Source organism: Oncorhynchus keta, chromosome 5 (genome assembly GCF_023373465.1).
Source record: "Oncorhynchus keta strain PuntledgeMale-10-30-2019 chromosome 5, Oket_V2, whole genome shotgun sequence".
NCBI classification, from domain to species: Eukaryota; Metazoa; Chordata; class Actinopteri; order Salmoniformes; family Salmonidae; genus Oncorhynchus; species Oncorhynchus keta.
This window is the reverse complement of record NC_068425.1, coordinates 8,695,084-8,839,262: the sequence shown is the minus strand read 5'-3', so window position 1 is coordinate 8,839,262 and position 144,179 is coordinate 8,695,084. Positions and strand designations below refer to the sequence as shown.

The 144,179-nt window shown below is 44.3% G+C and overlaps 3 protein-coding genes across 5 annotated transcripts; 2 read left to right on the top strand and 1 right to left on the bottom strand.

Moving 5' to 3' along the window:
• The first annotated feature begins 23,094 nt into the window (after positions 1–23,094).
• Positions 23,095–84,629, top strand: LOC118384445 (junction plakoglobin-like). Its single transcript, XM_052518643.1, has 16 exons — positions 23,095–23,260; positions 57,503–57,557; positions 57,971–58,135; positions 58,590–58,843; positions 66,516–66,754; positions 67,965–68,166; positions 68,825–68,969; positions 69,109–69,212; positions 69,891–70,229; positions 75,171–75,323; positions 76,456–76,575; positions 76,750–76,900; positions 79,675–79,796; positions 80,737–80,782; positions 82,801–82,950; positions 83,447–84,629. The coding sequence occupies exons 2-15, from the start codon at positions 57,542–57,544 to the stop codon at positions 82,935–82,937; spliced, it is 2,193 nt and encodes a 730-aa protein (XP_052374603.1). The 5' UTR covers positions 23,095–23,260; positions 57,503–57,541; the 3' UTR covers positions 82,938–82,950; positions 83,447–84,629.
• A 5,507-nt stretch (positions 84,630–90,136) lies between these two features.
• On the top strand, positions 90,137–97,842 carry LOC118384443 (WAS/WASL-interacting protein family member 2-like). The gene is given in 9 exon segments (XM_035770994.2): positions 90,137–90,509; positions 91,277–91,402; positions 92,416–92,548; positions 92,791–92,898; positions 93,457–94,134; positions 94,547–94,603; positions 94,606–94,743; positions 95,146–95,247; positions 95,423–97,842. Coding segments are annotated over 8 exon segments (1,323 nt in total). The 5' UTR covers positions 90,137–90,509; positions 91,277–91,336; the 3' UTR covers positions 95,464–97,842.
• A 5,207-nt stretch (positions 97,843–103,049) lies between these two features.
• LOC118384442 (rap guanine nucleotide exchange factor-like 1) lies at positions 103,050–134,914 on the bottom strand. 3 transcript variants are annotated; one of them, XM_035770991.2, is made up of 15 exons: positions 133,683–134,914; positions 120,424–120,502; positions 117,371–117,521; positions 116,608–116,705; positions 116,031–116,146; positions 115,596–115,763; positions 115,095–115,192; positions 114,759–114,881; positions 114,424–114,602; positions 114,123–114,213; positions 113,771–113,821; positions 113,459–113,546; positions 108,308–108,372; positions 108,133–108,187; positions 103,050–104,848 (listed from the first exon to the last, which is right to left on the bottom strand). In XM_035770991.2, the coding sequence occupies exons 1-15, from the start codon at positions 134,062–134,064 to the stop codon at positions 104,724–104,726; spliced, it is 1,869 nt and encodes a 622-aa protein (XP_035626884.1). In that variant the 5' UTR covers positions 134,065–134,914; the 3' UTR covers positions 103,050–104,723. The 3 variants fall into 3 exon arrangements, with proteins under 3 accessions (XP_035626884.1, XP_035626885.1, XP_035626886.1); XM_035770992.2 differs by having other exon boundaries at positions 116,031–116,143; XM_035770993.2 differs by lacking the exon at positions 103,050–104,848 and adding an exon at positions 104,855–105,621.
• Between the last annotated feature and the right edge of the window lie 9,265 nt (positions 134,915–144,179).

The window sequence follows — 144,179 nt, the reverse complement described above, 5'->3', positions numbered from 1 at the left end:
GTCCCGGCTGTATGACACAGAGGAGCGGCCCATGGATCCCACTCCTATACTCCCCTCCTCTTGTTTGGTGGCGCCAGTAGTGTGGGAGCTGGACAAGGACATTGAGCGGGCGCACTCCTTCTCGGTGTGCGCCCAGTGCAAGGCTGCTAAACACCTGCCCAGAGGGAAGTTACAACCCTTACCCCTTCCACAACGGCCGTGGTCGCACCTGTTGGTGGATTTCCTAACCAATCTTCCACCTTCACAGGGAAACAACACAATCCTGGTCGTTGTGGATTGTTTTTCTAAGTCCTGTCGTCTCCTCCCTTTGCCCGGTCTCCCTACGGTCCTACAAACTGCGGAGGCCCTGTTACATATATCTTCCGGCACTACGGGGTGCCTGAGGATATAGTGTCTGATCGGGGTCCCCAGTTCACGTCAAGGGTCTGGAAGGTGTTCATGGAACGTCTGGGGGTCTCGATCAGCCTTACCTCAGGTTTTCACCCCGAGAGTAACGGGCAGGTGGAGAGAGTGAACCAGGATGTGGGTAGGTTTCTGAGGTCTTATTGCCAGGACCGGTCGGGGGAGTGGGTGGCGTTCATGCCCTGGGCAGAGATGGCCAAGAACTCGCTCCGCCACTCCTCCACTAACCTTTCTCCCTTTCAGTGTGCATTGGGTTATCAGCCGGTTTCGGCTTCTTGGCATCAGAGTCAGACCGAGCATCCTGCAGTGGATGACTGGTTCCAGCGCACAGAGGAAACATGGGACGCCGTCCACCTTCATCGCACCGTACTGCGCCAACCGTCACCGCAGTGAGGCCCCGGTGTTCGCACCAGGGGACAGGGTCTTGCTCTCGACCCGAAACCTGCCCCCCCGCCTGCCCTGCCGGAAGCTGGGTCCACGGTTTGTGGTGCCGTTTAAAGTACTGAGGAGAGTGAACAAGGTATGTTATAGGTTACAGCTTCCCCCCGATTACCGCATTAACCCCTCATTCCATGTGTCTCTCCTCAGGCCGGTGGTGGCTGGCCCGCTCCAGGAAGCTGAGGTGCAGGAGGTTCCTCCGCCCCCTCTGGACATCGATCCTGAATTTGAGACATCAGTACCTCGTGGACTGGGAGGGATGCCTCTCCTTGTTCGGGCGGTGCTCGGCGGTCGACGTCACTGGTCTTCTAAGCCATCATTGATCCACTTTTAATTTTCCATTGGTTTTGTCTTTCTACACACCTGGTTCCAATCCCATTCATTACATGTTGTGTATTTAACCCTCTGTTTCCCCCCATGTCCTTGTCAGAGATTGTTTGTTTGTATATTCGTGTGTTTATGTTTTGGTGCGTGACGGGTTCTTGTACCCACTTTTATTTTATCTTGCATTTTGATTCTGGAGTTTTGTCAAGTCTATTAAACGACTCCAATTATACCAAGTTCGATTCTTCTGCGCCTGACTTCCCTGCCACCTACACACACGACATTATACCAACCCTATCTCTTTTGTGCCCCATGCCACAGGTTGTGTTGCTAATCAACCCACCCGTCAATAGAAGTTGTGAAGAAGAAATAAACATTCCTGAAATACTCAGTTAATGTTGATTGAGATATTAATAATAACACATATAACAACAAACAAGAAACATTCCTTATGAAGCGATTCTGTAAGGTTATGACATGAGGATCCAGAATTGTTCTAAAAACATACTTCAAAGATAATGGAAGTAGTTCTGAAAACTTTGCTGCAATATTGATGTGACTGAAAAACAGCTTCTATCTCAAGGCCATCAGACTGTTAAACAGCCACCACTAACATTGAGTGGCTGCTGCCAACACACTGACTCAACTCCAGCCACTTTAATAATGGGAATTGATGCGAAATGATGTAAAATATATCACTAGCCACTTTAAACAATGCTACCTAATATAATGTTTACATACCCTACATTATTCATCTCATACGTATACGTATATACTGTACTCTATATCATCTACTGCATCTTTATGTAATACATGTATCACTAGCCACTTTAACTATGCCACTTTGTTTACATACTCATCTCATATGTATATACTGCACTCAATACCATCTACTGTATCTTGCCTATGCCGCTCTGTACCATCACTCGTTCATATATCTTTATGTACATATTCTTTATCCCCTTACACTTGTGTCTATAAGTAGTGGTTTTGGAATTGTTAGCTAGATTACTTGTTGGTTATTACTGCATTGTCGGAACTAGAAGCACAAGCATTTCGCTACACTCGCATTAACTTTTGCTAACCATGTGTATGTGACATTTTTTTTTAATTTGATTTGATTTGAAAGGTTACATTATTATATGACGTTACCAAACTATTAAAGAAATGGCATTTCAATCTTCTTAAATCATTATACATCCTGATATTTTATTAGGGTATTGCCCAAACATACAGTACCAGTCAAAAGTTTGAACATCTACTCATTCCAGGGTTTTTCTTTATTTTTTACTATGTTCTATGTTGTAGAATAACAGTGAAGACATCAAAACAATGAAATAACACATATGGAATCAAGTAGTAACCAGAAAAGTGTTAAACAATCTATCACACCCTGCTCTGTTTCACCAGTATTTGTGCTTGTCTCCACCCCCCTCCAGGTGTTGCCCATTTTCCCCACTATCCCCTGTGCACTTATACCTGTGTTCTCTGTTTCTCTGTTGTAAGTTTGTCTCGTCAACCAGCATGTTTTTTTGTACTCCTGTTTCATTGAGACCATGTTTTCTAGTTTTCCCGGTTTTGATCATTCTGCCTGCCCTGACCCTGACTGCCGTTCTGTACCTTTTGCCATTGCCCTGGATTACTGACCTCTGCCTGCCCCCGACCCTGAGCCTGCTTGCCGCTCTGTACCTTACGGATTCCTCCCTGGCCTACCGACCCCTGCCTGCCCTTGACCTGTCCTTTGCCTACTCCCTATTTATATAGTTGAAGTCAGAAGTCTACATACACCTAGGTTGGAGTCATTAAAACTTGTTTTTCAACCACTCCACAAATTTCTTGTTAACAAACTGTCGTTTTGGCAGGTCGGTTAGGACATCTACTTTGAGCATGACACAAGTCATTTTTCCAACAATTGTTTACAGATTATTTCACTTAAATTCACTGTATCACAATTCCAGTGGGTCAGAAGTTTACATACACTAAGTTGACTGTGCCTTTAAACAGCTTGGAAAATTCCAGAAAATGATGGCATGGCTTTCTGGTAGGCTAATTGACATCATTTGAGTCAGTTGGAGGTGATGAACGTACTGTGGTGTGAAAAGCGCAAATCAATCCCAGAACACCAGCAAAGGACTTTATGAAGATGCTGGAGGAAACAGGTCCAAAAGTATCTATATCCACAGAAAAACAAGTCTTTTATCGACATAACCTGAAAGGCCGCTCAGCAAGGAAGAAGCCACTGCACCAAAACCGCCATAAAAAAGCAAGACTACGGTTTACCTGCACATGAGGACAAAGATCGTACTTTTTGGAGAAATGTCCTCTGGTCTGATGAAACAAAAATAGAACTGTCTGGCCACAATGACCATTGTTATGTTTGGAGGAAAAAGGGGGAGGCTTGCAAGTCCAAGAACACCATCCCAACCATGAAGCACGGGGGTGGCAGCATCATGTTGTGGAGGTGCTTTGCTGCAGGAGGGACTGGTTCACTTCACAAAATAGATGGCATCATGAGGAGGAAAATTATGTGGATATATTGAAGCAACATCTCAAGACATCCAAATGGTCAATGACCCCAAGCATACTTCCAAATTTGTGCCAAAATAGCTTAAGGACAACAAAGTCAAGGTATTGGAGTGGCCATCACAAAGTCCTGACCTCAAGAAGGTCGATGACATCCGATCCTCGTTTGCTAAGTCAAACGACACCGCTGGTTCTGCTCACACTGCCCTACCCTATGCTCTGACCTCTTTCTCCCCTCTCTCTCCAGATGAAATCTCGCGTCTTGTGACGGCCGGCCGCCCAACAACCTGCCCGCTTGACCCTATCCCCTCCTCTCTTCTCCAGACCATTTCCGGAGACCTTCTCCCTTACCTCACCTCGCTCATCAACTCATCCCTGACCGCTGGCTACGTCCCTCCCGTCTTCAAGAGAGCGAGAGTTGCACCCCTTCTGAAAAAACCTACACTCGATCCCTCCGATGTCAACAACTACAGACCAGTATCCCTTCTCTCTTTTCTCTCCAAAACTCTTGAGCGTGCCGTCCTTGGCCAGCTCTACCGCTATCTCTCTCAGAATGACCTTCTTGATCCAAACCAGTCAGGTTTCAAGACTAGTCATTCAACTGAGACTGCTCTTCTCTGTATCACGGAGGCGCTCCGCACTGCTAAAGCTAACTCTCTCTCCTCTGCTCTCATCCTTCTAGACCTATCGGCTGCCTTCGATACTGTGAACCATCAGATCCTCCTCTCCACCCTCTCCGAGTTGGGCATCTCCGGCGCGGCCCACGCTTGGATTGCGTCCTACCTGACAGGTCGCTCCTACCAGGTGGCGTGGCGAGAATCTGTCTCCTCACCACGCGCTCTCACCACTGGTGTCCCCCAGGGCTCTGTTCTAGGCCCTCTCTTATTCTCGCTATACACCAAGTCACTTGGCTCTGTCATAACCTCACATGGTCTCTCCTATCATTGCTATGCAGACGACACACAATTAATCTTCTCCTTTCCCCCTTCTGATGACCAGGTGGCGAATCGCATCTCTGCATGTCTGGCAGACATATCAGTGTGGATGACGGATCACCACCTCAAGCTGAACCTCAGCAAGACGGAGCTCCTCTTCCTCCCGGGGAAGGACTGCCCGTTCCATGATCTCGCCATCACGGTTGACAACTCCATTGTGTCCTCCTCCCAGAGCGCTAAGAACCTTGGCGTGATCCTGGACAACACCCTGACGTTCTCAACTAACATCAAGGCGGTGTCCCGTTCCTGTAGGTTCATGCTCTACAACATCCGCAGAGTACGACCCTGCCTCACACAGGAAGCGGCGCAGGTCCTAATCCAGGCACTTGTCATCTCCCGTCTTGATTACTGCAACTCGCTGTTGGCTGGGCTCCCTGCCTGTGCCATTAAACCCCTACAACTCATCCAGAACGCCGCAGCCCGTCTGGTGTTCAACCTTCCCAAGTTCTCTCACGTCACCCCGCTCCTCCGCTCTCTCCACTGGCTTCCAGTTGAAGCTCGCATCCGCTACAAGACCATGGTGCTCGCCTACGGAGCTGTGAGGGGAACGGCACCTCAGTACCTCCAGGCTCTGATCAGGCCCTACACCCAAACAAGGGCACTGCGTTCATCCACCTCTGGCCTGCTCGCCTCCCTACCACTGAGGAAGTACAGTTCCCGCTCAGCCCAGTCAAAACTGTTCGCTGCTCTGGCCCCCAATGGTGGAACAAACTCCTCACGACGCCAGGACAGCGGAGTCAATCACCACCTTCCGGAGACACCTGAAACCCCACCTCTTCAAGGAATACCTAGGATAGGGTAAGTAAGGGTAGGTTACACCAGCTCTGTCAGGAGGAATAGGCCAAAATTCACCCAACTTATTGTGGGAAGCTTGCAGAACCCTACCTGAAATGTTTGACCCAGGTAAACAAAAATTAGAGGCAATTCTACCAAATACTAATTGAGTGTGTGTAAACTTCTGACCCACTGGGAATGTGATGAAAGAAATCAAATCTGAAATAAATACTTCTCTCAACTATTATTCTGACAAATCACATTCTTAAAATAAAGTGGTGATCCTAACTGACCTAAAACAGGGATTTATTTTACAAGGATTAAATGTGAAAATCTGAGTTTAAATGTATTTGGCTAAGGTGTATGTAAACGTCCGACCTCAACTGTATTATTACCACTACATCACTTATATTAATACAGAATCATAAGTAATATTCTAGTAATTTATTTGAATGTAATAATGCAATAATCTGTGCTCCATTGATGTCTGTTTGTGCAGAGATTGATTAGTAGTGCCTAGGAATAAAAATGTGAACGCTATGTAATTTCAGAAAAGAGATATCTATGTAAAGAGTTGATGATTTATGCAATTCATCATTCCAAATGAATGAACAGTTGCTGGTGTTACGTGTCAGTGTGATCATTTCAAATGTGTTCCCCGTTTAGGGGTATAACATTACAATCGTATAGCTAATAGGCTATGTGTTTGTAGATCGACTGAGGTGAATGATCCCAATGTTTCTAGTGGATTTCCCTTTTCACTGAAATCCTTAAATTATTATCCAAACTATGGCTATATGTCTTAGTACATATGCACATCTACTGTATGTACACTTCACAGCATTCATCCAGGCAATAATTTAACATTGTTTCTGAAATCAATATTGTAGGGAAAATAGAAGTCAAAACGTTTACAGTATATACTTTACAGTATATAATGAAGATTAGCGGAGTAAGAAATAATAGAGGATACTTAATTGTCCTGATTTATTTATCATCTCTTTTGCAAGGACAAAGACCACAACCTGGAAGTCAGATGATATTTGTGTTAGTCTCATCCCAGTGGTGTAGTGGCTCATTTTCAGGGAATAACATTCCAAAGCTTCTAAGTTCAATCCCTGCTTGTGACTATCAACAAAATACAGTACAACTATGTTTGTACAATAGTTGTCATGTGATTCCAAATAATTAGGGTTTCTCAGCAAAGTTATTCTTAGATAGTTTTTTTTCTTGATCAGGGGCAAATAACTCAAGCATAGATTGTTAATTTGTTTCCAATCTGGCACACAGAAACTAGAGGCTATGAGTAACTTGGTGAAAAATAATTTCCCAATCAGCCTATAGGTGGCGCTGCTCTAAGCAGTCTCACTTAAACCCTCATATACACCGCCCAGTTTGATCTAGAGACCTGAAACTATGTATGTAAAAGAGACACAGGTGAGGACAGTTGTCTTACCTCATGCTAAACAAACTTGCCTCAATGGACCTATAAGGTGCGTCTGGACAGACTTTCCTTCATCTTGAAAATGTTGGAAAACCTTTGGAAAACAAATTCTCATGAACCATGAGTCCAAGTAACAATTCAGTATGTAGGCCCATGATACAGCTCTTAACTTAGTTTGAGAAAAGCTAGGGGATTGGTAGAGATGGCTGAGTTGTTGATAAATCAGGAAATCAGATTTTACTTGTCCATTAAAATCCTTTGTAAATCCACTTCACAATGGCCCATCAACTTGAACAACACCATGAATAACTATGTTAAGTTTGGCATTAGTATCTTAAAAAATAAGGAAACTATTAACAATTAACTTTTTTGTATCACTAATGCTTAAAATCATTTTAAAATCTTCTCATGGACTAAAAGTCAGATTCACTCCAAATTTGGTCTTTGGACTCATCACAAGAATCCCTAAAGATTTTGAGAAAACAACTATGATGCATTAAATGATGGCCACACTGATGGCCACACTATACCAGTAGATACATATTAGCACATAAGCTAATATGCTAAAATGTGCACAACAACATAATTTAAAAAATATTCTTCTCATGAATAATAGAACCAAATAACACAACACGTGGAATGTAGGCCAATGGTACATGTCTTAACTTAGCTAATTTAGGCCCATGGTACATGTCTTAACTTAGCTAATTTAGGCCCATGGTACATGTCTTAACTTAGCTTAGCTTTTCTCTAACTAAGGGATTGGTTAACAGATGGCGGAGTCCCCACAACGTTCCCACCAGACTTTTTCCATAACATAATAAAACATTCTGGGAACATTTAAAGAACAGACTAAATGTGTTCTGGGAACGTTTCAACATCAGGCGAATGTTTCCTACAATCATCAGCACAACTGAACAGTTTTTGTGTTATGAGAACATTTGCCGAAACCTAACAAATGCTCTAGGAACTTCAATCGAACCAATTTTGTTTTGCTGTGTGTGTGTGTATTTGAGTTGCATTTGAGGTTATGTTGGTGCTTTGAATATTTATCTGTGTGCATGTGCGTGAGTGTGCAACAAGATCTCATGGTTTGACCAATTTCACTTCAGATTCTGACATTTTGTCCACGTTTCTCCCGAACGTCAAATTTCTAAGTTGCTCTAGTGAAACATTCTTCACTGGGTTGCTCCTCCTGCTATGGCTCCCCCTTCATTAATTCTGAATGGTTAAGTTAAGGGTTAATAAGGTTTGGAATAGGGTAAAAATGTATAAAAAGAACAAGTGTCTACCACTGGGATTGAACACATGACACTCGGAGCCGGAGCTTGCTGCTTACGTCCATCTGCCATCCCCTTCCATAACAACATAGCAAAACCCAAGCCTACTTGATGGTAATAAACCTCAATCTTGCCCCTAGAGGCAGGTTTTTGAAAGCATCTCCTGACGTCCTCGGGACATGCATGGACGTCCAATTTCGAAGTGAATCTTGAGCGAACTGGCTGGAATGTGACAGTTGATGGCTTATGTTTGAAAGCATGAATATGTGAGTGTGTCTACAGGTGTTGTATGTGTGAGCGGTGATGTATGTTTGAGAATTATGTGCGAGTACGTGTGCGTGCATGTGCTTATGTGTGTTTCGGAATAGAGGCTGTGGTTCCAAGCACACCCACTCAGCCGCTCAGTTTCTGCTGGCTTTTAACAGAGAGCACTGACTGCACGCCATGACACATTTCCTGTGATAATCATGACTCTCTCTGATGGACGCAGTGGGCTTCGCTGGGAGCACTCTGACATTACACTCCGTGAAATGTGTTTGGGTGGATGCGGCACATCTTTTCAACCCTAATGCAATGTTTTCATGCACACGCCCTCTCCAACAGCTCCTACTGTACTGTACTGCAGCACACACACAAAATCCTTATAGTGTATCATTTAAGAAACACACAAAAAAAAGCTTAAGTCTTCATGTGTAACCATGGTGATGAATAAAATTGTCAACGTGTTTTAAGGAGGTATCAAAACAATCATCTTCAATCGAAATGTTAAAATAATTTGTTTTGCATTTCATCTTGAGGCCTGTGTTCACTACAACAACAAGAACACAGAGTGCATCATGGCATGAGGCAGCAGTATCGTGTCCATATGGTCCATATTGTGGCCACAAAGCCTTTACTCCCATGTGTATCATTTTCTGCTTCAGTCCCATTGTGACTGAAATGTTTTCAGCCTTTGTGTGTCTGCGTGTGTTTGTGTGTCTGTGTGTGTGTTTTGTCTGCGTGTGTGTGTGTGGGGGTGTGTGTCTGTGTGTGTGTATATAAGTTGCATTCTAAAAGACTGGATCTGGTGCTGTGAGTGAGCAGTGTGTGCAAGGGGACATTGTGGTGAGCCAGACAAAAAGCAGCCGCTGTACTGAGGTTAAACAGGCCCTGTTGTGTAGGGTAGTGGTGGGGGTTCAGGGGGTTGCTGGTGGTTGGTGGACAGTGGATGGCTCATAGTCAACAGATAGCCAGCTATCCATCTGCCTGGGAACACAAAGCCTGTTTTCAGTGTAGCCTCTCTGAGCTCGACAATGGGCAGTCCTCCATGGCCGGACCCCAGGCAGCTGCTGGTTCTTCCGCCTTATGTCCAGGGAAGGGACATAGTGCCTGGGGGTGGATGGGGGCCCAGGTGGGGATTGGGTGGTGAAGGGGAAAGGGTTAGAGCCAGGGTTGGACAGTTCAAATGGCAGCGGTGTTGGAGAGCAGCCACATCATCAGTCCATCAGAACAGCTGCTGAACAGGTTGTGGGTTCTCCAGCCAGAAACAACAGGTGCCAAAAATTGGTGTGTGCATGTGTGTGTGTGCACATGCCTCCTACTGCACAGCTGTGTGAATCATACAGGAGAGGAGGAGCGCGTAATCAATAATAGCATCATAAAAGGTATGGAGACTGAAAAGATTTGGCATGGGTCCTCAGATCCTCAAAAGGTTCTACAGCTGCACCATCGAGAGCATCCTGACTGGTTGCATCACTGGTACCTGCTCGGCCTCCGACCGCAAGGCACTACAGAGGGTAGTGTGTACGGCCCAGTATATCACTGGGGCCAAGCTTCCTGCCATCCAGGACCTCTATACCAGGCTGTGTCATAGGAAGGCCCTAAAAATGGTCAAAGAATCCTGCCACCCTAGTCATAGACTGTTCTCTCTGCTACCGTACGGCAAGCGGCTCCAAGTCGAGGTCCAAGTGGCATTTTCTACCCCTAAGCCACAAGACTACTGAACATCTAATCAAATGGCTACCTAGACTAGTCACTTTAATAACTCTATGCACATGTATATATTACATCAATTACCTTGACTAACTGGTGCCCCCACACATTGACTCTGTACCAGTACCCCCTGTATATAGCCTAGCTATTGTTATTTTACTGCTGTTATTTGTTACTTAATTTCTTATTTTTTTTAGCTATTTTTCTTAAAACTGCATTGTTGGTTAAGGGCTTGTAAGTAAGCATTTCACTGTAAGGTCTATCTATACCTGTGACAAATACAATTTGATTTGATATCACAACAAGCACCAGGAGACTACACAGAAAGATTTTGAACAGGCATAGGGGTGATAATTTACTCCAATTCGATATACAACACAAAAACCTACGTATAATATCCCTCCTAGGATGTCGAAAAGCCCCTCCACGATTACCATGCCTTTCAACCCGAGAGTCGTTAAATCCAGATTCAAATCCACTTCCTGTTTGGCCAGATAAGTTTCCACAACATCCTGGTCCTAAGACCCACAACATCCTGGTCCTGGTTCCCTTGAACCTAATCAATGAAGGACCGTGGGTAATGGATCCACCGTGTATCCTGTGTCGGTGGGTGAGTCTGACAGGGTGATATCATCGCCCATCATGTTCCTGTTACTTGTCAGTCAGAACCCTACAGGAAGCATTATGCATCTCATTAATGTGTTCTCTGTCAACTTATCTGGTAAAAAAATAATAATAAAATGACAACTTCGTCTCAAAAAGGCCCAAACCCGACCATGATTTATTCCACAAAATCAGTTGGAGACAGTATAATGTGTTTTGTTTCACGCTCTACCGTACGTACGCTCAACTCAAAACAATAGGCACTATGGTGACTCGAGTCCAAGTCATGTGACTCGAGTCCAAGTCATGTGACTCGAGTCCACACCTCTGCTATCATCTGTGAGTCCTGCCGCAAGTTAATATGTAGTCTTTGATGAAGACAGCAGTGTCCCCTTATCACACGCACACACACAAACACACACATCATTAGAAACAACAGATCATTTGTTGTGGAGATTGAGAGGAATGTCAGGGAAAAGAGTCAAAACAGATATTTTATTCCTTATCCGCCCAAAGGCACTCATTACCTGTCCCAAACTCCCTTGTAGTAAAAACATTGATTCTTCTGAGGATTCTGTTTGAGATGAGTTTATCCTATTTAATGCCTGCACCATGTCTCATAGAAGATCCTCCTAACCTTGAAATGACAAGTCGTGTTTGGGTTGATTTCTACGCTTGGCACCATATAAGACACATTTTATACTCTCCCTTTTTTTGTTAAGCAAGGAGTCATGCTGAGACCACGGCCTCTTTCACAAAACATGAAAAGCAAAACACAATCCTATGAAACAAACATATTCTTCAGTATACGGCTCTGCAACATCCACCTGAATTGCCCAATAGGCACCAACTCCACCAACTTGAAGGAGTTTCCACGGGGTGATAGGTGCAAAAAAAAAAAAAAAAAAAAAAAAGCAGTTGCAGATCAAAAGGATCTCCAGCTTAGCCATTCCTGAGTCCGGGTCTGGTAACTTACACGTCTTAAGGTTAACAATGAGGTATGACGGAAGTTTTTGGAAGAGGGCTTCATAGACAAAAAAAGAGCGCAATGCGTTGATCTACAAGACATCATAGAGGGCCAGCTTACATTCCGATACAAAATGCAATGATGTGTACTGAACCCTATTGCCCGTAATAAAGAAGACACCATACAAGACATCTAACAACCAGCTGAGACTGTGCAGATAAGCTAGGTTGGAGTGAAATCGAACAAGCACTTGCTTTTGAATGGCAACAACTCCCTGTTCTTTTCCAATGATTTCTAATATAACATCACATAACAGTTTATATTATTTACTTGCATTGAATTAGCGTACGTAAACACATGTGGTTTTAAAGTGGAAGGCACCGCAGTGTTGAGCACTCTCAGAATCCGACATCAATCACGTATTGGCTCTCTGCCATGGGACACAACTGTAACCCATCATAGAGGTCTGACACTTTACAGTGAACAGTGCATGTTCCACTGTGTCAACTCTCCCTTCATTCTGAGAAGGATCTGACAGCTACATTCCTTTCAGACCCTGTGTGGAGATGGAAGAGGTGAAGTTAAACAAGTCTACAGTAGGACAGGAATAGTATAATATAGGCTACAGTCTGATGCTGTATATGACCTTTAGTCTAAGGGAGTATGTATGAATACTATGAGTATATATATATACAGTATATATATATATATATGTATAAACAGAGACCCAGTTGAGTCACAGAAAATACTGTACATCTTGTCTGTGACTCAATTGGTTGATAATGTATGCTATGGAGGTTTAACTCCCAGCTAATGAGCACTGCTTCGTCTCTGTAGCGATCGTGACCTTCCAGTTCATTGTCCTATCACCAACCATTTGACCTCTGACCTTCTCCATGGCCGATGGTTGATTTAAAAAACGTTCTTGTGACGCGTTACTGATAGCACATGTGTATGATGAGAAACCTAATTTGAGCCTGGTTCTGGTTGTAGGCTATAGAATATCAAACCTAGTTCATTCTTCTCCCTTCCTTGGTTGGCTTGTGATTGTCTAACCCGGAGGGTATTGGGAGAGATGTGCATCGTTGCTAAATTTATCGGCCAGAGGAATGTGCTCCTGTATAATCTCCTGAGACCCATGCTAGCGTGCCCGTATGTGTGTTTGTTTGTTCAAGCCTGTGTTTATATTTGTGTGTTTGTTTGTGCGCGTGTACCTGCATGTGTGCCTGTTTGCGTGTGTATATAAACAGCGTGTGTTTACACACTTACAAGAGAGATCTCATTCTCATAAAAAAATAAGTGTGTACGTGTCATGCATACATCTGTATGTGTGTGTGTGTGTTTTTGTGTGTGTGTATGTGTGTGTGTGTGTGTGTGTGTGTGTGTGTGTGTGTGTGTGTGTGTGTGTGTGTGTGTGTGTGTGTGTGTGTGTGTGTGTGTGTGTGTGTGTGTGTGTGTGTGTGTGTGTGTGTGTGTGTGTGTGTGTGTGTGTGTGCATGCATGCAAATTATGCTATTGCATGTGTGTGTGTGTGTGTGTGTGTGTGTGTGTGTGTGTGTGTGTGTGTGTGTGTGTGTGTGTGTGTGTGTGTGTGTGTGTGTGTGTGTGTGTGTGTGTGTGTGTGTGTGTGTGTGTGTGTGCGTGCGTGCGTGCGCGTGCGCGTGCGCGTGCGCGTGCGCGTATAGCACCACGGTCCTACAACACGGTTGAAGACTAATCTCCCTGATACCACCATGCATGTAAGATAATGCTGGTGAGCTTGAAATGCCTCAGGGCTTATCATCCTCACGCTGCTTTCACGCTCATTGGCCTTTTGTTGAGTCCCTCCCTCCCTCACATTCTCACACACATACACACACACTCGCACATACACACACGTGCATACACACACACACAGTTTTTCATTGTAGCTGTTACTAGCTGTCATATGTGTTGAGGCTCTGTAACAACAACAACAACCATGTATTCAGAATGACTAATGTATTCAGCAGTGCCTCAACAGGATTACTCATATGTCACTACCTGCAGGGCAGGCAATGTGCTGCTGTGCTGCTCTGCTGTAGTATTCGGTGTGTGTCTCACTTGTGAAGTAGAGGCAGAAGATGAGGATTACAGCTGCTGATGTGCTAAGTGATAATGGCAACGTATGTTGATCCTGTTTGATTATTTACTTATTTGCTTAGTGGATAGAAAAAAAATAACATGCGGGGAGGATGGGAGGAGAGGAAGTGGACAAAACAAAATCTCTTACTCACTTTGCCATTCTGACTTACTGAATTCCACACTCGCCCACACACATGCATGCACACACACGCTGTTATTATTTTGCCTCAGACACAAACTGACAGACAAGGCTGCATCCCTCCAGGCTTCCTGCTCCTCCTCTCCTCACCTTCTCACTGAATGATATACACCTGTGACCATAGAGTGGGAGCCAGGAAGAAGGATCCTGTCAACGTCTGTCAGGTAGACGTCCTGCTGTGACTAAAAGGTCACGCTCAGGTGCTTTCACACATAAATTCCCTCAGTTACTGAAACGGGCTCACACACACACGCACGCACGCCCACACATACAAAACTACACACACATACATACCTATGCACACATGCAACTCCACATACACACGCACAGGTCTGCAGAGGTGCACGCAAGCATACATTCACGAAATTCACAAGCTGCTGTATAAGGCTTGCAGACCTGGCTGCTTTTCCTCCACAATAAGCACTCAAGGGTTTCGGCCCCACTTCTCTTATTCCATCTTTAAATAGGATGCAGATACTAGTCATGTTTCATTTGGCTTCCTATGCACTGCAGCACAGGTGGAAAAGCCTTAAAGGGGAAGGATACTTTTTCTACCCTCAGCACCGACTCAGTACTGTAGTTACACTGCCTAAACCCTTTAAACATAATCTCTCTGCTTATGTTATTCTTTTTTACAGTGCTCCTCATTAAAGGGGCAAGAGGACCTGAATCCAGACGCTTTAGTGGGCCCCTAGTATTTTGAAGAGCCATCAGGAGCACATGGTTACTCCAGTCAAGACTCTGATTCATCTTGATTGGACATTTAAAAGTTTAGTGGGGCCGAAATCCTTCAGTTTTAAGATCCACTCGGGAGATGTGAATTGTGGTTTCTTAAAAAGGCCTTGAGTGCAGCTTGATAATGAGATCATACAGAATTACCTTTAGTAAAATTGTTTGGAGGTAAGCCACAGATACTCTGACAACAGTAGGGGTGGTATGTACTCTCTTAGAGCAACCTCATATACTGTACTGTATTTGTTCAGTATTCCTGTTACTCCAGATCAAACATACAATATCTGGGTCATATCTTAGTAAGAGTATTTGTTTTTTAAATACAAATTTGAAGGGGTAGATCATCTTTAATATTGGAGATAGATTGTAGCTTCTGTCAATGTAATTGTCTGCATAATTTCCAATCCTCCATTTTTATTTTTTTGTAAATATATACAGTGGAAGTCAGATGTTTACGTACACTTAGGTTGGACTCATTAAAACGGGATTTTCAACCACTCCACAAATTTCTTGTTAACAAACTATAGTTTTGGCAAGTCGGTTAGGACATCTACTTTGTGCATGACACAAGTCATTTTTCCAACTATTGTTAACAGGCAGATTATTTCACTTACAATTCACTGTATCACAATTCCAGTGGGTCAGAAGTTTACATACACTAAGTTGACTGTGCTTTTAAACAGCTTGGAAAATTCCAGAAAATGATGTCATGGCTTTAGAAGCTCCTGATAGAATCATTTACATAATTTGAGTCAATTGGAGGTGTACCAGTGGATGTATTTCAAGGCCTACCTTCAAACTCAGTGCCTCTTTGCTTGACATCATGGGGAAATCAAAAGAAATCAACCAAGACCTCAGAAAAACAATTGTAGACCTCCACAAGTCTGGTTCAGCCTTGGGAGAAATTACCAAACCCCTGAAGGTACCATGTTCATCTGTACAAACAATAGTACGCAAGTATAAACACCATGGGACCACACAGCCATCATTACCGCTAAGGAAGGAGAAGCGTTCTGTCTCCGAGAGATGAATATACAATTGGCGAAAAGTGCAAATCAATCCCAGAACAACAGCAAATGACCATGTGAAGATGCTGGAGGAAACAGGTACAAAAGTATCTATATCCACAGTAAAACGAGTCCTATATCGACATAACCTGAAAGGCCGCTCAGCAAGGAAGAAGTCACTGCTCCAAAACCGCCATAAAAAGCCAGACAACAGTTTGCAACTGCACATGGGGACAAAGATCGTACCTTTTGGAGAAATGTCCTCTGGTCTGATGAAACAATAATATAACTGTTTGGCCATAATGACCATTGTTATGTTTGGAGGAAAAAGGGGGAGGCTTGCAAGCCGAAGAACACCATCCCAACCGAGAAGCACGGGGGTGGCAGCATCATGTTGTGGGGGTGCTTTGCTGCCGGAGGGACTGTTGCACTTCACAAAATAGATGGCATCATGAGGAGGAAAATTATGTGGATATATTGAAGCAACATCATGAGACATCAGTCAGGAAGTTAAAGCTTGGTCGCAAATGGGTCTTCCAAATGGACAATGACCCCAAGCATACTTCCAACGTTGTAGCAAAATGGATTAAGGACAACAAAGTCAAGGTATTGGAGTGGCCATCACAAAGCCGTGACCTCAATCCTATAGAAAGTTTGTGGGCAGAACTGAAAAAGCGTGTATGAGCAAGGAGGTCTACAAACCTGACTCAGTTACACCAGCTCTGTCAGGAGGAATGGGCCAAAATTCACCCAACTTATTGTGGGAAGCTTGTGGAAGGCTAACCCGAAACGTATGACCCAAGTTAAACAATTTAAGGGCAATGCTACCAAATACTAATTGAGTGTATGCAAACTTCTGACTCACTGGGAATGTGATAAAATAAATAAAAGCTGAATTAAATCATTCTCTCTACTATTATTGTGACACTTCACATTCTTACAATAAAGTGGTGATCCTAACTGACCTAAGACAGGGAATCTTTACTCGGATTAAAAGTCAGAAATTGTGAAAAACTTAGTTTAAATATATTTGGCTAAGGTGTAAGCTTCCGACTTCAACTGTAACTATAGGCATAAAGAGCCTTCTAGTGTGGTAGGAAGGATTCCTCGTCAAAAACAAAGACGGTAACACTTTACACTAACTTGCCCTATACCTGTGTGGTAACGCTGTAATTACAGTAGCAACACTGCACTAAGTTTTTTAGCTTCAAAAATAGAGAACTGCTGTGTCATTGAGACACACATATCTTCAATAGTTTCTGGTCGTGTTTCCAGATGTGCAATTTAACTCTTCAGTCCACTCATTCCTGTGGAACAAGCATGGCCAGAACAGTACACGCTGCTATTTTATATTCAGGAGTAGCAAACCAAAGAAAAAACTAAAGCAGAAATATTTATTTGGAACAATTGACTATAAAACAATGAATGTGTATTCAACACAGCTGTTGCAGTGCACAGTCATTTCAATACATACCAAATAGCCCATGGGTATGGGAACCGGGAACAGTGTTAATGCACAGTGTTTTCAGATGTGGATAATGGCGGTAATATGTGCTCATGCCTCCTGCTCCTCCCATTGTTTTTTTGGGCAGAAAACAACAGTGAGTGTGAGTCTCCCTCCACTGCGCTACACTGTGGCTGGATGTTAATTACAATGATAATGGCTCCTATCTGCCAGCTGCCAAACCACAGCCTGTTTTTTATTTCAGTTTTTCATTTCGTGAAGCAGGCGTGGGAGGACAGCCTGATAGGGGCTGTTGTTGTTATTTTCCGCTGCGAACAACAGTTGCATTGATAGGAATGAGTCCTAATTAAAATACTTTTATTAATCATGCAAATTGCCGCCGCCTCGAAAAAGATGCTGCTTTCACAGACTGGCAACAGCGATGACAGCCACTCCCAGCTCCCCTCTATAGCACTGCAAGCCAGTGCTGTGATGGCAGGAGCCCATAGGCATGCCGTGATGGTGATTATGGATGCTTTGCCTGTTATTCTCTAATGCAGAGTGGAAGTTTCTTTCAGAGTGTGCCTCCAGTTCAGTCAGTGATTGCAGCAGAGGTGTTTGCTCGCTGTCTAGACTGGGGGCGTGATAATAATGGATTAACAGCATTTATAGCCAAGCGCTTTCCACTGGGTCTCCAAAGCACTTTACATCACATGGGGGAGCTGACCCCATCCACCACCTGGTTGGAATAGCTAAACAAATCATTAGTCATAACACACCCAATACTGTCAAATGTAACCTTCATTTAACTAGGCAAGTAAGTTAACAACAAATTCTTATTTTACAATGACATCACGGCCATAGTTCAAAGTCAAACCCTCCCCAAACCCGGACGGCGCTCGGCCAATTGTGTGCAGCCCTATGGGACTCCCAATCATGGCCGGTTGGGATCCAGCCCGGGATCGAACCAGGGTCTGTACTGACGCCTCTAGCACTGAGATGCAGTGCATTAGACCGCTGCACCACTCTGGAGCCCGAATGGAGACTCTTTGGTCTTCAACATAAGTTATTGTGTTTGTCGCGGGAAGAGAAGCAACAGTTGGCCAGTGGACTAATAGTGGCACAACTACAGCACTGCGTCAACCACACATTCAGACAATCTGTTCCAAGTTGCCTCTTCCTTCAGCCTCTCTCTGTGAAAACAGTCTTATTGAACAGCCCTCAAAACTCCCGCAATCCACTGTCCTTCCACTCTCATATTCAACCAAGCACACTGACATCGCACTGTCCAAGGTACATTTAATTAACTAATGCCAATCTCCAACAATGGTGAGTGCTCCTGCTGGGGCTAATGTGTCTGTGATAGATACTATAAAGGCCTCATCTGCCCAACCAATCCGGACACAATTAAGACAGTAATTGTCCGCAGACACAGCGAACAGAATAGCCCCACTCCGGAAATGAAGCTACTTTTGAAAGCATAAAGAAACAGAGAGAGAGGTCTTCATGCGACGCTAGCTGCTATCTCCTCACAGGCAGGGAGTAATATTCCTCACCATGGCAACAAAATGGAGGCCTTTCGTCATGCTTAACCAGCCATGGTAATCTGGGGAAACTTGGGGAAACTTCCGCCGCACCTTCAATAATCATAGGGAAATTCAGCTTTTTGTGTCATTTTGTGCCGTCATATGACTTGTACAGGCAGGAGAGATGATTGTGTCGAGTCCTCCATGTGTAAGCTGAATGAGGCAGCTAGTCTCCTACTATCTGGTGCATTATGAGTTTGGGAACAGACTCATTCACGACTGGGTTTTAAAGTAAAGCCCCTGCTGCTGACAGAAAGATATTGCTCAATCTGTTCCAAAAACAGGGCAGTAAATCTAATGGGACTGGGAGCTCACCAAGATCCACACAACTGTTGGGTATTGTCAGGGGCGGACTAGGACCAAAATTGGCCCTGGCATTTCTAACACATTGGACCATTGCATTCATTGAGTCCCCAATTATTAACCAGATAATGATCATTTTGCACAGACACAAACAAGATATATTTAGACAGGCAGACGAGGCTAAAACCATGCCAGCACATCCGGCATTTGCCCGAAATGCCAGATGGCCAGTCCGCCCCTGGGTATTGTTGTGAAGTCTGGTCTAGAAGTAGAACAAATCCCTGTCCTCACCCCAACCCCAGAGGTTTAGGCAAAATGGTTAGGTCTTACCATAAACACAGTATTTAATTAACAGCTAACACAAGCCAAAATGTTAATGTATCGTCTGTATCGCCTTTCTATTGGACTACCACTCAGGATGTATTTACTGCAATGCATTTCATTGCACAGTTCACACAGTATCCTGTGCATATATGATGAATAAACTTTGATTTGACTACCAGAGTAGTAGCCTTGCAGGGGCACTGCACTGCTGCTGATCGTGCCCTCCAACCTCTCTGTGGGTGTGTGTGTATGTGTCTCACAGGGGTTAGGATAAAGGAAAGAGATCAATCTCAGTGTCTCTGTGATAATTGAAAAAGTAATTTTCTTCTTCATTCACATCTCACATGGCCTTTCCATCACTTCCCAAACAGTGAGAAGCCTTGAATTTTGACCACAATTAGATGCCAACGTAAGAGGAATGTACATTCCTAAGTAGATAGCTCAAAGAAAATCCTCATAACTTCACCCACACGGTCACATTTGGCATTAAAGCCCCTTAAAACGAACGGAAATGGTTTTGAACGTTCACTAAATAATGAAGTCGGACAGAGACAATATGAATGGCATCGTTTGTTTTCTGAGACACTCCATCGTGCTGTTGTTTGTGTTTATTTGAACCCATTATGAAGTGTGCTTCCCTTTAAATCACTTTCTCATTTATTCAGAGAAACATGTCAAGTAGCAAAACAATCAATGTCTCAGCAGATAACTCGCAATTAAATGAGAAGGAAGTCACAAGGTCGAGCACAGTTCTTAGATGGGCACCCCAGTGTGAAATTGGTTGAGTTCATTTTCTCAATCCAAGTCGCTGTCATGGGCCAACCCACACAAATACACTATATATACAAAGGTATGTGGACACCATGCAAGGGGAAACATGTAGGAGCAACAACGGCTCAGACACAAAATGGTAGGCCACACAAGCTCACAGAACGGGACTGTCAAGTGCTGAAGCGTGTAATTAGTAAAAATAGTTTGTCCTCGGTTGCAACACTCACTACCAAATTCCAAACTGCCTCTGGAAGCAACGTCAGCACAATAACTGTTCGTCGGGATCTTCATGAAGTGGGTTTCCATGGCCGAGCAGCCACACACAAACCTAAGATCACCATGTGCAATGGCCAAGCGTCGGCAGCAGTGGATTAAAGCTCGCCTCCATTGGACTTTGGAGCAGTGGAAATACGTTCCTTGGAGTGATGAATCAAGATTCACCATCTGTCAGTCCGACGGACGAATCTGGGTTTGGAGGATGCCAGGAGAAAGCAACCTGCCCTAATGCATAGTGCCAACTGTAAAGTTTGGTGGAGGAGGAATAATGGCATGGGGCAGTTTTTCATGGTTCGGGCTAGTCCCCTTAGTTCCAGTGAAGGGAAATTTTAACGCGACAGCATTCAATGACATTCTAGATGATTATGTGCTTCAAACTTTGTGGCAACCATTTCGGGAAGGCCCTTTCCTGTTTCAGCATGGCAATGTCCCCATGCACAAACCGAGATCCATACAGAAATGGTTTGTCGAGATCGATGTGGAAGAACTTGACTGGCCTGCACAGAGCCCTGAACTCAACCCCATCGAATCGGAACGCCGACTGCGAGCAATGCCTAATCGCCCAACATCAGTGCCGACCTCCCTAATGATCTTGTGGCTGAATGGAAGCAAGTCCCTGCAGCAATGTTCCAACATCTAGTGGAAAGCCTTCCCAGAATACTGAAGGCTGTTATAACAGCAAAGAAGGAACCAACTCCATGTTAATGCCCATGATTTTAGAATGAATGTTTGACGAGCAGGTGTCCACATACATTTGGTCATGTTGTATATGTTCTCACAGATTGTGGATTTCTCTTCCAGCACACTAGCTGCAAACCTTTTATTCTTCTAATTCAACTATTCTTCTTCATATTAGCCACACAAAAGACTGATTGATTCATGGTCATTTTGTGACTAGATCTCAAACATGTGTTGTCATATTTTCAGAAATATGTCCAAATATCATGACAGATGCCTGATAGACAAACCAAAATGGTTACTCGTACACCATGTGAAGAAGTGTCAGGTCAGGAGAGGACTGAATCCAACCTCTTAGATATTTTTTTAACCTTTATTTAAATAGGCAAGTCAGTTAAGAACAAATTCTTATTTTCAATGACGGCCTGGGAACAGTGGGTTAACTGCCTGTTCAGGGGCAGAACGACAGATTTGTACCTTGTCAGCTCGGGGATTTTAACTTGCAACCTTCCGGTTACTAGTCCAACGCTCTAACCACTAGGCTACCCGCTTTGGGGCGGCAGGGTATAGCCGTCATAGAGAACAGAGACTTGTCACTGGAGTTTTTCTTTCACACATTCTGCCTTGTGTGGTGAGCTGGTGGTTTGTGGGCCAGTTGGATAGGCCCTAAGTGTTTTTCAGTGTACAGTATGTTCTCTGGTCAATGAAGTGGAACACATGATAGGAACACATACATGGAGTATGAAGGTGGGTGCAGAAAGACAGGTTAGACTGACATTGGGTGTCCCTGGCCTAAACTGACCCGTCTGACCTCTGAGCTCTCTTAACCTACGCACACACATACACATATACACACTTGCATGCACACAACTACACAAACACTTATTTTTATTTGTTTATTTTTTTACCCTCTTTTACTCCCCAATTTCCTGATATCCAATTACAATCTTTTCTCGTCGCTGAGGCGAAGGTCGAGGCGAAGGCGAAGGTCGAGTCATGTGTCCTCCGAAACATGACCCGCCAAACCGCGCTGCTTAACACCCGCCAGCGTAACCCGGAAGCCAGCCGCACCAATGTGTCGAAAGAAACACCGTTCAACTGACAACCGAAGTCAGCCTGCAGGCGCCCGGCCCGCCTCAAGGAGTCGCTAGAGCACGAGGAGCCAAGTAAAGCCCCCTAGGCCAAACTCTCCCCTAACCCGGACAACGCTGAGCCAATTGTGCGCCGCCCTATGGGACTCCCAGTCACGGACGGTTGTGAACAAACCCGGGTCTGTAGTGACGTCTCAAGCACTGTGATGCAGTACCTTAGACCACTGGGTCACTCGAGAAGCCCTCACACACACTTCTAAGGCACATTCTGTATAAGACACACATTGATTCATTACTTTCACAATGCTTCTCTGTTGCCTCAGTGACAATCATACATCACAATCTTCAAGTGGAGAGGCTGGCTGAGTATAGTAGTTAAGAGGGATTATTTGGGCATAACTCTCTAATGAGGGCACTGAAAGTTTAATTCGATTAGATTTACATAAGAAGAGCTAAATGATATTGCCCACATGTTTCATTTGGGTGTAATTATGGTGGCAGGTTCTGGAGATGTATGGGTGATAGGAAAGCAGAAACTTCAATGTTGTCTTTTTTGCTTAGATTGAAAACAAGTAGGAATTATTACATTTGGTGAATTTCATATAAGATATTCTGTTTTTAAATTGTTCTTTAATGTCTCTTGATGATAGTTATTCCTTATGATGTATCACAATTGCGCAGGGAGAAACATAAAGGAGAGGACACATTTAGGCTATTCCTCACTCCAGAACGAATTTAAAATTGTTACCGATATTGCGCATACTTTTCAATTACCTTGTAATAACGCTCTATTTGTTGATTTAGCCAATGACCGTTTCAACGACCCGCCTATTGGGTCTCTCTTTGTGCCATGGGTGGAGACTCCAAGAAATTGACGTTGTCACTGAACCGTTGCTCAACTCATTCCCGACTTGCTTGGAACAGAGGGCTCCAGAACGAGCAGGCGAACACGGGGTTTAAGAAAAGTTTATGCTCGGAGTGCTGCGCGCAAGAAGGTCCTGAAACCGGCGATTTAATTGCGGAAGGTAACCAACCTGTCAACACATTGGCGTTCTGGGGCGTCGCTTCAGTCGTATGCTGTAACCTAGTGGAGTTTATTTGAGATAATGTCATGTTTTGTAGTGTTCGGAAAGCGAATGTTCTCTCTTCCGATCAAAGATATTCGAGCAACAGTGTTTTCTCCAACAAGATGCTGTGATGTGTTGTGAATAGTTATGGTAGCCTATTGATCAGATGTAGTTTATAGCATTATCAATACCACGTGACATTCCTTGCCAGCTACAGACACTGATATGCTCCCTCTGTGTCGTGTTTGTCTGGCATCTTTTATTGTGTCCGTGAATGTAGCCAGCCAACCTTCCTGACATTCATTCCTATGATACGTAGCAGATGAGCGTTTCAGTCTTGCCAGATGTGGTACATTTTGTTTCGGTGGAATAGGCTGGCTACACATTGAGCTATATAATTGTTACCAGAATTGTCTCACACTTCTGCAATATTGCTGTTTCTTTTGAATCGACATTCTTTGGCTGTGACATGGGTGTACGCAACAACCCGTCGGTGCTAGGAGAAACTTGACTGTTTATTGATAGCAACTCAGGAATAACGGTGCATGCACCTCTATCTCCAAATAGGGATGCATGCGAGTAGAATAGCCTAGGCATGACTAGTTTGGTATAAGTAGCCTAGACTATTGTTTTAGCTCATTCTAAAACATGAAAATCGCCCTGTTGTCAATTCACCAAATATGTGTGTGGTTATTGCAATATGCTCAGTCTTACCATACCGTATGCTACAGTTGTGTCCTCATGTGCGTTGTGCGTGACCACCCTGACGATGCCGTCACGGTCATTGAAATTACAGTAGAAGTTATTTTGTAGTGGTGTTTGTTGTGAAAATCGATATGTGAGTGAGTCGCATAAGTGCCACACCTATATAAAATTCTCTCACACGAGGACTCATGGTGAGCGTCAGTCATGTTTCCAAATTGTAGACTAGGCTACGTGTAAAAGGGATTGGAGTTCTTGCTCTTAGGGAAAATCAATGTTTAACTTTCTGTTTCGGAGTCAGGGTTGCCAGGTCTTAATAACATTTGTAGCCCAATGACCCCTCAAAACTCGCAGAAAAAGCCTGAAAACGAGCACATTTTTCTTCAGAGCAAGACAGGAGTTGCCACATTTATACAATAAACCCTTTTACCATACCAATAATTATTGCAATTGTAATTAATGAATACGATATGTTGCAAGAGAACAGACAAGTTGCCCTTATTAAACTAGCCAAATCATTTTCCATCAATGAATGTCGATGTAACTTGTTTGACTGCTATGATTAAGCACAAGGGTGTATGGTATATGGCCAATATACCACAGCTAACAGGCTGACTACACTACTCGCGTTTCAAAATACATTTAGAAATCTACATTATTCAATTATTGCACCCATACTGCTCGCGCATGCCAACGAGTGTCTGCGTTGCCAAGGGCTAAAATAGAAGTCAGTTCTATTTGTGAGGCAGATCCCTTTGCAAGTCCTGCCTCTCCCATCTCCTCATTGGTTTATAGAAGCAGGTACCTATGTGCCATCTGCTCATTGGTTATACCCACGTGGGTGACTGAAAGATGAACGAGGTCAGTGGCGGTAATGCACCTAATTTATGAAAGTTGCCAATCGCAATATAAAGTCAAGATAAGAAAAAGCCTAGGAGGAGAGATGACGAGAAACGATTCGGTTGACCGTTTTATGTCTGGATTCATTTTCGGAGTAGAGGACCTTGTGCATTTAGGTAAAATAACAACTCAATGTTTATATCCCAGGACAAATTAGCTAGCAACAGCAATCTAGCTAAATAGGACAAATTAGCTAGCAAGTGCAAGCCAGCTAGCTAAATTGCCATAAATGTTTAATGCTTTTCGACCAGTTCCCAAATTAATGTAATTGGTTCAGAGTTTGTTTTGATATTTTAACCTGCGTGTCGTGATCGCGTTTGGTGTAGGGGGACAAAATTAATTTATGCACGATGGCGTACGTGCGCAGCCCGTTTGGGTTCCGTGTAAGGGCTGTTCTTTAGCACGATGCGACACAGAGTGCCTGGATACAGCCTTTAGCCTACCATCAGTTATAAATGGCTCATTTACGAGATTGACTTGTTGTCATTTCAATAGGCATAGGCTACAGACTAAAATCTGGGTTTATGATTGTAATTCAACTTTGCCATGGTTTGCTTAGATACAGCTAGCCTATTGCCCCTGATAGGCCTACATATTATTTCAGATAGTTTACAGTAACCTGGCCATGATATAAGCAATATGTAAATTGAACATTTTAGCAGCTTGCTTTAATTCAAATTAACATACTAATTTATTCAACATTAATAGCTTGGCGATTTCGAAGTAAGGAGTGCTTGTGTTTCCCAATAGCCTGCTGGAATAGGCTACTGAGTTCATAATTTCAATCACTGAATTAAATACTAATAATATGTATATGATCTGAACTGCATGTCAACAACAGCCAGTATTTTTTTTAACCTGTAGCCTAATCTGACTGACTGTTACAGTCAATATAATGCGTTCGGCAATTGCGATAGAGCTTTTATAACTTCCAAGTTAATGAACTAAACATGGCCATTTAATAATTGCATAATAACACAAGGTTACAAAAACAAAACACTGAAGTTATAGGCTATTTATTAAATCTGTTTGCCAGCTCCAGGTAGGCTACACAATGGTAGCCTGCAGTAGCCTACAATGGCATATAAATTAATAGGCTACTTGATGGCCAACAGATGCAAATGTATCATTCTCCACATTTAATGTCAGTTTCATTGAGGATTTTTCCCCATAACAGAAGCACACCTGGGAGTTCCATAACTTCCACTTCAAATGTCCACTTACCCATAAATGACAAGTTAAAGAGCCTACCTACAACTGGTAAAAAGTTGTCACAATGTGCAGGTGTGCTGCTGTCTCCTCTCACTCACATGACTCAGCCAATAGTGGACTAAGCGGAATACTGCAGTGCTCTCTCAACACACACATACCCCTGCTTCATTGCCTGATAGTCAGCAGCAGCAGGTCACAATGAATAGATTTGTATTTTTTTTAAGAGAAATGCCATGGCGGCCACCGTGCATGTAGTAGTAGCTCAAAATCCTGCAACCTACGACCAATACATTTTCATCCCTGACAGCGTTTTCAAAGTAGCCCAATTTGGGGGAATATTACGGACTTGGCAACCCTGTTCGGAGCATATGGAGTGAATGGAATTGGATTGGATTTTTGGTGTATTCTGAAAACGCAACCTGGTCTAAGATCATTTGATATTATTCTGTATGTAAATCCAAGACACTCCATTTAGTTTGATGTTTTATGGTATGGTATGTTACAAATGTTACTAATTACAATTCGTATTATATGTTACGAATTTGCAAAATGTACAATATTTTAAGAATTAGCTAAACATATGATATGTTACGAATTCTAGCTAGGTGGCTAACTGTAGATAGCTGGCTAATGTTGACTAGGCTAGGGGTTAGCGTTAGGGGTTAGGGTTAGGGTTAAGGTTAAGGTTAGGGTTCAGTTTAGGAGTTAGGGTAAGGGGTTAAGGTTAGCGTTGAAACTATTCCTTTGAAGTTTTTCAATACATTTGAATATTTGTAGAGACTTAAGTAAATACCTGTAGTCAACTTTTGCAATACCTTGGGAGATAAACCAGATTGCGTACTTCATTTCACCTGTCACATTATTTTACATTATGAAGATTACGTAGTTCCCCAGAACAGTTGAGCCAGTCAAGTGTTGTAAATAGCACCAGGGGAGAAAGCGGAAGCAGGTGAGTCAAGCCGTGTAGTGACAGGTCACGTTTAATAATGAAAGTCAAGTGTTTTTTCCCCCTCTTCAATAGAGTGATCAGGGACTTGCAACTATAGTTTTCCTTCACAGAAAATACATTAGTGCAACACATTCGGCAGAAAATAGCTTCATTTTCATCACATGGCTACCGAAGTGGAACACTATTCGGCTGGTAGGCACACAAGTAAATGAGCTTACAAAGAAAAAGCAAGTAATTTTTTGCAAAATCGATGCATAGCCATCATATTCCTAATGTTTATCATAGAAAGAATGTAGCCAGCTACATTTTCTAATGTTTTGCTTAAAGATAATCTTGCATTTATCCAAGAAAAGTTGTCTGGCTACACTGCGAAAGTACCGGAGAAAAGTAGCTACATTTCAGTCATAGCGCTGTCTGCTGATAGAATGCCTGTTCCTGAATTCTCATCCGAGTGGAGAAGGGCAACTGAAACAGAAAATTAGTGTGATGCCAAACAGAAATTACAATAAGAAGCATTTTACGCCTGCATTTACAAAACACAGCAAAATATGCATTTTAAAAAATCATTGTGAAAAATGCAGAATTTTGCGTTAACCCAAACCCTATATTTAACTTGCTAGTTCATCTAAGTTTCAGAAGTCAAATCCATTTGATTATTTATTTCTACAGCTGCCACTATCTTGATTTTCTTAATTTTTTTTTCCTCCTCTTCGTTCTCGGCTCCTCTTCTCCTTCCTATCTTCCCTGAGCAGGGAGGCCCGTTGCCCTAGAGACTCCAGATTCCACAAAGACGCAGGGTGTACACATGCTGCTCCAGAGCCAGTACTGTTCTTCCTTCAGACGAGCATGCGTCAAAACATTGTTAATTTGGGGGGGGGGGGGCGCCTCCCTTGTGTATAAAGCCGGTAATACCATATACAGTATAAGAGAAGGACGGTATGATGCTATGATAATCTGGATACCGCCCAATCCTAGGTTAAGGGAAGGGTTAGCTACAAAGGTTAAGTTTAGGGTTAGGGGAAGGGTTAGCGAACATGCAAAGTAGCTAAAAAGTAGTAAGTACTTGAAAAGTTGCTAAAATGCTAAAGTTGTCCACGATAAGATTCAAACTCGCAAACTTTACTTACTAGACGTTTGTATTATACACCCACCCACCCTGGCCAACCACCCTTTTCCATCTGTTTTATGTAACCATACCAAACGTAACATATACTAATTTGAGCACCTTTATTTAACTAGGAAAGTCAGTTAAGAACACATTCTTATTTACAATGACAGCCTACCGGGAACAGTGGGTTAACTGCCTTGTTCAGGGGAAAAAACAACAGATTTTTACATTGTCAGCTCGGGATTCAATCCAGCAACCTTTCGGTTACTGGCTCAATGCTCTAACCACTAGGCTACCTGCCAATTTTCATTTACTATGTTACATCTAGTCTATGAGATCAGGCTGGAAAATGAGTTGCTAAAAGAGCTTGTGACAGTGGATGCTCTGCTTTGCTATCAAGCACCTATCAACTGCCACCGCTCACTCCATCTCTCGCGGACCTACTACGGCCACTTTAGTCGTTAATAATTATCCCCTTGTGAAAATAGGGTATGGTCATTTTCTTCTCCAAATGCTATAAAATTGCTGTCATTCAGTTGCTCATTCAGCAGCTCTCGTTTCCCCCCTCATATTATGCCTGTGATATATAGGCTACAGCATTTTTTCCCCTCTCCAAATAGCTTTTTTCTTCTCCCCATAGACATTTCCATGTGCCAAACTATTCCTCTTCTTTGAATTACTATCATAATGGTTTTCCTCCTTTCCCCACCTATTACATCTTCACGTGCATCCTGGTCGGCAGTAGCCTTTGAAGACAGTAAGCCAGGTTGCTATGGGTGCTAATGAAATCTCATTTCTAACTGGTTGGTTGGCAACTGACGTCAAACTTGGGCAGATCTCAACACCCACGATAGTTTTCAGGTTATCAGGGGAATCCAGTAGTCCGTATTTCAATACCTAGATGGCTGAATACTTATGTGAAGTGTCAAAGATGGATTATTGCCTAGTTATCTAGGGACAACCTGAGCCAACTGAAGCCCGGATACAGGTTTTACCCAGGTGACTGACATAATGTGTTTGTCAGGTGGAAAATTGAACCAACTGGAAGTTCAAACGTAAAGCTTTTTAAAGCCGTGGCTGCATCTTGTTGCATAAGCTTCCATCTTTCTATTTCTCTCCACTTTGCTGATCAAGGCTTAATTTACCGGGAAACTATCAGAAACATGCCTATAGCCCCATCTTGCCCTCTATTAAGTGGAGTTTCATATTGCCTTCCGCCATTTCAGTGTAAAATGCAGCCAGAGTCTCTGTATAGCCTTGATCAGTGGTTACCAAATTGCTTACAGCACTTTTACAGTTGTCTTGCAGTGTTTGTTGACACTGTTGTTGAAACTGGCCATCAAAATCACTTCTCTTCAGAGAGGTGTGGCGTCTTGCCCATGTGCCAGAGACCAGGAGGAAGTACTGCCAGGGCCCCGGGTTCACACAGGTCCACAGGGACTGGTTTATGGTTTGGGTTAGGATTACGTTTAGGGTTAGGTAAATGTAAATACATTTTAGGTCCCTATGAGGATAGAAGAACTAAACGTGTGTATGTGTGTTCGTCCGACCGTCTGGCGTGTTGGTAGTTGTCTCGTGTTGGGGTTTAGTTTGTTAGTTAGTACTCTAATTATACTAGTAACAACAGTATGTTGTCACATCCGTGTGTGGTATCTGCAGGTTTGGCTGGTGTGTGTGTGTCTGTAGCACGTACGTGCTTAAAGGTGGGTGAGTGTGGCGTCAAGTGTGTACTAGCGACATCTGTGGATTTGGTGTGACTGAGTATTTGTGTGGGTGTGATCTCTGGCCTGGGTGTGTACAAGTGGTAAATCTGTGGGTTATGCAAAGGGATTGTTTCATACAATGAAGGGCTTCTTCATTACTAGAGACCTGTGATACGTGGTTGGATGGTGGGAACAGCATGCTCCTCCCCTTCACTTCATCTCTCCCTGCAACATATACTTGGCATGACCATGTGTTATGGCGCCTCAACATGGGCTTTATTTTCAAGGCGACGCTTTGTGAGAGAATGATCTTAGGCCTCAATCAATGGACTCTTCTTTCATTTCTCCAATAGCTGTTGGGGTCTTCTGATGGTGGAATAGCATCAAAGCAATGGGCGGGGGGCTTCAGGTACTGTAAACCAGATGTATATTGTCAACAACATCCCTCCAAGGTCAAGGAAGATTCACTAGGTCAGGTTCAAACTTGAACTCAACTAGAAACGACGCCAAGGCCTCCAATAAAAAAAAAAAAACCATCCCAATTAAAAAACAAACTCATCAAAGCGAAGATAACGTCCGTATGAGCACAGCTTTAGCCCTGTAAGTGCAGCTCTGTAATGGTCCTTAGGGTATTGCTCAATTTAAGGATCACTTTGCCTTTAAAGTGGCTGAATGTCAGGAGCATGCTAATTGCATCAAATGGGAAGGAAAGGCACAGTGTGAGACGAGTTCTGCGTGCGCCTCAGTGCCAGAACTGAAAGACTATACTTAATCAACAACAAAAAATACATTGCAGACACTTTTAAGGTAAGCCGCCATTCAAGATGAAAACGAAGGCCCCTTCCTCTTATGGTACCTCTGAAATCATGAGCCCAGATTTAAAGGGACTATGTCAGTGGTTGCCATGGAGAATTTCAGCACATTCCAGCCGCAGGTGTGAGTGAATGTGATTGAAATTGGACCACTCAGAATTGCTTAGAAGTGAAACCCTTCAAACAAATTCACACACACAGCCCCCCTTCTCTCCCCTCCTTTCACTCTCTCCCTTACCTACACACATTCCAACCATCCATCCAACTGCTGCCAGCAGTGTAAGAGCGCTAGCCAACATTATCTTTCTGTTTCTTTCGCCCATATCATCAGGGAAAACCTGCAGACGGAGCCTGACACGCTAAAGGCGCTTCCCCTGTGGAGCCTTTCTGCTTATCCCCTACCAGCTGCTCACGTCGCGATATCGCCGACTCCCTTCTCCCCCCACCCCCTTATTCTTCACACACCCCTTAGCGAAGCTTCAGGGATATTGCAGCCCCACTACTGCCTGCCAACACGCCCCCCCCCCCACCCCACCCATGCCCTCACCTCCCTTGACAAACTCTCCATGATTCATCTGTGGAGTATGTCAATTCTCTCCCTGAGTGAAGTGGGTGTAATCGTGAGCGGCAGATTCATGACAGTGTCAGTTTAATAAGTGTCCTCTCGTCGTCAGGTTTGGACCATGACAGTGACAGTATGATAGGTGTTACGATTGGTGTAAGTGGTGGTGAAAAGGAAACTGGGTTGTGTGCACGTGAGTGGAGAGTGCTTTGCTTTGCCTGGAAGAGGAGGTTTATAATAGACGGGGTCTGTTAAATATGCCGTGCTAACAGTCAGGGGTGTTGGGCGAAGGTTTGATGTTCCGCAGGGCTCAGGCTGACAGCAGTGTCTGGTCCTTTCAGAGGAGACTGGTTTGAGGCAGTCAGCCTAGCTAATCTCATTCCCCCCGCCATAGTGGAAGTCCATACTCTCTCTTTGTCTCTCGTTCACTCTCTCTTTCTCACTCCATCACTCCGCTCCAACCCATCCAACCCATCCAACCCATCCCTCACCATGCTGGAAGTGCCTACCCTCTTTTTCTTTATTTTTCTCCCTCACACATTGTCTCCAGCTCTCTCCCTCCTCCAGCCCTGCTGCTTGTACTCTATCTGTCAGGGACCTGTGAGAGAGATGGCAGGTTACACCTGGAACAGCTAGTCCTATAGTCTCCTACTGAGAGTGAGGTCTGCTCTGGTCCTCTTCCATGCACGCTGTGTGTGTGTGTGTGTGTGTGTGTGTGTGTGTGTGTGTGTGTGTGTGTGTGTGTGTGTGTGTGTGTGTGTGTGTGTGTGTGTGTGTGTGTGTGTGTGTGTGTGTGTGTGTGTGTGTGTGTGTGTGTGTGTGTGTGTGTGTGTGTGTGGCCTTGTCTGTAGAGGGCACACATTTGCGTGGGTATATGTGCTCTGCATGCCTGTTATTATGTGTGTATGTGCTGATCAGTGACAGAACTGGCAGTGGATACTGGCTATGACCACTGTTGTCAAAAGCAGGTGTATTATCCCCATGGTTATGTAAGGCCTAATTATTATTATACAACCTGTCCGTTTGGTGTATTTCTATGCTTCCCGCCGACCAGGATTTCTCCTCCGTGCTCCGAGCAGTATTGTCCCACATCTACTGTTACCGGAACACTACACTACACTGCCCTCGATTTTCTGACCCAAATACTCTATGTGTTCAAAACGACGCTGTTGTTCAAATACCTTGTAGAACATTCTAGTGCTTTGCATAACCACTTAACTATGCACTTTATACACCAAACCTAGGTCTTTTTGCAATAGTCTGAACACTCCTGATATTTTAAACGTTGTTCTGCATATAGTTTAAACACTATACAAAACACTATACACAGTGATTGAAAGAGTGACTGAGCGCACGGATTCTGCATGTTTTTCTGTTGCTCATTAAGATTTTAGTCTTAGGGGTGTGGTTCGATGTGGCAGTTACTTAAGTTTGCCCCTCATTGGACACCATTGGCACAAAGCTGGTATCACTTCCTCAAAATAGTCAGAATGATTCTAAGATAACTAAAGCAATCTGTAATTAATTTGGATGTTTTTGCCGAGGAGCTTTCAGTTAGCAATTTTACTAGCTAAGGTGTTTGGTGCAGTATTTCAGTATAAGTCAAAAAAATGTGTGACACTGTTGTCTTATGTAAACCAAGTTTGACCTGCTGTGCTGCTGGCCAAGTCTGTCTCACTGTCTGTGTGCAGCTGTACGATTGGATAGACCACAATCACGCAAGTCGGTATTGTCGGAATCAAAACCCAACCATTAAGAAAGTCACGACTAACTCATGTACACAAATCTCACAAAACTCTCTTGGATTAAACTGACTTTATGACAAAAATGTAACTACTTGCCAATTTCTAGTCAATTTTGGCATTGGAATAAATGTTCCGGACTAATATCGATGTCACATATGTCATTTTCAACTAGAGAAGTTGTTTTTGTGAGTTCAGTTCTGCTTTAAAGAGTGCACTACGTAGTGGTCTTAAGAGGTAACTAACTGTACCCTTTATTCTGAATACCACAAGGTAGTTCTAATCTAGTGCAAAGACTTCACACAGCATCATACTGAAGACATGACACTCTTGACACTCAACTTGACCTCTTACAGCAGTCAAAACACTGCTACTACTCGCACTAGTCAAAACAACACCAAATGGTTTAGAAAGAAATAAATGCAGTAGTGAAAATGCTGCTTTGCCCACAATAGTTAAAAACATATTCTGGACTCACATACCATCAAATGGCACCTTAACAAGAGTCATCTTCATTTAATCTTTAAAGGAGAGATGTGGTTGATTATTTCAGCCTCTGTATTTACGACACAATTTACTGAGCCAATTCCCTCCCCCTGTTTCTAAGAATGCTTTTCAATTTATTTCTTGACTTCCCCTCCACCTTTCCTCCTTTGTGTTTCCATATTGATTGTTTTGACATAAGCCTTCATTTATTTGAATTATAGGGGATGGCAACCTAATTGAATTGGCACCTTGTGGTATAATGACGGTAGCTCAAGGAACAGAACAATGAGGCGCTCTAGTCAACGTGCATCGATTGGAACATGAAAAAAAATGGAACTGACTGAGTCATCCGAAATGGCTCGCAAACAATCCACTTTAGCCTTGAATGACCAATGTTGTCTGTATATTTGATCATTTCATTGAGGATGCCATCAACGCACAGGCCTTTTTGGGTTGGAGGGTTTTTATTTTGTCCTGTAGTTCATCCAAGGTAATTGGAGATCCAGTGGGTTCTGGTAATAGTTAATAGTTGATTCTAAGATTTGTATTTTCATCATGTATATGTTTTTGCTGTGTCTTCTTTGTTATAGAGCCAAAAAGATTGGAGAAGTGGTTTACCCATACATCTACATTTTGGATAGCTAATTATTCGTGGTGTTTATTGTTTTCCAATTTTCCCAGAAGTGATTAGTCTATGGATTCTTCAATTACATTGAGCTGATTTACAGTTCCTTCTTTTCCCGTAGTGTATTTCTGTATTGTTTTAGTGATTCACCATAGTGAAGGCGTAGACTCAGGTTTTCTGGGTCTCTATGTTTTTGGTTGGACAGGTTTCTCAATTTCATTCTTAGATTTTTGCATTCTTCATCAAACCATTTGTCATTGTTGTTCATCTTCTTCAGTTTTCTATTTGAGATTTTTCGATTTGATACGGAAGCTGAAAGGTCAAATATACTATTAACTGCCAAGTTTACACCTTCACTATTACAGTGAAATGTTTTGTCCAGGAAGTTGTCTAAAAGGGATTGAATTTGTTGTTTCCTAATTGTTTTTTGGTAGGTTTCCAAACTACATTCCTTCCATCTATAGCATTTCTTAATATTACTGAGTTCCTTTGGCTTTGATGCCTCATGATTGAGTATTGCTCTGTTCAAGTAGACTGTGATTTTTGCTGTGGTCTGATAGGGGTGTCAGAGTGGGTTGACTGTGAACGCTCTGAGAGACTCTGGGTTGAGGTCAGTGATAAAGTAGTCTACAGTACTACTGCCAAGAGATGAACTACAGCTGTACCTACCATAGGAGTCCCCTCGAAGTCTACCATTGACTATGTACATACCCAGCGTGCGACAGAGCTGCAGGCGTTGTGACCCCGTTTTTGTTGGTTATGTTGTGCCTAGGGGGGCATATGGGGGAGGGAAGGCTGTCTTCTCCAGGCAGGTGTTTGTCCCCATGTGTGCTGAGGGTGTCAGGTTCTTGTCCGGTTCTGGCATTTAGGTCGCCACAGACTAGTACATGTCCCTGGGCCTGGAAATGATTGATTTTCCCCTCCAGGATGGAGAAGCTGTCTTCATTAAAATATGGGGATTCTAGTGGGGGGATATAGGTAGCACACAGGAGGACATTTTTCTCTGTTAAGATCATTTCCTTTTGAATTTCAAGCCAAATGTAAAATGTTCCTGTTTTGATTAATTTAATGGAGTGAGTTAGGTCTGCTCTATACCAAATTAGCATACCCCCTGAGTCCCTTCCCTGTTTCACACCTGGTAGTTTGGTGGATGGGACTACCAGCTCTCTGTAACATAGAGGGCAACCAGTGGGTCCGTCTCCTCTATACCAGGTTTCTTGTAGGTTGACAATGTCTGTATTTACAATTTCTTTGATGAAGTCCAGGTTCCTGCTCTTTAGGCCAAAGGCAGATGACCTCAGGTCTTGGATATTCCAGGATGAGATAGTGAAGGCTTTGTGTTCCATAAAGTGTCCAATGTTGTTGGTTGTGTGGTTTGGCCTCAGGCCAGTAAGTGTGAGCAGAGCCTGCTGAGCATATGGTACAGGCCATTGGCTTGGGCTAGTGTAAGAGTTGGGGGTTGGGCCTGTTTGCCCGCTCACGGCCTGTACATATGTGTGACTTCCATGTTGAGGCCCACTTTGCAGGTGTGCGGTGCATGGGGTGGGCAGGAGGGGCATAGATCTGATCTGAGGGGGCCTAAATGGGGTGTGGGCATGGTTGACTTTGCGGGGTATTGATTAGTTTGGGTGGGTGTGTGTATGTCGCTGATGGTGTTGTGGTCTGGATGTAGGTCCTCTTGGCATGGGTCTTTTAATCTTTTTAAATTAATTTCTTATTAACACTTTGTTCTAGCTAGCTATTTGTGTAGGTAGCTATCAAGTAAACGCAATGATAATAGGCGGTCTAGTTGGCACCACTCTTCTAAATCCTGTCCAGTTGAAACAGGTTAGCGTGAATACTGGTCTTTGGTCTGGGGGAGGGGGTACACAGTTACTGTACCATTACTGTTCCAAACTTATAGGGATTTATATTAGCTGATTCAGAGTCCTCGTCTAGTGTCTAGTATCCTGAGTTTCCACCCCTCGTTAACACCCCCTCTCTTAACAGAGGGGTAGTGTGCTAATATAGCAAGCACTGTGCCATGCCAGGGGATGGTCTGTGTGGAAGATGAGGTTGCGGATGTTCCCATTTTTATAATTGTCAGCAAAAAAGTGTCTCTTGATTTTCCATAAGGAGCTTCATTTTGTGATCTTTTCTTGCCTTATCATTCTTTACATACATAGGCTACTGTATTTTAATTACCTCTGAACAGCGGGAGGCACTTCTAAGGCCTCTCCATTTGGTTAGAGTAGACTGTGTGACTCTCCTGCCATTGTTGGGCTAAAGGGCTTTGACACCTCTCACTTGACACGTCAGTGCTAATTGAAGTTGTATCAAGCTTGGCAGCCTTAATTTAGCATTCAGTCCTCATAAAGTAATGTATTTTCTTCTTGGCTTTTGGAAATAAAATATAGCTTCAGACTTAACATTACTCACTCAGTTGCAGGTTGTATGGTGTTTTCGGGTTTCTGTTATTTTCAAGCTCATTTGCTGTATAGCGTTGGAATAATACTCTTTGGTAGTTGTAAACCTTCCAGGTGATTACGTAATTCTGTCCAAAATCAGGTTGGAGGTTTTGAGTTTTGATTTGGAATGAAGGTTAGCTGTAGAGGGTAGCATCCTGTATATATTCCTGACAAAAAAATCCAAGTTTATCTAACTCTAAATCTGTATTGTTTTAAGAACATGGGGGAAAATGCAGGAGCTCATCTGAGCATGACCTCTCTCGCTCTCTCGCTCTCTCCCTGTTTCTCTCTGTCTGTGTGTGGAGGAAGAGTTCACTCAGTGTGCGGATTATTTCTCCCATGAGGCCGAGGGGGGGAGTAGAGCCCCGTCTGTCAGATCTGCCCACGTTGCCTTGCGGTTACCGTGCCAACCCCTTGGGTCGGAGGGTGGGAGGGAGGGTGAGTGAAGCCAGGTATCTGCAGGCTGTCAGGTCTCTGCCAGGTCTCCCCGCGACAGACCAGACCAGACCGGCTACATCTCCACAACAGCCAGCGTCTGTTGTTTTCAGGTTAATCTTATTCAAATGGCCTTTGCATACACTGGTCTTGTAGTCTACTTCTGTTCTCGGTGTGTGTGTGTGTGTGTGTGTGTGTGTGTGTGTGTGTGTGTGTGTGTGTGTGTGTGTGTGTGTGTGTGTGTGTGTGTGTGTGTGTGTGTGTGTGTGTGTGTGTGTGTGTGTGTGTGTGTGTGTGTGTAGGCCTGCTGAGCCATACAGAAGTCAGGATGACTGGAGGACAAGAGGGCGTAGGAGGGCCCAGGTTTTGGCCTACAAGCTTCTCTCTCTCTCTTTCTGTCTTTCTCTCGCTGTCTCTCTATCTCTCTCTTTCTCTCTCGCAATCTTCCACTCTTTCTTCTTTATCTTACCATCTATGACCCCCTTCCCCCCCTGATGCACTCTACCTGTCTCTTCCCTTTTGTCTTCCTGTCCATCTCTCTCTCCCTGTATTTTTCTCAGCTTCTCCCTCACTCTTAAAACGTTTCTCTCAGAGGTCTACTTATCTCTCTTTATCTGTACTGACCCATAGTCTAGGAATGGCCTCTTGTCCCACTGGCTTTGTCCAAATGTGACCGACCAGCTCGATGCGGTCCTATGTAGCACTTTTTTTTAATACATTGGATAAAAGTAGATACTTAAAGCTAGAAAGTGTATACAGTGCCTTGCAAAAGTAGAGACCAAAGATAACCCTGAAGGAGTTGCAAAGCTCTACAGCGGAGATTGGAGTATCTGTCCGTAGTACCATTTTAAGCTGTACACTCCACAGAACTGGGCTTTACGGAAGAGTGGCCAGAAAAAAATAAGCAAACATGTTTGGTGTTCACCAAAAGGAATGTGGGAGACTCTCCAAACATATGGAAGAAGGTACTATGGTCAGATGAGACAAAAATGTTGCTTTTTGGCCATCAAGAAAAACGCTGTCTGGCACAAACACCTCCCATCCCCCCGAGACCACCATCCCCACAGTGAAGCATGGTGGTGGCAGCATGTTTTTCATCGGCAGGGACTGGGAAACTGGTCAGAATTGAAGGAATGATGGCACTAAATACAGGAAAATTCTTGAGGGAAACCTGCTTCAGTCTTCCAGAGATTTGAGACTGGGATGGAGGTTCACCTTCCAGCAGGACAATGACCCTAAGCATGCTGCTAAAGCAACACACAAGTGGTTTAAGGGGAAACATTTAAATGTCTTGGAATGGCCTAGTCAAAGCCCATACCTCAATCCAATTGAGAATCTGTGTTATTGCTGTACACCAGTGGAACCCATCCTACTTGAAGGAGCTAGAGCAGTTTTGCCTTGAAGAATGGGCAAAAATCACAGTGGCTAGATGTGCCAAGCTTATGGAGACATACCCCAAGAGACTTGCAGCTGTAATTGCTGCAGAAGGTGGCTCTACAAAGTGTTTTTTATTTTTTATTTTTTTATTTCACCTTTATTTAACCAGGTAGGCTAGTTGAGAACAGGTTCTCATTTGCAACTGCGACCTGGCCAAGATAAAGCATAGCAGTGTGAACAGACAACACAGAGTTACACATGGAGTAAACAATTAACAAGTCAGTAACACAGAGAAAAAAGGGGAGTCTATATACAATGTGTGCAAAAGGCATGAGGAGGTAGGCAAATAATTACAATATTGCAGATTAACACTGGAGTGATAAATGATCAGATGATCATGTACAGGTAGAGATATTGGTGTGCAAAAGAGCAGAAAAGTAAATAAATAAAAACTGTGGGGATGAGGTAGGTGAAAATGGGTGTGCTATTTACCAATAGATTATGTACAGCTGTAGCGATCGGTTAGCTGCTCAGCTAGCTGATGTTTGAAGTTGGTGAGGGAGATACAATTCTCCAACTTCAGCGATTTTTGCAATTCGTTCCAGTCACAGGCAGCAGAGTACTGGAACGAAAGGCGGCCGAATGAGGTGTTGGCTTTAGGGATGATCAATGAGATACACCTGCTGGAGCGCATGCTACGGATGGGTGTTGCCATCGTGACCAGTGAGCTGAGATAAGGCGGAGCTTTGCCTAGCATGGCCTTGTAGATGACCTGGAGCCAGTGGGTCTGGCGACGAATATGTAGCGAGGGCCAGCCGACTAGAGCATACAAGTCGCAGTGGTGGGTAGTATAAGGTGCTTATATGCAGGCTATATGCAGGCAAGAGTGTGCAAGGCGGTATTGAATGTGTCATAAGCTATGTTGTAGCAACCTCATGATGGGTACAGGGAAAATGCAACTGTCATGTAATAGCCTAAATCTATCAATGTTACATTGAGCTGGGTGAATGGAATATGAATGACAGCCATCCAATATGCTGCATCTTGAACGACACCGACCGCCACTGGTCTACACACATTCACCCTCTTAAGCCTTAGCCCCACCCATGTCTTTAAGTATTCACATTTGATGCCATGTGCTAAACAGAGTGAGTAAGGTAGTGTAGTAAACAACCAAACATTTAAAGAGGTGAAAGTAGTAGCAAAACTACATTTGATCTAGTCCTTGGTTTATATCCTAATCCAGTGCACATTTGACATAACGTTAGCGAGCAAGCCAGCCAGCTAACGTTAGCTAGCTAACAGTCTGCTTTAACTTGCAATGTAAATTACTTTCTGACAAAACTAAACATGTATAATATCTGAAATTGTACCTAACTAGACTTGGATGAACGCTTCTCCCTCTCTGTCATGGATGCCATGGTTGCCCTTAGTTTGAAGATGTAACCCGAAGACAGGTGTTTTATACAACAGCCTTCTGTGTTCTCTTTTCGACTCCCTTTGCAAATTTTCAATCAAACGGCAGAATTTTCTCAATCTCTTTAGCTGTTATTCTCTGCTTCCACTGGGCGTTCCACTGATTTTCAAAACTCGGTCAACTTCTTCCATGACAACCACGCTGTTGATCGCCGCTTCTTCCCCATCACTGTCACCAGAAAACTCTACAACGACTGCTTCAACGAAAATGTGTTTTACCTAAATCAGGGATTTCCTCATCGTCTGATTCATTTTCAGAGTCAGAGAGAGTCAGCATGGCACGATCGTCCTTCAGAAAGTATTCCATCACAACTTTTCCCCACTGATCTTTGTCGATAGTGCCTGTTAAATTCAGGACAGCGCTTTTTCAGTTCCTCATGACATCCTTCAAAAAAGACATGGTAGAAAGGATTATCTACACATACTGAGCAGCTCATGTTATAGACAGAAGCATGCTACATGGCATACTAATCTGAACTCATCTCTCGGCATGTCCAGCCTATCCATTATCTCAGCCAATCGTGGCTAGCGGGAAGGTTCCTGTCTTTTTCTGTGGCTAAACCTACTAGGCCTGTAATTGAACAATTTTATTTGTATTTACAGATAGAATACAAGTTTGTTATTAAGGCACATGAAAGTTCACATGTTCCAGAAGGCATTTTGATTTAAAAAAACATGTATATGTGTGTATTTGTCAGTATTCTCTCTCTCTCTGTGTGTGTGTGTGTGTGTGTGTGTGTGTGTGTGTGTGTGTGTGTGTGTGTGTGTGTGTGTGTGTGTGTGTGTGTGTGTGTGTGTGTGTGTGTGTGTGTGTGTGTGTGTGTGTGTGTGTGTGTGTGTGTGTGTGTGTGTGTGTGTGTGTGCACGCGCGCATGAGAACAAAGCAGTGGCGACAGTGGTTAAGAGACATGACCTCAGATAATTCGGTGCTGTGTTTTGTGTGCTTATCAGGGATTTTTGAAGGAAAGAGTGACGTATTGCAGGCCACAATGCCACCCCCTGAGGCTCACTCACACTCACACACACACGCACACATGCACGCACGCACACACACACGCACACATATATATACACACACACACACTTTTATCTCTATCTGACAGAGCCAGTTTATCTCTGGTCAAGGACAGCTCCCACATGATCTAAGAAGAAAGGAGGGCAGAAGGGAGAGGTGAGTAGAGGAGAGAGGAAGACAGGAGGAGAAAGAGACAGATCTAGACAGGACAGAGAGAGAGCGGGAGGTAGAGATGATGAGAGGACTTAGACTTGTTGAAATAGAAATGAGGTGGTTGCCAAAGGAGGAAAACATGTTTTGTTCAGAATATATATATATTTTTTCAATAATGTTTTGTGCTAAAATGTAGCATGCAATGTCAGTGGGGAGCATTGCAGTTAGATATGCACCATTTGAATCGCTGCTTTGTCGCTGTGAAAGAAAAGTAGCGTGTGCATGCGTGTGTACAGGTGTACATGTGTGTTTGCATAAGCGCATGTGCATGGTGTGTGTGTGTGTTCAGACAGGCCCCAGTAGTCTATAACCCGTGTGTCTCCAGTGAGAGGATGTGTACCAAGCCAGGCCCCTCCAGTGAGCCCGTCGACTCCTTTTCAATCGACGACTCCTTTCAATTGACGCCTCGCTCAGAATATTGAAAGCCCTGTCTTCTCCAATTACCATCACTGTCTCCCCCCACCTCCTTCACTTTCTCACCTCTTCACAATCTCCTCCTCTCCTCTCTTCATTCCCTGTTCCTTATCTCCTTTGCTTTTCTCTCCCATTTTCCTTTCCTGCCCAACACTCTTTCTTTTTACTTTTTCATTCCTCTATTGCGCCATATCCCTCCTTCTCCTATTTATTTTTCTACTCATTGTGTTCTCCCTATCCCTCTTATTTGTCCAGTTCTCCATCTCACCTCGCTTGCCCTCGGTCCTCACCTCCGTTGAACCGCTTTCCACTTTCCTACGCTCTCTGTTGCCTTTTGTCTTTTGCTCAGTCTGTCGGTGGCAGAGTTGGAATTGGCTGCGTTGCTACGACATCATGTAGTGCTTCAGTATGCAAAGCTGAGAAGCTGGCTGGGTTTTCACACAGTGCAGCGACAGCATAATGTCCTCCTGGCATCACACACCAGTGGATGAGAGGCTAAGTAGTCCCTGTTAGCAAACCAAGCTCGTTCATTTAGAAAACCCACCTACATCTTTTATAGGAAGAACTGTGAGTTTTGGCAGTAATAAGTTGCTTCCTGAATTCTGTTGTGCAGCTAAGACACACATTTTTGGAGGCCTCTCTCTCTCTCTCTCGCTCTCTCTCTTTCTCTCTATGATATTTGAGAACCATTTTCTTCTGGCAAGGCAAGCTAGTATCTTCAAGTGTTTTCTCCTATGCATGTTATATTATTTTCCAGACACGCTCAATAAGGATTTTGGGGGATTTCCTCTGCTCCCTTCAAACAGAGGGAAAGTAAATTCTACATCCATCCGATATAGAAAATTGGATTAATGTTGCCTGTAAATGAAGGCTCCATCCCTCTGCCTCCCTCTCACCAATACTATTTATGTCTTCCTCAGTCACTCTCACTCTCTTTCTGTCACTCTTTCCTCTCTATTCTCTCTCCAATTTTCACATTCCATCTCTCTTTCACCCCTCCCTCCCCCTCTCTTTCTTTTCCCCTGTAGTTCATTCTTTCTATTTCATCTTCTCTGTGTATATCTTTTTCTGCTTCTTTGTCCATTTCATGCACCCCTTCTTCCTCTCATCTCATCTCTCTCTCTCTCTCGCTTTCTCTCTCACCCCCCCATCTTTCGCTCTCTCTATCTGAGGTCTCTGTGGTTGGGCTCTGCTTTCCATCCCGTGGGCACAATTCCAAAGCGAGCCGTTTAGGCGCTCGGCTGATTTATTTTAACGCCTAGTGCGTAATCGCCACAATTTCGCCCCGCCCACCAAGAGCCACAACTCTGTTTTTCTTCTCTTCTTTGGACTTCTCAATCCTTCTCTTCATTTCTCTCTCTCTCTCCTCCTGTACTAATTTCAGAGTCCGTCCCCCTCTTACCCGAGCCTGGCAGGGATTGGTTTCTCTTATCCGTGTATCTGTTCCTCAGGGCTGTGGTAGGGGGCTGAGGGTAAAATGCAGGGAATGGGGGAACTAAAAACAACACATCAAGGGAACCCTGGAGAAAACAAACATTTGGCCGCCTCATCTCGGTCCCTGAAGCTTTTTTTGCTTGTATGAAGGTGGACTGGATAGATGTCTTATCCGAGTGTGGAGTGTGGATAAAAGGTTCTGCCGCAATAAGGATGTTATCTGCTGGGTAAAAACGCTCGTCTCCCCATATCGCACAATCAAAGAAGCGGCGAGCTGTGGTTGGTACCAGGGGGAAGTAGCAAAACAAAGCTGGGGATGGAAATTGAAAGTCCTGTTTGGAGGGTCGTTGTGAAACTCACACCACACCGCATTCCTCACAATGTTCACAATGTTCTTTTCCCCTTTCTACTTTAAAACGACTGAGTTGATTTTGGCATGTTATTTGGAGCATGCTAGCAGGGGTCCGTGCAATTTTGCCAACAAAATTATATTTGTAAGCCATATTTCTTGTTGCGTACTGGACTCTCGCATCCTAGTTATCCATAAAAGGTATTCAAAACCTGTGTGGAGAGAAAGATGTGGGGAAAACCTGGTATAAAACATGTCGGGCAAATTGGCACCAATTTACTGATATAACTAGTAAATAGAGCTGCTATAAGTGGTTATGGCCAGGGCACAACCTGTTCCCCAACGTGCCATGGCCAGGGCGTAACCTGACCCCACCCTGGAATGGCCAGGGCATAACCTGTCCCCCCACAATCCTCCAGGCACTGCACTGTAGTGAGGAAATGCAATAGAGCATTTTGATTATTTTATTTACTGTAAAGCCTGGCTTTCTCACCCCGAACCTCATCCATTTGCCTTTTTTTCCCTTCTCGTACTGCTGAGTCTGCTGTTTCTCCTACCAGTGACCTTTGAACCCCTATAGACACTTTCTGCCATGTGCAGGCTTTTGCTCTACTGACCTTGACCTGTGAGGGTCGGCCCTAGTGGTGCCATCCACACTATCTATCTAGCATTGGCTCCACTGTACCACAATGGCCTGAATTCTAGTCTGTGTCCATCCCTCCCTGCTTTTCATTTTCATTTCCTCAGCTTTAATCAACCTACAGCGAGCTAGCCACACACAACCCTCCCACTCATACTGTTTAAAGTCATCCTCCGTTGGCTCGGGAATCTCTTCCCATTTACTCGTAGCACAGGAAGGCATGCCAAAACGGATAAGGGATCTGATGAGTAAAGATAGCTCAAGTCCTCCGCGTTCCTCTCTCTGAAGACCTGATGCTTTGATCGTTCCCCACCATCAGCTTTGGGCACAACCTTCTGGGCCTTTAAACCATGCTTCTCCCTCGTTCTCATTCACACGGCCATATCCTCAAGTGCATTGACTGATTACACACAAAGATGCAGACACGCACGCGCACACACACACACACACACACACACACACACAGACTCTAGACTAGCGTGGGAGCTGCAGACAAGGCCCACTCATTGCTTGCAATTATACTATGTCAGCAAACTTGCTGCTAGTGGCTAATGACTCACTCTGTCCATATCGGTGTGAGATATCCTATAATGCTCATAGCGCCGACAGAGCGAGATAGAGGGGGAGAGTGAGAGAGAGAGAAAGAGAAAGAAAGAAAAAGAGAGAGAGAGAGACTGGAACTTATGATGGTGGTTAGGTTAGCATCTTCTTCCACTCACTCTGTGCTTAGTTAAAATCCTACAGAGGGGCCAGAGCAGAGGGGATGGGTGAGAGGGGGAGGTTAAGAACAGAGGGAAATTCCTTCTTCTCTACTTTTAACACAACAACACACCATACCACAGCTGCAATGTCAGCCCATTGGGGAAGGAAGGCATGAGAGGACAATGTGAATAGTATGGTATAAATTAGATGACATATTTGTTTTGTTCAGGAGACTATTACAGAATAAGCTACAGTCCAAGATGGAGTACATGTGATCATTATGTACTGTATGTTATGGTTTGGTGTGTCTTTGAGATGACATTTACATTTACATTTAAGTCATTTAGCAGACGCTCTTATCCAGAGCGACTTACAAATTGGTGCATTCACCTTATAACATCCAGTGGAACAGTCACTTTACAATAGTGCATCTAAATCTTAAAAGGGGGGGGTGAGAAGGATTACTTATCATATCCTAGGTATTCCTTAAAGAGTTGGGGTTTCAGGTGACTGCCCATTTGATAGTAGGGAAGAGACCTGTGGTGGAATGGTAGGATGAGGGTTGTAGTCAGACTGCAGATGTGTTGTGTTTGCAGTTAAACTAGATGTTTGTTTTTTTTTCCAATGTTTTTTTATTTGATTTGAGAGTTTAAGGCTCTCTGTCAAATCATATAGTGCAGCTTACGGTCCGCTGAATGAGACGCCTTTGAAAGGGAGTGCTTAATCACTGTAAGGGTTTATTTCTATTGGCTCTCGTTCAGGCTCAATAGAGAAACCTTCATCCCTCAACCTTCCCAAGAGCACTTGATATGAGCTATTGAACTGGCAAATCACATCCAGAAACCAGGTCCAGAGGATCCATTCCAATGTCGACAACAACAACCAAAATGAATCGGATAAGAGAACCCTTTGTCAACATTTACAGACTTAGACACAATAACCGCTTCAAAGGACCTAGACTGGTGTTACACTTAATAGTCTGATTGGGCTTCGTCATGGTCTTCCTCACTCTCACTGTTTTCATTTCAGCACGCTGCTGCAGTGCAGAGGAGCAGGATTTTAGTAGAATATTTCCCATCTCCTTGAATCTTTGACTGGATATGTCGGCTAAATCATTTGGCTTTAGTCAGCCTGTGATTGGGTGCGATTCTATCAGTGTCCGTATGTGGGAGAGCGCACGTGAGAATGAATGTGTGGCCATGTGTACATTTCATTCCCACTATGTAGACTGACACCTTTATTTACGGTGTTGATTCGTGACCAGCTGTAGACATGTTCCTGATATAGACTCCTCTGTGCAAATTCAATAATATGTGACTCTCCTCACTCTCTCTCTCTCCGTGTTTATGCAGCCATTTCATATTTCACGAGGCTCTGATACCTCCGCATGGTCACTATGCAGTCGGGACAGAAAAAAATCCAGGTTTGTCAGAAGCAAGTAGATCAAATGAATCACGTCTTGGTCAAAAACCACGATCGTGCCTCAACCATTTTAAAGTGTTTTTCCCGAATGAACAGACAGCCAGACATTGGATTGGATATGGAAATGTCATCCCCTGCCTGATCTGATCCAGTAGAAATGACAGCGAGACTCCGCGACCTTCAACCTCCCTTGTTTACTTTAAATTGCAGGAAGTGTTGCTCCCCCTCAGGGCGTCAATTACATGCACGTTGACATACCACAGTGTACTGTACACATACGCAATCACACACACACACACACACACACACACACACACACACACACACACACACACACACACACACACACACACACACACACACACACACACACACACACACACACACACATATTCACACTAACACACACACTTACTCTTGCGCACACAAACAGACACCACAGCGCCCCAGCGTGACACTCACAGAATCCATCATGGATATTAGCAGGGGGTTCGATCTCTCCCGTGTTTACGTTTCATCGTTCTCTCATCATTCCCCGGGATCACCATTCATGCCGTCAGATGTCCTGATGTTCTGTGGGCTGACAGCCTCCATCCACCAGAGAGAAAGCAGAAGCACTATCGATCCCTGCCTTGCGTTCCCATTGATTTACCTGCAGGCAGCACTTTCTGGGTCTTATGGATTCAATAGGATGCCATTCGGCCTGTAATAAAGACCACCTACAACAAACAAAAACATTTTGACTGCTCACTGTGAAGGTTATTAGAATTTTTTAAACTCTGAAATGAATGTATTTGCATTCGTAATGATGTCTGATGTAGCAATGGGCATTTTGGACTGTTCGAGTAATCTTGTCATTTACTCGGGTACTCAAATGAAATGAAAAAAAATATATCATAAAAAATATATATGTGTCACATATCAGTTTAAGAACAATGTAAAAAAAAAATATTTCAATTAATAAAGCTGCATACAAACATGGTCTCTTGAGTAAGGCAGCTCCAAAAATGCAGGTGTTTCAGCCTAGCTCAGTGCTTTCTGTGGTGGTGGGGCAGCCAGTGGAAAATACGGTGTCACGACTTCCGCCGAAGTCGGTCCCTCTCCTTGTTCGGGCGGTGTTTGGCGGTCGACGTCACCGGCCTTCTAGCCATCGCCGATCCACTTTTCATTTTCCATTTGTTTTGTCTTGCTTTTCACACCTGGTTTCAATCCCCCAATTACTTGTTTATTATTTAACCCCCGGTTCCCCCATGTTTTTTTGTGAGTGATTGTTTTGTATGTAGTGAGGTCTGTTTATGTGGGCTCTCTTTTGTATTGCATTTGATTTATGTTGTGTAAAGTACGTTTATTTACTCATACCTGCTGTCCTGCGCCTGACTCCTAACCAACTACACACAGACCGCATTACATATGGAGCGTAGGGGTTGCTAATGTTCTCTAATTGCACTTTGATTGGCTCAGTGTTCTTTCACACATGGGGGCACTACGTCACCGCCAAATCTACAGGGAGAGCTCGAAATGAACTGTTTCGCTGCCATACAAGGCTCAGCTGATAGCCAGGTGTAGCAGTGGTAAGGTGTTAGGACTGCTGTTGGGACAGCTTTATGTAGGCCCTAACAGTTTGTGGGTACCGTTTGTCACCATTATAGTGCAATTCATGTATTGTTTACTGTTGTGTAGTGGCTTTGCTGGCATGTATCCCAATTCTATGGGGGGGGTGTACCACCAAGATTTAAATGCTAAAATCGCCACTGAACATGAAACATTCAGAATAATCCATTTCCTCTCCAACAACATTCTCCCACTCAGAATTCTACTCGGATGAAGTTATTGACGAGTGTGTTTATTTTATTCCTGTATCTGACTTTCGAGGTTCCGTTTTTCGCAATAAACTTGTTTCAGTGGACCATAGCTTTGGCCTTGGCTGAACAGACGGCACAGTCTGAGGCTTGTGTTTTCAAAAGCATGCTTGGCTGAATATATTCCAGAAAGAGTTTTCATGCCCTTTAATTTGCATTTTATGTTTCACACTGTTGCGCAGGTTTATCCCTCTTTCATTTGTTACTGTTGAGTGTACCTCATTTCCTTTCCAGAACTGCATGTCCAACGGCAGTTTACCAAACCAAACACAGACTATATATCGTTCAGTATCCGCTCTTCCGTACTCTGATTCTCAGCACCCCCATGTAGACTATTTCTCGAAACTATGAATAGCTTAGCTTGCAGACTCATAACGAGCGAGGGAGGCGATAAGACAATGATGACGGGAGTCTCGTTAGGCTCAAATAACATTCGTTAATTAGCGAGTTTCCTAGGGATTAATTCCCTCTCCGTTTCCCATGTGCAGAACTTGTCAAGATGAGAGGGATTGTTATTTTCGCCGCCTCTCAAGATCACCAGTCACCGCCATGCTGGCACATATCCGTCATCCCAGGGCCGCTATGCGACTCCCTCCCCCCGCTCAGCACTGCTAATAGCAGCAGATTACTGAAGACTGAAGATGAAAAGGCTTTCAATTCCCCACAGAGGTGTGTGTGTGTGTGTGTGTGTGTGTGTGTGTGTGTGTGTGTGTGTGTGTGTGTGTGTGTGTGTGTGTGTGTGTGTGTGTGTGTGTGTGTGTGTGTGTGTGTGTGTGTGTGTGTGTGTGTGTGTGTGTGTGTGTGGCAGACTTGGTTGTCCTGTTGAACTGAAACTGCTGTGCTGGGATACACGCAGGAGATAAGAGGAGGTCTTTTCTTTCAGCATCCCCTCTCCACACCTCATTAGCGAACAAGGCTTCCAGGGGACATCAAAGGGGCAACCATCACACACAAAAGAAACGCATCCCGATTCCCGAGGATTTTTTATCGTCTAAATTTAGATTCTAAAACCGCTGTTGAATTGACGCCAGCCGTCATGAAATGACGATTTCCAGAAGGGGGTGATAATAGGATTTTTCACTTTCGATCATCACCCTGTCGCTGTTTTCCTCAAATCTTTGGTGGCTGTTTGAAGTTGCGGCAAGCGATGCGACTGCTTAAAGCCACACTGTCTGCCTGTCTGGTGTCTTTGAATTGAGCCACCAGCTTCAGGACTTTTTGACGTCTTTAGAACAAAAACTGCAGCTGTTGTTGTTTGTTTTGCCTACTTTAAGTAGCCCATTAGGGGAATATTACGATTCTTGACAAAAAGTCGGAAATTGTTTTTCAGACTTCATTGAAAAGTAGAGAGGTCTCCTCTTGATGTCACCTCAGTCTAGTGGCTGAGTCTGGCTGGGAACTGGAACTGGGTGCAGTCGGAAGAATGGCCAACTAATGAATTCATGACACCGTCGTGACAGGATCCATTTGTTACCTGGCCTTGAAACGTTTTGGCCCGATGGTGTCTTTTTAGTAGAATCTCTGCCGTCGGCACAGCACTTGCCAGTGCAATTTAAGATTAGGAGAGAGGGAGAGAAAATAAGTTGTTCCTCATTGGGGGCATGTGAGGTTAGGCATGTCCCTTTTGTGATCCCGAAAATGCAGTTTTCAGATCTCCGATTCGACCTGTATCCTCCTCTCCCTTGTGCTCGGGTTCCTTGCAAGCTCTGCCCACTTTACGTGGCAGAGATGAGATAATTAGCCCAGCCGTGTGAGGCAACGCTACTACTCTTACCGGTACAAAGTCTCTGGTAATTACTGGGAAGAAATCATTTTCTGTCCTTTTGGTCCGCTTCATTTATCCTCTAGCTTTGTAGTTTGTAGCACATTAAGTTCTTATGCCAACTCATTATTACAGAAATGTATTCCGAAAGCTCCTTTGAACAACCAAACTCATCACTTTTATCGTGCTTGTGTGAAGGGCAGTTCTTTTGAACTAACTTTTTAAAATTTTTAAAGTGAGAGCAAAAAGTAACTGGCAATAACGTCTTGGTTAGTTGGTCTAATATAATAGACCACGATTCCTCTCTATCTGGTCTGTCACATCATTCCATTGAAATCAATAGAAAGTTCACCACTAGCGAGGATAGTTTTTTGTCATGCTCAAATCATTTGTCACCCTCTGCGACTCATTTGGAGACTTTCTTATGACATCTGGCCCTTGGCTGCGCTTTAAAAAGACACTGCGTAGGGCTGAGCTACGGCACAAATTAGCCGAAACCCTGCTGTTACCTCTGAGTTTGAATGCTAGTCCATGTTGCTCTCAATCACATGGGGAACCATGAGTGATGGTGCAACGTTGACATCTACTGATTCCCAATATCCTCCTATCCTATTCTGTGAGTGCACCATGTTTCATCACCTCGTCGATCTCCAGAAGTACATTTTAGTGACATCATTTCCGTTTATGATCACCCGCCATCCTACAGTGATCAGTCTGTATTGATTGATGAGTATTCATATTAGACCAGCTACCCTGTGGAGTTTAACTGCTGGAGTGTAGCCACTTGCAGAGGATGGTGTGATTCAGCCGGACATGTTGTGTGCACTTGAATAGGTAGGGTAGATCTCTAGGAATATCTCTCAATGATCATTCCAAGTCATTTATGATTTTTAATAAGCAGAAGCCTGAATGTTTAGAGTGAGACACCCCACTCAACAGAAGTTTGACCCACATGTGTATAGTTTCCCGCTACCCTACCTGTCTAGGCCTACATCCTGTGCAACTGTGCCTGTCATGGCTCAGTGAACTATCATTTCCCATAGGACCTAAAGGGCACTTCCTGCTGAGCACAGTATGTAACCTCAGATTTACTAAAGACTCTTCAGATCCCTGAGCTCCCGTACATACTATACCCTCTGACTCAGCAAATACCTTATAGGAAGATAAGGGACTGCTGCTTGGCTATAGAGTCTATAGAGGTACGTGGGGGAGGGGAGCAGACGACATTAAAGAGTTGTGAGAGAGGGAGATACAGTAAATACTGCAGAGGTTTTGCAGTTTGACTCAGCAGATACTATTCTCAGAGAGAAATGGGGTTGGATGGGGAGAGAGGGTGAACTGAGTAATGGGGTTAGATGGGGAGAGAGGGGGGAACTGAGAAATGGGGTTGGATGGGGAGAGAGGGGGAACTGAGTAATGGGGTTGGATGGGGAGAGAGGGGGAACTGAGTAATGGGGTTGGATGGGGAGAGAGGGGGATCTGAGAAATGGGGTTGGATGGGGAGAGAGGGGGGGGTCTGAGAAATGGGGTTGGATGGGGAGAGAGGGGGAACTGAGTAATGGGGTTAGATGGGGAGAGAGGGGGATCTGAGAAATGGGGTTGGATGGGGAGAGAGGAGGGGATCTGAGAAATGGGGTTGGATGGGGAGAGAGGGGAATGGGGTTGGATGGGGAGAGAGGGGGAACTGGGAAATGGGGTTGGATGAGGAGAGAGGGGGAACTGAGAAATGGAGTTGGATGGGGAGAGAGGGGGAACTGAGAAATGAGGTTGGATGGGGAGAGAGGGGGAACTGAGAAATGAGGTTGGATGGGGAGAGAGAGGGAACTGAGAAATGAGGTTGGATGGGGAGAGAGGGGGAACTGAGAAATGGTGGTTGGAACAAAGAAAGAGGTGGGTAATATTCTGTAAAGTCAGAAAAGGGAAACATACAGTTGCCTCTGTATATATTGGGGAAAGAATGTGAGGGAGAAGATATTGCTTGTAAAGGCTTTACATATCAAAGGCTTCTTGTATACGTTTATCCCTTATACACAATATCTTCTCTGAGTACGGTTACATGCACACAATACTGGTATTATTGTGAATAGATTAATATAATAGTTCAATTAAAATGTTTACATGCTCTGCAAGAAGAACGATTTTCCTAATAATCCTGTTTACATGGGTACTGAAATCAGGCTACCTGATGGCTCTTTGATAAACACAGAAAATTGCCAATCAAAATAAACGTTCTACCACATTATTTTTGAGAAGAATATTTGATTCTGAGTTCGGACAGATTAAGCAGCATGATCAATACCTTGTGCTGGCCACTCAAAAATGTGCAGTATTGTCACAAAAACCAATGCCACAGATGTCAACATTTTTAAGGGAGTGTGCAATTGGCATGCTGACTGCAGGAATGTCCACCAGAGCTGTTGCCAGAGAATTTAATGTTCATTTCTCTACCATAAGCCGCCTCCAACTGCGTTTTAGAGAATTTGACAGTAGGCCCGACCGGCCTCACAACCACACACCACGTATAACCACGCCAGCCCAGGACCTCCACATCCGGATCCTTCACCTGCAAGATCCGGACAGCTGTCGAACATGGGACCAACATTTTACATGTTCATTTGACATGTTCAGTATATTTTCTACCACGCATAATGCTGAAATAATCGCTGGAATTGTCACTCTAAACTGGAACTTTTTCGTCATGTAGTCTCACAGCCGCATCTTTTTTCTGTAAAATGGACAATAAAGTTGCATTATATTCCACTGGGCACTCGCAGATTGAAGTGTTTTTGAGGAAGTTTGGGCTTGTACTGCAGCATTGCTAACATTGTTTTGACTGTTTACATTCATGAATTTTGACGATGCTTATACGCTAACTCGTCACCGTGCAGAAGTAAATCGTGGATTCTGTCACCGTGACCTTCAGACAACTCAGGTAAGGGTAATTCGACCCAAATATAGATCTGACCTGAACTATCCCTTTAAGTGACATTTGAGCTGCTGTCAGGGTGATGGTGACAGAAGGGTGTTGTAAACACCTGAATGATTTAGGTACAGAGGACAAAAGCAGAACTCTGCACAGCATCCATGCTCCAAACTCATTTACAGATCAGTGTGATGGTTTCTCTGGAGCTCAGTGTGATGGTTTCTCTGGAGCTCAGTGTGGTGGTTTCTCTGGAGCTCAGTGTGGTGGTTGTGTCTCCACTGGAATACTTAGGTCAGCCTGACATCAAGGTACAGCATGTTACTCTAACTTACTACCTCTACATCACAGCAGCACTGTCAGTCACCAAACAAGGGACCACTTTTTAACATGCAGTCAGCTCCTCACAGGTCTAGGAACAGAGCAACAGGGAGGGGACAACAACAGCACTAGCACCTTTTCAAAGGTCTGAGAACAGTGGGAGAGTGTCAGTGAGTTTAGAATAACAGCAGCAGCAACTTTTCACAGGTCTTGGAACAGTGGGAGAGCATTGGGGAGGGAACAACAGGGCCAGCCCTAGGCATAAGCAGCATAAGCTACCGCTTAGTGTCCCAGACTTTTTTTTTTTGGTGGGGGATGGGATTCAGTCGTGGTCACAACTTACTTTTGAGAGTTTGAACAGTAGAATACACAAGGTGCAGTTTATAAATTTGGGTGTGCATCAGCAGTTTTTCTCTTGTACTTGTCAGTCACTCAAATAGCCCATGTCAAGCGAAGATTTTTTAGATTGGTAAGTTAGTCTAGCCAGCTATCAAAAATGTGTACTAATCATGGTCAAATTATCGACTGGGCATGTAGGGCACATGCCCAGGGGCCCTGACCTCCAGGGGGCCCCCATTGATTTAGTTAGTCACTCTCTCTCAGATATCATAACATAGCTTAAGTCATAGCACAATGTGTAGAATTGCAGGAAATGAACTCACCTTTTTTTTCTTCTCTGCACCTTCAAGAGTGGGGCCACTAAATTGTTTTCCTGCTAGGTGGGGGGGGGGCGCAACACATTCTCACTTAAGGCCCACAAAATGGTAGGGTTGGCCCTGGGGATCAACAACAATAGAAATAGAATTAACAACAGCAACAGCAGAAGCTTTTCACCGCTCTGAGATCAGTAGCACAGCATGTGGGGAAGGAAAGTTGGGAACACTGGCTGGGTTTGTAATTGGAGGCTGACCGGGGGGGAGTGACAGTGTCATCAGATCCGCTCCAGGAGTTTGGCAAACACGGCGTATCTGCAGCCGACTGTGATGCCAAATAAACGGCCGCTGCTTTCATCTGCATGGCCCGGTGTGTATAGCGGTTAGAGAGAGAGAGAACGAGAGAGCGAAAGAACGAGAGAGAGCGAGAGAGACTGTCATCTCATTATCAGATCCTGGAGATGAGTCAGCCATGGAGAGACGGGATGACCATTGACCTTGTCTACACACACACACACACACACACACACACACACACACACACACACACACACACACACACACACACACACACACACACACACACACACACACACACACACACACACACACACACACTGTCAGTCGCACACACACATCCACAGTGAAGTATAAGTACCCAGGACCCATCACACGCACTCTGTTGACCTGCAACCTTGACCGCACACTGCCAAACTTGCACAGACCCTTAAGGTCGAATAGAAGAGGGTAGATCTGCTGGTGTAGCGTTGTTCAGCTGTGCGTCGTCCAAAAACATCCTCCCTGCGCCTCAGATCCCTGGCAACAGCAGCCTTGATGTACTGTGTGTGTGAGTGAAAAGAGAGAAGTGTATACAAGAGATGAATACAAGAGAGAAGTAGAAACATACAGGGAGCGAAGCCAATAGTTATTGATACAGCAAGCGGGGGACTTGTAAAGGTGAAAGAAAGAATGGGATGGAGAGAAAAGGAAGGAGAAAAAGAGACTAGGTGAATATAAACCATGACCTTCACTGGGACAATGGACAGAAAACAGGAATTTCCCTTCTTCTGCTCTTTCCTGTCCAGGTTATTTCTGGCCTTGACCTCTGGGGATACACGTCTATACACACACACACACACACTTAATACTCTTCAAAACAACTGACCGATTAAACCCAGCAGTACGTGTTGTGTATATCCTACTTTAAGTAGTATCACAGTTGTATTCTAATGTAAAAGGAAATAGAGAAATCTCCTTCTCTTTCTAAATCACAGAGCAGAGGGGCAAACAGACAAGGTTTTTCCCTTTGAACCAACCGAAGCCTTCAGATAAACCGAATGAACAAACAGACCGTATTCGTTAATGAAGAAGAGTAATATCTAAGAGTAATATGCTAACTGTGTATTATTTCATTATGTCAAGGCAGTTCTGTAAAAATACATTTTGAGTTCCGCCACGTTTTTAAGTGCTTTTTAACAAACGAAATACCATCCCTGGCCACCGTTAGCTGTGTGTGTGTGTGTGTGTGTGTGTGTGTGTCGATATGAGACCCTCCGTGGCCAGTTTGATTAATGACTTGAGGAAAACAGGCTGTGTGGCATCATAACAACAACAATTAAAAAAGCAATTTCCCAGAAGCCTTGTGTGTCCCCAAGCGACAGTGAGAGAGTGGTGGAGTTGGTTTTTATCTTTTCCAGAATAAACGGAGCGAGAGGGGGGGGGGGGGCAGAGAGACAGAGAGAGACTTTAGAGAAGAACAGTGGTTTGGAAAGAGGAAAAAGAGAAAAAGCATTTGGTGGAAAAGCAATTTTTTGTATAGAGGGTTGAAGGAACGATTGAGAAAATACAACATAGAGAGTTTAATGGTGTGGCTAAAAATGAGCAAAGAGATTAGGTGTCCGTGGAGAGAGAACAGGAGGGATGGATAGAATGAGAGATGGGGAAAAAAGAGGTTGCGAGAAAAAGGCGTATCTGTGGAGATTACAGAAACAAACTTAAGAATGACAGGAAAAACGGCTTCTGCCAGAAACACCCTTGTGCTGAAGAGAATTGTCAGTTTGTCTTAGATCGTAGAGGTTTCTAAATGTTTCATATCGAGTCCTCACATTCAGGTTTTTCCTCTCAAGGTGCTGCTGAGGTAAACATTGAACGGTAAACTTGAGCGAATGGCTCTCTGAAAGCCCGTTATGACAGTCCAGAAGTCCAAATCTGCTTATTATCTGAGTTATGCTTCTGTTTTCATGTCACCCTGCTATTTTGTGTCAGACAGACAGGCTTCATTGTCTCGTAAGTGGGGTTGCGGATCGAGGCCCTCACTCAGTAGCATTGGCTCTATGGGAGATTGTGTGGTTGGTGTGGAAACTGGAGGTCTTTCATCTACCTGTCAGTCACGCAGAGCACTTCATTACGTTGTGAAGGGGGTGATGATGAAATGTATGAGCCGTTTTCCATGCCTGGAGAAAAGCAGTTACGCTTTGCTCATTTGTTTTGTTCTCCGTCCGCCTTCCAGTCAGTTTAAGCTCAGTTAAAGAGTCGTATTTGTCATCATTTCTTAGCTAGTTCTCATTCGGTATGGACAAAATGTGGTTTATATATAGGCTAGCATATTGAGTTTTAGATATCTCGCTTTGAACAAGATCAGCATCAGATACGTGGACACACACACACACACACACACACACACACACACACACACACACACACACACACACACACACACACACACACACACACACACACACACACACACACACACACACACACACTCATATTGCGCTCCACACAACCACACATTCCAAGTAGCCTAGATCACTCATCATGTATTTATCACTTTGTTTTATGTGCTGTTCAGTAAGTGGTTAGCAAATAGATCTGAGCTATTTGGCAGAATGGCCAATTCAGACATGGATTAGCCCAGAGGAGAGCAACAAAAAAAGATTTCCCTCCCAAAATTAGGGTCAATAATTGATTTAGCTCCTTCCAGCAAGTACTTTGCAGCTATTTACGTCAGCAACAAACACGCAGAAAACCTCTCTGTTGTCTCCTGGGGAGTATTTGTCACAAACAGCAGGGGACAAAGCTCTTTCCCATAATGCATTTGGATTATTTCTCTGCAATACCACCGCCACCCTCCTCCCTCTGTCACTCATCTCCACCATTGGCCTAATTATAGTCATGAATTAAGCATTGTTTGGCAAACGGAAAGTAGAAACCTTTTCAGGGAGAGACGCTCACCACTTCTTAAATGTCACCGTCTCGTCTCTCCCTGCAGTAGTTGGGTCGGGCTGTACCGTAGGGACGGGATAGGGAGTCTGTCCCATTTACGCCACTCTCAGTCCTTACTGTCGTGCTGCATAAACCCAGTTCGATTTTATGGGGACGCACAAACGTATTTTCTGGGGACACTTCATATTATATCGACATTACTGTGACATTTGACATAATTTGGAGTGTCATAGTTTAGTTGTGTCTCACTTTCATGTAAGCATTGGGCCAACAAATAAACAGCCAAAGGTGTTTTTAGAACTTTTCGGTTGTTACCAAGCGGATCATATTCTAGTTAGGTATACAATGAGTTAGTACAGTAGATGCTCCATTGTTATACCTTGAGTTATCCAGCAGGAATAAGGACATTGTAATGTATAGTTTCTCTGGATGCATTTGTTTTTGTTTTTTTCCCCTTCAGATGTATTATCTCTCTGATGGTCGTTTTCCCAATGCATGTCATTTAGCAGACGCTCTTATCCAGAGCGGCTTACAGTAGTGACTTCATACAATTTCATATTTATTCCTACCGGTCCCCTAGGAAGAGTAGCTGATGCTTTTGCAGCGGCTAATGGGGATCCTAATGAATACCAAAATACCAACCCACAACGCCGGCGCTGCAAGGGCCAACTGAGCCACACAGGACCATGATTCATGGCCTAATGTTCTCTCTTTCTATGTTTTCCTCTCTTCCAGAAAGTTCTCTCCAAAGGCCAGTTTTGAGACTGGACAGTGATGATGTCCATGCAAAGTAAGTATTTTGTTGAAGACTCACGGGCATCGTTTAATCTGCAAAGAACCATCCTTGATGAGCCAAAGTTTGGAGCACTGTGCTGCTGTACCCTAGAAACACACTGGCAAGCGTCCGCGGAGTGGCTGAGCATAAATATAGTGTCTTGAGGGAAACAACAGACCACTGGCTCTCAGTCAATCACTCACACTATTTTTCTGTATCCACTCTGTCACAAGGTTAATCCAGGGTCTAGGATTGGGAAAAGTGATAATTAGACGCTATGTCACTCTTCCAACTTGTCCCCTCTCTCTCTCTGCTCTCTCAATCTCCCTCTCTCTACCTACCTCTCTCTCTCTCTCTCTCTCTACCTCTCTTCGCTCGCTTCTCTCTCTTTCTTTCGCTCTCACTTCTCTCTCTCCCTGTCCTCCCAGTGAACGAGGCAGAGAGCTCGGTGAAGGTGGCCGAGTGGCAGCAGACATACTACGCCCACGACTCCGGCATCCAATCAGGCGCCACCACCGTGCGAGATGACGAGGGCACAGAGTACAGCGCCAAGAAGTATGCCGTCACCACCACGTTGGTGGAAAACCCGACAGGTTTAAGTTCTCTCTATCTCTCTCTCCCTTTCTCTCATTTTCCCACTTCCCCATCTCTCTTCCCACCCCCCACCCCCCTTTCTCTCTCATTCCATTGTTCCCTCTCGCTCTACTTCTCTTTCAGTCTCTCTACATCTCCTTCTCTTTCTGTACAAATAGGTCAACACTTACTCATTCAATGCCATAATCATGCTGTGATTCACTCACTCGCTCATAGGCCATCACATACGTACATGGGCCAGTTTGGACTGGCTTCATGTCTTAAAATAGGCATGGTTCTTCTGAAAAACTAGGGACTCACTGACTAGGGGCTAGAACCTCGTTCAAAATATCACTAGTTTGAAACACTATCTTTGGATAAATCTATCCACGTATCCGTTGATCTCCCCCTTCTCCCTCTCTCTTCCCTCTCTCATCCCTCTCTCATCCTTCTCTCATCCCTCTCTACCTCCAGAGGTGGAGGCCCAGTACACCCTGACGCGGGCCCAGCGGGTGAGAGCGGCCATGTTCCCAGAGACCCTGGTGGAGGGCGAGGCGGTGCTGTCCACTCAGACTGACCCGGGTCAGCAGACGAACGTCCAGCGACTAGCTGAGCCCTCGCAGCTCCTCAAGACCGCCATCGTCCACCTCATTAACTACCAGGATGACGCCGAGCTGGCCACTCGCGCCGTGCCCGAGCTCACCAAGCTGCTGGCCGACGATGATGCGGTAACTAACATCGAAGAGTTTTAAAAAAAAAGAAAGAACTTTGTTATAAATCCCATTTTCACAAAGCACAGACGTTCACGCATGAATGCATTAAACAACACTATATCCAACGTGCTCCTATTAAAAACAATCTGAACCTTCAATCAATATTAAGAGGTTAGTGATGCAGCTAATTAGAAGTGGAAAAAGTACTCAAGTAAAATTCTCTATCAAGATATCTCGATAGAAAATGACTCAAATAAAAGTGAAAGTCACCCAGTAAAGTACGACTTGAGTAAAAGTCTACACGTATTTGCTTTTAAATATACTTAAGTATGAAAAGTAAATGTAGTTGATAAAATGTAAGTCAAGGGTCACACTCCAACAATCAGACATCATTTACAAACAAAGCATTTGTGTTTAGTGAGTCTGCCAGATCAGAGACAGTAGGGATGACCAGAGATGTTCTCTTGATACGTATGCAAATTGGACCATTTCCTGGGAAAATGTATGGAGTAAAAAGTATCTCATTTTATTTAGGAATGTAGTGAAGTATAATAAAAAGTTGTCCAAAATATAAATAGTAAAGTACAGATACCCCCAAAAACTACTTAAGCAATACTTTAAAGTATTTTTACTTACAGTTTTTCTCAGTCGCTTTGGTGCATTTTTCACATCATCCCTAACATGTGCAAAATAATAAGTGCATTTCTCAGAACTATTTGTACAAACTGCAATATACAATAGATATGTTTCTAAAGCTAGTCAGTCACTAAAAATCCTTAGTACATCTCTCAAAAGGAAATATTCATGCCAATGATCATGTCAGTGTCATCAGAATGATAAGTCATTGAGTCATTGTTCACGAACAAAGTCGTCAAAATGTTTAGGCATGTTGTCAATGTAACTGTGTACTTTGACAGTATTACCTGTTGTAAACGTAGGCTACAGTTTGGATGCCAGTTACTGTATTGAAAATGAACAAGGCTGCACTTCTATTGCATATATCAATTTCAACAGTACTATTTACATATTACTGTATGTGGGCTATTGATTGAAAGAGACTGGACAACCCAAGGGGCACAAAGGAAAAAAAACGAAATTAGAAAGAAACACAGGAAACCACCCCTAAGGCACAACTTTGCCCGCAGCACTGTTGTGCTGTCTCTACACATCCAGACGTTCCTGTCTGTCGGCCCGCATATTCTCATCCACATTACACAGGATATTTTCCCTTCCAATGCAACGTGGAAAGAATCTTTTGGAATGCCTTATCCATCCTCTGCAGGTGTCTACTGTGATGTTCTCACATGCTGCATCCATTGCAGCCAGCAGGGTCATCTGTGTGTGTGGCTGACGATCGTACACCTTCCACCTCCATGCTGAAAATAACTCCTCAATTGGGTTAAGGAATGGTGAATAAGGTGGGAGGAATTCTACGAGCATCCTCGGGTGGGTCACAAACCATTGCCTTATGATGTTTGATCGATGGAAACTCACATTATCACAAATGACCACATACTTTGGCAAATCCTCTCTAAACAGACCCCTCTCATCATCAGGGATGAGAGCCCTGTAGAGTCTCTAAAAAGTTGAGTAGATGCTGGGTGTTGTATGGCCCTATAAGGGGGATATGGGTTAGGACACCATGCTCCGAAATAGCAGCACACATGGTGATATTTCCTCCCCGTTGGCCTGGCAAATCCACAGTAGCTCTGTGACCGATGATATTCCGACCCCGCCTTCTGCATTTGGTCAGGTTGAAGCCAGCCTCATCCACGTATACAAAGTTGTGAGAGGGTTCACTTGATTCCAACTCCATTATACGCTATATCCCAGTTGAATTTGTTTTGGAAAGGAAGAGTGACATAAAATGTACATATATTGCATGTTCCTTCCACAGCAATGGACATGTGTGCATGCTGACTGTACTATGTATCACTATAAAATGTTGCTGTAAAGTAGTTACATAGATATATGTTTTACCTGTACATACTGGTACCGTAGCTCCTTAACTCTGTCCTCATTCCTTTGGAATGGTACACGGTACAGCTGTTTCATACTCATCTGGTTTCTATGCAGCACCCTGTCGATGGTTGAGATGCTAACCGTACGGATGTTTTCAAAGACATCGTTGTCTTCTATAATGGTCCTTTGTATTTCCCCGAGTCTCATGGCATTGTTTACTCGGACCATGGTGCAAATAGCCTCCTCCTGTTGAGGTGTGAAAAGGCGTCCTCTGCCACCGGTTTGAGGTAATCTTGCAGTCAGTCCTATGTGGGGAAAAATGCAGTGATGCATCACACACTTTCACATAGACAAAAACTATGCGAACACACATTTTACTGTAAAACATACAGGTGGGTACATGTAAGGTGCAGTATGTATCTGTAGAGTATATTTCTGTATGCTGTGAAATACAAGTGGACTACTGTAATATGAAGCATTGTAGGAAGTATACAGTATACTGCTTATATACAGTAACAGTGCAGTGTACATTGGTGGACATACCTGTTCTCTCTTCGAAACGTTTGAACGATTGAGGACACGGTTGATCTCCCAATATTCGGCTGCACCCTTCGACCCGCCTCAGCCATTGTAAGGCCATGATTGACAACATGGTCTACAATAGTGGCCCTTATGTCATCAGATATGCGCCTATGTCCTCTTCTGCCTCTTCCTCTGTTTTGCCTTCCACCACGCATCCTTGCTCCTCTTCTTCCTCCTCTTGGCTGTTGACCCTGTTCGTTTCCTGGTCCATCCATTATTGGAAAATTGCAACTCTGTGTTGTGGTCTGTCTATATATGCTTGCCAATTGATTCTTCATGAGATGCAACTTTGAGCAATTTAGACAACTGGTTGATTGTTGGTTGAACTAACACTTTACATTCCTTCATGAGTGAGGGTCAATTTCACCTGCACAATTCATCAATTCACGTTTTTGTACAAAAGGTCTAATAGAAATGTGTAAAACTATGCTTGACAGTTTATGACAAATAGTTCAACAATTTTGCATGTAATGGCTTATGCAAGGAACTAATGCCTAGATGTTTTGAGGGGTAAGACTATTCAACAGAGAACCATCTACTATATTTTGATCAACATGACATGAGCAATTGATAATGTGGAAAAAAGCTGACACTTGTACATTATCAATTGCAATTTGTTCAAAGGAATAAGAAATTGCTTTGATGTGCACAAGTGACTAGATGATTTGGAATTTGTACAAGTAGTATCAAGAATTGCACTTTTGATCTAAGAAATGCACCAAAGCGACTGAGAAAAACAGTAAGTATTTTATACCATTGCAGCTAATCAAATTGAAAATATGGCCTTTGGTTTCTAGATTAAAGACCTTCCAATGGATGACCTTGTCCCCCCCCCCTGCCTGCTGGGAGCAATCTTTGATCAAACTCAATTACACTGTTTAAACAAATAGGCTGATATAGTATTTATTCAGCCAGTAACTATTGTAAGAGAAAAGTGTGTACTGTGTACAGTGCATTCGGAAACTATTCAAACCTCATTACTTAAAAATGGATTCAATTGCAACGTTTTGTAATGTCAGTGGAATTATGTTTTTAGAAATGTGTACAAACTATAAAAAAAAGAAAATCTGAAACGTCAATCAATAAGTATTCAACCACTTTGTTAAGGCCTAAATCAATTCTGTAGTGAAACGCTGCTTAACAACTCACGTACGTTGCATGGACTCACTCCGTGTGCAATAATCGTGTTGCTCATGCTTTGTGAATGACTACCTCATCTCTGTACCCCACACATACAATTATCTGTAAGGTCCCTTAGTAGAGCAGTTGAATTTCAAAAACAGATTCGACCACTGATCACTCCACCCATCAACCACTGAGGAGCATGCTCTCGCAGCCCCGACAGGTGATATTCTGCCCAAACGCTATACACCATTGGCTTTCAAACCTTGTTCCTGCAGCTACCCAGCACTTAATTTGGGAAACCAAGTGAAATCTGTTCCGGAACATCAATAGTAACATGTTTTCGCAAACAAAACATATTTCCCTAAACTGTTGACAGCCCGTCTACGCGCTCAGGAAAGGAATAAAGGAGAGAGTGGAGGAGATGGAAATGCATGATGGTGAGATATTCTGTATAGCTGAAGGTAATGTGACTCTCGATTAATTATGAAAATATATATTTTTTAATCCCTATTAGTAGGCTATTCAAAATCAGGCTAAGTGTAAACCGCCCTGCACAAACAATGAACCAAGAGCATCACCGAGGGCTGGCTACATGTTCTCTCCAAGACTAATGGATAGACATTTTGAAGAGTAGCATAAGGTAACCAGTCCACCCAGTATGTATAATAATACGGTCCACACTCAAAGGCGATTATTCAAATTAATTTAATTTTGGAGCATAAGCTCGGCCAATTATGTACCAAGACATCTTAAATCAGTGTTTTTAAAATGTTTTTCTGCCATGTGTAATGTGCACTAGGCTGTATAACGGCACAATCATCATTTTTATTTTATTTTTTTCGGCCTTGGGCTCATAACCTATGCGTATTTTGAATGAACCATCACCTTAGAAAGGCTGTCCATTTTGTTGCGTTAGGCTTTCAAACAACATCCACAACAATCATGTTTTACACTGTTTCAACCTGCTGTTCAACTTCTTAGTTCAAATCGATCATCACAGTGAGGTGAGTTTTTCAAAAGTACAATAGGCCTACTGTTTTGATGATAAGTGTTTTGATGTGCTTTTCGAAGCACTTTCATGGGTGGTTAGAGGGACAATGGAGCCCTGAGTACCAGGCCATTAGGACCTGATGGTAGATGGCAAAATTGAGTACTACCAAACAAAGCATGTTCATAGTGCATAAAAGGAGATCAATGTGAGTCAACAGTCACATGGAATTTTACTGTGGTCTTGACTCATGACTGCCTGTGTGGCGGTAATATGGTCACTGCAACAGCCCAAGTCCTTCCTAGCTCAGTTGTCAGAGAGGAATGACACCACTCAGGGATTTCACAATGGTGGTTTAAAACCTGTTGGGGATTGTGGTCCCTGTACAGGAACCAAAATCAGCGGAAATTTCAGAGCGCCACCTGTAGTACTCGATAAAACTCAAACTTTCATTAAAACACACATGCAAGGTACTCAATTAAAGCTACACTCGTTGTGAATCTAGCCAACATGTCAGATTTGTCAAATGCTTTTTGGCGAAAGCATGAGAAGCTATTATCTGATAGCATGCACCCACCGAAATACCTGAACGAGACCTAAACAAAAGATTTAGCGGTAGCCGTCGCTACACAAAACGCAGAAATAAAATATAAAACATTCATTACCTTTGACGAGCTTCTTTGTTGGCACTCCTATATGTCCCATAAACATCACAATTGGGTCTTTTTCCCGATTAAATCCGTCATTGTATACCCAAAATGTCCATTTATAAAGGCCGGTCTGATCCAGGAAAATTCACCTTTACAAGACGCAACGTCACTTTTTAAAATTAAAAAAGTTGCCTAAGTCTTGAAATCATCGTCCATTTTTTCACTTTCATAACTTCCTCCGGTGCACCCCAAGACAGGAAGTGCCTATACGTCATCCCACCAAGGATAAACCAGCAATGAAATGCCAGTACTGGCGACATCGTGTGGAAGCTGTAGGCATTGCAAACGGAACCTCATCTATTTTCTATCGCCTTAGACAATATATTGACTGACGGATTAATATTTTTTTCGTGTTTTTGGTGAACAGTTTTCCCTGGGATTTTTACTCCTAAACACGTTCCGTTATAGCCACAGACATGATTTAACCAGTTTGAGAGACTTCAGAGTGTTTTCTATACACACATACTTATCATATGCATATACTATATTCCTGGCATGAGTAGCAGGACTTTGAAATGTTGCGCGATTTTTAACAAAAAGCTGCGAAAATTCGCATCATCCCTAACAGGTTTTAATGGCTGTGATAAAAGAACTGAGGATGGATCAACAACATTGTATTTAATCCACAATACTAACCTAATTGACAAAGTGAAAAGAAGGAAGCCTGTACAGAATACAAGTATTCCAAAACATACATCATGTTTGCAACAAGGGAATTAAAGTAATACTGCAAAAAAATGTGTCAACGCTATTCACTTTTTGTCCTGAATACAAAGTGTTATGTTTGGGGCAAATCCAATACAACACATTACTGAGTACCAATCTCCATATTTTCAAGCATAGTGGTGGCTGCATCATGTTATGGGTATGCTTGTAATCGTTTAGGACTGGGGAGTTTTTCAGGATAAAAAATAAACGGAATGTCGCTAGGCACAGGCAAAATCCTAGAGGAAAACCTGGTTCAGTCTGCCTTCCACCAGACACTGAGAGATGAATTCACAGTTCAGCAGGACAATAACCTAAAACACAAGGCCAAATCTACACTGCAGTTTCTTACCAAGAAGACAGTGAATGTTCCTGAGTGGTCGAGTTGCAGTTTTGACTTAAATCTACTTGAAAATCTATGGCAAGACCTGAAAATGGTTGTCTAGCGATGATCAACAACCAATTTCACAGAGCTTGAATCATTTTGAAAAGAATAATGGACAAATGTTACACATTCCAGGTGTGGAAAGCTCTTAGAGACTTACCCAGAAATACTCAAAGCTGTAATCGCTCCCAAGGGTCTCGAAAGTATGTAAATTAGATAAATGTGCAAACCTTTCTAAAAACATGTTTTCGCTTTGTCACTAAGGGGGATTGTGTGTAGCTAGGTGATAAAAATGTTTCTATTTAATCACTGTTTATTTCAGGCCATAACACAACACAATGTGGAATGAGGAATGTGGAATAATAACTGGTATGAATACCTTCTGAAGGCACTGTGTCTCTTGTGCTATAGAAGTACTATTATGTCCTCAATAGTGACATTGACTCTGTCACTGTTGTGTGCTGTCCCTCCTCACACTTGAGCACCGTCCTGCTGACTAGCATTGATCCAGTTCCATGCTTGACTAGCTCCTTGTCAAGTGTCAGTTGTGCAGAGGTGAGGACAGAGTCAGGCGCAGGACACAGAACTGAGTAAAATAACGTACTTTACTCTGAAAAACAAAACCAGACAATAAATCCACGCAGGGATAACAAACTCCAACACAAAAGACTAACACAAGACCAGGAACAATCACGCACAAAACATAATGAGAACCAGAGGGTTAAACAGGGAAATAATAGTAATGTAATGGGAACCAGGTGTGTACAATCAAGACATAACAAATGGAAACAGAAACGTGGATCGGTGGCAGCTAGTAAGCCGGTGACGACGGTGGCCGAACGCCGCTCGAACAAGGAGAGGCACTAACTTCGGCGGAAGTCGTGACGCTCCGAGCTCTCTGTGGCTCTGGCTGTGCTTGTCAAGGTCGTGACTGAGCCCATTAGATTGGACACAGATTAGGACTACCCCAGAAACAAATCCTCTCTAGGTTGATATTGTCATTTAACATCATTTCAGGTGTCCTTAAGTGATTCAGTGTACAACATTGCTTGAGTTGAGGCCTATGTGGTCAGTTCTGATTGTGATTGAAAGTCATGATGGACCCAGTCCTGCTCTGTCTTCTACTCACAATCCTTAATAAATGTGCAGACCTAATAATGGTACCCAACCCAATGCCACCATTTTGCATGCGCAGAAATGGACAAAAATGCAACGTCTCATTCCCCACAGGTGGTGGTCAACAAGGCGGCCATGATCGTGAACCAGCTGACACGGAAAGAGGCGTCTCGCCGGGTGCTGATGCAGTCCCCCCAGATGGTGGCGGCGGTGGTGCGGGCCATGCAGAACACGGGAGACATGGAGACAGCCCGTTGTGCCGCCAGCGTCCTCCACAGCCTGTCCCACCAGAGAGAGGGCCTGCTCGCCATCTTCAAGTCCGGGGGCATCCCCGCCCTGGTCCGCATGCTCAGGTAGGAGAGGAGGGAGGAATTAGTGGGTGGATGGGTGGATGTTGAGGGGTAGATGGGAGTGGAGAGATGGAGGGAGGGAAGTGTCGACAGATGTTTGGATAGATTGTTGGTAAATGGTTTGATGTGAAGGAGTAGGTATGGATCAGTGGATAGAAGGGTCGGTAGATGTTTGAATACTTGTATGGTTAAAGTGGAGAATGGACTGGTTGGGGTGAATAGACATGGATGGATGGATGGATGGATGGATGGATGGATGGATGGATGGATGGAGTGATGTATTTATATTTTTATAGGCATTGTAGGTTGGTGGTTTGATGGGGAGTGAATTAGTGAAAGATAGAGAGAGAAAAAACAAGGGGGTGAAAGAGAAAAATAGATAGGGTAGAATTCAGAATTGCAAGGTAGAATTCCGTGTTAGAAATAAAGGGATTTAGGCACACACTGTTCTGGCCTGTCTCTGCAACTGCAGTTGTGTACGTGCTGTGTGTGCTCATTTGTGTGTGCGTGTGTCTGTGGTGTGTGTGTGTGCAAGCATGGGCGTGTGTAAGTGTGTGGTGTGTGTGTGTGTCTGCGTGCGTGCGTGCGTGCATGCTTATGTGTGTGTATCCAATCCACCATGTCCACTACTGCCTGAAGGCTAAGATATTAGCATATCACATTATTACCCATCAGAAATGAGGTGTCATCCTGTGCTCATTAACTTGGCCAAACCGGTTTGCACATCATTTCAACCTGACCACCAGGCTCATTTTTAACTCACGATAAGTGGTGGCCATTTTACATAGTCATTTCTCAGGCAGAGAGTCCCTTTATCTCTGTTCACACAGTATAAACCCTGTATAACAGTCTAGGGGGCATCAGACAGAAACTAAATTAAGACATTTAATTAATTCAGAAACAAAATTCACATAAATACAAATGGAAAAACCTCCCTGTACAAGACTGTCAAATAGGGACTTAGATGCAGATTCATGAAAGAGAAATGTGTTTTTTTTAATGATACAAAGAGCAGCAAGGGCAAATTTTAAAAAACAAATTAAAGCAAATTAAATTCAGAGGGAACTAATTGGGAAAAGAAAGGTCATGCTAATTTCTCTCATACCTCCCTCTCTTCATCTGGTCTCTGCCTCTCTATTTCCCTCCCTCTCCCCTCTCTCCCTCCCCCTCCCCCTCCCCCTCCCCCTCCCCCTCCCCTTTCCTCTTCCCTCAGTTCTCCCATGGAGTCAGTGCTGTTCTATGCCATCACCACCCTCCACAACCTGCTACTGCACCAGGAGGGAGCCAAGATGGCGGTGCGCCTGGCCGACGGCCTGCAGAGGATGGTGCCCCTGCTGAAAAAGAGCAACCCCAAGTTCCTGGCCATCACCACTGACTGCCTGCAGCTCCTCTCCTATGGAAACCAGGAGAGCAAGGTGGGGGGGGGGGGGTCTTTGGCATGTATGCATGGGGATCATCATATTTGACATAGTGGTATTGGCACAGTATGTGCGTGTGTGTGTGTTTTGGCGTGTATGCGTGTGGATAATGCTTGAGACATCATATTTGGCATAGTGGTATTGGCACGGACTACCTACATCTCTTCACTGCAGTCGGGGGAGAGTGTGCGTGTGTGTGTGTGTACTTGCAGTGTGTGTGTGTGTGTACTTGCAGGTCAGGATTATGCGTGATCCCTTTTAGTGCCACCTGCAGCTGCACTGCAGGGGAGCAAGGGTGCATATGCACGTGACGTGTGTGTGTGTGTTTGTGCATGAACACAGACACGTACACTGTACATGGCCTTACCACTGGCTACCTTCAGCTGCATTACTACAGAGTTTGGACATTACATTACATTGCATTATGAATTGTCTCAAATATGATTGTTAGAATAATAATACTAGTGTCTTTAATACCCTGTATTACATCAGTAATATGCTGAATATTAAGTGAATATAATTCAATCAAATACACATACTGCTATTATTATTCAAACAATCACATTTGAGACAATTCATAATGCAATGTCCAAACTCTGTAACGATATTTCATTCTATATGACAGTGTTTTTTTTTTTATTGTTATTCCTCTCAGCTTATCATCCTAGCCAACGGGGGCCCTGAGGGGCTGGTCTTCATCATGAGGAACTATAATTACGAGAAACTGCTGTGGACCACCAGCCGCGTCCTCAAAGTTCTCTCAGTGTGCCCTAGCAACAAGCCCGCCATAGTGGAAGCTGGTGAGTGTGTGTGTGTGTTTTTGGGGTGGGTGGGTGTGTGTGTTATGTGTGTGTCTGTACATATGTGTGTGTCTGTGTGTGTGTTGTCTCATCCTATCCATAAAGGAGCCATCTTTAACCTCCTCCTTCATCCTTCCAGGGGGCATGCAGGCCCTGGGACAGCACCTGACTGGCTCCAGCCAGCGCCTCACACAGAACTGCCTCTGGACCCTGAGGAACCTGTCTGATGCTGCCACTAAACAGGTCAGGAAACCACAGAGTCCATTTTGAATCAGCATAGACCGTACCATAGACTAATACAGAGAGTCTATAAAGACCAATGACTGTATATACAGTATGAATGAACAAAGTCATCGATCACATGACACCCTTTACTCCTATGTGAAGACTCCATATTGCATTGAAGCCAAATTAAGTTGGTTAAGATGGCATCTTACGGGGACGTACCATGCACAGTTTGAGCTCCTCCAGGAAGTGACGTTGCAGGCAAGCTCAGTGCTGCCCCATTTCATTGAGTAACTCCAGTTGAAAGCCGACCAGGGTACTGCTGGCTGCCATTCACAACTAAACCATCCTTATAACTTCTTCTGTGTGCGATTTTAAGATAATTGGTACAAGGACATACATCTGGTATATTTGAAAGGCACCTATTGATTGTCTTCAAAAATGTGAAGATTGACCATGTGGAGGGTCATTTTACCATCCACTATAATGGGAGATCCTGTTTTCTGCTAACAATCCCGTGGTCGGTCTTGAAATTCTTTGGTTTCAAAGGGGCAGTCGTTCTCCCCTGATGAAGACAGTACCATCGAGTTCTACAGAGACAGTAACATAGTTGGAGTTCTACAGTAAAACATAGAATGAACAAACAAAGGACGGACAAATGAAGAATTCTCGACCCGCCTCTCTCTCTGTCTGTAGGAGGGTCTGGACGGCCTGCTGCAGGTGTTAGTGGGACAGCTGGGTTCGGACGACGTCAACATGCTGACGTGCGCCACGGGGATCCTGTCCAACCTCACCTGCAACAACTCCCGCAACAAGACCCTGGTCACGCAGTGCGGCGGCGTCGAGGCGCTCATCCACGCCGTGCTGCGGGCAGGAGAAAAGGAGGATGTGGCTGAGCCCGCCGTCTGCGCCCTGCGCCACCTGACGTCACGCCACCAGGACGCTGAGCTGGCCCAGAATGCTGTGCGGCTGCATTATGGTATTCCTGCCATTGTCAAGCTGCTGGGGCAGCCCCACTACTGGCCTGTGGTGAAGGTGAGGGGGGAGATAGTTGGTTGGGGAGGGGATGGGAGTGGGGAAGAGGTGAGAAAAAGGTATACTGTGCTTGTTTTGTCTGTCTCGTTGTTTTGTCTGTCTCGTTGTTTTGTCTGTCTCGTTGTTTTGTCTGGCTGGTAGCTCCATTACTGAACTTTGGTTAAGTTGAAGGTGAGGGGTGAAAGATCAGAGAGTGAAGTTTGCAGGCTGGTTGTGGTTGTTTTGACTGACCAGTTGATCTTTTGTTTATTGTTTTGTCTGGCTTGAATGTTCAGTTGTTTTGTTTGGCTGTCTGTTTTGTCTTTGTGATTGTTTTGTTTACCTAAATAACCGGTTGTGGTACATCCATTTATTTACGTGTCTATATCCAGCAGCTGCAGTCAGATTTGAATGATTCCTCATTTAACGGGTGCTTGAGTGAGGTTAGAATCATTACATACAGCCACCACTCATTGTCCCCTTCTTTGCAATGTGTGATGCACCGTACATATTAATATATATATATTTTTTTGGAAACAACATGGCTGTACTATTTAGGGCTCGATTTCATTTGCATTGCGGAAGTTCAGGTTTACAGCGTTATCGAATGTTCCCGCTTTAGTGGAGACTTTATTCATAGTAAACACTTCATATGTCGGTCCAATCGGAAATGACCGTCGCATTTCTATTGTGGAATCTGCTTCAGCGACACATATTGAATGGAGCCCTTCATTTAGTTGGAACTGTTTGTTTGAAGATTGTCGTACTTTAATAAAGGATGACTTTTAAATGAAAGCAGGTCAGAGGGGATGTTTTGGAGAAAGTGGGACCTGCATATGGGAAGAAGTTGTCCACTATGCGAGATGTAGTGCAGGCAGGGTACTGGGCTGTACCCTGTGGCAGGGCACAGGACGTGCTTCCCATAATCCCGCTGGGTTGCTCTGGAGACCATTCGGCTGCCTCGGACAACACCCGCTGGCTCTCACTGTCCCCTCTCTAGCTTTTTGTTTTTGTTTTGGAGAAAATGAGGGAGGGAGGGAGTGAGAGAGAGAAAATACACAAAGATTAAGTAAAATAGAAATGGCTCATTTGGGTGAGAGAGAGAGAGAGAGAGAGAGAGAGAGAGAGAGAGAGAGAGAGAGAGAGAGAGAGAGAGAGAGAGAGAGAGAGAGAGAGAGAGAGAGAGAGAGAGAGAGAGAGAGAGAGAGAGAGAGAGAGAGAGAGAGAGAGAGAGAGAGAGAGAGAGAGAGAGAGAGAGAGAGAGAGACAGAGAGAGAGAGAGAGAGCCAATTAGACCCAACCAAATCATGAGAAAACAAAAAGATAATTACTTAACACATTGGAAAGAATTAACAAAAAAACAGAGCAAACTAGGATGCTATTTGGCCCTACACAGAGAGTACACAGCGGCAGAATACCTGACCACTGTGACTGACCCAAAATTAAGGAAAGCTTTGACTATGTACAGACTCAGTGAGCATAGCCTTGCTATTGAGAAAGGCCGCGTAGGCAGACATGGCTCTCAAGAGAAGACAGGCTATGTGCTCACTGCCCACAAAATGAGGTGGAAACTGAGCTGCACTTCCTAACCTCCTGCCCAATGTATGACCATATTAGAGAGACATATTTCCCCAGATCACACAGATCCACAAAGAATTCGAAAACATATCCAATTTTGAAAAACTCCCATATCTACTGGGTGAAATTCCACAGTGTGCCATCACAGCAGCAAGATTTGTGACCTGTTGCCACGAGAAAAGGGCAACCAGTGAAGAACAAACACCATTGTAAATACAACCCATATTTATGCTTATTTATTTTATCTTGTGTCCTTTAATTATTTGTACATTGTGTATATATATATATATATATATATATATATATAATATGACATTTGTAATGTCTTTACTGTTTTGAAACTGTTGTATGTGTAATGTTTACTGTTAATTTTTGTTGTTTTTCACTTTATATATTCACTTTGTATGTTGTCTACCTCACTTGCTTTGGCAATGTTAACACATGTTTCCCATGCCAATAAAGCCCTTGAATTGAATTGAATTGAATTGAATTGAATTGAATTGAATTGAGAGAAAAGGGGCTGCTCACAGGCAGTAAGTGTAGCATGCTTCACACAACAACGTCACGGTGGAACAATGATAACATCGTCTGGGATTTGCAAGGCCTTCGATGTCATTCTTTATCAATGAAAACAAGATTGGTTGGATTTTTCTCTGAATCCAGTGGCTGCCTTGTGAATTCATATCAATGTGTTATTGTTGTCTGTTTCATCAGGGAATAGTGCACACCCATCTTTGACAGCAGGTGGATTTAAGGATAGCAAGAGAGTTAAATGCTCAACTTGCCAGAATAACCACTCTCACAACGAAATAAATCAAGCTAAAATGTCAGCCTAGTATGAGGGTAAACCAACGTCTAACATTATTAGCTATGCTGTTGATATAGAGTAGATATAGTAAAATGATAGTAGGCATAATAGTAATATCAATAGTAATACAGTATAGCAATAGTTGGATACTAGTAATATCAGTGGTACGTTATCATTGTTTTAATGCCATCTTTACTTTATGAGTGGTAGTTTTCCTCTCTTGTGATCTCGACAGTCAACTAGTATGATAAGGAAGGTTACGTTCCCTTCCCCCTTCAACCCCGAGCTGCAGTCTCTGATCTGATTCGCTCCCAGCAAGCAGCATCCGTGAAGCACGCTTGAGTTCATGCCAATCGGATCAGAACACTTCAATGGTCGAGGGTATGTGTGTGTCCTGCTGTCCTGCTCTGTCGTTCCCATGGGCACTGGTCCACAAGAATGGCCCGTTATTTTTACCCCGATGTGCACTAGCCTCTCTGTGTGTCGTGTTTGTGTCCCAATAGTCCATCTGCGCTCTTTCCTTGTGTCCTTTCCCTCAATTCTGATCTGAAAGTATTTGATGAGGGAGTGAAGGCAGTGTGGTAGGCACCTATCTAGTGTTTTCACCTGCCATTGGTCTTAAAGGACAGAGGAAAGTCATCCATTTAAGAGTATTTGTACCCGTTTTGTGTGTGCGTGTAGGCCTATGCATGTGCACTTGGCAAGTGGCCATGTGTGACTTCACGACTCCAGTGACACATGTCCCCCATCTGTAGCAGCAGGTAAACATTGACATCTCTCATCCTCTACTTCAACTGACAGAAAGGTGTTTGGGTTTTCAAAGGCCTATTGGCAGCCAGCTATCCATGTATTGGCAGCCAGCTATCCATGTATTGGCAGCCAGCTATCCATGTATTGGCAGCCAGCTATCCATGTATTGGCAGCCAGCTATCCATGTATTGGCAGCCAGCTATCCATGTATTGGCAGCCAGCTATCCATGTATTGGCAGCCAGCTATCCATGTATTTGCAGCCAGCTATCCATGTATTGGCAGCCAGCTATCCATGTATTGGCAGCCAGCTATCCATGTATTGGCAGCCAGCTATCCATGTATTGGCAGCCAGCTATCCATGTATTGGCAGCCAGCTATCCATGTATTTGCAGCCAGCTATCCATGTATTTGCAGCCAGCTATCCATGTATTTGCAGCCAGCTATCCATGTATTGGCAGCCAGCTATCCATGTATTGGCAGCCAGCTATCCATGTATTGGCAGCCAGCTATCCATGTATTGGCAGCCAGCTATCCATGTATTGGCAGCTTGTTGCTGATTACTTGACCATGTATACAACACTTCCCATTTAGGGGCTATTAGGCTTTCTGAGTTCATTATCTCTGATTGACTTGTTTTTAGTTCCCACACACACACACACACACACACACACACACACACACACACACACACACACACACACACACACACACACACACACACACACACACACACACACACACACACACACACACACACACACACACACACACACACACACACACACACACACACACACACACACACACTGCTCTCTCCCTCACACACACACACACCTCCTCTATCTCTGCGTCCTTCTGCTCTACGTCAGCCAAAAGGTTTGTCTGCACCAAGCTGTGCCTAATCACTCATTTACACCTTCTGAATTTAAACCTCATACTGTTTGTGTGTGTGTGTGTGTGTGCGCGCGTGTGCGTGTTCTTGTCTATCCAAACTCATATGAATAAGCAGAGAGAGCCGTATAAATATGTATGTTGGAATGTACACGTGTTTATGTTCATCTGTGACTGCGTACACATACACATACACATATGTTCTGTGCACAAGCAGGATCTAATCTTTCATTTACAGGTTGAATTAGCCAATCGTTCCGCCCTCTCCCTTTCTCTCTCTCTGCACGGTGTGGAGGCAGACGCAACGGGCCATGCCTGCATTTTCCTCCTGATCTGCACTCCTCACTGACAGACAGCAGGGGATTTGTGTGTGTGTGTATGTGTGTGTGTGTGTGTGTGTATGTGTGTGTGTGCGTGTGTGTGGAGGATTAGGCAACCAGACCTCCATCACAGAACACGCCAGTGGAGGATTCTCAATCCAGCCGGAGCTCTTTTAATAAAGGGGATTTAATGATGTGAAATGAATGAGGTTTTTAAAAGGGGACTATATAAGATGTTATTGGCCCCTGTTGGGGCTAGGGGTCGGGGTATGGGAAATGGGAGGGAACAGGGCAGGGTTATGGTAAGCCAGACCATCATTTCAGGAGATGGCATCTCACGTTCTGTTAAATGTGATTGCAGTTACATTGCTGCATCACTTGCACAGTCGCACATATAGGTGTATATCTTAGGGTACCAATGCGTTCTTTCACATGAGCTCCACACTGCAGTGCCAAGTCCTTAATAGATGTGTACTATATGCTTTCATACATGCACCCTCATAATCATGCAGTATATCATGTATTTGTGCACAAGGTGTTGTAGCAGTAACAGAGATAATATTGGTGCTTTTTCCATACAGCTACGTTCATCCCGCCCACTCTCTTTCCCATAGGCCACGGTTGGTCTGATCCGTAACCTGGCGCTGTGCCCAGTCAATCAGGCCCCACTGAGGGATGCTGGAGCCATCCCCCGATTGGTCAACCTGCTGCTGAAGGCTCACCAGGACACCCAGAGACACGCCTCCAGTTCTCAGCAGACGTACCAGGTCAGCCACGACACCATTCAGCACATAAGACTCACTATCACAGGAATGACACTGTCATAATCCACAATGATAGAAGTTATGTCACCTTCACCACAAATATGCAAGTCACTCACAGTTACAGCACATACACAGAGTGAGTCGCCGCCGTTGCAACCCTCATACCACAGATGAATCCACTCCATTACTTGCTAGGCATATCACACAATCACCTCAGCCAAATACAGAATTCAAATACGCTGAAGCCCCCCAAGGCAACATTCTTTCAACACTCTGCACATCAAATCACAAACATTCCAAGGCTGCATTCTCTGTGTTTGAAACAGTTCCTCACACTGTAGAAATAGTAGGTTGCGTTTCAGACTCGGTAAAGGGGTGCAATGCGTCACACAGGGGTCCCGGCAGGATAGTCCATGTGGTCACCGCCATGCCCCAGCTCCAGCACACGCCCCCATCCCAGAACTCTCCGAGTGTTGGCCAGCGGCCTATGGGGAGACTCAGTGACAGAGATCCATTTCAGTCCACTGGCCCACGTTGAACTCTGAGCTGCACAACAATCTGCACACGTATAGACAGAGAGCTGTGGTTTGAGGGGAAAATAAGAAGTGTGGGCTGAGTTTGTGAGAGACGACCAGGGAGTTTTTCCACTGATTCGTTGTCTGTAAATAGTTTACTTAAACTCGAGGCAGGATACGCACACATACACAACCTCTCAAGTCTACCACAAATTTTATGTGGTTTTGAAGCCATGGGTAGCTTGGCCAAATGATTTGGGATACAGTGTTCTCTGTATGATACAGTGTTCTCTGTATGATACAGTGTTCTCTGTATGATACAGTGTTCTCTGTATGATACAGTGTTCTCTGTATGATACAGTGTTCTCTGTATGATACAGTGTTCTCTTAGTGTCAAAGTTGTATTGTTAAGATTGTCAAACCAGCTTACATGAAGTAGATCAGACACACACACACACACACACACACACACACACACACACACACACACACACACACACACACACACGCGCAATGTTAAATGATGAAAACAAACCCATATATCAACTTACCGTCACAGAGGATTTCACAAAGTCACACATATACACAGTTCCTAACTCTCTTCCCCACTCTCCACTCAGGATGGTGTTCGTATGGAGGAGATAGTGGAGGGCTGTACAGGAGCCCTGCACATCCTGGCTAGAGACCCCGTCAACAGGGGAGAGATCGCCAGCATGCAGACCATCCCACTCTTTGTACAGGTCTAATACATGAATGTCTAATACATCTAATACAGTTGGTGTTGTATGCACTTGTGTGAGAGAGAGAAAGTGTGAAAAATGTGTGAAAATAAGTGAGTGTGTGTACTTGTGAGTTTTTGGTGTATTTTAGCAGATGTGTCTGAGCTCTCCCCCACTCTCTCCATCCGCCCGTAGCTGTTGTACTCGTACGTGGAGAACGTGAAGCGTGTGTCTGCGGGGGTGCTGTGTGAGCTGGCCCTGGACAAGCAGTCTGCGGAGATGATCGACGCAGAGGGAGCCTCCGCGCCGCTCATGGAGCTGCTGCACTCCAACAACGAGGGCATCGGTCAGTCTTCATAAACAGCAGCTTGCGCTTTAGTGGATTTTATACAGCTCTGTTTTTTAAACAAACACTTGGGCTTTCAACAAACATTCATATATATGTTCTTTAAAAACAAAGACTTTCAAAACAGTCCCATGTATGGTGCATTCGGAAGGTATTCAGACCCCTTGACTTTTTCCACATTTTGTTACGTTACAGCTTTATTCTGAAAATGATTTTTTTAAAAACATTTCCCACATCAATATACACACAATACCCCATATTGACAAACTAAAAACAGGTTTTTAGACATTTTTGCAAATGTATTCAAAATAAAAAACGGAAATATGACATTTACATAAGTATTCAGACCCTTTACTCAGTACTTTGTTGAAGCACCTTTGGAAGCGATTCTAGCCTTGAGTCTTCTTGGGTATGATGCTACAAGCTTGGCACACTTGTATTTGGGGACTTTCTCCCATTCCTCTCAGCAGATCCTTTCAAGCTCTGTCAGGTTGGATGGGGAGCGTCACTGCACAGGTATTTTCAGGTCTCTCCAGAGATGTTCGATCGGGCTCTGGCTGAGCACTCAAGGACATTCAGAGACTTGTCCCGACTTGTCCCGAAGTCACTCATGCATTGTCTTGGCTGTGTGCTTAGGATTGTCTGAGGTCCTGAGCATTCTGGAGCAGGTTTTCATCAAGGATCTCTCTGTATTTTGCTCCATTCATCTTTGCCTCGATCCTGACTAGTCTCCTAGTCCCTGCCACTGAAAAACATCCCCACAGCATGATGCTGCCACCACCATGCTTCACCGTAGGGATGCTGCCACCACCATGCTTCACTGTAGGGATGCTGCCACCACCATGCTTCACCGTAGGGATGCTGCCACCACCATGCTTCACTGTAGGGATGCTGCCACCACCATGCTTGACGCTTGGCATTCAAGCCAAAGAGTTCAATCGTGGTTTCATCAGACCAGAGAATCTTGTTTCTCATAGTCTGAGAGTCATTATGTGCCTTTTGGAAAACTCTAACTGGGCTGTAATGTGTATTTTACTGAGGAGTGGCTTCCGTCTGGCCACTCTACCATAAAGGCCTGATTGGTGGAGTGCTGCAGAGATGGTTGTCCTTCTGGAAGGTTCTCCCATCTCCACAGAGAACCTCTAGAGCTCTGTCAGACTGAACCATCGGGTTCTTGGTCACCAAGGCCCTTCTCCCCCGATTGCTCAGTTTGGCCGGGCTCTAGGAAGTGTCTTGGTGGTTCCAAACTTCTTCCATTTAAGGATGATGGAGGCCACTGTGTTCTTTGGGACCTTCAATGCTGCAGACATTTTTTTGGTACCCTTCCTCAGATCTGTGCCTCAACACAATCCTGTCTCGGAGCTCTACGGACAATTCCTTCGACCTCATGGCTTGGTTTTTGCTCTAACATGCACTGTCAACTGTGGGACCTTATATAGACAGGTGTGTGTCTTTACAAATTATGTCCAATCAATTGAATTTACCACAGGTGGACTCCAATCAAGTTGTAGAAACATCTCAAGGATGGTCAATGGAAACAGGATGCACCTGAACTCAATTTCAAGTCACATAGCAAAGGGTCTGAATATTTATGTAAATAAGGTATTTCTGTTTTTTAATTGTTAATAAATGTGCTAAAATGTCTAAACATTTTTTCGATTTGTCATCATGGGGTATTGTGTGTAGATTGCTAATGATTTTAAAAAATGTCATCCATATTAGAATAAGGCTGTAATGTAAATGACATTTGGAAAAAGTCATGGGTCTGATTACTTTCCAAAGGCACTGCACATACAAAAAGACACACACACACGTGCCTCTCCTACACTATTGGAAAAAAAGGTGCTATCTAGAACCTAAAAGGGTTCTTCAGCTGTCCCCATTGGAGAACCCTTTGTAGAATCCTTTTTGGTACTAGGTAGAACCGTTTTGGGTTCCATGTAGAACCCTTTCCACAGAGGGTTCTACCTGGAACCAAAAAGGGATCTCCAATGGGGACAGCCGAAGAACCCTTTTGGAAACCTTTTTTTAAGAGAGTGTACACACAAACCTCCACACTTCCCGCCCTTCTCTTTCTCTCTCTTTCTCGCACACACAAGCATATGCACACAGACCACAACCAAATATGACATCTTTCTCTATCTCTCCCTGGGCTCTCTCCATCTTCTTTTAATAATGTGTGCTGACTAATCAAACATGATATCTCTGCCTCCCATCTCTCTTTCCCCATCTTGCTTTCTCAATGTTGTCCTATGTACCCCATTAGCATTTTGGGTACTCATCATAACTGTCATAGCATAGAGGCAATGACAAACAACCTCTTGATATCTCTCCCTCCCTCCCTCCCTCCCTCCCTCCCTCCCTCCCTCCCCCTCCCTCCCTCCCTCACCCTCCCTCCCTCCCTCCCTCCCTCCCTCCCTCCATGTCTCACCACACCTCTCCCTCCCTCCCTCCCTCCCTCCATGTCTCACCACACCCTCCCTCCCTCCCTCCCTCCCTCCCTCCCTCCCTCCCTCCATGTCTCACCACACCTCTCCCTCCCTCCCTCCCTCCCTCCCTCCCTCCCTCCCTCCCTCCATGTCTCTAAACCCTCCCTCCCTCCATGTCTCCCCACACCTCTCCCTCCTTCACTACCTCCTTACCTCCCTACCTCTCTCTCCATGTCTCCCCACACCTCTCCCTCCCTCCCCTCCCCTCCCTCCTCCCTCCCTCCCTCACTACCTCCTTACCTCCCTACCTCTCTCTCCATGTCTCCCCACACCTCTCCCTCACAGCCACCTATGCAGCAGCCGTTCTCTTCCGTATCTCGGAGGACAAGAGTTCTGACTACAGGAAGCGTGTGTCCGTGGAGCTCACCCACTCACTGTTCAAACACGACCCTGCAGCCTGGGAGATGGTAAGCCTCTGCCTCTGACGCCGCCTATAGCCTGGGAGCGATCAGTACAAGGATCAGTCAGTAGTGGCTGGCCCTGTTTGAACACCTTTAAGGTTGATCTCAGTTGTCTATAAGGGCTTGACTGGCTTACACCCTTGGATTGCTTTAAACCAATCCAATATTTCTCAGATCAGTCATTGCTTCAGGGGAGAACTGTATCAAAATCCAAATACACACAAGTGGACACGACACAATCGATACCACTCAGTAATCAATCTGTATGTTTACCGTTCATGCTCGCATTACCATAAAAATGAATCCCCAATAACTAACTCTATCTAGTGTTTGTACATCATTTCAAAACCTGCATGCCTAATGCGCTAAGTATCTCCGAGCCCCACACATCGCCACAGGCTTCCAAAGCTCAATGGATAATTACCGCCATCGAGGCTCACCGATTGGATTAGTGGCAGATCTGGCATAGGTTTTAATCAATCACATCGAGCTGGTAACCTGCTGACTCATCAGGTTGTCAAGGGGAACAGAGACAGGGAGGCCCAAAGCAGACAGGTCTACTGTTTACACTACATCCACCATGAGGAAGTATTGAACTCCAAAGGGATAGATTTACTGACTGGGCGTCGTTGGCACCAGCTGTAAAGTTAACATCTGCCTCTGTCGTTTTTTAGAAGGGCATTATCCGATAAAAGTATAATATAATAATAATAATAATAATATAATAATAATATATGCCATTTAGCTGACGCTTTTATCCAAAGCGACTTACAGTCATGTGTGCATACATTCTACGTATGGGTGGTCCCGGGAATCGAACCCACTACCCTGGCGTTACAAGTGCCATGCTCTACCAACTGAGCCACAGAAGGACCTAAGTATAGTATTGAAGTTAGAATGGTACATCTTTCCTTGAATATTTCTCAATCTCTCTCTTTCTCTCCAGGCCCACAATGCTGCTGTACCCATGCAAGCTGCATACTTGGCGGATGGTGAGTGTGGACCAGTCTTATCCTACAGTACAGTACACCAACATAACACCACTTTTGTATTCTATGCTAGATGATAAACCAGGTGGTTCAAGCCCTGAATGCTGATTGGCTGAAAGCCGTGGTATATCAGACCGTGTACCATGGATATAACAAAAAATGACTATTTACTGGTCTAATTGCATTTGAAACCAGTTTATAATAGCAGTAAGGCACCTGAGGGGTGTGCGGTATATGGCCAATACACCACGGCTAAGGTCTGTATCCAGGTACTCCTCGTTGCCTCGTCCGTAAGAACAGCCCTTCACCATGGTATATCAGCCATATACCACACCTCCTCAGGCCTTAATGCTTAATTATACTACTGCAACAAATATCTTACATTACACTACTGCGTTTCACCCAAAAAATGGCAAGAGAGATAGATCGACGAACCAGAAGAGAGAGGCAGAGATGATTTGACACACACGGATTGAAATGGATTGACACCCACACACACACTAGAGTCAGACCTCATTTAGGTTAAGTGCCACTTGATTGGTTTCCTGTCAGTGGCTGTGACAGTGGACTGTGTATACCAGAGGGTGATCATTAAATCAACGTGCAAGCATTGTCCCAGCAAAGTCTGCCCTCGTCTCACTAGTCACACACACACACACACACACACACACACACACACACACACACACACACACACACACACACACACACACACACACACACACACACACACACACACACACACACACAATAGTGAGCATCAGAGAAGAGGAGGAAAAGGAGAGGCACGTGTCTATAGAGAGCCGGAGCCAGGTCTCGTCCTTTTCCCCCTCAACAGTCCTTCAGGCCCTGGGAGTGTGGGGGACCCCTGCTGTTTATGTAATGCACTCGGCCCCCTGGCCGTACTCCAGAGATTATGTGTGGGTGTGTGTGCATTCATGTGCGTTCATGTGTGTGTTTCTCTCTGATGTGTCTGTTCCCGCCATGTCCTGGAGAGGGGGGAGGGTGTCAGGGGGCGTGGTAATGGGGGGAGGAGGGGTACACTGTAGGATGTCATTCAATTCAGAGGTACCTGTCTATTTCCCCTCTGATCACAATTTCCATGTCATTTACATTTACATTAACTGGCCATCTATCGTCGTCAAGCGATCTCTCTCTCTCTCTCTCTCTCTCTCTCTCTCTCTCTCTCTCTCTCTCTCTCTCTCTCTCTCTCTCACACACGCTGCTGAGTTGACACCCACACTCTCTTTTCCACTGCACGGCTAATGCTCCTTCCTGTGATTGCGTAACACTTCTCTATAGAAAACACTGGCACTCTCTCTGGTGAATTTATATTTTGTTTTCCCCCCTAACTCTGTCGGTCACTACTGTCTCTTTGCAGTCATACAGCGTCTTTCTCTCGCTAATCTTAGGTCTCGGTCATATGTCCTAGTTGTGAATCTCCACTCTGTCTTCCTCTCCTCTGGTCCATCCCTCTCTCTGCATACAGTAAATCCTCCTCATTTCAATATCTTTCATTATAATTCTGAACTCTATCCCTCATATATCCCCCTATGTGTGTGTGTGTGTGTGTGTGTGTGCGTGTGTGCGGTACACTAGTCACCATCCTTCCAGAGCACTGTGTGTCCTTTCGATGCTGACGCTTAATCCATAGCGCAGTGCTCACATTATTAAACAGGGTATGAAATAGCATTAATGGAATAGAATAGAGGTGAAGGTGAAGAGATTATTATTCCTGTTCTTCTTTCCATCCGTCACAGGAAAACGTCTGCTGATGGGAGCAAAGCTCATTTCTGTCTGCCTGTCTAGTAATTTGGATGCTTGCAAACTGTCTGTCAGTGTCAATACTCCAAATAAGCTTGCCTCTCTGTTTGCCTGGGTATTCTATATTGTTTGCCTGGGTATTCTATATTGTTTGCCTGGGTATTCTATATTGCTTGGGTATTCTATATTGCCTGGGTATTCTAATTTCTCTCTCTTTCCCTGTCTATCCCTCATCTCTCTGTCCCTCCTTCCCTCAGAGCTGGATGGAGGCTACCCCCCCTTTGGCTACTCTGACCTGGGCATGGGCGGGATGCCACTGGAAGCAGAGATGCATGAGCAGTACATGCCTGAGATGACCTACGATCCCCGACAGGCCTACCCAGAGCCCCTCTAACACACAGGGCCAGGTCAGTGATATAGATGCTACCCAGAACCCCCTTTAACACACAGGGCCGCTTTGACCGGTAGGGATATCTCATCGCGCACCAGCGACTCCTGTGGCGGGCCGGGCGCAGTGCGCGCTAACCAAGGTTGCCAGGTGCACAGTGTTTCCTCAGACACATTGGTGCGGCTGGCTTCCGTGTTGGATGGCGCTGTGTTAAGAAGCAGTGCGGCTTGGTTGGTTTGTGTATAGGAGGACGCATGACTTTCAACCTTCGTCTCTCCCGAGCCCGTACGGGAGTTGTAGCGATGAGACAAGATAGTAGCTTGTAGCACACAATTGGATACTACGAAATTGGGGAGAAAAAGGGGTAAAAATACATTTAAAAAACAAAAAAACACAGCTCTGTAGTTATATAGTATATAGTACACTAATGAATAACTCAGCATACCATAATTGCAACATTTTAAGACCACATGAAACATTGGATTATGTCTAAATAACTGCCTCTTCCATTGAAGGCACAAAATGGAAAGGGTGAAATTGGCGTGAACACCATGGAGGGACAGCTGAAAGAGGATTTCACCACAAAGGGAAACTCCTATTTCATGGGGAGACATTGGCCAATCAGGGGCTGTTGTCAGAAAACACAAGAAAAAGAAAAGAAAAAACAATAACAAGAATTTAGTGTTACTCAAAATGAAAAGTTGCTTTGTTACAGTTAATGTGGAGGGAAATTGAACTTTAACTTGTAGATGCTGTGTTGGTTTTAGCCGTTTCCTTGCATATTTACATTGCAGATTATTATTATTTTTCTTCATGTGTATAATTTACATGGCGGTATGCAGTAGTCCTCAACAATAACCAGTAACATTGAGTTCAGACAAGAAGTCCTGTTCGCCACGTTATGAGACCAGTGGCTAATTGAAACAGCAGCGGTCCCTGTGCTGCTTATAACTGTCTTATCAGTCCAGTCCAGTCTATGATCCAGACTGCTGCCGGGTCTGAGGTTCCGAGACACGCACCCTCTCCCCTGAATGTGTGTACACAGCCACTCTCTCCCAGCCGAGTGGTCTCCCAGGCACACTAAACTACAACTTCAGCTGGTGCGGTTGGTTCACCTCTCTTCCTTGTGGACCGGTCTTGCTCACCAACAGTTATAGACACTCAACCGACACGGTATACATATGCATCGCCGTTTAATACATTGCGCTTCAACATAAAATGTGTGTATGATCCAAAATGTCATGTCTGGCAGGCCCGCACCCTTTTACAGCTACTACAACAGACGTTTCCTCAAAGTATGTACGTCGTTGTGGAGGAGGTGTTTTTTTTAATGTCTTGATTTGGGGGGTTCTGAGGTAAGAGGCAGGGGAAGAATGCCAAAGAGATTTATTTTGTGACGATGATAATCATATAGCTTTCTGTTTATTTTCTATTTTGATTGGGTGGGGGGTTGTGTGGGGGGGGCAGTAATCGTGATCCTGTTTGTAGAGTGTGTGTTCTATGGCGACCCCGCTGCACATTCCTACCTTCCAAACGATAGGAAAGGCAAAGAGAAACGAGGAATGATAGAAGGATGATGTTGATAAGCGATGAGTGTACCATAACGAATGAAGGGGAAATTAACACTATGAATATGCATTTTTACAGAACATTTTTAGTTTGAAACTTTTTTTCAAATAAAACAAACTATATTAACTAGCCTGTCTCCTGTGTATTTGTATGGCTAATTGGATCCTATTTAGCCCTGAGGTTATTGTTGCTTTCACTCACTGTCAGTCAAGCAAGGTCCAAACCCCAGACTATAAAACCCATTGCAGGCTGGTGGTGAAGAATCCAAAGGAAACTCTGTCTCACAGCGCCCTCATGTGTCCCTAAAAGGCAGGATATCGGCCCTCTCAGAGTACCACATTCGGGTTTCAAATAGTAAAAACAACCCAAAGCTTATGATAAATACAGTGATAACTAACCCCTATTCATCTGTGCATGTAACAGAGGGAGATCGTACCGGATAAAACTCACCCACGGCTTGAAACGGTGCCATTAAATCGGAAAAGGGGTCACGGCTCCAATGTAACCTCCATTACTGTGCGTCACACATGCCAAGTGAGAACCAGTATGAAATAACGTGTATAGAGAGAAGGTAGAGATTCAGCATTGATTATAGGGATAGGATTTCCCGGACAACATAAGAGAAAGGAGGCAGTCTCTGTGGTGTTTGTGTGCGTGTGTGTCGTCTTCATACAGTATGGGCATACTGCCACCAAGTGGTTGTTGTGGTAGTTCACGGCTGGGCAGGGTGTCTGACATGTCCATCTCACACCTGACTCCTTCACTATTTGGAAAGCATGAAATTGAAGGAAAAAGTCTATAGTGCACCCCAGAATATGAAGATGGGTACAACTAGAAGTTGCCCTCTTGCTTATTAAAGATAGTGTTTTAGTTACACATAATGCAGATGCTTAGATGATGTGTGGTGTAGTTTCTTCCGAACCTCCCCCAACCTTGCATTCAATAACAAGATTTTCAGCCAGAATGATTGTTGCTGTCATAAGAATGTATAAATTGCCTCATGTAACACAGCATCATTCTATACCATTACAGAGAAGTTCTTCGGGCCTGCCTCCATTTTAATGTACACTCCAAGATCGTGGATAAATGAAGATGTCTTAGTCAGGCAGTTCACCAACGGAGGTGTCATAATACCCATTAAACCTAGCAGTCAAACAGGGAAATGATTCCAATCATTTTGACACCATACATTTTTACCACAGGGGATTTTAGAAACACTTAAAAAAGGGCTGTGTTTTATGTAGGTTTACCCTGGCCTGACGTTTTGATAACCATATAAATTTCTCTCGGACAAGGTCTTTTATCAATATTTTCTGCTCTATTTACTCTCAGATTCCAAAATGCTAATTACTATCAACGTAGTATACAAATCCATGCAAGTTCCTGCGTGTCATCTCTAGCTGACACCTTTGCTAACAGGTATCGTGTCAATTTTAAACTTGCACAAGACACTTCACAGAATTGTCCGGACTTGCCAAAAGCCCTGAGTGATGCCAACTTTAATCTTTGGCATACTCTAGGAATCAGGACCTTTTCAGACCTATTTCATCAGAAAACCACTGCACTGAAATCCTTTCAAGAGCTCTGCAGTGAATTCAATGTGCCAAGATCCCATTAAAAGAAAAATCTTCAAATTAGACATGTCATTTCCTCATTTACTTCCAAGAGGAGGTTTAGAGCTCAGCTGAATGTTGATGAAACCCTTCTTGTCACAGCACAATCCATTAAAGGCTAAATCTCCTATATCTATACTCCTTTCTGAGAAAGGAGGCTCCTCCTTTACTCCTTTGAAAATAATTTAGGAAAAGGACCTTGGTCTGACTATCAGGGATGAGTTATGGGCGGAGGTTTGCGACAGGGCATACTGCTCCTCTACTAATGTAAAAATTAACGAATCTAATTACAAATTTTGTACAAATTTTATTACACTCCAATGAGACTCCATAGAATGAAAACAGACATTTCTCCTACCTGTAAAATATGTCCCTCTGAAAGTGGAACCGACAGTGGGGCAAAAAAGTATTTAGTCAGCCACCAATTGTGCAAGTTCTCCCACTTTTAAAAAGATGAGAGAGGCCTGTAATTTTCGTCATAGGTACACTTCAACTATGACAGACAAAATGAGAAACAAAACTCCAGAAAATCACAGAGTAGGATTTTTAATGAATTTATTTGCAAATTATGGTGGAAAATAAGTATTTGGTCACCTACAAACAAGCAAGATTTCTGGCTCTCACAGACCTGTAACTTCTTATTTAAGAGGCTCCTCTCTCCTCCACTCGTTACCTGTATTAATGGCAGCTGTTTGAACTTGTTATCAGTATAAAAGACACCTGTACACAACCTCAAACAGTCACACTCCAAACTCCACTATGGCCAAGACCAAAGAGCTGACAAAGGACACCAGAAACAAAATTGTAGACCTGCACCAGGCTGGGAAGACTGAATCTGCAATAGGTAAGCAGCTTGGTTTGAAGAAATCAACTGTGGGAGCAATTATTAGGAAATGGAAGACATACAAGACCACTGATAATCTCCCTCGATCTGGGGCTCCACACAAGATCTCACCCCGTGGGGTCAAAATGATCACAAGAACGGTGAGAAAAAATCCCAGAACCACACGGGGGGACCTAGTGAATGACCTGCAAAGAGCTGGGACCAAAGTAACAAAGCCTACCATCAGTAACACACTACGCCGCCAGGGACTCAAATCCTGCAGTGCCAGACGTGTCCCCCTGCTTAAGCCAGTACATGTCCAGGCCCGTCTGAAGTTTGCTAGAGAGCATTTGGATGATCCAGAAGAAGATTGGGAGAATGTCATATGGTCAGATGAAACCAAAATATAACTTTTTGGTAAAAACTCAACTCGTCGTGTTTGGAGGACAAAGAATGCTGAGTTGCATCCAAAGAACACCATACCTACTGTGAAGCATGGGGATGGAAACATCATGCTTTGGGGCTGTTTTTCTGCAAAGGGACCAGGATGACTGATCCATGTAAAGGAAAGAATGAATGGGGCCATGTATCATGAGATTTTGAGTGAAAACCTCCTTCCATCAGCAAGGGCATTGAAGATGAAACGTGGCTGGGTCTTTCAGCATGACAACGATCCCAAACACACCGCCCGGGCAACAAAGGAGTGGCTTCTTAAGAAGCATTTCAAGGTCCTGGAGTGGCCTAGCCAGTCTCCAGATCTCAACCCCATAGAAAATCTTTGGAAGGAGTTGAAAGTCTGTGTTGCCCAGCAACAGCCCCAAAACATCACTGCTCTAGAGGAGATCTGCATGGAGGAATGGGCCAAAATACCAGCAACAGTGTGTGAAAACCTTGTGAAGACTTACAGAAAACGTTTGACCTCTGTCATTGCCAACAAAGGGTATTTAACAAAGTATTGAGAAACTTTTGTTATTGACCAAATACTTATTTTCCACCATAATTTGCAAATAAATTCATTAAAAAATCCTTCAATGTGATTTTCTGGATTTTTTTTTCTCATTTTGTCTGTCATAGTTGAAGTGTACCTATGATGAAAATTACAGGCCTCTCTCATCTTTTTAAGTGGGAGAACTTGCACAATTGGTGGCTGACTAAATACTTTTTTGCCCCACTGTATATGCATGTATTTGGGAGCTGTAGAGAGATTGCCAGATTTTGGCAATCTATACATACTGCTGCACAAAAATACTAGATGTACAGTTTGATATGACCCCATGTATCTATCTTCTTAATGCCCAGCAGGACTTTGTTCTTGGTCCTGACAGAGAAAATTTGCTTATGACTATTACTTACTTTGCTAAGAAATGTATTCTTCTATTGTGGGCCTCTAATACTTCTCTTACATTTAAAATGTGGATTGACCAGATTGACTTTCTCCCTCTTGAAAAGCTCACTTATGACCTCCACAAGAGACAGCCCAAGTTTGATAGACTCTGGTCTCCACTACTCAACTATATTTCAAATTGGACGGAGTGAGTGGGGTGATTAGGGAAATGAGCAGATACAGGTTGTGTAAGTTGCTGTAAAAACTAAAAGCTAATTATTTGCTTGTCGTCTCAGCTAAGGCTGGAAATAGCTAATAAGAACCTTCATAGTGCTGCTGCAAGTTTTTATATATATATTACTTATTTCTTTTTTAATAATGATTCTTTATATTCTTCTTTTTATTATTATTATTATTTTTTCATTTTCATTATTATTGTTAGTTTTTTATTTTATCATTTAAAAAAATATATACATATTTTTTATATTTTTGTATATATTTATTTTTAATAAAGTCTGTCACATCTGTGAATGTGGAATGTGGTTTGTTGGTTGATTGAAAAACACTTAATAAAACTTTAAATTGAAAGAAAAATAAAGTGAAAAAAGTTAGGTAAATATACTACATCTTTATCAATGTCAGAATTTCTAAAATAAATCATTATATCAAAACCATTAAATTGTACAACAGGTGCTATTTTTCTTTTGTAACAAAGTTCTGTATGTCAATCCCAAAAATGTTACTATAAATACAGGCAAAAAACAAATGCAAAATGGTCTTCTTCTGCAATCCACAGAAATCACAATTATAGTCAATATTCAGCTTGAATATTTCCAAAACATGTTTCACAGGATAAATTCTATGTAACATTTTAAATTAAACTTCCTTTACCTTGTTACTGATACAATATTTGTTAGCAATTTTCCCTGCTTTCCCCCACTGTATAGCACCATAGATATTCGATCAAAACAATCTTGCTGAGGGAATTGTAGTATCACAAACAATATTTCTAATCTGTTTAGTACTACATTTATCTTTGATGTTAATATTGCAAATTCATATATTTTCATGTAAATCTATATTACTTACATCAACCACGGAGGAATATAAATAAAAAATACAACCCCCCTTGGAATCGCATAAAAAACAATTGCATATTATTTTGGGGTTATTGGAATTCTACATTTGTCAAGAAATTCCCCATATGAGAATAGATATCCATCCTCATTCAATAACTGACCAACCAAAATAATTTTATTCTCAATCCAGTTACGAAATAAATTGACTTATTTTTAAATCGTTTTTAATTTGTTGTTCCATAGAAAGTATATGTGAAAGGAAAAATGTTGACATCCAAGCTAAAATGGCCTGCTTATGGAATGTGGCCAATTTTACTGGGATTTTATCAACATCATAATTACATCGAAGCAAAAATCAAGTGTTGAAGTCCTTCTTCTCCAAAACGCCACTTATTTTTGACTGTATTTTTGACTGTTGTTTTTATTTCTTTACTTACCTATTGTGTAACTAATACATTTTTGCACTGTTGGTTAGAGCTTGTAAGTAAGCATTTCACTGTACCTGTTGTATTCGGCGCACGTGACAAATAAACTTTGATTTGATCGTCTGAATTTGAATATGATGACGCTCTTTTTTATTGACGCCACGAAGCCATCTGACTGACATCTGATAGACCAAATCAACGCGACTTTGAAAAACCCATCTCGACACTTGATCCCACATACTCGGCTCATTTTCCTCCCATTGGAAACGACAGGATTTTTTTTCGACAGGATGTGGTATATCTTAGTAGAACATCTTTGGTAATATTGCTGTCGCTAATATTTATTATCACAACGGGTGACTGCATTGGGAATTCACTTCCTGGATCCACTCGTTGGTGCCTTATTGTCCCCTCCCTGCTCCGCAGATATTTCGCTTCCGCAGGGCGGGGGCAATAGGTAGAGCAGAGTGGCTCCGCCCCGAATAAATTAGGGAGTGGGGTGTCTCGCTTTCCTCACCATCTCTGGTACACTGCAGTGTACATTTTCCATCTGCACACTTCCATCTTCATTGCTTCAGCAAATCTGTGCTGCAAGTGAAGGCTGTGAGAGTGAATGCAGGAGTGAAATAGCAATGGCCAGCTTTAAATTTATAATACACGTGAGATGAAGGAACTACCGAGAACGAAGAAACAAATATGAGTTAAAACGTCAAATATCAAACGAATGGGCTGCTAAGAAACTCAAGTAAGTGAAGCAATCTAGCTAGCCTGATTAAGCTAACTTGCAAGGGTTGCCAACTCTGGCAGGTTAACCCAGCTAGCTCGCTACAGATCCTGTCGTTAGCTAATATGACAGCCATTAACACATTAGCCGAACATAATAGCCATGATGAGCTCGCGCCATGTATGCAACTTATATAGCTGATATTCATAGCTAACGTTACGTTTAGTTAGGATGTATCGTAGCCATGCTTTATTACAAGATGCTAGCTAGGTTGAGCTGTTGTGTATGGAGCTAGCTACTTATCCTTTTGCAGCAGGGCCGCCGCGATGGCTTCAAGTTTGTATGTTAATTGGTTAACTAGCTAACGTTAGTTTGTCAGCTTGCTAATTTACCTAACGTTAGTCAACTAATTGTTATGCTAACTATTGGCTAATCTGACCTAGCTACCGATGACCAGGTTTATTTGGAGATTTCACACTATTTGATTACTTAACGCTATCTACAGTCGGCTCATTTACATTCCACAGCAGCACTGACCAAAGGTTAGATATCTGCGAGCTAGATAGGCCAATTTGCGAATAAAATGAAGACGTCATCAATAACAATGTCACATGAGCCCAGAAGGTTACCTGGTTTAAAATATATTAATAATAATAAGGGAAGCCGTCAAATTAAAGGGGACCACCTCTACTTAGCTAACTGTCCTAGTTGACAAAATCATGCTTGATAACATTATCAATGGATGAGACTGAAATGTCACTGGAACATGTTTTAATGCGTTATTGCAGGTGGTGACAGTTTGTATCTGAGAACCCAGGCCATCCACAAGACTTGTTCAGTGGGTCAAGATGCCGATTCCTCCCCCTCCCCCTCCACCCCCTGGAGGCCCCCCTCCACCCCCCACCTTCAGCCAGGTAAGAACTTATTGAAGCATGGAAGGTGTCACCTGGATGCAAAAAAATGTTTCCTCTGCAACTGTGTGGGTCTAAGAGAGCACTGTATCAATCAAACCTATGATAGGGACATATTTAATGGGTAGGCCTAGCTCCAGTGTAGTTCATATGAATTAGTTGTCCAACCAACTTGACAACTCGTAGGTCCCTTTTTCAAAGGGATTTATATTCACTGGTGTTGTGAAGCTGAATTTGTTTCACCTTGTGCAGAGAGCACTACTGAAATCTGAAAAAAAGCTGTTCTCGTGGCCTGTGGTTGTGCGTGCTATCCTCTCCCTGCCAAGCCCAATCAGAGGTTGTGTCACAAATGGCACCCTATTCCCTTTTTATAGTGCACTGCTTTTGACCAGTGCCCATAGGACTCTGGTCAAAAGTAGTACACTATATAAGAAATAGGGTGCCATTTGGGATGTACGCAGAGCCCTTCTGGTTTAGTCAAGTGATTAGCGCTGCTCGCTCGAGTAATCATCCTCAACATCTAATTCACATAATGAGCAGTGGACCAACCAGGCCAACGCAGACAGGGATGCATAACGCTATGGATTTATGCAATGGACAACTAATTAATGGACTTGATGTGAAGGACTCACAAAATGGTAATCTTATTCAAATGAATTGTGCTGTAGCCCCTATCAAGAACACGTTCTACTCGGCTAATTCCCTTGCACCAACTGTGACGTGGCTTTCTGCAAGCTGCTACCTGTCAGGCTATGTATGATCTCGGTTAGTTACGGGCAAGTCCCAAATTTGAATGACGCCTGTGAAATCGTGACTTGTCCAAAGCACCCGATCTAATGCGTCTCTTTATCTCACGCATCCCGTTGTATCATAACAGATCTACTGTTCATGTTGTCTGTCCACGAGAAATGAGGTTATGTACTCAGTCTGTTCTCCGGTAGCATAAAGTGTGCTGTGGTGAGCTAAGTAGAGGACTCTCTCTCTTCTCTTTCCTTCCTTCCTTCCTTCCTTCACAGGGCAACACCACCCCACCCAAGCTCAATCGAGATGAGGCCAAAGGCAGAGGAGCCCTGCTCGGTGACATCCACAAAGGGGCCAAGCTGAAGAAGGTCGGCGTGGTCAATGACAGGAGCGCACCGATCTTAGAAAGTAAGGCCACAGCACCACTAAGGTTCACCCTGGTGTCTCAGATCTACTATTCTGGTAGTGTTTTACTGACTAATCTGATTGGATGGAAGTAAGATGCACAGAACTGATGAGGCTAGTGAAGCACACTCACTGGCGGTCAAGGTTTATTTCGCAGGAGTGAAATGGGAGACCATGAGGGTAATTATGCATATAATAGGTTACTATTGTAATATATGTAATTTAACCTTGTTTTCCCTGTCCAGAGCCTAAAGGTGGTGGTGGTGGTAGTAGTGGAGGAGGCTCGTCAGGGGCCATTCAGCCAATGGGAGGGCTTTTCCAGGCAGGTGTGCCTAAATTACGACCAGTCGGAGGCAAGTATTTAACATCCTAACTGCTATGGTGTCACTTACAAATATTTCTCCAAAAAATCTGGACCGCTGAAGGATTTGTCCGTCAAACTTATATTGGGGGGAGGGTTTAGAACAGCAATTTAATTCCCTTCCATTATATTTATTGCTGGCAATTTTGAGAGCAAGCTAGTTCGTCAAAGCACGATTGCAATAGGTGAAAAATGAGCACTGGTTTTTGACTGTGTAGTTAGAACAGGCCGTCAGGTTTCAGTGTTGTCATAGGGCAGGGCTGTAAAGATCTGACACAGGCACTGCTGAAGGAGATTTGCTGATTCACAATAATGAGTTCCCTAACCTGCACGTCTGCATTGGTCTTAGATTTCATCATATGAAGGGCAGTGCCTTACCATCTGTCAAGGAGAAAATATTAGAAAATGGATTATGATGACTAAAATAACCTAATAATACACTACTGTTCTGTTGTAACTCTGCACTGAGACATGTCCTCATGTTTCTCTGTTCATGTATAAATTCATCTTCATATAAATTGCTCATGACGTGACATTTTTTATGGTGCAGATGGTTCGGTTGGCAGGTCATCCCTGACGCCTCCTGGCACGCGCCCCGCCGCTCCTCGTCCTCCTGTTCGCCAGGACAGCACAGAATGCTCAGCCCAGCAGGCCTCTCCCCCGGAGCACTCCCGATCCCAGAGGCCCTCCCTCCCCGACCTCTCCCGCCCTCTCAGCGGAGGCAGCCCAAACAGTGGCATGAAGCACAGCTCCTCCGCCCCTCCACCTCCTCCCCCTTTTTCTCGCCGGGGTAATGCACCCCCTGCACCGACTCAGAAGGCGCCACCACCCGCCCCCTCCTACAACCGGGAGAAGCCCCTCCCTCCCACGCCAGGACAGAGGGGGACTTCCCCAGTGCCGGCCCGCAACAGCGCCCCTCCTCTGCCTCCTTCTCCCAACATCAACCGGCGGCCCCCGACGTCAGGGGGCTCCTCAGCTTCCTCCTCTTCCTCCTCTCTGGGTCCACCTCCTCCCCCGTACCGCCAGCCCATGACCAACGGCCCCTCCAGCCCGGTTAACGAAGCCGCCCCGGAGCTACCTCAGAGACACAACTCCCTCAGCAAGAAGCCGTCGCCCGGACCTGGACTCACTCCAACCCGGGGGCAAGCTCCACCCCCGCCGCCCTCCCCCTCCCCGCCAGGCGGACGCCCCCCCCCTCCAGTCCGTGAGCCCCCCGGCAGAGGGGCAGGTATGTTCCTACTAGTGCTCTCCTTGTTCCTCTACCTGTAATGGAGCTGTGGGTTAGGGCCAGCTTTAATGCGTTCTACTGTTTGTGTTATGCATAGTTCAGTTACATAATTCGGTCACATTCTCACTGTGCTGTGTCGCACTATATTTGCTTTTTAACCTCTATCTCCTCTTGTCAGTCATCTATCATAATGTGAGGCAAGCGAGGAGAGGTGATTTGTTTATTAGTGTTGAAATTAAATGTGTGGAAAAAGCTGTGGCAAGGCGTGGCACTACAGTCAGTATGGTGGCATGTCATGACAGGCCTACAGTGTTTTTCTAGCGTTCCTGTCTTGCTGTTGTATTGTAATGACTGATGGTTAGCGTGTGGCTGCTCTGTTATTCCTTAATGACCATATCGTTTGTCTGTACAGCTCCACCCCCACCTGGGTCGACTCAACGAAACGGTGGTCGGGATGCTCCCCCTCCACCACCCCCTACAGAGGTAGCCCCTCAGAACCTCATAGCCGTGGCAAGCCCCCCCCTCCTCCCTCCCGTACCCCTGTCGGACCCCCGCCCCCTCCCCCACCTATCCGCAATGGACACACCTCCATTTCCCGCTCCTTCGTAGGTGAGTCGTCTTCCTCATACTGCATCACCTGACCTCAAATTCGGGTTCCCTCTACATTAACAACCACCTCTCATTTTGTTAGTCAATCTACTTCGGAGTCTTTTGGAATGTATAAAATGTTTCAGTCCTAGTAAGTATTGAATCTGTAAAAGTGAAGGGGAAACTATACATTTGAGTTGGGTGAAGGGTAAACTGGCTGTATTTTATTTGTTATATAATTAAAAAAAATATTGGCTCCTTCGGCTGGATGACTTTGATCAGTACAAAAGAGAGGATTGAACTACCATCTCTTCACACTGTTCCCTACTGTTCTTTCCGTCCTCTCCTCCCTCTTGACCTTCAATGGCCTTGACCACCACTCCTGACCTTAACGGTCATCTTCCTAACCTTCTCTCCCTACAGATGACTTTGAGTCCAAGTATTCTTTCCACCCTCTGGATGACTTCCCTGCTCCAGAGGAGTACCGGCACTTCACCAAGATCTACCCCAGCAAAGCCAACAGAGGTGAGGGCTCACTTATCAGTGTGACACAATATGCCAATAACTACTATACACACTATAAACACATGTTCTGGTGCAGAGTACAACAAATTTTTACATGAAGGGAATAGTAATATTTTCCCATAGGCCTGTAGTTTATTGTAACAGCTTTTTATTGTTTTGACGGTGTCTTTGGCAGTGATGAGGGGAGCTCCTCCTGCACCGCCTGTGGGAAGGTGAACACTGTGAGACCACTTCACTTCTACTGTACAGGAGACAAGGGTTATACACACACACACACACACACACACACACACACACACACTACTTTCTCACATAGAACCTACAGCATATAACATATACCGACATGCTTCTCATTTGATAACATTCCATTTCACTTAAGCTCCATAACCATTCACTCACACGCTCGCCCTTGAGAATAGCCCAGGAATTTATGCAATGGCAGTCATGCTCGATTTTGAAGGTGGAGTTGGCAGCTTACTTATGCCATTCCCAGCCTGTGTCCTCGCGGGTGAACTTGCCCTGGTTTGTCACAAAGGCATTACTTACCCATTGATGGTGTTTCTAGGCGTGTGTGTGTGTGTGTGTGTGTGTGGGTGGGTGGGGAACACTTTGACACAGGTATGAAAGACATTCACTCCCATACCACACAGACTGTTGCGATTGTCAAAATGGAGAAAATAAAATGTTCTCCACGTCAGAGTATATGCACTGTGAGAGCCCACATCACCATGAAACCGGAGTGACACCAGTGACTGTACAGCCTGGCTCTAAGTGTCTGAAGGTGATTGACTTTTTTGGGACCACTGCACCCCTTGCTGATGTAGGGAACTGCTACTGTTTGAAAGTTCTCTCAGGTATACGGTTTGTGGAACAGAGGACGGGAGATGACGAAGATGATATTGGAAAGGCATTATTAGATAAGAGATTCTCTCCAAAAGTGCCAACTGAGTCGGACCTGAACTGGGAACAGCACATATTCCCCCCCATCCTTTTCTCCCTGCTGCAAGGCTGTCGTGGTTTCCCTTATGAACGGTGGAATGGACTGATCAAAGCAATAGTTTCATATGTTCTCTGTGGTTGTTGTCAGTAATCAACACCTGTGACAGTGGCGATCGTTGGTTTGTGAAAAAGTCTTCCTGTTTAGAATGATGATGCACATGTATGGGATGTTGCAGCAATCTCTCCCTCCATTCCTCTACGCAGAAGAAAAGACAAACCAGATAGATGCATGTTGTCTTTCTTTTCAGCTTGTCTGTCTTGACAAAATGCATGAGGGTGATCTTGTTAGTTGTCCTAAATGCACAGCAGAAAGTTATTATGCCTTCTAACACTAGTCTGGGTCACTGAATCCATTTCACGACAACTAACTCATACGAACACTACAACCCTCACTAGTTTAATGACCGAGCCTTTCAAATGCATTGCATGCTACAGGATGCTGAACCAGTTCGTTGACACTAAAATACTCAACCCGAACCCAGGCAATGAGTCGGAAGCAATCCAAGCATTTATTGTTCAAAATTGATAGAAAGAAATTATGTTGAGGGGAAAGTAAATGTATGCTTGCAAATACAAACCTTTTCCTGGAACTCAGCAGGATAAGGTTTGTTGATACCCACAAAAGCCACGTGGTGGCAGTATTTGATGATTTTCCATAGGGAGACATGGGACCTACAGCTCGTGATGCAGTACTCCTACAATTTGTCTTTATATTTTTTTAAAACATACAAAGTGTTATTATGGATTTGGCCAATGTTGAGCGAGAGGGCAGTACAGACCTGTATGTCTGTCTGTAACAATTTTGAGATGTTCTGCTGAGGGTCGAATGGACAAACCAATGACAACCGTCATGTTGTTCAACTCAATCATAGTTGTCTACGTTCTGTCTTTTGAAAGAAAAAAATCTAATGTAGTCCTTACATTTCTTTGCTTAATGCACTTGTGACCACAAGCCTGAAACAAATGCACGTTGTTACACAGGGAGGTGAACCTTTAAGTCTGGTACCTGTCATTTTGTTCCTATTGTGTGGGGTTAGTCTTGTTCCTTATTTTTAAAACGGCCCTGCACCGTGACCGAACCCCCTTAAACTGTCACTCACTATTCACTTTTTATTTCAACCATTTGCTGGTCTTTTGCCTTATTATTCACTGTTGGAGTCAATTCAGGATTTGTAAAAAAAAATATATAAAAAAAATAATAACCTAATCTAAGTTTATACACCTCATATGGGTTATACGGTAGTCATGGCTATTGTTCTACTTTTAAAATGTATAAAGCTTGTAATATAGTGAATTAAACGGGGATGGATAACGGCAGGCTTTTGTCAGAATCCAGCGACAAACTGTTAGTCATCTGCCTTCAGTCCCCCTTTAGATATTCCCTCTCTGTGTCACAGAGGGCCTGTGTGACCATTCAACAGGAGCAGTATGTACTCACATTGAGAGAACCTCCTTGTTCGTGTCTTCTTCTCATCCCCCATTTCATACTTTCATACTTAGCTTCATCCAGGCCCTGGTTCCTTCTGTACATGTCACCCTTCTGCGTCAGACATGTTGTACCAATTCAATTAAAATGTCAGTGATGGAGAAAAAAAAGTCTACTTTTCCTGTCTCTGTCCAGTCCATTGTCATCTTTTATTAGTGACGTTATGTAATAATGTGCCACAGGTTTTGGTTAAAGGGATAGTTCATCCACATTACAAAATGACATTGATTTTTATTTTAGGGGGTAGATGGATTGATGGAAGCTACAATGTAATTGTCTGCATCCATTTAAAAATATATATATTTTCCTTTGTTACCCTAATTGGAGTAAACTAATGGACAACAACACTTATCTTATACACAAGTATGTGGACACTACTTAAAATGAGTGGATTTGGCTAATTTATAGGAGCAACAATGGCTTACCAACAAAGTGGTAGGCCAAACTAGCTCACAGAATGGGATCGCTGATTGCTGAAGCATATAAAAATAGTCTATACTCGGTTGCAACACTCACTACCGGGTTCCAAACTGCCCCTGGAAGCAACGTCAGCACAAGAATTGTCCGTCGGGAACTTCATGAAATGTGTTTCCATTGCTGAGCAGCCTCACACAAGCCTAAGATCACCATGCGCAATGCCAAGTGTTGGCTGGAGTGGTATAAAGCACGCCGCCAGTGGACTCTGGAGCAGTGGAAACGTGTTCTCTGGAGTAATGCATAGATCCAACTGTAAAGTTTGGTGGAGGAGGAATAATGCTCTGGGGCTGTTTTTCATCGATCGGGCTAGGCCCCTTTAGTTCCAGTGAAGGGAAATCTTACTGCTGTGCTTCCAACTTTGTGGCCACAGTTTGGGGAAGGCCCTTTTCTGTTTCAGCATGACAATGCCCCCGCGAGGTCCATACAGAAATGGTTTGTCGAGATCGGTGTGGAAGAACGTGGCTGGCCTGCACAGAGCCCTGACCTCAACCCCATTGAACACCTTTGGGCTCAATTGGAACGTTGTCTGCGAGCCAAGCCTAATCACCCAACATCAGCGCCCGACCTCAGTCATGCTCTTGTGGCTGAATGGAAGCAAGTCCCCACCGCACTATACCAACATCTTATGGAAAGTCTTCCCAGAAGAGTAGAGGCTGTTATAGCAGCAAAGGAGGCCCAACTTCATATTAATGCCCATGATTTTGGAATGTGATGTTCAACGAGCTGGTGTCTACATACGTTTGGTCATGTAGTGTATATACAATTTACGGACACAATGCATTTTACAATAGTTATCTTGTTTTTAGTCCCACCCTTCAACCCCTCCCGGCTATCTCTTAACACCATCCAGTTTTGATTATGTTTTTCAACTGTGATGTTTCACAAAAGTTCTGAACCTTTCTCAGTTTCTACAGATTGTAAATTAAATTTTTTTGGGGGGTATTATAAGTATTATATTATTGATCGATTGACTATGACTTTTCAAGTCACCCATCAGTGCTATTTGCAGAGTTACCTGCAGGTAAATGTTGCAATTATTCAGTTATTCCTGTAACCTGCATCCAGTAACAAGCTACATATGGACATAACAGTAAATCTGCAGAGCTGGGATGGTTGTATTCCCCATATACAGTGCATTTTAAAGTATTCAGACCCCTGGACTTTTTTACACATTTTGTTAGGTTAAAGCCTTATTTTAAAAAGGCTGAAATGTAACAATGTCAAAAGGTCTGAATTACTTTCCTAATGCACTGTATATAACATCGTATTGGTTGCAAAAATGTATAATTTAAATAGAAAAATTCAAGTTTTGAATCTTTTTGTGTATAAACTCAAACCATGTTCCATGGAATCGGTACATCAAATCTCTTCCCAACTATTTTGCCATCTATATGACACAGTTGTCACTTTTTTTTGAGGCACAAGTTCCTTTAACCGATTTTGGGCTTTAATGCAGGGCCGACAGACAAGTTCCTTTCTTTTTCCCAGTTCCACCTGCCTCTTCCATTTTTGCAATAATGCTGCAATTAGTTGGTTGTAATTTTGGGTAGAGCAGACATTTCCATATACTTTTGTTAGATGCATGTGTGACAACTCCATGCAATTAGTATATTGGAGTTTAGCCATAATGGTTTATTATGTCTTTTCTCTTGGATTAAACTGAAATTACAACCAACTTTCTACAGTTTATTTTAAAAATAGTAATATTTTGGAGATAATTACATTTAAGTAACCGAAAGTGAGTGGTTGTAAATCTGAAAGGGAAAAAGGCCATTATTGAACAAGGAGTGAGGCATTGTACTAATCTGTTAGAGAACCCGTTCAGATTTAATTATAACTTTTCTATGACTGAAGCCTTTGAGGTCTAAAATGTTAATTTCTGCCCCCTGAACCATGCTGGTTAAGTGTACCTTGAATTCTAAATAAATCAGTGTCACCAGCAAAGCATCACACCACCACCTCCATGCTTCACGGTGGGAACCACACATGCGGAGATCGTCCGTTCACCTACTCTACATCTCACGAAGACACGGCGGTTGGAACCAAAAATCTCAAATTTGGACTCATCAAACCAAAGGACAGATTTCCACCGGTCTAATAATGTCCATTGCTTGTGTTTCTTGGCCCAAGCAAGTCTCTTCTTATTGGTGTCCTTTTAATATTGGTTTCTTTTCAGCAATTCAAACATGAAGACCTGATTCACGCAGTCTCCTCTGAACAGTTGATGTGCCTGTGACTTGAACTCTGGAAAGCATTTATTTGGGCTGCAATCTGAGGTGCAGTTAACTCTAATGAACTTATCCTCTGCAGCGCTCATCATAGCGCTTGATGGTTTTTGCGACTGCACTTGAAGAAACTTTCAAAGTTCTTAATATTCTGCATTGACGGACTGTTTCTCTTTGCTTATTTGAGCCGTTCTTGTTATATGGACAAGGTCTTTTACCAAATATGACTATCTTCGAAATACCACCCCTACCTTGTCACAACAACTTGATTGACTCAAATGCATTGAGAAGGAAAGAAATTCCACAAATTAACTTAAGGCACACCTGTTAATTGAAATGCATTGCAGGTAACTACATCATGGAGCTGGTTGAGAGAGTGCAAAGCTGTCAAGGCAAAGGGTGGCTACTTTGAAGAATCTCAAAAATGAAATACATTTTGATTTAACACTTTTTGGTTACATGATTCCATATGTGTTATTTCATAGTTTACATCTTCACTATTATTCTACAATGAAGACAATAGTCAAAACAAAAACACTGGAATGTATAGGTGTGTCAGATGTTGACTGGTACTGTACATAACTTTAAACTTTAAACATTGTGTAAGAAATTCTCAAATTGATGTTCCAGGCGTTTCTAAATCAATTCCAGTCGTATATTATCAAAAGCCTTTTCAAAGTCAGCTATGCATACCAGGCCTGGTTTCCCCAGAGGTTGCAGGGTGTTCTGTTGTGTCCAGTGCTTATATTATCTCCAATCTATCGTCCATGTAAAAAAAAAAGTCTAATTAGGATTAATTATATGTACTATGCATTTTGACAGAATTTTTGCATCATAACACTGAAGTGTAAGGGGCCTCGATTTTTTTTCAATGGACTGCATCTTTATTTTTACCACTTGGGTCCTGTTTCAGTAGTAATGAAATCAGACTACCTTGTTAAGTATCTGATAACCACTCCTATAAAAACGGTAGATTAAAACATACTAATAACGGTTCACTGAGTACATCAAAAAAGGTTTGGTATATCTCAACTGCTATGCCATCCATCCCTGGAGTTTTCCCAGACTTCAAGGCTTTAATTGCATCAAGTTCCTCCTCTCTAATTTGGCTTCACATGAGTCTTTCTGTAAAGATATTACATTATTATTAGAAAAACATCCATACAATATTAAACCCCCCCCCGAAAAAATAAATAATTATCTTTGGTTAGTGGAGATGGAAGAGACTGAAATGATAACATTTGCTTAAAGTACTTTGCTTCCGCTTTCAAAATATGGTTTGGTGAATCATGACTTCATAATTTGTAACAAGTTTCAGTTAATTATTTTTGGTAGCATTTATATGTTGATGAAATAAAAAAAAAGGTACATTGTTCCCTATATTCTATATTCTATCCAGTTCACTTCATTGTTTCTCATATTACACTTGATCTTTCTTGAATAAGTTTGTCCATTTCTTTGAGGTTTTCCTCTAACATATTCTGTGCCTCTATGGTAGAGTTGCTATCCATCTGTACTGTTAGTCCTATTTCCTTTGTTAATATGAACTCTTTTGACCTAAATTGCTTTTGTTTTAAAGATTAGTACAGAATTGCATTTCCTCCTAAATGCACATTTTAAAAGTGTCCCATTCAATTAGGATGGCATTGTTAAAAGTTAATTTGTGGAATTTCTTTCCTCCTTCATGCGTTTCAGACAATCAATTGTATTGTGACAAGGTAGGGGTGGGATATAGAAGATGGTATTTTACCATCAAGAACAGCTCAATCATTCTATGTGTGGCAGCTCTGTGAGCCAATACTGTATGTTAAGTGAAAATTGAGAAAAGAGGCAGTAGCCAAGGTTAAAAATGACAGAATAACCCAACAGCACACAGGTGTCATCAGAAGAGGCTTTATTTAGGTGCGTAGTATCCAAGACCAGAGTGAAGGGCCTCCCCGTGGTAAAAAGAGCAGATCGACTCGCAAACCCTTAGCCCCTACCTCCTAAACAAGTGATCGGTGCAAAGCAATATAGTGATACTTCCATCTAGCCCATCACAGGACAAAGTGGAGGTCTTACTACATTACCACCTATCCAAGTCTCTCAGACCTACACATTGCCTTGGGGTTAAGGGTTGATGTGATACCTTGGGCTACGTCTAATGACACATCTGAGTTTCAGGAGAGATGACTGTAAACACTGACTTCTGTACAAAAACAAAACCCCACGCAAGTCAAGATCCCCCTCCCCCCACACGAGTCAAGACCCCCCCAGGCCTCCCAGTCACTTAAGATCCCCCTCCCCCAGGCCTCCCAGTCACTTAAGATCCCCCCCCCACCCCAGGCCTCCCAGTCACTTAAGATCCCCAGGCCTCCCAGTCACTTAAGATCCCCCCCTCACCCCAGGCCTCCCAGTCACTTAAGATCCCCCTCACCCCAGGCCTCCCAGTCACTTAAGATCCCCCCTCACCCCAGGCCTCCCAGTCACTTAAGATCCCCCCCACCCGAGGCCTCCCAGTCACTTAAGATCCCCACCCCAGGCCTCCCAGTCACTTAAGATCCCCCCCACCCCAGGCCTCCCAGTCACTTGAGATCCCCCCACCCCAGGCCTCCCAGTCACTTAAGACCCCCCACCGCAGGCCTCCCAGTCACTTAAGAAAAACAGAAGAAATATGCTGTATAATTCATCTCAACTACAGTAGCAGACTCCATTTCTGTCTCCATTTACACCCGTTCTCAGATTTACAAAACAAATTAAATAATCTCCTTGCATTTTACACAAAATAGAGTCTCCATATTATTTAGCTATTTACACATAGAATATTTACATTACAGCTTTATCGTACAGGCATTGCCAGGCAGCCCTCCGCGAAGGTTGCGACCCAGGGATCCTGAGAGAGTTGCAGGCAAACAAGTGGTGTCAACGTCACTGGGTCCAGTTGTTCAACTCCATATACTTTCTATGAGAAAATTCAGCAATCAGCATATTAGAAACTATGGTGCAGTACAAGTGGCCATGATGATGGTACCATGCCTATAGAATAAAACTGGACTTGGTTCTTTTGTTGAGAGTTCTGCGACAATGGCTTTGTTAAATTGCGATAAAAATTATATTGAACTGAACTATACTGAACATTTTATACAATCACAAACAATTCTCATGCTGAAAATGTGCCCTGAGGTCAGGCAAAAGTGCTTTGTTGTTACAAATTTTGTTGGCCTCCCATCATCTGTACATAAAGAAGGGTTTGTCTTGTGATGGTGAACCTGCGGCCTCAGTCTGAACCCCCCAAAAGGGTGGAATTATCAAGAGCTGTCAATCAACAACTGACTCAACCAATGAGAGAGATCTTTGACGTGGGGAACCAATAAGCCTGCAGCACATCATGGGGTTCAGAGACTTTTCATTCCACCATCACCCGAAATACCACATCTTCTTGTGACACGGTGGAAGCTTTTGTTCAGAGGTATAAAGTGGGTTTATTTTAGCCCAGAAGTACTAGTATAAACTAGCATAGGAGTATATTTTCTATTATCCAACTGTCGCTGACTCGTTGAGGGCTGCCGCTGAGCTGTCGGTGGTAAGTGCCCATATTGGCTGGAGGGGAGGGGTCAAGATTTAGGATAGAGGTCACGGGGTTAGATTGTCTCACGTCTGAGTACTTCAAAGAGAAAAGGTGGGACAACAGCAGGAATACAGTCTGTCTGGGGGTCAAATGTCAAAGGCTTCAGTTCAACAGGTCTAGTTAAACAAAGCCGGCCTTTCCCCATTTGGGCTAACCATCCTGGTTTGGTTAAGTTCAGAAAGGTCCAGTTGGGGAAGGGGGTTTGGTGGCAGTGCAAACTGGACAGGCTTCACTTGGACGTGAAAGCAGAAGCATGACTTGGTGTTGGGGAAACAAAAACAAATCAAACTAAATGTATTATTCATTCATCCTCATTTTCTGTACAAAATGGCTGTCCAATCTGCTAGTCGAGTCAGTCCAGAAACCTTGTGCCCTCCTCACACAACATGCTCACAAAGTCACACGCACAAGGCTTCAAAGAAAAGAGTCCAGTCATTTTTCTCAGCCGTTTCCAGCAGTCTGAGTATTATACACAAAATCAGCAGTGGCTCGTGACAAGCAGACCAGGAAGGAGGCTGGAGGAAGCCAGGAAAACACCCAGCATAGCAAAAATGGCTAGCTGATTCAGCCAATCAGGGTTGAGACCATTGAGGGCAGAGTTGCAATGGAGAAAGGGGGTAAAGGTGGGTATGGGGGCGATCTCCCCCTTTCTCATCCCTCTCCCACTCATTTGCACTTTCTCTCACATGTCTTTGGGCTCTAGCTTGCAGGACATTTCAAAGAGCAGGTTCTGATTGTCGATGACCTGCAGCTGGCGAACGTAGGCCTTGGTCTGGAGGTGAGAGGGGGAAGGCTCTGCATCCAGAGCTACGAAAGAGAAAGAGGTCAGTTCATTAGTTACCCCAAACAAAACAATGTATGCAGTAATCATACTCACCCCCTAGATCAGGATCCCCCGGGTCAAATTTGGCATGCAGGTGGTTTTTATTTGCACACCCAATTTCTTAGCACAAATATATAGGTTGGAGCTGATTTCCTGGTGTTTTTAGACACACACACACACACACGTCTAAAAACACTAGGAAATCATCTCAAAGTTATTTTAAATTAAGCAACCCTTTCCCAAGTATTCCCACTCATAACAGAGGCACGTGATTGTATTCAAATCAAGGTAAGATTTTAGTCAAACATATATGTTTGGGATTCTTGAGGTCAATTTGCAGTCTACATATTATTTGTAATTATATTCCATCCCCCCGACCACTTGCTCAATAAAAAAAAAATGAGGCCCAAGGCTGAATCTTGTTGATGATCCCTGCACTAGATTGTAGTGTTTAACCCCCAGAGAAGCTGCTGTGGCGTGCAATGTCCTAATCTCACCACCAGATGGCGAAAGACAACCCTACTATTTCCACTTGACCCAACAGGAGGATCGCAGCAGCATCTGCTCACGGCGAGCCCACACAACACAGCAGGCAAAGAAACTGGTTTGATTCAGTTCTAACCAACAGCAAAACACGTTTTTTGTCAGGCAGGCTAACAATGGCCACATATTGTCCTTTCTCATTCTGGGCTCAGAAAATCCTCCTTGGATGCGCCGTTATCCTCCTCTGTGCCACCATCACAACAGCAGCAGCAATCTATAGGATTAGATGGTCATTAACTCCAGAGCCCAAAGGGACATTTTGAAGCCATTTATTTTTTGGGGAGGGGGGTTCAATGGGTTTGTGTACGTGGTGTATGCCTGAATGTAGCCTATAGCTGTCGGAGAACACACAGTTAAACGTCTCCCTGTGTGATCTAGCTCGCTAAGCAGAAGTAGCCTATGCTTAATGGAAACAGATGACGGACAGAGGGAGAGAGAAAAAAGAAAGATGGGGAGAAAGAGAGGGATAGAAATGACGGGGTATTTCAAAAGAGCGACCCCTGGGTCACCCAACGAAGCACTCCATACAGTCCATTAGGGTACAGCGGTAATCTGTACCGCTGTAACTAAGCCCTCTAGGATTTACGCATCTAAGCACAGATTCATTATAGCACTGTGTGCAATATAATACAGCCCTAAAAAAGGGTTTTCAGCACTTCCTGTAACTGGTCTGACTATCCTGAATGAAGGCTATGGAATATTTCATTTTGAGACGCCCAGAGTGAGGGCTAATAAACCCTATTTTGCTGCTTTCGGGTCGAAGCTATTTAACTTCAGGGTCCTACACACCACAGTTACGTCAAGTCTCGTTTGTGTTCTTTACATCACAAAGGAGCTTAAACCTTGGAAACCAGGTGATTGAACGTGTCCTCCAATAGACAGAAGTTGTAACTAGATGTAAAAATACAACAACAACAGGCTCTGGTCTCATGTTTCAAGTTTTAAATGTCACGTACACTAGTACAGTGAAATGCCTGTCTTGCAAGCTCCAAACCCAACAACGCATGAATCAATATAGCAGTAAAAAATAGCATAAGGTGCAGTACCGTGAATTATTTTAGTGGTGTTTAACATTGTGTGGTGTTTGTCATTAGCCAGCGCACTGTGTCAGTAGTGTTATCATGAGGAACATTCAGATTTTTTTTATATATCTAGTTTAGCATCTTTCTACATATAATATGCTTGTACAAATGAAGAATATTCAGAAGGCATAAACCTCTATATGTTGTCGTGTATGTAGATAGGCCAAGTTGTTCATGTGCTGTGAAACCGCTCTTTATGCCCCATGTCAATAAACATACAGAAATAAGAGGGTGGAGATGGCCAATGTTCTACTGGGTTACATTGCGTAGGGTCTTATATTATGTCAGCAATCTCTTGTGTGTGTCGATTGTGTAACAGCGTTAGCTGGATTTGTGCAAAACGTCAATGATCTTAGTGTGTCTAACAGTGTCGCGCTTTACTCAAACTAATGAGCGTAAGGCACAGATTGCTAAATGTTTCTGAGTAGTGCACTAGCACGATACAAATTAATCACACTGACTCTTGGGGATGCTGGCTCTAAAAATAGTGGACCAGTCTGTGAGTTATGTTAAGTAATGCTAGATAGACTATGCGATACCAACATTATCGAGTGTTTAGCATGTCATGCTATGTGATAATAATGACATTGAACATTTAACATGCTAGGTTGTGTGATAACCATATCAGTGTTTTGAGCTGTACTCTGTGCAGTGATAATGTTATTGGGTGTTTATGCACACTAGGCTATGTAATGAATGATCATGTTAAAGTGTTTACCTCGACATAATGGCGTGGTTAGCACGCAAGGTGGTTTGTCAGACAGTAATATCATTATGTGTTGAGAATGCCTGTGTGTGTGTGTGTGTGTGTGTGTGTGTGTGTGGTAGTGAATGGCGGTTGTGTGTGTGTGTGGTGGTAGTGAATGGCGGTTGTGTGTGTGTGTGTGTGGTGGTAGTGAATGGCGGGTGTGTGTGTGTGTGTGTGGTGGTAGTGAATGGCGGTTGTGTGTGTGTGTGTGTGTGGTGGTAGTGAATGGCGGTTGTGTGTGTGCGGTTGTGTTGTGTGTGTGTGTGTGGTGGTAGTGAATGGCGGTTGTGTTTGTGTGTGTGTGTGTGGTGGTAGTGAATGGCGGTTGTGTTTGTGTGTGTGAGTGTGTTGGTAGTGAATGGCGGTTGTGTTTGTGTGTGTGTGTGTGTTGGTAGTGAATGGCGGTTGTGTTTTGTGTGTGTGTGTGTGTGTGTGTGTGTGTGTGTGTGTGTGTGTTGGTAGTGAATGGCGGTTGTGTTTGTGTGTGTGTGTTGGTAGTGAATGGCGGTTGTGTTTGTGTGTGTGTGTGTGTGTTGGTAGTGAATGGCGGTTGTTTGTGTGTGTGTGTGTGGTGGTAGTGAATGGTGGTTGTGTTTTGTGTGTGTGTGTGTGTGTGTGGTGGTAGTGAATGGCGGTTGTGTTTGTGTGTGTGTGTGTGTGTTGGTAGTGAATGGCGGTTGTTTGTGTGTGTGTGTGTGTGGTGGTAGTGAATGGTGGTTGTGTTTGTGTGTGTGTGTGTGTGTGTGTGTGGTGGTAGTGAATGGCGGTTGTGTGATTGAACGGCCCCGAGGGCTGTGCTGTTCTAAACAGATGGCAGGGTGGAGCTCGGCGCCTTCAAGACTGTTCTTAACAGACAGGTGTGCCTGTGGAGGGAGGTGTGGCCATTAATGCTTACCCAGTTGAGAGCTCCTGTATCGTCTGATGCTCCTCACCATCTCTGCAACTTTATGCTGGAAGGGAGAGGAGACGCGTGTAGTAAGACAGTAGTCAGGGGAATCACGCTGATTGTGCCAAATAGAAAATGCATGCATTTCTTTGGCTATTCTGTCAGGGGCTGCACGTATACTCACCATCTTCTCAAAATTGACAAGCTCCCCATGAAACGACTTGCAACTCTCGTGGAGGAAGGTCAGATCTGAGATAAAAATTTTTAAAAATGTTAAAAAAGAGAACGAGAGAGAGAAAGGTAAACACACAGTGAAGGCAAGGAACAATTAAGTAATGGCTTGTCGACACTCGCCCCAGCGGCTGCCCTCGTCTACCGGTGCTTTAGCCCACAGACGGAGGAGAGGTAGGACCGAGAGAGATGAGCCAAAGAGTTCATCTGTGATCCCTCAATAGGAACTGGAATTTGCGGGTGCTGGGTGAAGGGGAGGGGGTCATGTTTAATTGAGTCAGGAGGAATGTTCTGAATGCTGCTGATGGCGCTAGACATGGGGAGGGAGGGTGTGTGGAGGAGGGAGGGAGGAGGTGAGACGATACGCTAATGTGACTTTTTTCACCCCTGGACTAAAGATGCTATGAGCGGAGCTTTATGAGCTGCACACTGGACAGCAGGCACACCTCCTCTTCCCGAAGACACACACACACACACACACACACACACACACACACCTTCTCTTCCCGAACACACACACACCTTCTCTTCCCAAACACAAACACAAACACAAACACAAACACACACACACACACACACACACCTTCTCTTCCCAAACACACACACACACACACCTTCTCTTCCCAAACACACACACACACACACCTTCTCTTCCCAAACACACACACACACACACCTTCTCTTCCCAAACACACACACACACACACCTTCTCTTCCCAAAACACACACACACACACACACACACACCTTCTCTTCCCAAACACACACACACACACACACCTTCTCTTCCCAAACACACACACACCCTCTCTTCCCAAACACACACACACACACACACACACCTTCTCTTCCCAAACACACACACACACCTTCTCTTCCCAAACACACACACACACACACACACACACCTTCTCTTCCCAAACACACACACCTTCTCTTCCCAAACACACACACCTTCTCTTCCCAAACACAAACACAAACACAAACACACACACCTTCTCTTCCCAAACACACACACACACACACCTTCTCTTCCCAAACACACACACCTTCTCTTCCCGAACACACACACACACACACACACACACACACACACACCTTCTCACACAGAGCAGATGCACTTTGCTAACCAACTCTCTATCACACAGCAAGCGTATGCATATTCCTCTCGCACCCCCCCCCACCACCCACCCACACAGACACACACAGAGAGAAGTCAGATGCACCTTACTCGTCAACACACACACGCGCCTACTTGAACAGTTATTTAACCACAGAGATTAACGGCTAGCATTCTGAACTAGCGAGCAGGGTACCAGGAAGCCCTCACTGAGCTGTTATGTTCTAGCAGGAGTGTAAATATTGTGCGTAACCTAACATCCATAACATTTTGAAAATACTTCACCTTGTCACCCAGGTCAGAGTGAAATATCACGGAGAAGGATGAGAGGTTGTACAAGCATTTAAATGTGGTTCACCTAGAATTCCGCAGAATGTCTCCCCTATGTGGAAGCTAGGTGAATTGTAAAAGCTGTAGGCTGCATTCAAAACCAATCTCCCCCTCTTCCCAAAGTCATTTACTTTGGTTTTGGTCCACCAGGTTCAAACAGCTGTAAAAACGTTTTTATTATTGAAAAGATTTTTCACAGCGATTTAGATGGTACAATGATTCCCTACAGCATTCCGTGCTTGTTTTCTCAAACTGAAATTGAGCGAACAGTGTAGAATATTATTAACCAGGACATGACGGAGCAATTTCTACATGGCCACTTGACCTGGTTTCCACTAGATAAAACACAGCCAAAATAACCTTTCCCGTTTTGACAACAGACGCAGCTCCTGCAGGAGAAATCAATAGATGAATATCACAGAAAATCCCAACACTGGTGGGTAAAGTTACTGTGAAACACAAATCATTCCACTATTGCTGCAGACATATTATGGACATTTTCTGATGCAGATTTTTTTTTTCAATCCTATATGTTGCACAATTGAGAAACATTGAGCAATACAAATAGCAAGGCTTATCTAGTATGCTAAGCTGCTATCCAGCAGTCATGCGTCCTATCCATAGAGAAGGATGGAGTACTCTAGTGCCCAAAAGCCTGTTTTAGCATGGGCAGGGCCATTGGGGACTTTCACCCTTTTGTAGTCAACTGGGTGGGACTTGCTATGGTTTAGAGGGATAGTTCATTGATTTCCTTACCCTGCAAGCAGTCTGTGTTATTTCTTCATTTGGGTGAACTATCCCTTTAAGGGAGGAACTCATTCTCACCAGGTCATCAGGATGGATCAGCCAATTAATTATACTTGTGCGCAAACATTCCATAACTGCAGGTGGCAATAAAAAGCCAACCTTGGTTTTATACCTGTTCAAACAACACATTCCAGATGGGAGTATGGACCCTTTCAGTTTGTTTACCAACTCACGAAAACAGTACAAAAGAAAATTGACTACAACAAAATGGAGACGGCCTCAATGGCGCTGCCCGTGCGCTCACAGACGCCATAATGGGCCAGATACAAAGATGAGTCCTCTATCATTCTCTATGGTCATATTATGATTAAAGTGGAAGCATCGAGCTGTGAAAGCAGTCGACCTGGTAGCCATAGGAGTTGGTTTTTACAGTATGTACATCGTGTTGAACATTTGTCTTGTTTAAGTTTATGGTCCTTTGTAGCTCAGTTGGTAGAGGGTTCGATTCCCGGGACCACCCAAACATAAAAAGTGTACGCACACATGACCGTAAGTCGCTTACTATTGACTGTAAGCCTTACTATTTTGCATTAACATTTTAGTCACTTGGCAGACGCGCTAAATGACTACATTATATTAGAGCCTGGTATACACAGCTTTCAAATGGAAAACATTCCACACGTTTTTTGGTGTCCAAGTGACATTGACAAGAGATTTCATACCCAAGGGGGAGGAGAAATGGACAAAGAGAGCGAGATAACGAGAGAGAGCGACAACGAGACAAGCACACACTAAGTGTAATATACCACACATTAAGGAAGTTGCACACACAGTGTTATGGTGTAGAATAATGTAAGTATATATTGTATGTAGTCTATAACCAATCTATTATCACAGTGATGGATAAGGCTGGCCTGTGGAATAACGGCAGCGGTATTTTGTTGATCCAATTTCTGAATAGATCCAATTCTTTGTTGATCTAAAAAGAAATATGAGAACTCCCTTGAAATGATTAGATTTGAAAGAGTGAGGAATGGAGAGAGAGAAAAAAAAGAGTTGACACTGAAAGCGGGGCACGTGGCAATGGAGGAGGGAAGTCAGGGTGGAGGGGGAGGGAGGTCAGGGTGGAGGAGGAGGGAGGTCAGGGTGGAGGGGGAGGGAGGTCAGGGTGGAGGGGGAGGGAGGTCAGGGTGGAGGGAGGTCAGGGTGGAGGGGAGGGAGGTCAGGGTGGAGGGAGGTCAGGGTGGAGGAGGCGGGAGGTCAGGGTGGAGGAGGAGGGAGGTCAGGGTGGAGGGGAGGGAGGTCAGGGTGGAGGAGGAGGGAGGTCAGGGTGGAGGGGGAGGGAGGTCAGGGTGGAGGGGGAGGGAGGTCAGGGTGGAGGGGGAGGGAGGTCAGGGTGGAGGGGAGGGAGGTCAGGGTGGAGGGGAGGGAGGTCAGGGTGGAGGAGGAGGGAGGTCAGGGTGGAGGAGGAGGGAGGTCAGGGTGGAGGAGGAGGGAGGTCAGGGTGGAGGGAGGTCAGGGTGGAGGAGGAGGGAGGTCAGAGTGGAGGAGGAGGAGGGAGGTCAGGGTGGAGGAGTAGGGAGGTCAGGGTGGAGGGGGAGGGAGCTCAGGGTGGAGGAGGAGGGAGGTCAGGGTGGAGGAGGCGGGAGGTCAGGGTGGAGGGGGGGGTAGAGCTCATTATGGAGCTGATCACCTGTGGAGGAGGTTTGTGTTCTCCAAGTAGAGAGATGAATGTCACCTGGTTATGTTTATAGACAGGGTCCCATGTTGAGTTAAGAGGGTGTGAGAGCGGGAGAGAAAGAGAGAGAAAACGTGCCTTTCTTCGATAATGAGGGACTTCTGTTAAGTCGGTGCGGTAGGTTATGAAGTGCCTCAATGCCGATATGTGCTCATGTGTGTGTGTGTGTGTGAGAATATGCTGGATGTCTTTGTATGTCTGTGTATTTAAGTGTACGACTGTGAATGTACCGCAGTCTTTATTCATTCCTCAAGGGGATGTAGAAGTATGTTTACATGTAGACTCCATCATCGGCTGCATCTAGCATGAAACAAGTATGATCGTCGCATACTTGTGTTGCTCAGCATGCGGTCTCCCTGCTGGCCTTTGTGTTTGTGCAGGGTTGAGGTAGCCGGAAAACCATTCTCTTCGGCTAACATTCCACTGCCATTCCAAATGACAAGGAGTAGTAAAGGAGTGGAATGTTAGCTAAAAGAGACTGGTACCCAGGCTAGGGTTGAGGGAGAGATTAACTATGGGTGTTAATTAGCAAGGCGGGGCTCAACGGCTGCCTTCTAATCACACTACACAGTGTGTGTGTGTGTGTGTGTGTGTGTGTGTGTGTGTGTGTGTGTGTGTGTCAGAGATATTATGAGCTCACATCTGGACAACATCTGGGGGGGTGCTGTGTTTGGGGCGGGGTGTAGATGTTTGTGCCCCTGTTTTCAGCACCACACACAAACACAGTGTAGTGTTTCTTCAACTGTGTTTTTGTATGCGTGTCCATGGCCAGGGAGAGGCCTTGAGTAGCAGCCCGACGTCACTTATTTAGTCTGTGGTTTGAGCCAATGGCAGCCTGTGTGGACGGGGTGTGTGTTTCAGTGTGTGTTTTGTATTAGTAAAGATTTCACTTTTTGCCGATGAACATATGCATTTGGGTAGTGGAGAGAGAGAACTACAGTGTTTGTGTGTATTTACTTGATGTGTGTATAGTGTGTGTCACAGGAGGTTGGTGGCACATTAATTGGGGAGGACGGGCTCATGGTACTGGCTGGAACGGAATTGGTGGAATGGTATCAAATCCATTAAACACGGTTTCCATGTGGTTAATGCCATTCCATTTTAACAGACATTATTATGAGCCATCCTCCCCTTAGCAGCCTCCACTGGTGTGTGTGTGTGTGTCTCACCTTTGAGCAGCAGTGGTGTGAAGGGGATGAGGGGGGGTCTGAGGCTGCCCATCAGGTCTCTGTATGACTTGTGGTTCCTGGATGGATCCTGAAAAACAACACCATGTTCACTCACTCACCCTTCACTAAATGTGCCTTATAAATGAACCCATAACCACATACAGATTGGGGTCATTTACTTTTTGAGGTCAGAAGACCTCTTATGAATCTTGACTGACTGAAATGGAACTTAGCCCAACCCTGATATACAGTAAGCCCATATTATAAGGACTCCCTTAACTGTCCCCTTGGAGACCCCGAACAACCACTCACCGCAATGCTCTCAAACTGCTGGAACTGCTTCCTGAACTTCCCAGGGAGGCCCTGCCACAAACCACAGACAAATAGTCCCCAGAGTTATAAACAAATCCCTACGCCAGTGTGTTTGCTGACGTGTATGTTGACTGTGTGTGCATGGAGGGGTGTGTATCACAGGAAATTGGTGGCACCGTAACTGGGGAGAACGGGCTTGTGGTAATTGCAGGAGCAGAATCAGTGGAATGGTATCAAATACATCAAACGCATGGTTGCCATGTGGTTGATGCCATTCACTCCGTTCCAGCCATTATTATGAGCCGTCCTCCCCTCAGCAGCCTCCACTGGTGTGTGTGTGGGGGGGTTTTACCTCCCAGGTGAGGCGAAGGCGGCTGACTGCAGGGTTGTCCAGCCCCAGGACCACAGCTAGGAAGGACAGCAGGTCCTGCTGTTGCTTACACCTGGAGTACATACACACACACACTAGATATGACTAGACAATAACACACACTTCACCATAAACTAACACCATAAAACACACTGTTAGGAATGACCAAATAACACTACTTGGCACTAATCTAAACTATTATCGTGACCATACACACTATTAAAACATATATCATCAAATTGGCACATAATTCAATAGGACTGACAAGACACCCGGAACTCACAGAGCTGCGATCTTGATGAACTTGCGGAGGAGCTGCACCCTCTTGGGCAGCGACTGGCACTGCAGGATCTCGGTGGCGACCCAATGCTGCACCTCGCTGCATCGCTGCAGTACCAGCTCAAGGTTGAGGGGGCGCCAGCGAGCCTGCTCGCCGTGGAACACGTAGCACACAAACTCCACCTGGACATAACAATGTAGAAACGTACAATAAGTCTAGAGCATCGGAAATGTAGGTAGACCACACACAGCATAAAAAGTTTTCGTCGCTGCTAACTTTTTGTTGCAATTATTTAGCAGAGGTTCTGCCCAGTACTATCAGCTCCACCAATCACGGACCTCATGCACGCAGCTGAAGAGCTCCCAGTCAAACACTACCAGCTGAGTGGCTACCTCCTCAGCACTCATGTCATGTAGTTTACTGTCGCCGGGCGACCAGTGGATCTCCTCAGGTAAGGGAAGCTAAAAGAGAAACAAAAAGAGGCGTCTTACCAGAGAAGCTTTGGACTAAAACACCATTGTTTCATCTCCTTGGCATATTTTTTATATTGATAGCTTTCTGAGAACTATAATGAATCAAATGTAAACAATGTTTAGTGCTATCCAAAATGGCCACCAGCCAGGGCTTTTCATTCCTCTCCATTGTTAAGTGATAACTCGTGCTCTAGGACTCACCAGGCTCTCCAGCTCGGAGGGCTCGCAGGCAAACAGGTGAGTGTTGACTCCCAGGGTGGTGAAGACTGCCTCGTCGCTAGGCCGGAAAGCGGCCTTCTCTGAGAACACAACAACACAGATGAGCTCACACATCAGCACACACGCAATGGATTAGTAGAGATTCCAGCGAACACATAACAAAAAGCACACAGAGACATGCCAGAACATCAACAAACTGTTTTCATCTCCATAGAGTCAAATCACTTTTGGCAGCTTAGCTCCAAGCAGTGGTGGGTAGTCATTTGTGGATTTAAATCTAAACCTCTTTGTGGATGTAAGCGTTGCTGTTCAAACAATCATGTCAAAGCTTTGTCTGATTGGGTGTTTTGGTTGTTGAAGTGTTTTTTTTTCTTCTGCACAACGCAAATCAAAAAGTAGGCATGGCGAGAAGTAATCGTAGGTTTAATGTATACAGTATCTGTGTGTGTGTGTGGGGGCCAGTGTGTGTGTGTGTGGTCCTACCCCCAGCGGAGGTGACAGCCACCAGCAGCAGGTTGCCAGGTTGGGTTGGCTGGTCTTCGCTGTACTGCAGCTTCTCCCTGACCAGCGCCAGGATCTCCCCCACGCGGCACGACAGACGGCTGCGGATCGTCACGTACGAGTGATCCGGCGTGTACACCCTGCAAAAGACTGTCCGCACACACACACACCCTTTTAAACTTCACCCACATGGCTCTAGTGTGTACAACATCTGTCCCATATCCTCATATCTGTTGGCCTGTATCTGAAGACCTTAAAGGAAAATACCACTCAAAAAATAATAATAATAATTGTCCACTGTTGATACGGTCCCAATTTTTTTGCATGTGAGAAATTACATTTTCAAGATATAGAACTTTCAAAATACAGAAAGTGTCACAGTATGATGCGTTTTGCATCACATCCTGTCTCACTCACTCTCGTCTGATCCCCGGAAGGCCTCTCTGGGCTGCAGACAGGCGTCGATGCGGCGGAAGTGGCGGAAAAGAGGACGCACTTGCTTCTTCCGAATCTCCTTGTCCTCCTCGGAGCTGCTTAGGAAAACACAGTAGACGGTCTGTCAGTCTATGCCTCCTTTCAAAGCCAGCTAGTTTGTATTTGGCTGTGATGGCTTGTGTGCTACAGTGGGATGGATCCAAAGGTCTGTATGTACCGTCGCGTGTAAGCAAGTAGATTGTAACTAATAGGGGAAGGCACCACAATAGTTGCAGTGCAAGAAAAGCCAGTGTGAGCTAGGAGGCTATAGGAGAAACCAAGGCCATTAAAAACAACCTATTACACTAATTAACAGTGATTGTGCAATAAAGGCTTTGACTAAACCAAGAGGTGCGACACAGCAACATCCCGCTGCAACGCCTTTCAACAGCCCCAGAATACCAGAAACGCTAGCAGACTGGTGCTAAAAGACGAGGCTGCGGGCTCGGTGTGTGTGTGTGTGTATGTGCGTGCTTGCGTGTGTGTGTGTGTATCTGGCTGGGGTGGATGTGTGACTTACGGGCATTGGAGGATCTCGGTCCAGCGCTGAAGCTTCAGCACGTCTTCCACGAGCTCAGGGAACTGACTGAGTTGTTGGACTGCACACAGATATAGCTCCTGAGGCAAAGGAGAGACATGACTTTCAGAGAGCGAGTGCACTTTGTGCCTCTGTGTGTCTACCAGCACTGTGTGGGCAGTTGCAGTTGGTCACAAGATGTGCTGCTGGACAGACAGACTGCATCTACAGTGTTCTGAGAGAAAGGAGCGAGAGAGAAAGAAAGCGAGACAGAACACTACAGAGCGATAGGTAGACGACAGTGGCGACAGAACGGAGCAGTGTTAGAGGCCATGAAGGAAACCGACAGATGTGTTTTTAATGTGAATATAGAAGGAAAGATCGAAGAGGCCAAAAGCCTCATTTCCCAAGGTGTGTTCAGCTGAGTCATTTCCGTCACCATGACAACCTGGGCGGCCCTAACAGGCTGCTGCCAGAATCAACACTCCACACACAGCTCCCACCCAGAGAGAACGCCACAGCACACAGCCTTGATGCCAGGCTGCTTGGATGGAAGAGCAGGTGTGTGTGTGCTTGTAAAGTGCGTGTTTAACACTAACGAGTTGTTAGATCTCACGCCATCGTCCTGCTGGATGTCTGTTTGTGTGTGCGTGCGTGGTGTATCTGTGTGTATGTGCGCACGGGTATGTGCATGTGCGTGCGTGTCTGTGTGTGTGTGTATGTGCGCACACGTGCATGTGTGTGTGTGTGTGTGCTGGACCAGTACCTTGGGGAAGCTGTTGGACCTCTCGCCCTCTTCCTGCAGCAGTTCTCTGTATGTGTCCAGGTAGCGGAAAGCAACACTCAGCACAGCCTGCTTCCTCTCTGCTCCGTCCCAGCTGGGCCAGCCCTCCCCTGCCTTCCCCTCCACACCGAATCTGAACCCAGAGTCAAGGGGGAAAAACACCACAGAGACCGAGAGAATATCTACTGATAGCTGTCATGAGGAGATTAATATTGAAGTTGGGGAAGATATGGAATCATTTGGAGAAAGCTATTTTCTAGTACTTGTTTACTATCCACACCAAAATGATTTATATGCCACACTAGCAAAGGATACACACACACTTTGTAATTCTATCATAGTTGCACAATGTCGGTTATGAGTACCTTCACGCACACACCACACACCACACTGACAGAAGGCACACATTAAATTACCACTCACACAAGCACTCAAAAACACCCTGTAGAAACTCTAATAAACTCACTGAAACACACAGCTGTAGAACCATGGTCACCAGACACGCAGATGGAAAAACACAGTATTTCAGTGCGGTGTTCAGAGTCAAACAAGCAACTCGTAATTACAGTTTAGCCAGAGGAGAGCAGAGAGCTGTGTGGTGAAGGCTCAGACACACCCATCCATTGCGCGCACACACACACACACACACACACTCCTTTTCCCTCCAGCTCCCAGCCACAGCAGAAGGAGAGGAGAGCATCTTAGCAAATAGAGCAGTAATGAGTTTTGAAGAGCTCTGCACGGTTCAGCACCAGAATTTGTGTGATATTGGGATATTTTTCATCCGGTGACTTGAGGTATACCATCATGCGTCTATGTTGGACTCGCCACCAAAGAGGAGTCATACGTGCACACGCATGGGGAAACCTGCTATCCTATCCTAAATATAAAGAAGGGACTACCCACCGGACTCCACGGCTACACTGAAGGGGACCATCCCTGACACCCTCCTCTATTTCAGACCCCAATCCAAGTCCACCACAGACCTGTGACCTACAAACTCACACACTAAACAGTATTTATCAATGCCCTGGATCACATTCCAGATCTAGTCATCCTATAGCTATGATCCCCTGTTCACCTGCTTCTCCCAGCTCCAGAAACCGCAACCTAACCTTAAGGCCAGCTGCTGGGTTTATATTGCACTGCAGTATCTTATTCTCTCGGTTTTGTTCTATTGGGTTGAGTTCTATTGCTGGTGTGAGAGTTTGGCCCCAGCTTCCACAGTGGCTTGGAGTCCCTCCAAAGCTCTTCAACATAGCCAGGGGTTCTGGGCTTTGATCGCTCAGCCACTACAAGTGTAGTGTGTGTGTGTGTGTGTGTGTGTGTGTGTGTGTGTGAAGGGTCTGGGATGAGTTACTCAGGGAGAATGACGTAAAGGGAGGAACTCTCAGTGTTCCTAATGGAATGGGAGGTAGCATTTGTTTTCATTTCCAGGAGGAAGCCAAACGTGTTTCCACAACAGAAGATCTGATTAGGGCCAGCGAGACCGAGGGAGAGGTGTGGATGGAGAGAGGGTGAAGAGAAAAATAATAGGTGGGAGAGAAAGACAGCGGGAGGGAGGAGGAGAGGGGAAAGGGTTAAGCGGTACAATGGAGAACAGGCTGGATCATTGATCATGTGTAAGAACACCCCCCTCCCCCCACACACACACACACACTGGGGCGTCTCACTAGGGCCCAGACAAGCTGCATTAAGGGCAGCGAGGCATGCGGACGGTCTTTCCCAGAATGCCTTTGTGTTACAGTCTCCGTCGAGAGTCCCATTGTCGCCTGGAGGGCCGATCAGGCCTCTAAAAACACACACAGCCAGGGTCTTCAGCGAGGGAATGGAGGTCAGACACACTGAACGGGGGTTCTGGGAGAAAAGGGGGTGTAGTGTCCGTCCAGACGTAGACCACTATCCCTTACACACAGACATGCACCGACAGACACACAAATGCACACAGACACACATAATATCTAGTGGAATCTCATCACTAAAGATGAATGTCTTTACTTACAGTACATACAGCCTTCAAAAAAGAAAGCGATCATGATGGGGGGGGGGGGACGCTATCATAATGGATGAAAATTAAGATTCTAAAGCCAGAGATAGGCAGGATAATATCATTGCTGTAAATATATTAATTGTAGATAGGCAGAAGCCTCATATCATATCTCTTGGTCCACTGTAGTGTAATGATATGAGAAAGGGAGTTAGCCACGAGGCTGACGTTAAGTAGCAGTGTGGCTCATTGCCAATGAATGCACTACTACTGCGACCCAAATCCCAGCTCTGCGTCAGGGAATGTTGCTCAACTTTACTGAACCCCCTGTGGTGGTGCCAAAACAGAAACCCTGTTCCTTGGCTTGGTGCAGACGGGAGCCAGAGGCGTTGTTGTTACTAAGGAGTCTTCGGTTCTTAAACCTTTGGTCGAGTGCTCCTGCCAAGTTACGAGCAACAGCACTGGATAATCTTACTCAAATTGAGCGCCGGCCTGACTGAGTAGCCTAATATGGCTTTGATACTGTAGAAAATATAAATATTCATAAAAATTACATTTTATTATTATAATATATATATATATTTTTTTAAAGTGGCTAATTTGCAAGAGCTTTTACCTGAACACTGTGTGCATGTTCCATAAAAAACAGCCCTTGCTTTTAACATAGCGGACATCATATGCTAGGCTACTTAACATGTTGCTTCAAAAAGACAAAAGATAACCTTTTCTGAAGCAAAAAAAAAAAAAAACATTGTCCATGTCCAAATTCGGTGTCAAGGCTAGTTCAGTGCCATTGTTTATATTAGCCTAGCGAAGTAAGTGGCGTTGAACAAAACAGCATTATCTTGGTGCTAACGAGCACTCGGACAGGAAACCAGAAGTGGGCCACCCTCGCCTTGCACAGCGGATGGGAGTGCTCGGACCGAGCCTTCCTGCATCCCAATTCTTCCTGGGGATGTCTGGGAAGGGTGTGTAGGTGTGTGTATGTTTACACATTGGGGCTCCCAGGTCAGGCTAGGCCAGGAAGGAAAGGGAAGGTAAAGGATACTGCTGGAGTAGGACCTGCTGGAACCTGTCTGAGGCCAGGAAGATGGGGTGAGTCAACATGAAGTCATCCAGGAGGGTTTCTGTGGAAACGAGAGAGAGAAAGAGGGAGGGAGACAGAGAGAGGTGGGGAGGGAGACAGAGGGAGAAGAAAATGGGCAGGAAAAGAGTGTAAGAAAAAGGGATTATGAAGAGGGGATATTGGGAGATAGGAGAGGAAGAGAGAGCGGGAGAGAGAAAAGCATGTTAATTATGCATGGCTGTGCTTCTACAGCCGGTGCAGCTGTATCTCCACTGTACTTGTTCAACCGGTCGTGCCCCAAAAGCTCAAATTTGATTATGGTGTCAGAGAGAGATAAAAAAAATGGGTGTCTGAAATCCCTTAACGTCACCTTTGTCTGCTGTTAAATCCCTGGCCCTGGCGCAGCGCAGGGGCTTCTGCTACTGGGCTAAGATAAATCCTGTCTCAGTGAAACCGCCACCTGGTCCTCTGTGCTCCAATTCAGTCTATAGCTCTACACACCAGAGGGGAGGCATATTTATAAACCCTGACTAGGAGTCTCGGACCGGCTGGACTGCGGTTAAACCGCTCCAATCCCACTAAATCAGACGAGATTTCAATGACTCGTGCGGTGGTGTTGTTATTATTATTATTATTATTTCAAATGACAACAAACGAGACGGATGAAATTGGAAAGTGTAGGCCTATTTCCTCTCTGGTTAGGGGGAAGTTGTTATTCTGGAAAAGCAGTAGACGGAGTGTGGAGGGATTGTTCCCGGTGACAGGATATACTTTCTCTAGTTTACTGCTGGTGTTATGGGGATAAGCAGGCTAGTTGGATACTTAACCTCGCAGGGTCAGACATATGAGTTAAAGAGTGTTGTATTTTACAGACAGATATTAACACACTGACCATCAACAAGACACCACACGCACACTAGGGGTGTGAGGATGTTGACAATATAGGCCTGCAGACGTGTGTTCAGGATATGTCACAACAACAAACAAAACAACAAAGGTTTTGATGAAAATGACTAGAAGCTGAGGCACAAAAAGGGGTGCCCCACATTCCATTACCCAGAGTGCATCATTAAGAGAGCACTCACTAGCCGTGCTAATCAAACTGCCCCCATGCTCAATCCCAGACTGAGACCGTCACAAACGGAACCCACTGACCTCTGAGGGAGGGTGTGTGTGGTGTGTGTGTGTGTGTGTGTGTGTGTGTGTGTGTGTGTGTGTGTGTGTGTGTGTGTGTGTGTGTGTGTGTGACAGAATTTGGCACACGTTGGAGCGGGGCTGGGACAGTGGAATGGCAATACCTGCTTTGAATTCATAAAGCATAGAAAGCATGGAGGCGTTGCTGTTCGATCACTACTAGATTAAGACCTGTTCAGACCGCTCGTCCTCCTGGCTACTCTAACTATATTTCAACAGGAAAGAAAAGACAAATACTGTGTGACATTGGATATTGCAAAAACTACAGAACCAATTCTCTGCATGTGATTCTATTGCTTGATTGTAATAGAGGCTTCTGATCCACTCCCTTCCTGAAGTATCCACTACATATGGTAATTAGGCACTTCCAATGAATGTAATATATTTGTCGGTGTCCGTGTGTGGATGACATTTAAATATGTGTGCTTGTGTGGTATTTTGCGGGTTCGACTGTGTGCATGCTAGTGTGTGGCTGTGTGTGTTAAAACGTGCTCGTTTGTGGGCTACTGCGGGTATCTGTAGTCGTTGCGTGCTGCAGCGAGTGAGTCCACACATCGTCGACCTCTTGGCAGTACTGGTTTCCCACAGTTGCCTGGGAGATGCCACGTTGAGTGGCTGCAGTGAGACTGAGCCCAGAGAGCGAGAGAGAGAGTGGAAGAGCGGCAAAAGATGAGCAGAGGAAGTAAACAGCACGATAAAAAAAAAGAAAGAGTATGAAAGTCAGACGACAGGCAAAGCACAGAGAGAGAGAGGAAAGAGAGAGCGAGAACGTGGGTGGCGGGGGAGAAACAAATGGGATGCAAAAGAAAGAGAACCAGAGGAAAGAGAGGAGAGTGCATGAGAAAGAGAGAGAACCAGAGGAAAGAGGAGAGTGCATGAGAAAGAGAGAGAATAAGAGAAAGAAGTGAGTGAGTGGGCGAGGAAGAGTGGCGAAGGCCACGGGTCTCGATCACCTTCCCCATCATTATTCCCCTGGAGCTCTGTGTGTGACCACAGGAAAATAGCACATCCTTTCAACTCTACCTGCAAAGGAACAGCAGGGCGCTACAGAGCTAGCTATGAAGTGCAGTATGGCAAAGGAGACCATAGAAACTAATAGCATAGAGAGGACACATCCCCTGTTTGTTTCATGTGTAGCTTACATAATAAAGTCTCAGACTAGAATGTGAGAGAAGTCATCCTGTTTGACTCATCCAATATGGCTGCCGGGCTCTCGGGCAGGTTGCCACTGTGTTTCATTGGTGAGGTCTGTTCAGGTCATTCACCTTCTAGACGTGGGGGAAGACCCATTGTGACAGGCTCTTGGATCCACACAGTGGTAACAGAGAGAGATGGCCACTGATAATCTCCCTGCTCCACTGTCAAACTAATACAGTGTGTCCAACCCCCGCAACAAAGAGAGAGAAATAGCATGTCCCGAAGATGGATCGGTGCACGTAACAGGGTGGGGAGATGGTTTCTCTCTCTCCCTCTCTCCAAAGCCTGTTCTCTCACTTTCTCTCCTCTAGCCACGTATTATGCTAAAGCTTAAAAGTGCAGAAAATCTCTGGCTCAGATTAGAAGTGAGCACACCGCTCCACATGACAGGAGTGGGAGAGAGGAGCACAAATCCAACTCCCACATAAACACAGACACAAAACACATACGCCCAGAATCTCAAACATGTGCACCCCCATGCACACGTTGTACATGTACACATAAACGTGCTTGCACATTCATACAGAGGTAGATGATTCCAAATGGACACGACACATACAGGCACTTACACAAACTCAACTAATTTACAGATGACAGACTCGCTCATTCAAACACTTGTGCATGAATAGAAAAAAACAAACAAACAAACACTCCCTCCCTGCAATGCCCCTGATCTCAGGATCAAAGCCCACCTCCCACTACTGCCCACCTCCCATGGTCTGTGCCTGAATCCAAAAGGCAAGAGGGCTGTGGTGGTGTGTGTGTGGGGGGGGGCAGAGCATACAGCCTTGAAGTACACCCTGTCCTTCATCCCCCTTTCTCTCTTTCCCTGCAGGAAGCATAAAGGCTGGGAGGAGAGGAGTGCACACTCCCTTCAGGGGTGGAAAATGGCAGGATGGAGAGATGGAAGGAGGTTGTGGTTCAAGGCACAGCTGTGGGCCACCTTATACCAGGGTGGAAGGGGGGAGGAGATTCAGCCTCATGACAACACAAGGTCTGGAGACTGGTCATAAAGCAAAAGCTGTACATGTGGTTAAGATCTGAACCAGTGGGACTGATTTTTTTTAAACAAGACATTTACTCCCGAGGTGCTGACCGGTAGAACCCTCTACAACCACTGTGACCCTTGCTAGTCATCTAGGAACATTTGAACACCTTGATGAGCAATCTGTCCTTAATGGCCACGTACTCTTACAATCTCCACCCGGCACAGCCAGAAGAGGACTGGCTACCCCTCAGAGCCTGGTTCCTCTCGAGGTTTCTTCCTATGTTCCAGCCGTCCTAGAGAGTTTTTCCTAGCCACCGTGATTCTACATCCGTATGGCTTGCTGTTTGGGGTTTTAGGCTGGGTTTCTGTACAGCACTTAGTGACATCTGCTGATGTAAAAAATAAAAAAGGCTTTATAAATCAATTTGATATTGGAGAGACAGAAAGGCAGATTTCAGCCCATCCCTAGCTACCAGCCGAACTAGTCTGGTATGCAGTTATATAAACTGTGATGCGTATCCCGTTTCTATGGTGACCTTATCTCTTTGAATGTACTCTACCTTACTATGCGCATCCAAAAACACACACCCTCTCAGCTCTCTCTTAAGTGTTTGGGTTTCAGCATGAAGCGGTCAGATGGAGAGGTAGAGAGTGTGTGTGGGCGAGTGTGTGTACTCTGCATCTGCCTGTTGGCGCTTGTTCCACTAATCTGGTGCATCTTCCCCACTACCAATTCCCATTCTCCACCTCCAAAACACACAGCCGTTGAGATGCAATATGAACATCAGGGCAAATATAAAACACATACACAATCCTGTGTCGATATGGCAGAGGAAAAATTCACACACACACACACACACACACACACACACAAGATATGCATGGACAATCTGGATTTTATAAGTAACCCGAAACCAAATGGTGACAAACAGAGACACGCAGCAGTGGTTCCCTGCTGTTCATAGTAACCTAATTCAAACTGCACCCAGTAGCTACTCTGCGGCATCCCCTCCCCAACCGCAACCTAATTCAAACTGCACCCAGTAGCTACTCTGCGGCATCCCCTCCCCAACCGCAACCTTCCATTTTGGGCAGCGGAGAGACTTGTCTGGCCACTCGCTCCAGTGAGCTTGCAGCAAGGCTCAAATATGCACCCAAGGCCATCCAAGTCCAGGCAATGCCTTTGCCAGTCACATACTTGAAGATTGTGTTTTTTTTCACTGTCTTTTTACTGTTGTTTTTATTTCTTCACTTAACTATTGGTCACCTAATACCTTTTTGTTGTTGAAATTGCACTGTTGGTTAGAGCCTGTAAGTAAGCATTTCACTGTAAGGTCTACCTACACCTGTTGTATACGCCGCATGTGACAAATAAACTTTGATTTGATTTGACTTTCCCACCACAGTGGCTAATGCTATAGGACACATTCATACAGTACCAGTCAAAAGTTTGGACACCTACTCATTCCAGTGTTACTTTGTTAAAAGTTCATTTGTGGAATTTCTTTCCTTCTTAATGCGTTTGAGCCAATCCATCAGTTGTGTTATGACAAGGTAGGGGTGGCATATAGAAGATGGTCTTTTACCAAATAGGGCCAAGTCCATATTATGGCAAGAACAGCTCAAATAAGCAAAGAGAAACGACAGTCCATCATTATTTTAAGATATGGTCAGTCAATTCTGAAATGAAGAACTTTTAAAGTTTCTTCAAATGCAGTCGCAAAAACCATCCAGCGCTATGTTGAAACTGGCTCTCATGAAGACTGCCACAGGAAAGGAAGACCCAAGTTCATTAGAGTTACCAGCCTCGGAAATTGCAGCCCAAATAAATGCTTCACAGAGTTCAAGTAACAGACACATCAACATCAACTATTCAGAGGAGACTGCGTGAAACTATTCAGAGGAGACTGCCTGCATTCTGCAGTGATACGCCATCCTATCTGGTTTGCGCTTAGTGGGACTATAATCATCAAGGCAAAGGGTGGCTACTTTGAAGAATCTCAAATATATTTTGATTTGTTTTGGTTACTACATGATTCTATATATGTTATTTCATAGTTGTGTCTTCACTATTATTCTACAATGTAGAAAATAGTACAAATAAAGAAAAACCCTGGAATGAGTAGCGGTAGATGTCCAAACTTTTGACTGGTAATTGTGTGTATATATATCCGGATTTGGAAACACTGCTCAAATGTTTATTATAGGTCCACAATGTTTCCAAGACACTCCCACCAAACAACACTAGGGGTCACACCCCAGATGTCTAAGCCACTGGTTCTCAATCCTGGTCCCGGGGACCCAAAGGGGCGTAAGCAATATGCCCGCATGGCATCTCTCTCTCTAGTACACGCCCCTGTGACAGAGCTATAAAATAAGTGCACATGTACAAACACACATGGCTGCCACAGGAAACGCCCTTAAATCAACAGACTACACCAACAATGAAAAAGACAATGTTTTTCCTCAGTTTTCGTCTTTGCCCTTCAATGCAGCTGCTGTGACCTTTTGGCTGCTTTACACACGTTTAAAGACCATGTTGGAACTGAAGGTTGGGATTGATGGGTCTTCTGTTTGAGCCTTCAACAGCAGAACTCCGGAGGAGATGGCTACTGCAAACATATGCCTTTCACCCTTCCTCCAACCGCACAATGCTTTTGTTGGAAATGTTGAACTACTAACATTTTGCTCTACACACTGTGTGGTCAGAGCATACTCTCAGCTACTTGCCAAAGCCTCCCCAGCTTCTCCTTCACCCAAATCCAGATAGCAGATGTTCGGGAAGAGCTGCATAACCTGGACACATACAAATCAGCTGGGATAGACAATCTGGGCCCTCTAAAATTATCCGCCGCCATTGGTAATAGGGGTGGCAACAGTCTGTTCAACCTCTCTTTTGTAATGTCCGAGATCCTTAAAGATTGGAAAGCTGCCGCAGTCATCTCCCTCTTCAAAGTGGGTGACACTCTAGACCCAAACTGTTACAGACCTATATCCATCCTTCCCTGCCTTTCTAAAGTCTCCGAAAGCCAAGTTAACAAACAGATCTCTGACCATTTCGAATCACACCGTACCTTCCCCGCTATGTAATCTGGTTTCCGGGCTGGTCATGGGTGCACCTCAGCCACGCTCAATGTACTAAACGATATCATAACTGCCATCGATAAAAGACAGTACTGTGCAGCCGTCTTCATCAACCTGGCCAAGGCTTTCGACTCTGTCAATCACTGTATTCTTAACGGCAGACTCAACAGCCTTGAATTCTCAAATGACTGCCACGCCTGGTTCACTAACTACTTCTCAGATAAAGTTCAGTGTGTCAAATTGGAGGGCCTGTTGTCCGGACCTCTGGCAGTCTATGGGGGTACCACAGGGTTCAATTCCCGGGCCGAATCTTTTCTCTGTATATATCAACGATGTCGCTCTTGCTGCGGTTGATTCCCTGATCCACCTCTATGCAGAAGACACCATTCTGTGTACATCTGGCCCTTCTTTGGACACTGTTAACAAACAAGCTTCAATGTCATACAACACACCTTCCGTGGCCTCCAACTGCTCTTAAAACGCTAGTCAAACTAAATGCATGCTTTTCAACTGTTCGCTGCCCGCATCCGCCTGCCCGTCTAGCATCACTACTCTGGACGGTTCTGACTTAGAATACGTGGACAACTACCTAGGTGTCTGGTTAGACTGTAAACTCTCCTTCCAGACTGATATTAAACATCTCCAATCCAAAATCAAATCGGCGTCCTATTTCGCAACTGCCAAACGCTGCCAAACATACCCTCGTAAAACTGACTATCCTACCAATCCTCGACTTTGGCAATGTCATTTACAAAATAGCCTCCAACACTCTACTTAGCAAACTGCATGCAGTCTATCACAGTGACATTTGTTATGTCACTAAAGCCCCATATACCACCCACCACTGCGACCTGTATGCTCTCGTCGGCTGGCCCTCGCTACATATTCGTCGCATATTCGTCGCCAGACCCACCGGCTCCACGCGCTCCAGCAGGTATCACTGGTCATCCCCAAAGCCAACACCTACTTTGGCCACCTTTCCTTCCAGTGCTCTGCTGCCAATGACTGGAATGAATTTGGGGACTTATATCACCCTCACTAACTTCAGGCATCAGCTATCTGACAAGCTAACCGATCGCTGCAGCTGTACACAGCCCATCTGTAAATAGCCCATCCAATCTACCTACCTCATCCCCATTTGATTTACTTTTTTGCACACCAGTATTTCTACTTGCACATCATCATCTGCACATCTATCACTCCAGTGTTAATTTGCTCAATTGCAATTCATTCGCTACTATGGCCTATTTATTGCCTTACCTCCTCACGCCATTTGCACACACTGTATATAGACCTTTTCTATTGTGTTATTGACTGTACGTTTGTTTATTCCATGTGTAACTCTGTGTTGTTGTTTGTCGCACTGCTTTGCCATATCTTAACCAAGTCGCATTTTTAAATGAGAACTTGTTCTCAACTGGCCTACCTGGTTAAATAAAGGTGAAATAAAATAGACAAAAATAAAATAATTAACAATACACCCTGCCATAGTGGCTTCATGCCTTCTCCAAACCCTCTCAGTTTATCATCATGTAGCATGTACATCTTCCTCTGGCCCTTATGCTGGGGACCATTCTGGAGAGAGTATGCTTCTTGGTCTTGGATTGAGTGTGTGTCCCTTAAATGTAACCTGACAGTTCCCATGCTAGTCAATTCTCTCTCTCTAATACAACTGTTCCCAAATCAGATTCCTAAGCCTGCCAAGTTGATTGGTCTACCATCCCCTGCGATTAGGCCTGTCCCATGATCAGTATTCAGTGTTTCAGGGCGAGGGAGGAAGAAGGTTTGATATTAGGCGTTTCCCCCAATGTGCTCGTGGCCATCTGTGCGCGAGCGTGTGTGTGTGCCTAATGTTGCACACCGCATGGCAGAGATAAGAACCACCGCTCCGGTCACATCAAAGGATGTCAAGTGGCGAAGGAGTTCACCAGGGTAAGTCATAGTCACTACCCGGCTGGCAAGGCTGCTGCAACCCGACTCCCTCTGGATGGTCAAAACGAGTTGGTACCAAACTGCCAACTGAGAGAAAGAAGGCACTGATCTACTTGTCATCAGCCCACCTGGATAAGCTAGTAGATAAAGAAGTGATGATTAGATGAGAACATTCTTATGATATAGAAGCCAGTTTACAAGAGTATTTTGCTCAGTCTCTCCGTTCCCCTCTTCCTCCCACTGGCTGGCACACTGTCCATATAGTTTATGAAACCTCTATTCAGTCTCTCCCAAGTCTCATGTTCTCAAACACTCATCTCCTTCCTTCCTGCATTCCCTCTGTTTCTCTTCCCCCCACTCCTCCTCCTCCTGCTGTTTCCCTGGAAGTGCTGGTTGCCATGTGAACAGGTGCTTTGCTGGAGAGCTTCTTTTCCACGCCGGGCACACAGATAGACATGCTCCAACCCACTCTCACCACACATCCAAGCACACACTCTTATGCAAGCACATCAACGCACACATCCATCCAAGCGGAAAAAGTACAGAAATGCAAACGCATGCATCCAAGCGCACACACATGCATGCGCAAAACGAACATAGAGATTCAAACACATATATATATATACATATATACACACACACACACTAAGTAAGGCAAGTCAATCATCCCTGGAGGGCCCCATCATGCTCTACTCTCCTCAGTGGTCAAGGTGCGTGGGCTTGAGAGGAGAGTGCAGGCATGTAGAGAGCAAGGAGGCAGGGGAGAGTCCGCCGTCCCTCCTCTCCTTATGTAAAAGCATCCAAAAGGAGTGGGCACTAGGCAGCCACATCTCTTTTAATCCCACTTTCTTTCCATAAAAGAATCATCAGAATCCCTCCCACACAGCCCAACGCAAATCACATTTTCTCTCTGCACTCTGTCCCTTTTCCTCCCGCTCCCTTTCGTTCCACAAGACTTTTCAGCTGCGTGGCTCAGAGTCTCAGAGCTGCCGCCTAAGGAGTGTATCGCTGGATGTGGAATGCAAAGCAATGAGAGCGTCAAGCACAGCCAAAGTCTAGTTTAAACATCCCACTTGGCTTTGTGAATAACTGATGTGGAGCATGATACGAGACATGTTCCCCCTCTGCATTGCAAGTGTTTCAAAAGCCAACATCAAACCCCCAAGTCCTCGTCACTCTGCAAGACAAACCAGCCATGTACTGTTCTGCACTGTAAGCAACTGCTGCAGCATTTCCAGTGCCCTGACACCCTCGTCTGTATCGACCATAGCTATTTTAACCCATTATTGTACCCATGGGTGACTGGTCTAAACCTATACGACATGTTTAGTTCCTTGCTTTTACATGTAATACTATAGTATACTAAGAATGTGTACTGTCCAAATACACAGGATGTGGAGGGGCAAATGACCCTCTTTGTTATTATGATGATAGTCTTATCCATTTGTTTTCATTTGGACTATTTATCAGACAATAACAGTGGGAATGGACTGTAGACATGTGGTTTCCTAAGTTGTATCACATATTACGAGTCAGACATGGCTTCATTAACAGACTGTTTTGATCTTTACATCCACTGTAACTCTGCGAGACATGTACACCGCTAAAAATTGCCTAACCCTTGCCTCAACACGCCTGGTCCTAGAACCAATAGCGTGGGTGGACGAGAAATGAAACCACAAGGTAAACAGGGTTACATAAGAGCGTTGCCATTGACCTCGAAAAGGACGGGACTTTTTAGGGGCTGTCAAAATGCTTATAATCTGTTCTTTACCTGCGGCACTGTGTCTCTCTCACACACACACACAAACACACACACACAGAGGGCAGTGACTCAGAGGGTTTATGGTGTTCATCTGGAGGGCCACTCAGCCAACACTGATCTGGGACTGCTGATATGGACAGCCTGGTGCATAGTATCTCAGTGAGAGCACTGTGGTGCGCAGTGGTAAAACGTTATACGGTGTGGTGTACTCAAGTCTGTCAGGTAGAATGTCATATAGGAGTGAGTGAGACAGGGGGTCATAAGGTCAGGGAGCATGCAGTGTCCTAGTCGTAGTGGACCTTGTTGACATGGTTTCAACATAAACCCATTTGCATCCAACAGACACACACACACACACTTCCTAATTAGAAACATTTTGACTATAAGGCAGGATCAAGATCCAACCTAGATCCATAATCCAAAGATTAATTTCTGCTCCACATGAAAGGGTGGGCAGGTCCGCTTTTGTTAACTAATCCTGGATTAGCCACGCATTTTTTACATATTCTAGAACATCACCATCCAAACAGCAGCGAGCTTGGCCCTCCAAGAAACAGGTTAAACGAGATAAAACATATTTAAACCATCTGGGTTGTAGTTCACTAAGTGTTTATAACACCAACGCAGTCCGCTGGAGTGAATTAAGTCAAAGAGCAAAATGAGTCGGACAAATAAAAGTCAAACAGAATAGTGACCTTTTGGGATGGACCAGATGAACTCTCATGTAACCTCTTCAGCCGTACGCCAACCAAGTTCCTCGTGAATTTGTCAAACTAAAAGCACACATAAATCAGGTTTAACATCAACCCATGTATCACTAAAATCTCCCACTTTCATTCATTCGGAATCAGATATACATTCTAGAATCACATCTGCTGTTTCAAACATGACTATTGGCCGCTATACAGAGCCAATTCCATCTCTAGCACTACGACACCACTTCTCTCTTCTTAGGAATGATGCAGTGGAGATATGTATTTTCCTGGAAAATGTTGTAGGGGGAAATTGACAGAGAAACAACAGCGCGAGAGGGGGGAATTCAAGCATGCTCAGTCAGTTTAACAGGAACATACAGGATGACCCGGGGAGCAGGTCAGCGAGGTCAAGGGGTCATAGGACAGGAGGTACACTGGCTTTGCAATGCATAATGGGGGATGGTTGCCCGCAAGCAGAATAGTTCTAAGAGAATTTACTGGAGGTACAATGAACCCTTATGCACTATATGAACCTAGGTAGAGCAGATTCCTCCTGCAACAGAACAGCAGGAACTGATGTGGATTATCACTAAAACAGTAGGTCTCAATGTGTCCTCCACACAGTTAATTGCAGGTGTTCATTCTGAGACATTTCCTGATCATATGCTATTAATCTGTTCATTGTTGCCTGTAATAATGCCTGACCAGCACATCGCAGTCGTACTTCATAAATCTGTTGGATGTTCCAGAGAGATCTGTTAGTGTTACAGTGTGTGAAACCCACATCATGCACCAACCAACACAACAGATAAACTGAGCAGAATTCAAGGATTGGCCGAGAGGAAAATCTGCATGTTACACAGGAAGCCTTGGCAATCTACCTTGGAAAACTCTGTTAAATCCTGTTACTGCATGACTTGTTGAAATAAGCAGTGGAAGGACAAAACTCACAATGAGATGCATAGTCAGAATGGACATACTGGAGGCTTCGCTCAAAGGTAGATGTTGACAGTGGTGGTGTCATCTAATGCAGTGTATCACTCACCAACCATCCCCCACAGGATAGGAATAAATCACATTATAACCACTAACCTACTTCAATTCAACAGCATCAACAGCTTGGGAATCTTCTCTGGCACCATTCCAAGAACCCATCACCAGCTCCCTCACATACATATGTTTATGGTTGCTATATTACAGTGTATACAAATGTGGGCTCCCGCGTTGCTGTAGGTTGCTTTCTAATTGTAAATCCGTTACAGTTACCTGTTCAAAATTGTAATCTGTAGCCTAATTTTTGGATTACCCAAACTCAGGAACGTAATCTGACTCCGTTTAAGATTACTTTTCCCTTTAGAGGCATTACATGCAAACCTCACTGGCTACATTGCGTGAGCGAGCGTTGCAAAATAAAAATGTACACATACATGTTATTTCATCATTTCACCCACACAGCTCGCGTGCGTGAACGAGCGTCTGCGTAGCCAAGCGCTAAAGTAGAATTTGCTTCTATTTGAGACGCTCCACGCAAGGCCCACTCCAGAATAACACACATAGTATAGTCTGCGCTTTAGCTGCCAACAGAAACATTGTCTTTTAGGATGAGAATCATGACCTCGTTTTTATAAATAAATAAATAAATAAGTGCACAAACTCAGCAGCCAATGTGCGAAGACTATCGCTTTCCTCCATGACTGATAGTGAGGCAGACAGTTTGAATACGAAAGACATGCTGCTACTGTAATGGGCAAGTGCAAATAAGCTCAATCAAAATGTGTTTGTTGAATAAACTGAACCCTAGAGGCTATACGTTAGATTTTGGACGAGTTTCGTTTTTGGTGTAAGTGTCACAAATGTAAAGCGTAAATATGATTCATTGGCGAGGTCTTCTTTTCAGAGGTGTGAGAAACATCTGGACCATCCCTTTTAAATAACAGGCTTTTATTTTTCTTAATGAGGCCAGACGTTCTTATGTAACCGTTGAATCAGATAATATAACAAGGCAATGACGGGACGGAAACACCGCTTAATCCCTAATTCTACAGCCTGGAATAGATCACTGACTGAGTATTTGGGGTTTATGTTATTGTTTGGAGAAAAATGTGAAAATAAGCAACATCTTAGTTATTTTCAATAGCATATGTTGGCCTATAGACTAGGATATAGCCTAAGCAAGGACCAAATGGTAGTTTGGGGTTCCTGGATGGGCTACATTCATTTGACAAGTGAATTGATTGGCTAATTTGCAAAAGTGAAACGCAAGAACACCATGACTTGGTGTGAAACAGTTGAGGCATTAGTCAAACCACTGAGTGTGATGAGTCACAGGCCAATGGGTGGATGCACTGTGTTGTATAAATGCTGTTGATTGACAAGGTCAATTTACCTGTGCAGTTGCCATATCGTTTGCCCGCCACACTGTCCAGGAGCGCCAGCGCCAGGTTGTCCGGTGTGTCCGCAGGCAGCGGGGTCCAGCTCGTGTCCAGACTCGCCTCCGAGCTTTGCTCATCGCTAGACAACGACGGGCTCCTAATGTCCGCAGTGGCCGAGGGCCAGCACGGTGCTTCCTCGGTGTCCGGGCTGAACACCTCCCTGGCCGGACCGCTCTCTGGAGAAGTTTCCCTGAAAAACGGAACCACCCGAGACAGGCTGGCTCGCCGACGAGAAGTGCCAGTGCCAGTCGCCTTCTCACCAAAGCCACCAGCTCGAGTGAGCGCCGTTGTCTGTTTCTTCAAAAACTTTTCCAGGGGCTTCATTCCCGCAGGCATTTTGATACAATACCGCAATAAGGCTTTTTTCGATGGTGATTGATATTAACTGAATACCTCTGCAGGAACTAACGTTGTGACTACATTATACAAGCTTCCATGCGTAATTCAATTGACCGGTCTTCGTAGTAAACTCTCGCATGGCGATAATTAACCCATTTGTCAAATCATGATTTTAAAAGAGCAGTGTAAAAATCCGATTTGTGAAGCCGCAGTCTATCGACATCGGCGAAAGCGTGCTCACACACGACTGCACGTTCTGGTTGAGTAGCTTTTATCGCAAAATATCCCAACCTGCTCCACAACAACCGCTCCCTGGCGTCTCCTCCACCTCTGCAGACGTTTCGGGCGCGTCAAGGAACAGTGTTTGTCAGTTTCAAGCTGCGGCCAAAATACACTGGATGACGAACGCAAGGTGTCGAATAGACACACTCTCAGCAGAGTACAATGAGATAAACCGAAACAAAATAAGGATAACAGCGGGGGTTGGTAAATAGGCGCCCCAGTAGCTTTTTACCACCGACAAATGCGACGCGTCTATGCCCGCATGAGGTATCTCTTGCTGTTGGCGTCAATGCAATCTACTGCAGTAATATCGCCAGTGGGAATGGCCTCGGCTCCTCCGTATGTGTGGAAGCTTGTTCAGATAAGTAGCAGCCGTTTCCCTCTCCCCTTCTCCGTTTGAATGCAGTGGTTCAAGCTCTGTGTGGACAAACACATACTCCCTCTCTCTCTCACTCTCTCTCTCTCTCTCGTTCACTCAAACTCTTCGCGGGTGTGTGTGTGTGCTGAATAAGGGACCGCTGCTATATTAACTCGCCCACTCCCTTCCTTCCTTCATCTGCAGTTACCGTCAGTGCTCCTAAGTGCTCGCTGAATGGCAGCTGCTCACCAGGACCGGCTCTAGGCATAAAAGCGATATAAGGAGGTCGCCTAATGCCACCAGCCGCTAGGGGGACACGACCAAATAAAAATAAACGTACATTTTATGGGGAGGGGGGTCTTAACTTACTGTTTAGCTTTAGAATAGTAATATACACAAGGGGCAATTTCGAAATGTTGTTGTACATTAGCAGTCTTCCTCGAGTTATGTCAGTCACTGACAATCACTCGATTAGCCCATGTCAGCTAAACATGTTTTGATTGATAAGTTAGTTTACGCAGCTATCTAAACTTGTAGTAATCATGGCTAAATTACCAACCCGGCACTAAGTGTACTTTCAAGCAGAGAAACAGGTGATACTGTATCAGTTGACAAGTCCCATAGAAACGGTGATCTTGTACAATGTCGCATGGAGCAGAAATGGCATACAACAACACCATGCTACATTTTTACATTAGCTACTTCACAATACCTCTATTTCTGACGATTTGTCTTAAGTACTGTATAAGGACAATGGAACTGTAAGATTGACATATTTCTCAACATGCTCACAACCTGCCATTGGATACAAACTTTTTGTTATGGTGTTGTCAAGTTAGTCAAATACTGTATGGAAAAGTACACTGAGTGCACAGATCAGTAGGAACACCTGCTCTTTCCATGAAATAGACTAACCAGGTGAATCTGGTTGGAAGCTAGGATCCCTCATTGCTGCCACCTGTTAAATACACTATAACTAGTGTAGACAGTTGGGAGGAGACAGGTTAAGGAAGGATTTAAACCAAAAAATTAAGACATGGATTGTGTATGTGTACCACTCAGAGGGTAAATGGGCAAGACAAACTATTGAAGTGCCTTCGAGAGGATACGGTAGTAGGTGCCAGCAGCACACGTCAGAGTGTGTCAAGAACTGCAACGCTGCTGGGTTTTTCACGCTCAACAGTTTCCTGTGTGTATCAAGAATGGTCCACCACCCAAAGGAATTCCAGCCAACTTGAGACAACTGTGGAAAGCGTTGGAGTCAACTTGGGCTAGCGTCCCTGTGGAACACTTTCGACACCTTCTAGAGTTCATGCCCCCAACAAATTGAGGCGCAACTCAATATTGGGACGATGTTCCTAATGTTTTGTATACTCAGTGTATGTTTACCATTTTCTATTTGTTCCATTCAGTGCTTTCAAAAATATGCTTTGAAATGTGTACCTTGTATTTTTTTACTGTTGGATTAAATGGTTGTTAAAATAACTAAATGGAGGAGCCCATCTTTTTAGCAAAAAAAAAATAGTATATATTATTGTTATTTTGGCATTAATACATGTCACATATCAGTTTGCAAACAAAGTCAAAAACAAACATTCTCTTTTTTGCTTTCTTGAGTAAGGCAGCTTCAAAATGCAGGGGTGTCAGCCTAGCTCAGTGCTTTCTGTGGTGGTGGTGGGGCAGCAAGCTGAAAATACATTGCGTAGGGGTTGGTTCTCCAGTTGCGCCGTGATTGGCTCTGTGTTCTGTCACTCATGGGCCGCAAAATCTACAGGGTGTGCTAGAAAATTCAAGCCCCTTGGGTGCTGCTGTAATGGATGTGAAACGCTAGCTTAGTTAGCGGTGGTTCGCGCTAAATAGTGTTTCAATCGGTGACGTCACTTGCTCTGAGACCTTGAAGTAGTAGTTCCCCGCCGCGGCTTTTGCGGAGCGATGGGTAACAATGCTTCCAGGGTGACTGTTGTTGATGTGTGCAGAGGGTCCCTAGTTCGCGCCTGGGTATGGGCGAGGGGACGGTCTAAAGTTATACCGTTACATTGGTGCCGTGACCCGGATCACTGGTTGCTGCGGAAAAGGAGGAAGGTCAAAAGGGGGGTGAGTGTAACGGATGTGAAACGGCTAGCTTAGTTAGCGTTGCACGCTAAATAGCATTTCAATGGGTGACGTCACTTGCTCAGAGACCTTGAAGTAGTAGTTCCCCTTGCTCAGCAAGGGCCACGGCTTTTGCGGAGCGATGGGTAACGCTGCTTCGTGGGTGACTGTTGTTGATGTGTGCAGAGGGTCCCTGGTTCGCGCCCGGGTATGAGCGAGGGGACGGTCTAAAGTTATACTGTTACACTGCCATAGAGTTACATTGGAAGTGCCCATCCAAGAAGGCTCAAGGTCATTGGTCTGATAAAATGTCAAATCACATATCTACTATAGCTTTGATTGGACTGATCATGTCAACATTATACTTTCAAAATCTCAGCCAGCAGTCATCTGGAATCAAGTCAACAATCTACTGGCAAATTCTTTTCGATCCTTGTCATATGAAGAGAAATTACAGATAAAATGTATCGGTGCTCATTGGCCATAAACGTTGTACATGTTGGAAATCGCAATTATAACAATGAGTGGTTGGGAAGGAATCAATGGCTAACTGCAAGCGTTGCAAAGCAATCACTTTATGGGTCTCTTTTCTAAGTTTAAATGGATAAATATTCACATGCCATGAGCCAGAAAAGGTTGAATACATTGGCCATGCTGTCAATCCAGCATGACTTCTGCCGCATTCAAAACAACTGGAAACTCGGGCCTGGGAAATCTCAGACTTCACTGAGTTCAAGACAACTAGGAACTCAAAAAAACAAGCTCTGACCTGGAAAATACATTTTGAACGGTCCTCTAACTCGGAATTCCAACTCTGGAAATCTGGCCTCTTTTTAGAGCTCCGACCTGATGATCACAGACATCATGATTCAACCTAGTTTTTTTTCCTATTTCCCAGTTGTCTTGAAAGCACCATAAATCCTGAGAATGCCAGACTTTGATGACATAATTTGACCACGAAGGACCGCTGCCCACCTTCCTGTTCAAGTGAGCACATCACAACAAGATGAGTCCAAAAATGTGTTGTATGCTGCTGCATAAATTATGTAATATGCCAGGGAGATAAATATACTGTAGCTAAGAAAGTAAGACTAAGTGTATGTTGTGTAGTAAGCCGTTAGTAGCCCATGTGCCTCACCCTAATAGTTTGGTCCCTTTGCCCCTCATAACTTAGCCTACTGTTTTGACTTGGTGGTGCACATGTTTTAGCCTGTTTTAGAGAAATGTAATCATTGAATATTGTAAGAGCTTTCATTGTCTGCTTATATGCCCCCTTTATTTATCCTATGGTTCTGACTTGGTGGACAGGGAGAACACTGTAAGAACGGCCCATGTTCTGAATTCTGTCGTTCTTCATTTCAAAAGTGCTGAACAAATAGTTATATTGACAACGTCCATCCTAGCTCGCTCGTTAATGTCTTAATCAAAATGACGGTTTACCTCTTATCTGCTCATCGTCCCTTATGCCATAGTTTGTACATCTCAATTTTCAGTAGAAACCACATTTGTTTAAGCAAGTCTGCCATATCAGCTTTGTTTTTAACAGTTTGTGGGCATTGTTTGTCATCGTTTTAGTGCAATTAATGTATTGTTTAGTGTTGTGTTGTGGGTTTGTTGAATTGAATAAATTCATATTGCAAGGGCTGACGCGTCAAAGAAAGAGCATTGCCTAACAGACTGTTTGTGAAGAAGTCAGGGGTTGGATGGAAGCCAATTAATCAATTATTAAAATCACCATTCACTTATTGGATTTAGTAGTTCATTAAATAAATAACTCAGGGATGGATTAATTATTAATCTAAGCGCAATTTATTTGACCTTATTTCAGAGAAAGCCTTTTCTTAGTTAAGTTTCATTCAAATTTAATTTGCTCTGTTTAAACCGACGTCGGCCATTTGAATAGTAGTAGTGAAAGCACTATATTGATTCTACTAGAACACAGGATCGCTAGAAGATTGGAAAATAAAGGTCAGTGGTAGTAGGCCTGTGTAGTAGTGCCATTGATTACTACTGGTGTTGCGTGTGACTTCATCACTCCAGTACTTGTGGCTTGTGATTGAAAATCATTCAGGATGTATTTTTGGAATTCCCAATTGAGTGATATTGATTGTGGTAGCCTATTCGATGCCACACATTAACTTATTAAATCATGTTTGTATAGGAAAATGAGTGGAGCTATGAAGAGAGAACAACAGAGCGTGAGGCTTAAACAGCAACCAGCAGCCGAGGCACTCATGATGAAATGGAACCTTATCAGGTGTCGCTTATGGTTTCGTCACCATCCCGACTGCAGGAGGAAACTGTATACTCACTCTGAGCTGCCGCATACTCAATACTTTGTTTCAGAGTAAAAATGCGGGATCCGATTCCAGCCATGCTCCATGCCTATGCAAGAGGTCTTTCCAGACAGCGAGCACACAGGTGCCACACAACACATGCCAGAGTAAGAGAGCTCATGGCTGGGGATATTGAAAAGCATGGCTTCTCTTCTCAATAACATGTACTTGGGGCATCGTTTCTCTCGCAACCTACTCCATACTAACTAATTCAGGCTGTTGCCTGGACATTGAGGCAATGCAGAAATATCTTAATAGCTGCCAAACTTATCAGTTCATTTCTTTGCAGCGAACGGCAAGCAGTGTCCCCCTCTATAAAATGTCAAACAAGACAGTGCCTGGCAGTAGTAGTGAAGCCTACCTCGCACACAACCAACCACAATGCAGTTGAGTTTTTTTAGCTGTGGGATGGTGCATGGATTTGCAAGCCCCCTGAGACAATAGTTCTGATTGTCTGGTCTCCTTGAGGAATGACCTCATCCTTATCTCTGGTTCCTTCAGCGCAACCCCACTAGCTGTCTCCATTGACACAAGGCACTAGCTCCCTAGCTCCTGTCTGCGAGTGACAGAAGCGCTTACACACAGAGGCCACAGCCTTCCGTCACTGCTGGCAATATGCCAGGCTCAGCGACGTCTGTCCCAGAGCTGTAGGGATGTCGATGGGGGAAGGGATGGGGAACATGTGTACTGTGTGACTTGTCTCAGGGAAACCCCTCCGCCTCACATCACTGACACAGGAGTCCCCTACTCTCTCTCTCTCTCTCTCTCTCTCTCTCTCTCTCTCTCTCTCTCTCTCTCTCTCTCTCTCTCTCTCTCTCTCTCTCTCTCTCTCTCTCTCTCACTCACTCACTCACTCACTCACTCACTCACTCACTCACAACTGGGCACATACTGTTTGAATCAACAGTTTCCAAGTAATTTCAATGAAATTACATTAAACCATCGTGGAATTGACTGACCTTGGAGTTTTGCATTCTATCGTAAAAATTCCATGTCTTTTCTTTAAAAGAGAAGGACGGGCTCGTCCTCTTTAAGACTTTGTTCCTCTAAGTTTATTTTGGGCTTTTCTCAATAACACATATATTTTCTTACTGCTCTATTTCCAGAAATGCCCTGAATTAAAAATGATTCACACCAAACAATAACTCCTGTCGGTAACTATGGAGACTAGGTCTGACCACAAAACTATGATGCAGAGCTATGTTGCGTAGTAGTGATTACAAGCATTGCCCTCAGTCACAAGGTCATGTTACCTAATGAGGATACGGTTTTTCATGATACTGTACTGTACTTCCACCACAGGGGGCTGCTGGGAGGAGGACGGCTCATAATAATGGGTGGAACAGAGCGAATGGAATAGTATCAAACACCTGGAAACCATGGAAACCATGTGTTGTATTTGTATTTGACGTATTTGATACCATTCCACCTGTTCCGCTCCAGCCATTACCACAAGCCTATCCTCTCAATTAAGGTGCCACCAACCTCCTGTGACTTCCACATCCATTCAGCCCTGGCTTTCTGTTTCCTCTCTCCATCCTCCTTCTCCACAGGAGGTGGAGTGGGGTATGATATTTGTGCATCTGTAACTTTCTCACTATTCACGAGTCATTCACAAATATACGTAATCATGGTAGCATTCACATTAATGTAGAAGTTTTTCGAAACATATTCTATTCTTATGTACCATAAAAGTGACTCCCAAAATGACAAAACATTATTTACCATTCATTTCTATTGGGCACAAAGTCATCTGAAACACAACCAAAATAAACAGCAAATGCATCCAACAAGTTTGTAGTCACAAGCTTGATGTACTCAGTGCGTGCTATGAATACGGGACCAAATACTTAACTTTGTACTACTTTAATACACATATAAGTGCATATTTCACAATACTTTTGATTATAGATGGAGCGTGTAGGTGGGACGTTTCATACACTAGTCTGTTGTGTAGTTGTATTGAAGTCGTATTGAATAGTTATATTGATGCGTCACTAATGCACTGGTCCAGTCTGAATACATGGACGTTTCTAATTCACACGAACATTTAATGCTATTCACAAGATGCAAAGAGAGAGTGAATCATCGATGACCAAAAACCTCACAACCACCGCTGTGAATGGTGTGCTGATCTTGAATAACCAGATAGCCTGAACATTGTCACATCATCTTGTCCTATTCCGCCTGTAGTGCTGTTCCCCCTTTGCTGCCTTACATTTGTCTGGCTATGACAGGTAACCTCCCACTGGCCAATTTCAATGGAATGACGTGGAACAAATGTGGAATAGGTGTTGAATTGACGTCTGTGCCCAGTGGGCTAATTCCTAACTTGACCCTCCAGAAACTTTGCTACTGTCAAAAATCCACCGATTTAGCTGGCAGGTGCAGCTCAAGTTGTTATCTGATACCTCAGGAGTGCTTGAAAGAGGTATGGCTGCAATGGATAGCTCAGGGAATGTATAAGGTAGCTTCATGTTACACCAATACTGTCAACTGCAAAAATATTGTCAGATATTTGAATGACTAAAATGACTCTCTTCACCTTGACTGATCTTGGAGGTTTTGCATTTATTCGGGAAATTCCAGCCTTTTATTTGAAAGAGAACGATTGGCCGCATCCGGATTTGTTCCTCTAAGTTAAAAAAAAAAACTTTTCTTAATAACACATACATTTTCTTACTGCTCTATTTCTGGAAATACCCTGAATTTAAAAAAAATCCCACCAAACAGTAACTCCCCTTGGTAACTATGGAAACAAGGTTTGACCACAAAGCTATGACTCAGAGCTATGTTGCGTAGTGGTGATTGCAAGCATTGCCCTCAGTCACAAGGTCTGCCTTGCTACTAAATGAGGATACGGTTATCATGTTACTGTACGTTCACATCCCCCTCGGCCCTGACTTTCTGTTTCTTCTCTCCATCCTTCTTCTCCACTTCTGCTTTCTCTGTAACTGCCTGGTCTGTGAGACCACTGGGTGTTTCCACGAAGGAATCCCCTGCACTCCCAAAAGTAAGCGCTTGTGCTTTACACTTTATTACCTTCGTATGGAGGAAACCAATCAAACGTCTTCAAGGGAAGCACAGAGGAGCTAAAAGGTGAATGAACAGACTGGGAGGGAGAGGAGCGGAAAGGGGCAGGGTCAACCATGAGGTAACTGGTCATAACCGTCATTTCCACTTTCCACACACTGGTGGAAAATGTCACATGGAGGTTCTAGTATGATCACCAGATTAGCTGTTATGGGAGCACTGCCCTTCCAATGGTGAATGGTTTTATATGGAGCTGAGGTCAGCAAGGTCACGGGGGTCACATATAGACTTTTATTGACACGCAGTTGCCAGAACTATAGGTTTTGAGTTCTACCTAATGTCTTTTACTGTGGATGGTCTGTTTGGTGTAGTCAAAAAAACATTTAAAAGCAAACTATCACTTGTGTTCAACTGGATCCATATTTATATCATTCTGTTTTGTTATGAATGACTGGAATCACCTTAGAATCCATAATTGCTTTGTTGTCTCAACCAATGTGGTTATAGTGGCACACTTGCTTTGTACCTCAGGACATGAAAAGATATTGAATTGATATTCCCTGTGGCTGAACAACATCGGGACAGACGTTGCCGTGGCGATTGCGTGACCCTATCAGTCAGGGACTGCATTGAATGTGAGTCTCAGCGGTGCTGTGCCTTTCCTCTACAATGTGTCATCCACCAAGATGACAAATGACCTAGCGTGCCTAACGCACTCGCTCCACTCCACTCTCTGCTCTACTGATGGGCGGACATAGTTGGAGGGAGGGAGGCGCACATCTGCGATGACTCATCTGGACAATCCCCCGTCCTCTTTTCCACCCCCCGTCCGTCCATCCGGCCGGCCGTCATCCCTATATCCCCCATACCGCTGGCACAATGCTGTCCTTATGCCATGTGCAAACCCCTTTCTCCACACGCACGCACGCACGCACGCACGCACGCACGCACGCACACACACACACACACACACACACACACACACACACACAAGTGCACACAATAAATTTGATTTGAATGTGTATGCGACTAATACAATTTGATATAATTTGACAGACATGGACATACTGTCGTAGATAAACACTGCATCCAGCATTAAGTAACACAGTGATATACACACACAGAATATACAGTAACACAATGAAATACACACACACACACCCACCCCCACACAGGGCTCCAGGGGCTACACACACACACACACACACACACACACACACACACACACACACACACACACACACACACACACACACACACACACACACACACACACACACACACACACACACACACTCCCCCCTCAGGGCTCCAGGGGCTACACACACAAACAAAGCCAGGAGGGAGCCACGCCCCGCTGAGAGATAAATGAGGCCGGTCACCTGAGTGTGTCTGAGGAAGGAGATCAGCTGGCTCTCCTCTGGGTATCTGGGAGGAGGGAGGCTGGGGCCCTCTGGGGCTGTTCCACAAAACATGATCCTTAACTCCTCAAACAGGCAGACTCCCCCTTCAAGCACTCTGATATATGGAGCTTTCACTTCTCATTCTCAACACCCATCACACCCCTTCATCCATCCCTTCACATCCACCCACACATGCACTCCAGAAGTCTATCTGATGCTGCATATTTAGTTGAGAGCTGCTAAATGTTCTGTCTCGGTCACAAGAACAGACAGAATGTGCCATCGTTATGGCTCTGCTGTTTTGAATTGCATCTCATGATTTCAGCCCGGCTAAGATGAGTCATATTCAGAGTCCTTCAACAGTGAATAAACTCACACATACTGCTCGAGTAGCCTAACGAGTTGTTACTCATCTCTCTTTATTACTCTCTTCTTTCTTTACCGGTGCTATATAGAATCTAAAAGGGTTCTTCAGCTGTCCCTATAGTCATACTATTTTTGGTTCCAGGTAGAACCGTTTTGGTTCCAGTTAGATCCCTTTTGAGTTCAATGTAGAACCCTTTAGAAAGAGGGTTCTACATGGAACCCAAAAGAGTTCAACCTGGAACC

Excerpts from the sequence above, each read along its gene's own strand:
- LOC118384445 (XM_052518643.1), top strand. Across the intron at positions 58,844-66,515 it reads TGCTGGCCGACGATGATGCG|GTGGTGGTCAACAAGGCGGC; the intron begins GTAACTAACATC and ends CATTCCCCACAG. Across the intron at positions 68,167-68,824 it reads ATGGAAACCAGGAGAGCAAG|CTTATCATCCTAGCCAACGG; the intron begins GTGGGGGGGGGG and ends TATTCCTCTCAG.
- LOC118384442 (XM_035770991.2), bottom strand. The coding sequence starts at position 134,064 with ATGCCTGCGGGAATGAAGCCCCTGGAAAAGTTTTTGAAGAAACAGACA. Across the intron at positions 116,147-116,607 it reads ACCGAGATCCTCCAATGCCC|CAGCTCCGAGGAGGACAAGG; the intron begins GTAAGTCACACA and ends TGTTTTCCTAAG. Across the intron at positions 113,547-113,770 it reads AGCAGTTTGAGAGCATTGCG|GATCCATCCAGGAACCACAA; the intron begins GTGAGTGGTTGT and ends GTTGTTTTTCAG.